Raw genomic sequence first — 107,303 nt, forward strand, 5'->3', positions numbered from 1 at the left:
CTCACGGAAATGCTCTATATTAGCAATTGGCAGACAATTCAAAGTCTTCGTAATGAACTCAATCTCATCGCGCTCAACATCCTTGACAACCAAAATCTTCGCTTTGGCAAGATAATGCAATGAAAGATCCGTCACAGCATCCCTCAAAATACTCTTCTGAATCAGCAATACATTACACCCAGTAGCCTTAATTTTCTTAATCATACCAAGAATATAATTACGCTCCTCTTTCAAAATCCGATCCATCTGGGTGTAATCCGAAACAACGATACTCTGCTCGATGTCAGTCTTTGGGGGCGAAATCTGGAACTGGATAACAGCAATCTTCGCATTTTCCATACGCGTAGGACCACCAGCAGAATGACTAACTTTCTTGTCGAACACCAGACCCTTAACAAGCTCAGTGTCATCGACAGTGCCGCCGAGCTTCTTAACGATCTTGACATCACGAAGATCAACAAGATCAGGTTTGGCGGGGTCCACGACAGATAGAACAGCATCAACGGCAAGAGGAGCGAGAAGAGTGGAGTACTGACAGACTACTTTGCTGTTAAGAGAAGTGCTGGCAGACTTGATAAGCGATTCCCGATCAGAGAGTTCGACAGGCACGGCCATGGCCGTGAGTACATCAACAGCTTTTAGAGAGACTTTGTGAAGAGCATCGGAGATAACAGTGGGGTGGATGCCCTTATTAAGGAGAGAGAGGCATTGCTTTAAGAGGGCTCCAGCGATGACAACAACAGTGGTGGTTCCGTCACCAGCGACGACGTCCTGAGATTTGGAGAGTTCTACAAGCATCTTGGCAGCAGGCTGGAGTACTTCCATCTTATTAAGGATAGTAGCGCCGTCGTTGGTGATGATAACTTCACCGGAGGTAGTGGAGATCATCTTGTCCATACCTTTGGGACCGAGGCTGGTACGGACAGCGTCGGCGACAGCTCGGGCAGCGACAATGTTGGCCTGACGTATGTCCTCTTTGCGCTTGTTGTCGACATAGCTCTCAGTCTTGGAAGAAGCAGAGCGAGGCTGTTGAACTGCAGGGGCCGCCATTTAGACTGGAGTTCGAAACCCTAACCCTAAAAAAGACGGTATGTCTGTGATCGGGGTAAGAAGATGAGACGAAATGTGGAAAGTCGTATTAAGTTTAAAACCCTAAACCCCAAGTCCCTCTGCTAGGAGAGAATTCGAACTGTGAGTCTGTGAAGCACGATATGCGCAACCCAAAGTACGTCTGCTCTTGGAGCGGGAAAAAGTTGCGAGCGAGCGAGAGACGAAAGAGAGGAAGATATGACATCGGCTAACGAAAAACCAAACCGGATTTCCTGAATTTGGATCTGCTGATCACAACAAATTGCTGGCGACGATCATCTAGCCGTGCGATTGGATGCAATGTGCTGTTGTCAACATATCCGGATTCGGATTTCTTGCCCACTTCTCTCTACCCACAATTTACCCGCCATCTTCCATTTTGATATGTGCTACTGCCGTAATGCCACGTGGATAATTGTTGGGCGCCCTGCCGCACTCCAAAGGGGCGAGTAATCCTAAATACACACAAAAATGTAATAAGATGGAATGCGAATTAGTAAAAGGTTATTTATATTGTAATAATAAGTGGCAAGCACAAACATACAATAGAGTGTTGAGGGGATTTCCTGCTTAATTTTTACATGCTTATGAACTCACTCTACCTATCTCCCCTCAAAAAATACGTTAAACTTTTGGGGGAGTGACAATAAGAAACATCAAAAAGGTGGAAAAGAATACTACAATATTACAATAGTGACATTGGCAATCCCCCATACAAAAGTGCATGCATAGTCCACCCATGGCACACACTTGGATGCTGGAGTGGCGGTTGTAGGCATAGTGGTTGGCACTTGAAGGCGTGGCGAAAAGAACACGTGTTACAGTCTCCCCCATTCAATTCAGTCTTCGTCCTCGAAAACTATCTTTTGTTTGAGGCTTGAACTTGTTGTTGGTGAAAGAATGTTCTTCGACTGCTCCACGAACCGGGTTTCTTCCAAGGCCCAAATAGTAGGTTGGGTAGGTTGCTAGTGGATGTTCTTGATGGTGGGAAAACCTATGGCTAATCCCTAAGTTAAGTCCCTGCTTGGCTGCTTCAAGGTAGGATTTTGACTTGTTCCTGATGGTGGTAGGAAAGTTGGTGGCCAAGGCTGGATCAAAATGGTATTTTGGATTGTTAGGGTATTGGTTCCCATGCATTTTTCCCCAAGGGTGCCTCACAAGGCTACTACAAAATTTATCTTGAGGGATGATGTGAATGTGGTCCCTAGATGGCTCGGGTGGCACTCACTCTCCCCGATGGTTGTGGTTGTAGGCGTGGGCAAAGTTTGATATAGCCTTGGGTCTTCTGTTGGGCCCACCAGTTGAGGGTGTGTACGGCTTCTGCTGCAACGGTGGCTTCCACTGCTGTTGTTGTGGCGGCACTGGCACTGACGCTGACTTCTTCCCAGAGTTGCTGCGATCACTTCCTGTTGCAATGGTGGTATGGTAGATCTCTCTGCCAACAATGGTGGAGGGTGGTGTTGTAGTTGTAAGGCAGAGACGTGCTTCTTCTTGGTGCTGGCGGTGCCAATCATGTTAACCATGCAAGGTGACTGCTTGTCCAATATCATCAGGGTGTTGAGGTGAGGCGCCGGTGCAGCTTTGGCCTGTATCATGAAGTCCATTCCAAGGACAATATTGAAATCATCTATGTGGACAACAGAGAGGTCAATCTCTCCATCCCAGGTACCAAGTTGTAGTCTTACTCGGTGGGCCATGCCTTCAATAGGTTTGGCACCTGTGTTAACTGCTTTGAGCCAGTCAGGCTCTTTGGAAATGGCCAAGTTTAGTCTCTTGGCCTCTGCAATGGATATAAAGTTGTAAGTGGCCCCTGTGTTAACTAGGGCCTTGGTTGGCCTCCCACCAATGGTTACATCAACATACCTCAATCCTCTTTTGACTGAGGAGGGCTGTTTAGAGGTAGCCCATTTCTTCTTCATGGCATTGAAAAGTTGGAAGGCGCCCACTCTTGGCGCCTAGGTACTTTGTTCCCCATCACTTTGCTCATCATCACTTAGCTTGGCAATGAGGGCATTCAGATTTGCTCGCTTTGGGCAATTCCTGGTGAAGTGCTCCTCCCCACAAATGTAGCAAATGGGAGGACGGCTTGGTCTCCCTTGATATCTGTTGTTGTAGTAGCTTTGACTTCCTTGTGGCTGCTTCCCCTTGTGGTGCTTGACTGGTTTGTGGTTGAAGGGTGGCTTCTCTTTCGGGGGACTGGGTTGTCTATCTCCCCCACTCAAATGTGTGGTACGTGGGCTGGCTGGTCTGCTTCTTTCGTCATCCGACAATCTCTGTTCACTAAGTTGTTCGGCCATGGCCATGGCGGAGGCAAGGTCCTGAACATTGCGTCATTGGAGCTTGAGCTTGGCCCAAGGCTTTAGACCATCCATGAAGTTGAACAATAAGTCCTTGTCTGACATATCAGTGACTTGTAATGTGAGGGCTGAAAACTCTTTGACATAGTCATGGAGGGAGTCGTCGTGCTTGAGAGTCTTCATCTTGCGACGAGCAAGGTATTCCACATTCTCTGGGTACAACTGTCTCTTCAGCCCTCTTTTAAAGTCAGCCCAGGTACGGATAACACACGTACCACGTTCTATATCAGCACACCTTCTGCGCCACCACAACATAGTGACATCAGTCAAATACATAGTAGCAGTACGTACCTGAGTCATTTCATCAGTCACATTGGCGGCGGCAAGGTACTGTTCCATTTGCCACAGGAAGTTGTCAAGCTCTCTTGCATTGCGGGTTCCCGAATAGGTGGTTGGCTCCCTAATCTTGATGTGGGAGGGAGTATGTGTAAAGGAAGTGCTGGTTGGATTAGCGACGATCCTCTTCAGGATTGCACATTCTGCTTTGAGCTCCTCTAATTGAGCTTGGGTGTCGGAGGAGGAACATGCGGCGGACTTCATTGAGGCCCATTCCGCTTTCATTTCATCTAGCTGGGCCTGGATGGCCATTGATGTGGAAGTGCTTCTTCTCCACGTTGCCCACTCGTTCTTCATCTCATCGAGCTGGGCTTGAAAACTATCAAGCCTGTCTTGGACCTGCGAGTTGGAGGAGCTTGCTTCTTGTTGGCACGCAGTGCTGCAAATTTGCTTGAGCGTGCCATTGATTATGTCTCGGACCTCGTCCACGACTCCACTCAAGCGACCTTCAATCTCGACCAGTGTGTTGTCCATGGCTTCCATGTTTTGATGCAGCTCGTCTATCGAGTCTCGCATCTCACCTACGGTGGCTTCACAACGTAGCATGCACAACTCAACGGCTGCATGCTTGTTGGAAAATTTCTCACGTTTGCTGGGCTTCGGTTCCTTGTCCTTGCCGATGTCATCAACGGGCACATCATCGGCCTCATGGGCTATGGAGAGTCCATGCTCGATCTCCACCACGATGTCCTTGTTGTGCTTCATGTTGTCACTCACGTCGCAGGTCGAATGGCTTAAGAGGAGCTCCTGCTCTGACACCAACTGTCACGAGGATAAAACAAACACACAAAAAGGCAACAAAATGGAATGCGAATTAGCAAAAGGCTATTTGTATTGCAATAATCAGTGGCAAGCACAAGCACACAATACAGTGTCGAGGGGATCTCGTGCTTAACCTTTACACACTTACGAACTCACTCGACTACCTACCTCCCCTCAACGAGTACGTTAAACTTTTGGGGGAGTGACAATAAGAAACATCAAAAAGGTGGAAAAGAATACTACAATATTACAATAGTACCATTGGCAATCCCCCATACAAAAGTACATGCATAGTCCACCCATAGCACACACTTGGACGCTGGAGTGGCGGTTGTAGGCATGGTGGTTGGCACTTGAAGGCGCGACGAAGAGAACACTTGTTACAGTAGGGCGCGGATAGAGAAACTGGCCAATTTTTATTCGCTGCCATGAGCTCATTCTTTTAGGCTCTGTTTCGTTTATGGAACGGGGATGTCTTATTTGGTTTGAGGGAAATATAGGGATGGGATGAGAAAAATGTGGGATCTTAGATTTCAAAATTGTGGATTTGGGGTTGAATCAAAACCGTGTGACCCTGGTGGAAAAAGTTAAAAAAGCACTATTACAGAAGCAAAGCAGACCAGCAATGGTGGCTTTTAAACCCAGATCTAATACATTCGATCGAACCTAGAAGAGAAGCAACGGCGGTGGCTTTCAAACCCAGATCTGCTACCTCCATTCAAGTAGTGGTGGTGGCTTCTCCTGAACCCAATTTTGCTACCTCCCCTTTTTGAGCCCATATCTTTCTTCTTTTACCTCCCCTTTTGGAACCCATACCTTTCTTCTTCTACCTCCCCTTTCGAACCCAAATCTACTACCTTCGTTCGAATGCAGTAACAAAGCAGCAGCGGCGGCTTCTCATTCTTCTTCTTCTTCTACCTCCCTTTTCAAACCCAGATATGCTACTTTCCCCATTCGAGCCCAGAAGCAGAGCAACAGCAGTGGCTTCTTCTTCTACTACTACCTCCCCTTTTGAACCCAAATCTACTACCTTCCCCGTTTGAACCCAAATATGCCTCCTCTCTCTCTCCTCTCTTCTTCGTCGCAGTGTTTTCCCATTTATTTTCTCATATCTAAAACCAAACCATGGAAGTGTAAACTTTTACACTTTCCCATCCCATCCCATCTAAATCTTCCCACAAACCAAACAGAGCCTTAAGAAAGCATTATTATAGGAGTAGAGCAGAGCAGCAACGACGGCTTTCGAACCCAAATCTGCTACCTCCATTCGAGCAGCGGCAACAGCTTCTCCTAGACCCAAATCTGTTACCTCCGTTCGAATGTAGAAACAAAACAGCGACGACGGCGTCTCCTTCTTCTTCTTCTTCTACCTCCCCTTTCAAACCTAGATCTGTTACCTTCCCCGTTTGAGCCCAGAAGTAAAGAAACGACGGTGGCTTCTTCTTCTACTGCTACCTCCCCTTTCGAACCCAGATCTACCTTCCCCATTCGAACCCAAATCTGCTTCCTCCCTCTTTCATCTCTTCTTCGTCACAGTGTTTTCCCATTTATTTTCTCATATCTAAAACCAAACAATGGAAGTGTAAACTTTTACACTTTCCCATCCCACCTAAATCTTCCCACAAACCAAACGAAGCCTAAGTCCCATCCCATATTTTCCCATCCCGCCTAAATCTTTGTGGGAAGATTTAGGTGGGATGGGAAAATATGGGATGGGATAAGAAAGTGTAAAATTTTCACTTTCTATCGTTTGGTTATATAGGAAAAAACGTGGGAAATTATTTTTCCTACATTTGTTCTATGGGAAAATCAAATTACATCGAAACAATCCCGTTCCATTAACTATCTCAAAGACTACAAAAGAAAGAAAATCTGGACATGCGACGTTGAAACATTAATTTAAGAATAAAAGCAGTACTCTCTGAACAAGTTTAGTTTTTCTTTTTCATTTCATGCGGTTTTACATCTTATGGTGCGGAGTCTACCCATTCCAAACGGAAGACAGAAAATGGGGAAGAAGAAATACGATCCAAAAAACTGAAAGCAATATTGAAGTTATTTTCTGTTACATTCAGAGCTAACAAGTCACCTAGGAATAGGAGATAACCCATTTACTCAAGATGTGGAGAACAAAATCAGCTGAGCCTACTAACAAAAAAAAACAGTGAAAAAGAACAGGAAAATTTTGTCCTTTCAGTTTTTTTTTTTTCTTGTCCTACCATTTCACTCACTTCCACATATAGCCCAAGAAACTATTCAAGTTGCTGAAGAAGTAAACCACATATAAGATAACATCGGAGAAGGATAGACAGAAAAAAAAATATATATCAAAAAACAGAAACGAGTTTTGTGTCTTCTCACTACTAACCTTGAAGAGTAGCCATGTTTCCGATTTCCGAAGGAATGTTCCTAGAGGAATTGCTGACATCGAGATAGAGATCAGAGAGCTCAGTGAGATTGGAGATTTCTCTGGGTACCTCTCTGGATAAAGAGTTGAAATGCAAATAAAACCCGATAAGCTTTTAAGGCCAGCAACTGCCGGAGAAAGCCTGCCGGTGAGACCCTTCTCCATCAACGAAATTGATGTAACAATTTCTGGTCACGTATCAATTTTTTGTGATGTATCAATTTTTTTTGTTTTTTTTGGCTAAGTGATTCATCATTTGACCTGTTCTCAGGAGAGGATGGTGGAGCTCCCTAGTGAAGAGCTACCTGGTGACGAGTTCCCTGGTGGTGAGCTACCTGGTGACGACCTCCCTGGTGGTGAGCTACCTGGTGACGAGCACCCTGGCGGTGAGCTACCTAGTGATGAGCTCCCTAGCGGTGAGCTACCTGGTGATGAGCTCCCTGGTGGTGAGCTACTTGGTGACGAGCTCCCTAGCTGTGAGCTACTTGGGTGGACTTGTCATTTGACCTGCCCCTAGGCGCCTGTAACTCAGGGGATGGTGGAGCTCCCTGGTGTAGCGCAACCCGACTACCCTCTGCATGAGGTGATCTCCTCTCCTTTGTAGGCGACGGGAGCTGAGGAACCTGCGAGAACTGAATCAGAAGACCCGGGGGTATTTTCCCGGCGGGGACTCTCCAATGCCTAAGTTAGCATTCTGATTGTAGGGAGCTTGAAGAGAAATGAGAGAGCTAGAGAGCAAGGATTACCTCCATTTTTTCATTCTCTCCCCTTGTCTTTGGGGGTCAGAGTCCTTATATAGTGGTGTCCTGTCAAATCAGGCGTAACAACCTCTATCAAGTCAGGTGTAACCGTCTCTGTCTCTCTGCCACAGTCGTTACTGCCAAAGCTGAGGTGGCGGGTGAAGGCGGCTGCTGCAAAGTACAACTTTGCCAGTCAAGGGACAACTCTCAGGACTGGTAGGCACGGCACCGCCTAGCGAGAGACATGGGCGCAGGTCTCTGGATCTGTCAGGTATGGTTGTCAGGCAGGAGATCTTCCTGCGATACGCCAAGCTGCCCCTAAGTGCTGAGCTACCTATGCTGAGCTACCTGTAGGTGCCGAGCTGCCCCTAAGTGGTGAGCTCTTCGTAAGACGCCAGGCTGCCTACGAAATGGCCAGCTACCTGTGGCGAGCTGCCTATGTCGAGCTGCCCCTAACTATACCAAGCTCCCCGAGCTATGCCGAACTGCTTGTGGCGAGCTCTGTAGAGCTGCCCGAGCTTTCCGAGTTGCTCAGTTGTCAAGAGGCTACACTTGGTTTGCATGAGGTACCAGATGTCACAATTTCATTAGAGGGCCAAATCCACCCTCATCAGAAATGTTGGCCACTTTTCCAAGCTCATTACACGCCAACCTTCGAAAGAGCCACTGCACGGCTCACTATCACTAGTCCAAGAGGAAAGGAACCTATTTTCTAGATCGAGAGCAGCCTTCATCTCCATGAGCGTGTTGAGCTTTGGGTTCCACAAGCTAGTCTCAAACTAGAGAATGCAAAGAAAGCGAGAACACAAAGGAGAGAAGCCAACAAACCCATCTCTAGTTCACACCAAAGACACCAAGAAAGGTAACCAGGGCAAAACAGCCATATCCTTGCCATGCTTTGCCCTAGTTGAAGCAAGAAACAGAGAGAGGGCAAATCAGGGCAAAACGGAGCTTGAAGCAAAGGAAAGGTAACTATCAAAAACCATTCAAGGCAGCTGTCGTTCAAAGATATGACCGTTTAAATGCATTACCATCGTTCAACATGTCGGAAAAGTGGCTAAAGATATGACCGTTGGAATGCCTGGAGGTAGATGTGAGAAGACGAAGGAGCTTCCGCTCTGACAAGGCCCGATATTTTTTCCCATATGTGTCTTCCATTTTCCTTTTCTCAATGGGGTCGCATTGATTTGGTGCAGCTCTGAATTCTTATTTTTGGTATCCGGCATCCTACTCTTTTTTCATCCCATCCCTCTATTTCCCCCAAAACAAATAAAGGAAAAAATGAATATTCTAATGAAACTTGAGCAAAAATATTCCTTTTTTCCCATCTTCATCCCGCAAACCAAACAGAAAAAATGGGCAAGAATGAATGAGATGTAGGTGTTTGGCTATTCATTTCTTGTCGTAGGACTCATTCTTTCCATAATGAAATTTGGGTCTCAACAAAAATTTAACATATTTTATGGCATGAAATTTTTTCGTGCCCCATCCTACCAATTCTTTTTTTTTTTTCGTTCGAGTTTGAAACTTGAGTCCTCTCGACTGAAGTCACTGAACCCTCGTCCCTCTCTCTCTCTCTATACAAGGTAAAACTAATCATCTCCTCTCTCTGTACAAGAAAATAATTATTTTACTTATTAATTTTTTGTTTGTTTGATAATTGCATGGGGTAGAATGCGTTGATGGAGTTTGCAAGGATTGTGAAGGCGAAGGAGCAGGCGGTTGCTGGTACTCTACACCATCTGACTCTGGAAGTGATTGAGGCTAAGAAAATTTATGAAGCCAATGTGTGGGTGAAGCCACGGTTAAACTTCAAGGAGCTGCAGGAATTCATGCCAGTTGGAGATGCCTCCATGTTCATTGACTCTAGGCGAGGTAAATGATCTTGGAATCTCTCTTTGCCCTTGAACTTTGAAGCAATATTGAGTCCTGATTTTAAGGAGATCATTGACTCTAGAATCGTATATACATATTTTACATTTAGCTTGTTAGGGATTATCGGAATTAATTATGGGTTTGGATGTGATTGAGAATGCATGTCTTCTGTAATCATGGTTTCTGGGATTTTTAATCCATCAAATATACAGGGCAGGGAATAGATTGTGTTGATTGGGAAGAAATGATATCTCTGTTATTGTGCTTGAGTGGGTCTTCTTCGGAGATTTTGTAGGCTTCAAGTATCTGGTGGATCCCTGTATTAGAGGTGCTAGAATTGTTGGAGTCAATATTATTGAAACCAAATTGGATCATGAAATCACGAACAGGAGAAGTTTGAGCCAAAGTGAAAAGATTTGACTTTTTAATTTGATGCAAGATCATGAAATATACATATAGGAGTGTTATTAAACCTTCTATCTCTGTTGTTGATGACATAATATGATTATTACTAATAATCTAACAAAATTGCTGCATAAATTTAGTTTGGTTTTAAATGCAAACAAATACTTGATGTAGGCAACTCCTTGACCAATTAGACAGATCATGTTATAAGTTTACAAGTATAAAATCCATATCACCAACTAAAAGTTTGAATTTGTTGAGAGGTAAAAGAAAATAAATAAAACTTGATAAATGGATATTGTTGAGTCAATTCTCAATACATTAGCAACCATATTATCTTCCATCTATATCTTTATTCTCTTTCTTGGTTGTTCTATTTTTGTTTTGTTTTTTTCCTGCTTTGATCTTTAATGATAATGTCTTAACATCTCCTTTGAATTTCCTTTATTTGCCGATATAGCATTTTAATACAAAAAAAAAAAAAAAAGATTCTATTAGTCTCCAGAACCATAACTGTTCCTTGCAGGTTTCTTATGCTATTTAATTTGGGTAGATGTTTATCGGTCCAAGTCTCCGATACTCAAAAATGCCTTTCTAAAAAAATTAATTATTATTAAGAGAGTGTTATATAATCAATCTAAAAGGGAAGCACAGACTTGGGCACAATTTAGAATTATGCAAAAAAGTAATGGCAATTCAATGAGCACTCATTAAGTCATTTTTGCCCTACCATGTTTTTCACTCATTGGCTTGATTTTTAAGACAACAAGATAAACCGTTAAGTTTTTCTATTTTCAAGAAGGTGAGTGACAAAGTAGTCACCTAGTTTGTATTAAATCTTTGGGCTTTGAACATGATTCATCTTTCACATGCAAAATACAATACTTTTCTTTTTCTGATATGAAGGAAAGAAATTGATCGACTTATTAATGCATGTTTCAACCCCATTTGCATTGTTTTGGGGATTTTTTACTTTTTACATGATTTCTCCCCCCCCTTATTGAAGGGTAATTGGTATTTTGCTATTTGTACATAAAAGCTCCACCCATGGGAACTTCTATCATGTGGGATTTGGAAATACAAGATATCCAGATTGTGTTATGTGCCTGAACCTGAAAACATAATTAAGTTTCTTTCTTCTTTTACCTGTGTTGTAATTGCATGTTCAAATTTTTCAGGAGGACAAGAATACGAAATATTCACATTCTTTTAGAATCATGCTTAACCTAGACTAACCTCTTCCCATTAAACTATTTACCCTTCAACATCCAAAGCATTCCCAAGCCACTAGAGCCGATAATGTACATGTAACAGGCCATGTTAGGGGGTCGTGTTTAAGTAAATTTGGGCCAAATATTTCCTAGTAGTAATTATTGGCCAGTCATGTAAATCTAGATGGCCATGGACCAGGATGGAGGGAAGTGCCAGCACATGATCCTATTATCCAAGATGCAACAAATCATGCTGTGAAAACTATCCAGTAGAGGTCAAACTCGTTGGCCCCTTACGAACTGCTGGAGGTCCTTCATGCAAAGGCAAAGGTCGACATCTTCTATTATTAGCTATTTAACTCTTGGCATGGGAATTGCATGCATATTTGCAACTTCCATAGTTTGGGAAGATAGATAAATGACCTTATTGTTTGTGATTCATGCAGGTAATTGAAGAAGTGGCAAAGCTCAATTTGCTTCTCAAGGTCAAGAGGGGAAATGAGGAAGAAAAATTTAAGGTTGAAGTACATAAGAATGTTGAAGCTATCTTTCATTTGAATCTGATAGAGAAAAATCACACATGAGTCATGACTCTACAGATGAAAGAACTGTGTATTGCTTGAATAATGTTTACATGTTACATAGATAAGAAATATAGCCTATTATAGATGTTGTCTTGGATGCTTCTTTTCTCTTATTTTCAAATTTGAATATGTTGGGCATACATTTGGGCCTTATCTATTTGTATCACCTTGATGAGAGAGAATTGGAACTGCAGCTGACCTATATGATTATGACAACAATTTTGTCATTCGACAGTTGTGGTTCCTCTATGGTGCTTTGGTGCATACAACATGGGGGAACAACTTGGGCATGGGGTTTTAGGTCTGTGGGCTGGCATGACCATATATATATATTATAATTATATAATAATAAAGTATATAAAATATTAATAAAAAATATAAAATAAACAATTGTTTTTAATTTTATTATACTAATTTATTTAATTATTGCATATATAAGCAATTGTATACATCAAAATTCATATAAAATTAAAATTTTAAGTTTTTTTTAATTTTTTTAAATAAATAGCTTTGGCCCGCGGCATGGCATGTGCCCACATGAGCTTGGGCCATGGGACATGCCAAGCCGACCCTCCAAGTTATCCCAGGGGAGGGCGGCATGGCACAACCCGCACTTTACGTGGACCCGATATGGCACGTTTTACACCTCTAACCCTTATATTATTATTTTGATTAATAAAAAAAATGAATGAGAATGAAATTTGTAACTAAATAGGTTACAAATTTTACTCTCATTCTTGACGTAAAAATAATAATTTTGGAAAAAAAGCATTTGGTTCGTAGCAATATTTTCTTGTTCTTCCCATTTTTACTCATTTTTCCATCTTGGAATTTCATCTTGGGTAAGAATGAGAAACAATGAGAATCGAACCAAACATGACCTGAGTATGAAATTAAATGTTCATGAAAACAAAAGGGTTGGGATGGTTACAGATACAAACGGATCGAATGATATTCGATTCAAGGTATATTCGAATCCAATCTAATAATATAGATCCAATTCGATCCATAGTTGTGTAGGGGTGATTTGAATTTGATCCGATCCCATTACTCGATTCAGTCCAATCTGAAAATCCTTTTACAAAATAGGATCAGATTTAGAATCAGATTGGATCATGATCTAATCCAGTTACACCCTGTCAAAGATAGATTGACCATATAATTATAACCCCCCCCCCCCGATAATTCCACAATTATGAATTACCCTACACCTTTCATTTGTGATAAACACTTTCTTCTTCGAGTTTCATCAGTTAACTTCAAAAAATATTTTCATTTAGATGCTTACATTTTTTAAATCTCTAAATTATTTTTCCTTATTTATCTAGATGATTTATATTTAATTAGTTTTCTAAATATAATATTGAAGTCATCTCAGTTGTTCTAATAAATCCTTGTAGATTTTTGTATGAATTTAACATTTAGGTGAAATATTAGATGTTTCATTCTAATAGATTTAAATTTTAAGGTTTCATCTGTTTTTTCTTAATTTAGCGATGACAATTGGGTAGTTGGTTTGGTTTGGGTTGGGTTGAGCTCAACCCATTTAACCTGCCAACCCATTAATGACTCAGTTATATAAAATTAAATGGGTTGGGTTCAACCCTAACCCGCCTTCACCCATTCCAACCCATCGAAATCCATTAATCTTATATTTATGCACTTAAAAGTAAAAACTAACTCTCTTTTGATAAATAAGTTGGTCATAGCTTGGTGGTCATGGAAGCTATTGTTTATATAAGTGATGGAGGTTCAAATCACATTGCATGCATGATGTAACAGTTTCTGGTCACGTATCATTTTTTTTTCTAACTACCTCGTCATCTCGTCTGCTCCCAGGTGCCAATGACTCAGAGGCTGAAGTGGAGCTCCCTGGTGTCGCGCAACCCGGCTGCTCCCTACAGGAGATGATCTGCTCATCTTTGTAGACGGTGGGAACTAGTTGCCTGCAAGAACTAAATCAGAGAACCCGGGGCGGCTTACCCGGCGGGTCACTCCGATGGTTAAGTTAGCACACAGTAGTGAGCTGAAAATGATATTAGAGAAATGAGAGAGCTAGAGAGCAGGGGTTACCCAAACACACCTCTTTTTTGCCTCCCCTCGCCCCTAGGGGTGAGGTCTTTATATACTGGAGTCCTCGTGGGTTTGGTGGAGCAGTTCCTGGGTTCCTGTTGTGATGGGACCTGCTTTCGTGTTAGGTGGGGTTAAAGCCACCAACCGGTAAGGTTGCCCATCTCCGTCTGAATCGGGGAGTGGGTGAGCTCCTTGGGGTTGTCATGCGGTGGTTAGTCTGACTAATAAGCGAGCTATGTGTAAGGTGCCAGGCTGTATGATGATGAGCTGCCTAGTGGCAAGCTGCCTGTAAGTGCTGCATGGTGGCAAGTTGCCTAGTGGCGAGCTACCTGTAAGTGCTGCATGGTGGTGAGCTGCCTGTAAGTGCTGCATGGTGGTGAGCTGCCTAGTGGCGAGCTGCCTGTAAGTGTTGCATGGTGGCGAGCTGCCTAGAAGTTAGCACTTAGTTGTCATGAGGCTGCACCTAGTTATCACGAGGTGTCAGGTGTCACATTGTCATTGGAGGACTAAATCTGCCCTCATCATTTTTCCCTCACTCCCGAGCTGAAGATAACTTGGTGAAGGGAGTAGATTTCTCCTTTTGGCTCATAATTCGATGAGCTCGTAAGCGTTGATTCAGTTTCTTAGGCTCTGTGAGCAACTCACAGTCCTCTCCTGGATTTTGCCCATGCCGAAGAGGCGATTATGTCTTAAGTGGTGCCGAGGTCTCTGCCAGTTCGGTACTTTAGCCCTTAGGTTCTGGGAGCAACTTATAGTTCACTCTCTTTGACTTTGCCCATGCCAAAGAGGCGATTGGGTCTTAAGTAGTATTGTAGCCCTTAGGCTTTGGGAGCGACTCGTAGTCCACTCCTAAACTTTGCCCATGCCGAAGAGGCAACTGGGTCTTGAGCAGTATTGTGGCCCTTAGGCTTTGGGAGCAACTCATAGTCCACTCCTGAACTTTGCCCATGCTGAAGAGGCGACTGGGTCTTGAGTAGTATTGTGGCCCTTAGGCTTTGGGAGCAACTCATAGTCCACTCCTGAACTTTGCCCATGCCGAAGAGGCGACTAAGTCTTGAGCAGTATTGTGCCCCTTAGACTTTGAGAGTGACTCATAGTCCACTCCTGAACTTTGCCCATGCCGAAGAGGCGACTGGACCTTATGAAGTGCCGAGTTGCCTGTGAGGTGTCGGGCTGACCAGGTGTCGGGCTGCCTGTGAGGTGCCAGGATGACCAGGTGTCGAGCTGCCTGTGAGTGTCAGGATGACCAGGTGTCGAGCTGCCTATGAAGTGCCGGGCTGACCAGGTGTTAAGCTGCCTGTGAGGTGCTGGGCTGACCAAGTGTCAAGTTGCCTGTGAGGTGTCGGGCTTACCAGGTACCAAGCTGCTTGTGAGGTGCCGGGCTGACCAAGTGCCGAGCTACTTGTGAGGTGTCAGGCTGACCAGGTGCTGACTTGGATTTATGAGCTTCGTTGCTCTTTAGAGACCTGCAAGGAACTAAATGTCAGAGGACTCGGGGTGGCTAACCTGGTGAGGTCGCTCCGATGCTTATGTCAGTACTCTCATAGTAGACTGCGAGCTAAAAATCACAATCTGAGAGCTAGAACTTCTTTACTTGCTTCTGGGGTTGGTGCCTTTATACAAGCATTGTTTGGCATGGGCTTCATACACCATATCCGAGATCTCTACGAGGTCTTCTAATGGTTCGAGATTCCTGGAGGTAACCGCCATGCATGTTGACCACCTTCCAGATCACTTGGCACGTGGACCAACTTTCAAGGATCGTGGGAGTGTTTGGATATGCATGTCGAAGTCGTCAACGAACACGTCTTGCAAGTCGCTAGGTCGGCGCATGTGTCAGGTAGCCAGGTCGCACCTGGGCCAGGTTGCTGGGTCGGTACCTGTGCCAGGCCACCAGGTTTGGGTAAGGCTGAGGTGGCACGTGTGGGGCTGTCATCGCAGGGTATGTGCCTGTCAGGTGTAGGACACCTTCTAAAGGTGGCAGGCGCGACAATGTCTGACGAGGGACATGGCTATTGTCCCCAGATTTGTCGGGTACGGCAGTCGGACAGAAGATTTTTCAGCGGTACGCCGAACTACCCTTTCGCGAGTCACCCCGTGCCGGGCTATCCCATAGGTGGCGAGCTATGCCGAGCTGTTTGGCCCGAGGTGTTTTCACCCTGGGGTGTCTAGAGGTGGGTCAGTAATCTCCCATCGAGGAGTGGCTCGAAGTCCATCGGGAGGAGCTCGAGCATCGAGAAAGGTCAGGATACCCCGACCTCAGGGCACCCCGAAGTGCCTTAACCCCGAGGAGGAGATGCATGCTAGACGACTTCTGGCGAGTAGTTTATCCGCCCAGTTGTCGAGCTCAACTCGGTGAGATCCTCCCCCGAGTTGTGGTTATGTTAGTTGCGTTGTCACGCTGAGTCACTGTTTGGGCAAGGTAACGCCGACGTGTACCCGTGCTGCGAGGTTGGGCCAAATCACCCTCCATCACTAAGGTTTGAGAATGAGAGTGAGATTTGAGAAGTTGTCGACTGAGAGAGTTTAGAAGAAGAAGAAGGAGGAGGAGGAGGAGGTCACATGAAATAGCGACGACGATGGCGATGAAAGTAGATATGATCTCTTTCTCTCTCGTAGATATCTCTTCTTGACTGCTCTCCCAAATCTTTCTCACACATCTATCAACTAATCTCTCTGTAGTGAATCTCAGATCTAAGGGACCTTCTCTTTTCACTCTTGTTGTCATAAGTTATAAACCGCGAACCATTCCTCGGGTCGAACAGTTTAACAGTCAAACCATTTGGGTCAACTATTTTTTTACTAGGGACCGGGTTTGGAGTAAAACGGAACCATTCACCTAGACGTTTTCGGTCTGAACAGTTTAATTGTCTAGGTCAACGATGGTTCGATAACATTGGTTACAAGATTAACAAGATGTCTACTATGTTTCATTCGCCAACTGTATTTGAACCTTTAATATATATTCCAGTGGTGCCTTGGGATTGAGAGAAGTTGGTGACTCTAAAAGTCTAAAATATAGAGGACAAGAGTGGAAATAGACTCTCTCCTCTCTTCTCTCTCCACTAGAAGAGATGTGAATGTAGTAGAATAGCAATATATAAATTTAAAAATTTTAAATGAGTTCACATGTGAAGTTTCACTGTTGGAGGTCATGTTTAAGTCTAGTGGGGTCAACCCACAAGGTATAAGCCTATCTGAAAAACTCAAAACACATTTAAGTTAATTTATGAAAACTCATGGTATGTTTTAAGTCTTTTACCCAAAATTTTATTATTGGGAGGGGGGAAGATTGGGTCCAAATTCATAAATGAATTAAGAGAAAAAGACTAAGGGCTTGTTCGTTTTCTTTGATGTCTATCATCTAAAAGTGCAATAATTGCATTAAGTGGTAGCTTGGTGTTGGTGAACTTTTCTTTCCTTTGAATTCTGAATGCAAAGAATTAATGTTATTTTGAATTTTGAATTCTAAATTATGAAAATTGTCAAATGTCCATTTTAACCTCATATATGAGAATTTTTATTTGTCTATATAATTCAATAAAAAAAATAATATTATAAATTATTATAAATAAAAAATATTATTTAATAATTTATAACAATTATTAATTAATATAATAATTAATAATTAATTAACAACTAATAATTATTAATTAATATTTGATATTTAATTTACAACCAATACTAATTATTATAATATTTCATTAAAAAATAAAAAACAATGATTGTGAATTAATATTTATTATTAGTTAAATATTATAAATTACTAATTAATAACATTTACTTATAATAATAATAATAATAATAATAATAATAATAATAAACTAATAAGTAATTTATTACTAATACTAATTATTATAATAATTAAATAAATCTAATAAGTAATAAATTATATTAATTCATTATTAATTCTTAATAATTAACTATAATAATTCTTATTAATTAATAATTAAATGAAAATAATTAATATTAATTATTAATTTTTGTAATTTAATAAACCAATAATAATAAAAAATTTATATTAATTAATTAATATTTAATAATGATTATAATAATTCTGATTAATTAATAACTAATTATAATAAATTAATAATAAGTACTAATTAATTAATAATAATAATAATAATAATATTATATTATTATTATTATTATTTTTATTTTTATTATTATTATTTAATATTATTGCATATTGTGCCCTTGAGTTATAAGGAAGGATAAGTATTATGTGTTTTCGGGGTATGGAAAACAAAAAAAAATGTAAGATTCCTCTTTAAGAGAAATAAGATAAGAGGAAACGAAGAGGCCCTAAGTATTGTCCATAGCCACTAGTCTATAGGTAGAACATGTGATGAAAATACCTTTAAGATTTAGCCTCCAAATAGTTTTATCTTCCTTGTTACCCATAGGGATCACAATTGTTCTAATTCTATCCAAATTTGATTGAGGACTAAACCTTGAATTTTGTTATCATCCATGATTTGGAGTTTTAATTGATGACATCTAACATCAAAAAAAAAAATCTCAGCATTTTGAATATCAAGGCTAATAACTTACTACACTTAATCATTGAGCTTTATAAGGCCTTAGTGAAAACTCCTATCTACAAAAAAAAATAAAATAAATTAAATTAAATTAAAATTCAACTAATAAAATCCTCCAAAAGTTCTAATGCAAAGAAATGGTGCTCTCTCTCAAGCAATTCTATATAATATATATTCTTCTTTAACATCTAAAAAGGAAGAGAAATAAGAAGAATGAGTATGACCCTTAGTAAGTAACATTTCATCTCCCCAATTGGACTAAGCATGCAGAAAAAAGATGATACTAATAACAATAAATAATTCATAAAATCTACATAACATTCAAAGGTTTCAAACAATTTAATCAATCATAGAGAAAAGCATTCATATACTCGAAAAGCATTAAACTTCCCCACAGTTTACAAAATTATAAGGATAAGCTGGATGGAACACATGTCGTGAATTGATGCCAATATATTTAAATTCAAATTCAGAGTCACATGGCAATTTCACAAGGATAGACTACGACCACTTTCACCTCAGTGATAAGGGACCACATATATGCCCTTTGGTGAAGGCCTAAATTCAAAATTGACTAGTTTAAGATGCCATCGTATTCATCCCCAATGACGGGGTCCAAAACGTAGTAATATAATATTCACTATCAATACATTAATCCACACAAGTCTCACAAAATAAAGTTAACATAAGAAGATCATTGCTAAATAAAGGATAACAAGTTAAAAAGAAATCATTGATTCTTTTAAGGAAAAACAAGGTATCAAATATCAATGTATCAAAATAGTCAACAAAAAAATAATTGATCTAGATTATGAATTCATAATACTCACATGCTTGGATCCCAATTCGAGTAAACAAAAACAAATACACAATATGAATATATATATATATATATATATATATATATATATATATATATATATATATTTGTTAATTTAATCAAGTTGACAAAAAGAAAGAAAAAAAAACCACATATAACTAGAAGATGCAAAGTCACTTACACAACATGCCGAGTTCAAAGTACCAATATAAGTGAGTCACGATATATCTAAAAGCCTATAAATCAATGAATAATTGTTACAACCAAATTCAAAACTTATATTGATAATTATAGTGTGAAAACTATATTGTATCAATCTACTTAAAACCTCCTGTAATTTACTAGCTTAGGTTTTGAGACTCTAAGATTTCCAGATTTGTTGTGTTCATGGATCCAAATTTTAAGACTCATAACTTCTAGCTCAAATGTCCATTTTGCAAGTGTGATATATCGTCATGAATGTCTCATATCCCACTACAATTTAAACATTACTCTCGACCAAAGTGATCATTAGATGACCCCATTTTAGCAGCATAAAATCTGTTAGTCATTAACAATTTCTTGGATTCCCATATTTAGTAGATTTAGGATACCAAATTTAAAAATTCATAACTTCTAGTAAAAAATCCAAATGAGGAGTTGTAGGTACCATTTCAAACATCCCATCAATAACTACAATTTAGAACCAAAACCTAGTAAAAAAACATCACCAGAATGCCAATTTCTAACGGCCTAAAATCGATCGATGTCCCTTGTGTTTCAATCCAAAGTTTAACATGGTTTTCCTTCTACAAATCCAAAAGACACAAGGTTGGATTTGTTGGGTTCCTAATGTCAAGAGGTCTTTATTAAAACCACTTTTTATTGCAAAAGATTGACTAGAAAATGATCATCTAGCAAATATTGTAATTTTAAGTTCAATGCACAAGAAAACGAAAAACAAAATTTCAAGGGAGAAAAAGACTTACCTAAAGAGCAATTTGGTGCCAAAAACCACAGAGATAAATTCCCACATTGATTCTCCAATGATGGGTTGTCTTCACTTTCTTTTAGGTCTAGAAAGAGAAAAAAGGAAAGAATTCTTGCATTAGTTAAAGAAATTAAGTCTTTTTTTCTAAAATCATTTTCTTCTTTTGCTGAGTGGTCCACCCTCAAAAAGAATTTTCAAAAGCCCCTCCTATAACTCACGACCCACTCTCCCACTTTTATCATTAGTGGGCTTTTTCTTTTCTTTTTTGTTATTACATTGCCTATGGTAAAAGGAGGAAGAAGAAGAAGCGGTGTGATAGCCAAACACTATGTACTACCTATGGTGAAATAGTAATCTAGAAATTCCATACTTCAGTCTTCTATGAAGAATATAGTTTTATAGATTTGTTGCCAAATAGGGTCGTATAGGCTCAAATTTTTCGATTAAGATTTGTTCTAACTAATTAAAACAAAACATAACAATTAGGATTTCATAGTATCCAATTTGATCATAAACATGAATTCATTAGAAAAAAGAGAAGAAGCCACAAGAGAAAGTAGTTGAAACAAAATAAATACATTGCAAAACAAATCCAAAATATATAAAAACAAAGGGAACAAAAAAGAAACATAGAGATGATTGAGGTTACTTGCAATAGCTTATCATAACTAGAGAAGAGGGCCAATCTCTATGTGATGCTGCAATTTAAAGGCTTTGAGGGAACTTTGTGGAAAAGCAATGGGAATCTAAGGTGGCATTTGATAAATCTGAAAAGTTAAAAAAGATATTAAATGTGTCTGAAATCTAAAAAGAGGTATAGTTGCTTTTCTACTTTTTAAAAGATCTGAATCCATGAGTTTGTTTGTGTTGGATCAACCTCTTACCATCTGAAATTTATTGATTTTACTATTTTACCCCTAAAATATACAATTTGAAAATGTTGAATTCAATTTACATTATCTCATAAAAAATAATTTTCAACCTCAAAATAATATTGAAACAATATAAATAAAAAATAATAAATTAATAAATGAAACAATTAAAATTAAAAAATAAATAATGATTATAAAAATATTAAAATAATTAATAGTTTACACAAATAAAAGTTAAAATAATTTTTAAAAATTAATGAAATAATTAAAATTTATTAGTTAATAAAAATAATCAATAATTAATAAATAACACAAGTAAAGTTAATAAAAATCATTAATGTTTAATAAAAAATATTAAAATATTTTATAACTAATAATTAAAAAAAATTATTAATCGAAGTACCAAACCACCTAATGTTGCTTGTTGCAACGGCAGTGGCGGTGGTGGGAAGACAGCATGGGAGGAAGGAGAGAGAGAGAGAGAGAGAGAGAGAGAGAGAGAGAGAGAGGAGAGAGGGAGATAGAGAAAGAAGACAAGGGGAGAGAGTGAGAGCGAGAAGATAGGGGACGAGAGAGAAGACAGCGGCGGTGGCAATGGTGGGAATATAGGGGAGAGAAAAAGAGAGCAAGTGAGCGAGAGAAGACAAGGGGGAGAGAGAGAGAGGGAGAGCGAGAGAATATGGGAGGGGAGAGAGCCACTGCTACAAGAGAGAGAGAGTGAAAGAAGACAACGGCGATGGTAGGAATATAGGGGGCGAAGAGAGAGGGAAAGAGAGAGGTTGAATGTTTGGGTTTTCTGGGTTTGGGGTATCATGGGTAATTCAGGTCATTTATGAAAAATTGTAAGGATATTTTGGACATTGGTGTGGTTCTGAAATACGTCTAAACACATTAAGAGCCAACCCAAGGTCTATGATTTTCAGGTCTGAAAATTAGTTTCAGACCTAATTTAAGAGGTACAACCAAACAAGGGTTGAGGTTTGAAAAGTAGCATTTTCAGATTCAGACCTCTAAAAGGTGCAATCAAATGGCACCTAAGTGTTTCAACTTACAATCCCAAAGTACAAGGGGAACTATAACTTTGGTATTTAAAAAAAAATACCTAGAACTAGAATTGACCACTAATTATTAAATCAATGGTTTGACCATATTATCACAATTGAAGCTTTCAATCATGCCACGAGCATGCCAACTAAGTGTCTTTGTGTATGTCTTGGGTGGGATATATGTATTTTGTATGTGGGGGATTGCCAGTGGCAGTATTGTAATTATTAATATGATTTTTCAATACACTTGATGTTTACTTTTGTCACTCCCCCAAAACTTAAGATATTCTTTGATGGGAAGTAGGTAATTGAGTGGAACTAAGAACATATAAATGTTAGGCACGAGGTCCCCTCAACATGAACTTGTGTGTTTGTGTTTGCCACTTCAATTGCAATTCAAAGTGCTTTTTGAATAAATTATGTGTTATCGTTGTTGCATTTGTTGCTTGTCGCTTTGTTTTGTAGGATTTCTCAACACAATCGAGAACAACGTGTGCAGAGCCCAAATGGCTTGCCCCTTCATAGTTGGTATTAGAGCAAGAGCTCATCAACACCATTGGGCCTTCAACGTAAGCAACACTATAAAGCACAACAGGGACATCATGGAGGAGATCGAACATGGACTCTCCTAGTCCCACAGAGTTAGCAATGCACCAGATGATGACACTCTTAAGGGCAAAGCCCAGCATCCTTCGGTGTGAGACTACAATGGGTGAAACTCATGATCGAGTGGAAGAAATCCACCTTAATGTCAAAGCCATCGAAAATGCAATGGTGGAAATAGAAAGCCGCTTAAATGGAATCATTAATAAAATTTGAGACATCTTCAATGACACCCTCAAGGAAGCCCTTAGGTCTACATCTCATCAAGAGGGGAGCTCCTCTCAACCAGCCCTTTAAGACTAAGCCGATAAATTAAAAGCCAAGTGGGCAGGGTGGAAGAGAGACATTCCCTCATCTACTACCATTCAAAGCACAACTAGAAGAAATCAAAAGGGCATGCTTGACGCTGAAGGCCTCCATGTCCACTCCCTCCAACATCCAAGCCCAACTAGATGACACGAGAGGGAATTGATGCTCAAAAAGAGGTTAATGGCTAATCCTACCAACACCTCCACCACTCTGTCACTTCCTCGCATCCGAATTCGTGAGTCTAATCCATTTGCAGGTGCTCATGATGCTCGATAGCTTGATAATTTCTTGTATTCGATGTACTAATTTTTCTTTTTAGCGAACCTTGATGATGAATGACCAAAATATGCACTGCAATCATGTATTTAACAAATGTTGCTATGTTGTGGTGGTGTAGGCAATACTTAGACATTTAACAGGGTACGTGTGTTATCAACACTTGGGCCAAGTTTAAATGTGAGATAAATAGGCAATTCTACCCAAAGAATGTAGAGTAACTAGCCCATGGAAAGCTGAAAGAGCTCCAACACAAGGACTTGCTTGATGGATATATCAAGGAGTTCTTGGTCTTAATGCTTGAAATCCCCACCATGTTAGAGAAATACTTACTTTTCAACTTCATGGACGAGTTGCAGTCATGGGCAAAATTGGAGCTCCAATGACGACGTGTTCAACATCTCATTATAGCAAAGGCCATGGCCAAGCTGCTTACAAAGACGAGATGGTGCAAAAACCATTGAAGGCTGACCCCATGGGGTAGATTTCCAAATTGGGCCTTGGAAAGGAAAAGATAATCTATATGTTATACCCCTAGATGACTTCCAAGTTGTCTCGGGGATGGATTTTCTAATGTAGGCAGAAGTAGCCCTTATGCTTAGGGATGGCAATTTTTCCAGTCCCCAATGGGTACCCGGGCTCCCCGACCCAATTGGGTCGGGTATTGGGAGTGCTTTGGCGGGGTCAGGGTTGGGAATGGGGCTAAAACTGAAACACCGATCGGGTTTAAGGATGGGGATGGGGAATGCAATCCTCACCCTGCTCTGGCCCCGATTAATATATACGTATATATATTATTTATATAATATTTATATTATAGTATTATATATTATTTGATTAACAAATAACAATTAACTAAACACAATTACACAAATAGCAAAAATTCAAAAAGAGTAGAAGACAAAAACTCTTGAGAGTCTCTTGACTCTTTTCTACTGACTGACCTAAACTAATTAACTCGATAGACAAAGAACAAAGAAAAGAACTTGTGGTGGCAACTGAAACTCAAAACCCTATTCTTCTTCTTCTTCTTCTTCTCTTCTTCTTCTTCTTCTTCTTCTTCTATTCTTCATCTTCAGTAGTCGATAGTCGGTACTCTCTCTCTCTCTCTCTCTCTCAACTTAGTGTTCACAAGTCCAATTTCCGATTTTTGAAATCTCAAACATATGTTACAGATTTGAAACTTTGCAACTTGCAAGTCGCAATTTGGTAAGTACAAACTGATTTATGATTTATTGATTAGTGACTTATGTCATTCTAGTTTTTAGTTTTATCATATTCTGAAAATTCACGTTGATTAACCTCATTGTACTTTAATTAATGGTTTGATTGAATCCACTTAAACCATTAGGTTTGTGTTTTTGCATTTGATATAAGTTGGTAGTTGATATTCATCAATCAAAGGTCATCATATACAAATATACTTATTATTTAATTCATGCTTAGTGTTTATTTTATTTTATTTTTAGATTAATAATTGATGGGATCTTTTGATTTCTAACTTTCATCTCAAGTTTTAAAATATAGAAACTCAAACTGAAAGTTCTAAATCGATGACACCTATTATCAGTAATCAATCTCCAATTGGGCTTGAATATGAGTACTCTCAAACTTTAACCTTATCAACTCCAATTGGTTCTCCAAGTGAGTCATTCGTTGAATCTCCTGCTCAAAATTTTAATGAAATTTTAATTGATGATTCAAACTCACATAATCAAGCCATCGATGCTAATGTTGGTATAAAAAGGAAATTAACATCAGTTGTTTGGAATCACTTAAAAAATATAAAAGTAAATGGGGAGGATAATGTGGAGTGCAATTATTGTCATAAAAAGCTTGGAGGCAATAGTAAAAATGGGACAACTCATTTGCATGATCATTATAAGATTTGTCCAAGAAGGTGTTATAAAGATACAAGGTAACATGTTCTAGTAAAAGAATAGAGAAAGGCTTATGAGAAAGTGTGTGTTAGTAATTAACGTTTTGATCAAGATGCTTCAGGGAAATACCTAACCACCATGTTAATTTTACATGAATACCTATTTTCAATGGTTGGGCGTTGTAGATTTAGGAAATACACAACTAGCCTTCGATCTCTATTTAAGGTTCTTTCTCAGAATACTATTAAATGTGGCATCTTGAACATATATGACTATGAGAAATAAAAAACATTACACTTGTTGGAGAAGAATCCTGGTAGGATTGCAATAACTACTGATATGTGGATAGTTAGCAACAAAAAAAAATCTTTATGGCTATTACGGTGAATTTCATTGATGATAGTTGGGAGATGCAAAGTTGAATTATGAGGTATTTAGTTTTCAACATATTACTTTAAAATTTAATTTTCTTAGTACATTCTCAAAGTTCTTTTTGTATTACTAGTTTATTATAAACAAGTTAATTTGATTTTAAAACAAATATTTGAGACTTGTTCTTACTAGTAAATTAATGTTGCATTTTTAGGTTTGTTTATTTGCCTTGTCCACAAACTTCAGAAGCACTAGCTTTTTAATGTTTTAGTGGATTACATGATGGATTGGAATTTTGATAGGAAGTTGTCAACAATAGTAGTTGATAATTGCTCTGCTAATAATTCTCTCGTTGGGATTATCTTGAGTAAGCTTAACATTAGTGCACTTATATTAGATGGAAAATTGTTTTACATGTGTTGTTGTGCTCATATTTTCAACTTGATTGTCCAAGATGGTTTGGGGATCATTGGAGAAGGCATAGAAAGGGTTAGAAATAGTGTGGCTTTTTTGGGTAGCATCACTCAAAAGAGAGCAAGCTTTTAGAGAAGTAGCATGTCAATTACAAATATCACGTTAAAAAAAATTGGTTTTTGATTGTAAGATCCGATGGAACTCGACATACCTGATGCTTAGTGTTGCTTTAATTTATAAAGATGTGTTTCATCCGTTGAAACAATGAGAGCATTGTATAAATGTTTGCTAATTGAAAATGATTGGGATTTAGCTGAAGAGACTTGTAAGATGTTGCGAGTATTTTATAATGTGATTGAAATATTTTATGGGACTAAATATTCAACGACAAATAAATTCTTTCCATTTATTCGTGAGATTAAACTTTCATTATCTCAATGGTTCCCATGTTCTAATGAGATTATTAGAACAATGGCATAAAGTATATTGGCTGAATTTGACAAGTATTAGTGCATCATTCATGGAGTAATAGTTGTAGCATGTGTTTTGGATCCAAGGTTCAGTTGAAGTTATTAGAGTACCTCTTTCATAAATTTTATGAATTTTTGCTTCATATGAAATTATGAGGATTCACAAAATTTGTTGTGATTTACTCCATAAGTATCAATCAAGATTTAACTCTAACAAGAATATTCATTAATAGAAGGGAATTTCTTCATTTTCATTCTGTTGTTCAACAATGAATGATTTTATAGATTCCAATTTTCTCTATGGGTATGGTTCATTCATTGATGATTCTGATAATATGATGATGAAATTTGAATTTGATCATTATTTAGAAAAGAAAATCTTGCCAAGAGATACATATTTTGATATATTGGATTGGTGGAAGTCCAATGGAATCAAATCTTGCCAAGTTGCAGATGCATATTACCACACAATTGAATATGATTATGAGGTTGACGAGGTAATAAATATGCTTCTTAATTTGATTATTGATGTTCATGAATTTTGTGATTATTATTTATATTTGTAATCGATAATTACATTAATTTTTGCAGAAAATTGTCTTGACAACAAGTCAATAAAGTTAGACTACTTGAATATTCAATGATGCCATTATAAACCAAGAATGGTTTGTTTTGAAGTTAAACTTTTTTTCTTTTAATTTAGTACATTTTACTTGATGGTGTTAAATGTTGGATAAATTTTAACTTCAATGTTATCTTGGTGACTTACTCCCTTTTTAATCAGTTGTTTTAACTGATTTAGGTATGTTAATGGATTGCATATGTGCAATCTTTTTACTGGTTCGGGTATGTGTTGTAACCATATAGTCTTATTTAGAAATTAGAATTTCAAATTTTTTAAACTTCATTTGTTATTTGACTTAGTCAAATTGGGAAATAAGCCAAACAAGTTGAATAATGGATTGCATATATCTAGTGATGTTTTCAAGTTGAATACTATATTGTTTGTTTTAGATCCAAAATATTAATGATAGATTGACAAGATTTAATGGGAAAGAGTAATAGGACTTAGTGGAAATATAATGAAGATGTCAAAGTCCTTCAATAAAATGAAGGATGCTGAAGCAATCAGCTTGGCAGTTTGGTCTTTAAGAAATGAGGCAAGGGCTTGGTTTTATGAAAAAATTGAGTGAGGTACCGTAGTTGAAAATGTGGATATATTGCTAATAAGTTTTCCTAAAACCATTTATATATGTAGATGAGTTTGCTTGAAGAAAACAATTTAATTTAGCTAGCAACTATTACCAATTGATATTGGTACTTTGTCCTGAGTTGATAAGTTAATAATATATATATATATATATATGTGTATATTTTATAGCTTGCAGATTCCAAAAGAACATTTATGGGAAGATACAAACTATATCATACAGTAATACACCTAATGGAGCATTTACTGATTCATAATATGTTAGAAATTTATGATTGGAATTATGCAATGAATTCAATAATTGGAAAAAGATAAAAATTCGATGGTTCTAATGTTATATGGTTATGTAGTTGAGTCAGGTACCAAAGTTGAAGATGCGGAATTTATGATTGGAATTTAGTTGACAAGGGTTATGATTGGAATTCAACAGTTCACCTGTCCACTATCCATGATAGTTAATTGTATGAAGAGTTTAGCAATCCAATTAGTTGACCTATAAAATGATTTTGATAGTAATTGGTAACAAAGTAAAAGAAAACCTATAAAATAGAGTTTAAAAAAATGACTCATGTAATATTGTCAAAAGCAACCGGGGATCTGGGTCTTCGACGAGAATCTCATCCCCAATGAGGTCGGGGATGGAGGAGCATTTCTTTCCCTGATGGGGATGGGGGATGATTTGGAAATCGGGGTTGAGGATGGGGAATGTAATCCCCACCTCGAACTCACCCCATTGCCATTCCTACTTATGTCTAGCATTAACTCATTATGCATTATGGATGAATTCCCTTGCATGGTGCTTGTTATGACGTCCACATAGGAAACAAGTGTCAACACTGCAACTTTACCAAAGTAAAGCAAAGTTTAGAACCATCATGGAGTGTGCACCATATAAGACCCCCCACCCACCCCCCTCACATTGCCTTGGCCACAAAGCACTAGTCAATTTGAAATGCCAATATGAAGCATCCACCTAGCAAGTTGCCCTCAACATTCCAACTATTGTAGTCACTTAGCTTTCCATTAACAATCAAGCCCAACAGAAGACCCAAGGGCGAGGTCGACTCTAGCAACCACCATGCCTACTATCATGCCAATTGGGGAGAGTGAGTGTAGCCCAAACCAAGTAGGGACCACTTCATTCATTGCCTTGAACCAACCATCTTAGCAACATTGTGAGGAGCCACACTTAAGAAAAACCTTTCGGGAACCAACACCCCAACAATTCGTAATCTAGGATCCTCTTTTGTTCCAAACCAAGACTCAAATTGCCTTCAATTAAAAACATTCCAATGTCTTACCTTCAAGCTGTGCATAAAACAATTAATCCAAACTTTAGCTATAGGACACCCCAAACCATCAACAATCCTCAAGCCTACCACCTAAGCCTTGGGAAATTTGATGTTCGTGGAGCGGTAGCAGAATCCTCTCACCGGCAAAGCAATTGATCAACTTGAAGTCAATCTCTGAGGACATTGATTGAATTGAGTGTGGGGGGGGGGATTGTCACAATTGAAGCCATCAATCACACCATTGACATGCCAACCAAGTGTCTTTGTGTGTGTCTTGGGTGGGCTATATATTTATATTGTATGTAGGGGATTGCCCACGGTGGCATTGTAATTATCACTACGAATTTTTGACACTCTTGATGTTTCACTCTATCACTCCCTCAAAAGTTTAAGTTATTCTTTGAGGGGAGGTAGATAGTTGGGTGGAACTAATAACGTGTAAAATTTAAGCATGAGGTCCCTTCAACATGAATTTGTATGCTTGTGCTTGTCATTTCAATTGCAATATAAAGTATTTTTTGACTAATTTATATCACATTGTTGTTGCTTTTGTTGCTTATCATTTTGTTTCATAGGCTTTTTTGACATAATCAAGCATTGCATAAGGCTTAAACTTTTAGCCCCATGACAATATGGTCATTATTTCGTGACATTTAAAAAAACTAACGATAAAAAAACAATTAAAATAAAACTGGCCTAAAAATATGTTCGAGTCAAGTGGGTTGATTATTTGACGACCTAGACATTGATCAATTTAATGGTTTTTGAAAAAATAATGGTTTAGAGTTAAGACAGATCTAATACGTTGATTATTTTTTGGGCCAAACAGTCTAACCATCCAAGCAAACAACAATGTTAAATTGCCATCACACCCTTTGAAAGAGGCATTTATTGGGTAATACGTGAGAGTTCACTTTTGTTATGAGTAAAACAAAAAATCATGGCCTAGGGTCTGCTCATCAACGAGAGCGCCTCACAAAGACCCAAAACAACCACATCCCACCTTATATTGGAATTTGGAATATCTCCCAATGAATAATAGTCACTTCATCTAATTTAAGGTGCGACCGTTGAGGCTCTGACTCCTTGAATCTACTATAGAAGTCCCACCAAGAAGTAACCTCATCTAATTTAGGCTATGTTTGGTTTGAAGGAAAAGGTATGAAAAGAAAGGGAAAGACAGAAAAACCAAGAGTTGTAAAGGTTTTCCTACATTTTCCTTCAGACCAAACATAACCTTAAGGTGGGGGCATGGTAATAAATGAAAGACTTTGATTTCCTTGTTTTAGGCTTTCAGCTGAGGGGTACGTGGGTTGAATGGATGTGGCCATGTGGACGAGTAATGGGTAGCTCTCTCGTTTAACCATGCTAAAGCTCAAATCCTCATTCCAGATTTTTTTAGGCAAAAAGAAATGACATGGCATTTGAGTACACGTGGTAGCAAGGTGGAAATTTTTCTTGAAAATCGGTAAAGCCACATGGCAATTGTTTTGTCCACGTTGGACATTGAGTGACTCACCCGCGGTGGATGCTTTTCTTTTGGGAAGCATTATTATTTTCTTCAAGGAATCAATCAAAGGTCCGAATTTCTTCCCACTACAGAGTAAGGAGCTCTCTGTGCTTCTTCTCCACATCCTCCTTCCTCGTCACCACCTCTCCGGTCATCACCAGCACCACATAAACAAGTGACAACCTCCATGCATTCTCCATCGCTCGCTTAATCCAATTCAAACCCTAACAAAGAAAGGATAAAAGCGAGAAATGCTAGTTGAAGAACCCGGCGTCGTATCAGACATCTGAAACCACAGTCATACCATACCATGCCCTACTCCGCTTTTCTGCGGGGCTGCCTCAGAAACGGTCTTCGCCTGACCATGTCTCTGAGACCAACGGCTCTGCATTTCACAATCCGTTCTTATCCAAGAAAGCCTACGACTTTCAGAACCACACTCTTTGCCGCCATGAAACACCGAGCCCTAGCCTACGGTACTGTATGCGTTCCTCAACGCCTGAGCTCTGTCATAACATGCTCCATTTCTCCCGTAGTCTTCACTGGCTCTCTCGACTTCGATTGGCGGGAGGATCAAGGTATCGTCTTGAACCCCAGGAGCACTCCTTTCCCTTACTTTCAGACGCAGCAGCTGCAACAGAACATGCAGTATGGTAGGTATGCTTATGATGATTACTCGGAGGATGACTCTGACCAGGACGTGCAGTCGACTTCGTCGCAAAAGGTAAGGCTTTTCAATTGCTTTACTTGAGGGATTTTAGGATGCAAATTTGATTGAAATTCTCTCAGCTTAGTAAAGTAGAGATGCACTTTCTTTTGCAAGCGATGTTGTGGAATCCGCGTCGAGAACAAAGAACTGAAGAATTGATAATTCACCTTTGTTATAAAGTGAAACAGAAACCATACCAAATAGCAGTTCTGCCACGGTCATTCAAAATGTTCAATTCATTTCAGATGCCTCCCCCATTGGGTTTAATGGTTTAATGCCTTCCTACCTTCATCCGGCATTCTTCTGTAGATTGGGGAAGAATAGGCCTAAGATGTCAATATCTCTCAATGATGAGAAGGAAAGAGTCGTGGTTGAAAGTTGAAATGACTAAGATTCCCCGATCGTCTTGATTAGGGTTGTTTATGTGTGCTAATAGTAGGAGGACCAGAGGACTTCCTTGTGGGAAGGGCCAAATGAAGAGAAGGAATTTCACTTGGTGGCATGGGATAAAATCTGTGAGCCTAGGGAGAAAGGTGGTGTAGGTTTGAGGAGCTAAAAATAATGAATAAAGTGTTACTCAGCATGTGGCTATGGTGTCTTGGGACAAAATAATCAGTTATGGAGGCAGGCGGTAGCCAGCAAATATGGCACTGCCCCTATGGTTTGGGAAACTACCATGCCTGTTCAATCTTATGGTTCTTCTGTATGGAAGGGATTAATGAATTTAAAGGAGGTTTTTTTGACAGGAACATACGGCTGAAACATGGGTACAGTGAGTATATTTTCTTTTGGAAGGAAAGTAGAATTTAGATGAAGAGGCTAATGATATGTGGCTTGAAATGGCTAATTGTATAAATAATGTAGCAAATAACACTTTAGGAGGATTTAAAAGAAAATGGCAAAGTGCTAGAGAAACTTGGTGGTGGAATAAAGAGGTTCAAAATATAATCAAAGTGAAACGAGCATTCTGTAAGGATTAGAAAAAGTCTAAAAATGTAGAGAATTTAGAAAAAAAAAATATAAAACCATAAGAAAGGAAATGAAAAAGAAAGTGATTGAAGCTAAATTTAAGTCATTTGATGAACTCTCATAAATTAGGCAGTAAAGAGGGAGAAAATGGAATATGTAAACTAGCAAAGACAAGAGAAAGGAAAAGCAGAAATTTAGAGCTTGTTAGATGCATTAAAGAGGACGGTCAAAGAGTCCTGATAAAAAGTTGAGTAAATCAAGGAAGATTGTTTTGAAAAATTATTAAGTGAAGAACATATGAAGGGTGCTAATCAGCGAAGGATTAATAACTCTAATAGTACTAAAAATAATGTGCTTTTATAAAATTAGAATTTTTTGAGTGAAGGAGGCATTGGTGGTATCCCAATAGAAGTGTAGAAAGTATGTGGGTGGTGGGCCCATTATAGCCAATTGAACTATTTAATAGGATAACAGAAGCAAAGAAGATGCTGAATGAACAAAGTAAGAGCACCATGTTGCCTATATTTAAAAACAACGGCAATATACAAAATTATAATAATTATTATAGGGTCAAACTTATGAATCACAATATGAAACTTTGGGAGAGAGCAATTGAGCAAAGGTTACAACATGAAACAAGTATATCAGAAAGTCAATTTGAGTTTATGCCAGGAAGACCAATCATGGAAGGCATCTTTCTATTTAAACAACTTATAGAAAAGTTCAGAGAGAAGAATAGAAAGATCATCACATGGTATTCGTTGACCCAAAGAAAGCATATGATAAAGTCTCTATAGAGATAACTAATCTTAAAACACTTGTAAAAGAGAAATGACATTAAATTTTATAGTTACAGTGGGTCTTCACCAAGGCTCAACACTTGGTCTTTATTTATTTGCACTAGTCATGGATGAATTAACTAAACATATTTAAGAGGTCACATGGTGCTTGTTGTTTGTTGGTGACATAGCATAGTTTTCAATGCGTCTAGGCGATTCTGGGCAACACTGGGGTGCCTAGTCGCCTAGTTGCCTAGGCAGATAGGCGATACAAATTTATAATGTAAAAAACTAACTTTTGGTTAGTCCCCTAGTTTCATATACCATTCAGCTTGTATATTAAGTGAAAAATAGCCATTCTCTTTTATTTAGAACATTAAATTTCCTCTAAAAATGTGGAAAATCATCACGTCTAAATGATAAAAGTCTTTTACATGTATTAACATTTTCTTAATATATTTTCTTTTTATTTATCTTCAAAAAAATTCATTATTTTCAAAAACAATACTACTATAATAAGTATTTAATAGAGCAATTTCATATAAATTAGCAGGTAAAGAAGGTTATTAACTTTATATGATAAATACTCGAGATGGAAAGTAAAATAGAAAAAACAAGGATGGGGTTTCTATTTAATTTAATTAGAGAGAGAGAATAGAAAAAAACCTCTTTATAATTCTATTCTTTCTTTCCTCTTTGTTTCATTCATTCATTCATTTATTCTCTCTCCTCAAAATCCTTCAATCTTTTATGTTTCAATGGTAAACATTAAAAAAAAGTGTACATATAATAAAATGTATTAATACATAAATTAATATGATACAACAATATGAATGATATTATAAAAGGCGCCTCCCTTGTCATTTTTGTCGCCTAGACAGGCGCTTAGTCGCCTAGAAGGGTGCCTAGTTGCTAAAAGTCAAGACACCCTTGGGCGCCTAGTCGACTAGGTGACACCTTGACAACTATGTGACATAGTATTATTAATTGATGAAGTTTTGGGGACCATTGTAAATTTTGTAACTTTATTGGGATTAGAATGAATCCTTATGAGTGGATACACCTTGTCATTGTAATATCTAGGTTCTCATTATAATATAATTTTCAAATTTCTTGCTGAAAAAAAAATAATAATATTAATTGATGAAACTAATGAAGGATTAAATAAAAAGTCGGGTTTATGGACAAATACCTTTGAAAGAAGTGGTTTTAAAATAAGTAGAATTAAAATATAAAATATACAATGCTACTTTAATACTAACAGGTAACAGGAGTGCAAATCAAGGTACACATGACTAGGCGACTTGTGATTTAAGAGATGCACCTAGGTGCATAGGTGAGGCGCATTTTAGAGTCTGCACCTCGTCTAGGCCTAGGCGTAGTTGGGCCTAGGCCAAGTGATTGGGCCAGTGTGCTTTTTGCCTCAGCCTGGGTGCATGCCATTGTTATATCTTGTGCATTTTTTTTTGTGATTTTTGAAGCTTGGTGATTGGGCTGACCCTTGACTGATCTCCTTGAGGCAAGCCCAAAAAAGACCATGTTACGGCCTTAAATTCTTAATCCCTACAAAAAATGTTTTATTGTTTTAATTATCTTTTATTAGGAAGAATGAAAGAACAACATTAGCAAATAGTGGGGTTCTTGGATATGCAATTAAGAAAGAAATAAAGAAATTGAAAGTTTGACATACTTGAATATGTTTTATATGCTATTTTTGATTTTATTGTTTGCATTTTCATTTTGAATATGCTTTATATGTTATGGTTATGCATTTTAATTTGAGCTAATGAGCTTTTTTAAAATATTTAGTTTAGAATTAAATTTTATATTTTTAATTAATGTTAATATTAATATTTTCTAAATTTATTTTGTCTTTTACATTTTCAAAATTTGCACTTTTTTGTTATTTTTATTTTAAATTTGATGCCTTGCTCCTCGGGCGCAAATGCTATTTGTTCTTTTTTTGTGCCTTGGGCTTTTAAAACACTATGTGAGACTAGGAGATAACTCAATGCAACCTCTTCCATTTATCTTGATTCAATAATCCAACACAAGGGAGAGATTGATGAGGATGTTTGCTATCAAATTAAAACATGATGAGAAAAATGGTGGGGTACATCTAGAGTCTATGTGATAGACAATTACCATTTAAGCTAAATGGGTAATTTTATAATGAGGGGTTGAGTTTAATCTAACGAGGGGTTGTAAAATAAAAATGGGATTGATTTCTAATCAAGATGGGTTGTAAAATAAAAATGAAGCCTTTGGAGGATAGGTAGCTGAGCTTGCCTACACAAAGGAGGGGTTGAAGGCACGGTTGTATTATATGTACCCATTCTTTAACCACAAAGTTATAAAAAAAGATTGTTACAGATAGAAAAACCTTCTTTACCTTGGCCTTGTGGGAAGCATGTATAAGATCATCTCTAAGGTTTTGGCTGAGAGGATAAAAAAGTCCTTCCCTCTTTGATCTCTCCAAACCAAAAGAAGAGGAGAAAGGAAAAAAGGGTTGGTGTGCAAATTGGATTTGGAAAAGGCCTATGATTGGGTGGATTGGGACTTTTAGCTAGACGGTTTAAGGTTGAGAGGTTTTGGAGTAAAATGGTGTAAATGGATAAAGGGTTGTATTTCCTTCTCTCATTATTCCATTGTAGTCAATGGAGTAGCTAGAGATTTCTTTACAGCTAGAAGGGGCCTTCGACAAGGTGATTCCTCTCTCCCCTTTCCTCTTTACTATAGTCATAGATGTGTTGAGTGATTTGATCCCAAGGGCTGATGTTACAAATCTGATAAAAGGTTGGAAAGTTGGAAGGGAAGAGGTGGTGGTTACACATTTACAATTTGCAGATGATATTGTTATATTCTGTGAAGGGGAAAGGGAGTTGCGTAGTGGGATTAAATAAAGAGCGAGAGTCGAGAAGAGGTAGAAAACCTTGCTAGGTTGTTGGGGTGTGAGGTAGGGGACTGGTCGATATTGTACTTGGGACTACCTTTGGGGGGGACCCAAATTCCGATAGCTTTTGGTATCCAGTAGTGGAAAGATTCACAAAAAGGTTGGTAGTGTGGAAAGGAATTACATCTCTTTAGGGGGAAGAATAACACTAATAAAGTCAACTTTGACTAATCTGCTAGTGTACTATTTATCTACCTTTAAGATCCCTACTAAAGTAGCCAGCCAACTAGAGAAATTAACGAGGGACTTCTTCTGGGAGCCAGGGGACACAAAGAAGGATCGCCTAGTGAAGTGGGAGATAGTGTCCAAATGTAGGGATAGTGGGGGTCTGGGGATAGGGAATATTAAACTAAGGAACGTAGCACTGCTGGGAAAATGGTTGTGGTGATTCCCCCTGGAATAAGATAATCTGTGGCATAAGGTGATTGTGAGTATTCATGACATGGAAGATAATGGGTGGGATGCTGGTCTTGACCTTAGGGCATCTTGGTCTTCTCCTTGGAAAGCGATCCATGGTTTATTGCCTTCCTTTCTTCCGTATATCAGGTATGGTGCTTGTGTAGGCAATGAAGTGTGGTTTTGGGAAGATGTTTGGTTTGGGGATTCCTCTCTTAAAGATAGATTTCTGTATATACCTGGGTCATTCCTGTTTGGACAACAAAATTTGGTTGGTGTCATCCTTTGGCTACTTTACATTTGCTTCTTTGTTCACTGCCCTCCTTCAGTCTTCTAACATTGCATGTTCTTTTCCCTTAAAAGAAGTTTGGTGTAACCCAGTACCCTAAAAATAAGGGCTTTTTGTTGGGGGGTAGTACTCCAGAAAATCAACACTCTGGATAAACTACAAAAAAGAAGACCAAATTGCTGCCTTTCCCCTCATGTTTGTTGTCTTTGTTTGGGCTGTGGGGAGACAATTACACATCTTTTATTGTCTTGTCCTTTTGCTTCTTTTGTGTGGAATTGGTTTTCCTCTTTGTTTGGCTGTAGGTGGACCCCTCCTTCTGACGTGGCAAGCCTTTTCAAACCAAGCTTCTTTAGACTACCTAAGAAAAGAGGTAGGATGATGAGAGCAATGAGAGCTGCTATCCTTTGGTCATTATGGGAGGAGAGAAATAACAGAAATTTCCAAGAGAAAGAAAGATCCAAGGAACAAGTCATTGATAACATACTTATTAAAGTCATACATTGGCTGAAATTATGGCCCTACTTCAAGGTCTGAGGCTGGCCAAGCAATGGGGTTTCCAAAATTATGAAGTGGAGGGAGATTCTAAGCTGTTAATAGGATAGCTGCAGGCCAAAAGTCTGGGGGAATGGACTTTTAGACAGCAGATGAGGGAGATTTATTGTTTAGCAAGGGAAGCTGGAGTTATCTTTATTTGGATAAGGAGGTCAGCCAATAGTGTGGCCGATACTTTGGTAAAGCAGGGGACTCAAAGGGAAAATCCTTTTTGGGCTGTACTGTAAATCTTGGGATAAAATATGGGGTCAACACTCATGCTGAGAGTGTTTGGCATTGTATGTTTCTCAATGAAAGTTACCGTTTCCAATAAATAAAAACCTTCTTTACCTCTCCTTAATCTCCTTTTTTTTATGCATCTTTGATGATTTAGATCTGATTTCTTAGCTTTTTTAGCATTGTTATATCTCCATAAATTTCTTTTCTCCCCATTTCTACTTGCTTGCTATGCCTTGTAGCAATATCTCCTTATTCTTATAGTTTGTTGAACTTAATGTTTTTACTTGTCAATTCTCTAAGGATTTCTTTAGTCACTTTCTTAATACAATTTGTTATCTGAAACCACATATCATTAATTTCTTCCTTTGCTTCCTATTTTCCATCAGGTTTTAAGTTATCCTTAAATCATGTTATTGTTCTCCCTAAAAACAATAAAACTTCTCCTTTAAAACAATAAAGCACAATATAAATATTTCTCAACCTAATGGAATAATACTTAAGTAACCAAAACTAGTGATTGGAGTAATATATACAATTCAAGACCTAACTAGATTAAAGAAAAAAATGAAAGAATAGAAAAAAAAAAAAGAAAACTCGAACCTAATTCAAATAACTAAAGTAAAAATCTATCTTTCCAATAATTTTAGGATTAAGCCTGTAGACATGTTTTTATAAAGAAACTGAGTTCTAAGTAAGTTGACAAATCTTAGCTGTCCTGAATTTTGAATCCATAAAAACTTAGTTAATTCACTGTTGTGATTGGATATGGGCTGTTTTTGTCTAAAATTATAGCTGGTTTTTAGGTAAAAAGGTCTTAATGGTGGTGCTTTGTTAGTTACTGCTATTGTTTCAACTGTTGTTCTGTTTGTTGGTGGGCAGAAAGGGTTGCTAAGTTAGCTTTTGGTCCATTTCTTGACCTGCTGTTTAGACTAGGTTGCTGTTAGACTTTGGTGGCTGTTTCCTTTTTGTATAGATATGATATTTGCCTTAGGCTTCTGCATCATGGGTATCAACTGACTGGGTAATGATTCATTTAGTGTGACCCTCAACCAACTGGTTGTAACTAGTTGATACTTTTAATAACACTGCAATTATCATTAGGATTTACTTCTTTTACGTGTGGTTTTCTTTCGCCTGTCATTACTTTTGGGCTTATATTGTTTTATATGAAGGATGTATTTGTTAAACCTCTAATGTTTCTCCTTATTTTGGTTTTCAGGGTTCTACTCTTGATAACATTGATGAATGGAAGTGGAAGCTAACCATGCTTCTGCGCAATAAAGATGAGCAAGAATTGGTATCAAGAGAGAAAAAGGACCGACGGGATTTTGAGCACCTTTCAGCATTGGCTACTAGAATGGGTTTACATTGGTATGCCAAACTTTCTAGTCCCAACTACTTGTCTTGCATTTTTGTCTATCCAATGTCTTGGATCTTGAAATTAATTTAATTTTGGCAGTCGTCAATATGAAAAAGTGGTCGTCTTTAGTAAGGTTCCACTGCCGAACTACAGATCTGATTTGGATAACAAGCGTCCACAGAGGGAGGTATTATTCTAATTACTTGGTACTTTTGTTGACAGTAATACAAGAAATTTCATTATAAAAAGAATGGTGCAAGGGTAGGCAAAGAGCTTTCATCACAACTGCAGCAGAAAATAGAACATTGCAACTTAATTCATAAAAGCAACTTAAGATACAATGGTTTATTTCTTTCCAAATACCTCAACGTATTGCAAACATAATTAAGGCTCCATAAGATTTTTACTCTTCTGCCTCCTGGAAATACAGGCCACTTTTGAAAAATTTTGTTTGGAGCCTTTGGTTCTTGAAAGGAGAAAAGAAGCAGCCTTGCAATGAATAAATACTTCACAAAATATTCTTCAAATCTTATGCATACTTGCATGGTAGCATAAACTGGTCATCTGAAAGCCACAACAACCATAGGTGGAACTGGAGTGCTCCATACCACTTTCAAAAAAAAAAAAAAAAGCTCCATTTAGTTCCTGATAACTGTACCATAAAAAGACTTTAAAGAAAACTTTCCATCTGTACATATTTTCCACCGACTAGCATCTCATGTGCCTGGGTCAATTTCAGATGTTTCCAGCATGCTCAGAAAAGAGATGTACTCCTTTAACTCCCTATCTTTTTTGATGGTAAAAAGAAAGAAATTTTATTAAAGATAAAATAAAAAAGGTACAATGTTAAAAGGGATACTATACAATCTAATAACCTCTTCTTCTTTTGAAGCACTGATTAACAGTAATGCCCTCAAAACTTAAATGATAGTCAAGGCAAAGATCACAAAGCTTCTGTTCCCTACTCTACTCATTTTCCTAGTTCTTAACTCTAGACCTTTTCCCACTAGAAATTTATATTGTATACCCTGCAAACTCTTGAAATTTCATTGTTCTCTTCCACACACAAACCCCATGAAATGACAAATCTCCCTAGTATCCCAATCAAATCTTGCTACACCATATTTGCATATGGCAACCCTTCTCCATATAGCTTTTCTTTCTAACCTACAGCCTTGTTACCACCTTTAGTCATTTTCCTTATCCCTTAAGAAGTCTCTTTGAAACACCATACTTGATAAGGGTCTTTTAATTAGAGATTAGAGTAATGTGATGTCTAATCAAATAGCTAAATATCTATATTCCATCTTTCCAACATAGCTAGTTGTGATATAGAAGCAAAGCCTTTGTTCAAGCAAATCGTGCAGATTTCTCCAGCTCAAATCAAAGACTCTTCTGTTGATCGGTAACAATAGATTTTGTTAATGCGTGAAAAAATGATACATGCACTCACACACACTCACACATCAAGCACCCCTTGGTAGCTAACCACATACCAATCAAACAATTTTTCCTTGATTAACATTAAGACCAGAAAATCCTCCAAAATTTTTTAAAATTGTCCAAGCCTTTTCTGTTGATGTCTTAAGAAAAACTGTAATATCATAAGCATATTTTAAATGAGAAATAATTGGATAATTGGACCAGCTTTAAATATTTCAGTAGGTCTCAGATCCTCTCCAAATCTTATCATTTTACCAAGAACCTCAATAACTAAAGCAAATAATAAAGGGGAAACAGTATCACCTTGACAAGTGCCTCTAGATGCTTGAAAAATCTTATCCAAACCCATGTACCAATAGGGGTGCAACTTGGGTACCTGAAACCAAGTTGAAGGCTTTAAACTGCGGTGGACCCAGACCTTTGGTCCATACCCATTCAAGATTAAACAAAAGCCCAACCCAAGTCTGCCCAAGTTGCACCTCTATTTACCAACAGGGAAAATGAAGCCAATGAGACACAATGCCCAATCACTTGTTTTTTTCAAATTCCATGGAATGTAAGGCTTGCTAAAGAAATCTCCATTCAACATGATCATATACCCTCTCAAGATCAATATTACATACATATCAGCCCTTGCTTCCGTCTTCTCAACCTCAAATCAACACGGTTCTGCTATCAAATCCCTCTCTAGAGAGTTTGTCTTCCTTCCACAAATGCTATTTGTTTTGAACTCACAATATTATGAAGCAGTCCTTTCTACTTATGATACAACACTTTTGGAATGATTTTATAGACACTTAAAGGGTGACTGATTGGATGAAATTCTTTCAACTCCAAAGCACCTTACTACTTTGGCAATAATGTAATGAATGACAATTACATCCCTTTCCAGCTCCCATTGTAATTTTTCTCTTTCTCTCTCTCTCATTTACCAAGCAATGACATCATTATTTAATATTTTTGCAGTAACATTGTACTCTCTCTTTCTCTATTATTCTTCTTTGAAATATCTTTTTTCTTAATTTCAAGTTAGGTCATGGTTGCTTTTATGGTTTTCAAAGTAAAACTTTCTTGTTTTTTAAATCTAGAAACTGTTATTATGTCTTTGACATTCTCATAAATTGACAGGTGGTGATACCATTTGGTTTGCAAAGAAGAGTGGATGTTCATCTTAGAGAGCACCTTTACCGGAAACATAAGAATAAGGGTGCTTTTTCAGATGTTGCCTTTTCAAGATCAAGCAGCAGTGGCAGTATTGCTACAGATGAAGGGCTTTTTGAGCAACATGAGCCCCTTGCACCAACTAGTGTTGTCATGGAGAAAATCCTTAGGCGGAGAAGTTTGCAACTGCGTAATCAGCAACAAGCTTGGCAGGTTTGTTTTACCCTGAGTCCTGACAAATTTCAAAGAGTGCCATCTTGTTTGTAATTAAATGAACCTGTCATGTATTTCTTTATTTTTTTGGACTTAGTTTACTGTAAGGTAGTCTCTTTTATTTGGTGGGCTGCACTTAATCAATGCAGAGTGTATTATGGAGTCAAGTTTTTCAGTTCAACTGTACTGAAGAAGAACCTTTTTTTTTTCATATTTTCCTACTGAAAATTGTTTATATTTTACTTCGAAAATATCATTGACATACTTTATGTACACATTTTGTTTTTTCTTTTTTGGACAGAAATAATTATCAGACATCTTCCCTGGGTTGCTTATGATTTATTATTATTCTATCCAATATTTGTTCCTCTTCCTTATAGTAATTTTCTTTTCTTCCGGAAATGTCAATCTCTTTTGATTCCTTTTCCCTAGAGCTGGATGTAATTTCCTGTAATTACTTCGATATGTCTTCCTCTTAAAATCTTCTTTGTAGAATTGATCCTTCTGACATTTTTACCTTCTTGTGATGCTTGCTCCTAGTAAATGGTATATATAATATATTATATATATTATGTCTCCTTTATTTGTCATCTTGGTTAATTTAGAGCTTGTGTTACCTTTCACCGCTTAAGTGACAATAGCGTAGGAGGAAATTAATGAGTGGTTGGGTTCCTTACTTTATATTTTCAATTATCAATCTTTCCTTTCCCCCCTCTGTGTATTGGTTGTCAACCTTTCTTCTTGTTTATAACCATGGTTCCACTATTTTAGTAAATTGCTATTTTCTTTTTCTTTTCCTTTAATCAACACTGTATCTGCTCATTACATTGTTGTTTGCTTGTGTGTGTGTGTGTGTTTAATTTAATGGCTGCAGTTGTTATTTGAGTTCTATATAATATTCATGACTTTGTCCTATTAGTTTTCTAATTTTCTTTTTCTTGATTGGTTATGCTAAACTTTATTGATACATGGAAAATAATGGATTAGAGTACAAAGTGTGCCAAAAACCTCTCTTAGCTTAGGTCAACACCAGCTACCTAATCCACGATCAAGAAGTAATCAATCACATACATCCTCCAAAATAACATTCTTCTATTAACCCCTTGCCTTGCTAGTGCAACATCAAAGCTATTGACTGATCTATGGACCCATGTGAATATTGCTGTCATTCCATGGCTAACTGTCTTGTTTGTCTCACTGTGTGTTAATGCCACTAGCCATTGTTGTTATTTTTAAACCAACTAGCTACTTCCTTTGAGTCCCCTTCCACAGAGAATTTTTTTCCAATCTCAAACCTTGTAAGACGATCAATAGTTCTTCTATTGTGGAATTTCCATGGACAATAGGACCTGAGGATATAGTCATTATGTTTCCTGGCTGTTTCTAAAAGTCAACCTTACCTAAACAGCACCCATCAAAGTTTACCTAGACAGCCAATATTTTCTAATTTTCTTTATATACTATAGTTGTAGCTTATAAAATAAAAACCTTTTTTTTTGACACCTAATTTTGTGCAGGAATCTCCGGAAGGTCAAAAGATGCAAGAATTTCGTAGAAGTCTTCCTGCTTACAAAGAAAGAGATGCATTATTGAATGCCATTTCACAAAATCAGGTTAGTCATTATGTTAATGGTATGATTCAGACATGAAAACATGGAAAGAATCCATGGAGAAGATCAGTTTTCTAAAAAGGGCAGCCCAGTGCACGAGGCTCCCGCCAATGCGGGGTCTGGGAGGGATCAATGTGGGCAGCCTTACCCCTGCATATGCAAAGAGGCTGTTTCCAAGATTTAAACCCTGGTCACCCAGGTTGCAGTGCAACCCAACTGTTACGCCAAGGCCCACCCTCATCAGTTTTCTATGTTAAAGAAAATGCAAATTGGTTGTTTGTATGTACAAATTATATGTGCAAATGCTATTTGTATATTGAAATGCAAATAACTTTAATGTATACACACTAAGAACATTTTTCTTTTCAATTTCAATATGCTGCTCTCAGTGGTCACCATTAATAATGATTATGACACTTGCCATGCCACCTGCAGTATGTGCTATATTGAAGTTTCCTTGCCAGTTGCCAGAGCCATTTTATGACACTGTGGCACTGCAACAGGGCAATGGCTCAATTTGGTGCAATGGGCAACACTAACAAATAACAATACTGGGTAGATGTGGATTCAAAATAGGGTAAAGTAACTTTCTTATATATATGTAAGTTTTTGGCATTATGTATTTTTAATTTCATGACATTTTCTTAACAGCAGAAGCAATATTACAACTTTCAATACTATTTTTTTTTTGATAATTCGACTTTCAGTACTATTAATGATTTAATTTGGTTCAACCTTCTCTACTATTTATGTTGTGACTACATTTTATCAAAAAATGGTACGATTACAACTTTCAGAACATTCTGTATATAACAGATTCTATTTTTTTAGGTTTTGAGTGTGTGATTGTACGTATTTTAACATTTATTTAAGTTTTATAAGTTTCATATTCTTTCTAATATTTTTTTAATATTTAACAAATTTCCTAATATTTTCCGGATATCTGATTGAAATTTAGGAAAAGTTTCTGTAATACCCCCATATGTGAGATGACAAAGCTGAAACCTCAACCGTGCTCCCTACTTAATGGCATATTCACTAAAAGTAAAAATAATAAACAATTCAGTTCAGGCATTCAGCCATTATTTAATGGTCCCTTAGTCGGAAAATTTCAAGTTGACCTTACTTTTATTAGAAGAAAAAGGGAGTATACAATCCTTAGAGGCACTTTGATAACAGCTGAAGTGGATGAAACTGAATGACTTATTGGTTTGCCTTTTGGCAGATACAATAATAAATATATTCAGGGGTATAGTAATCAACCCAATTTCTGCCAAATAACTTTTTCTTGAAGGGATTCACAACCTTAGGTGTCGTATGTTTGGCATGTAATTTCATTTAAACTGATGCATAAGTATGGGAGTGCAAATGGTTTCATGCAAATTTTGATTATGGGAATGCAAAGGGTTCACACCTGCAGGGCCAGAAAAGAGTAAGTTTACCTTCTCCATCTCTCAAAACCCCTCCTATTCCAGAAGGGCCTGGATTACCTTGGTTACTCCCATCAAAGTTCGGTTTAACAAAACCTTCAATTGGTGGTACCCAAACAACCTCCAAATATCATCAAAAGACTCTAAGGTCTTGGTCCAATGGATCACCCTAACCATCAACAATTCCTGATTTCTTCCTTACTTCTCTCGTTCTCTGTGAAGATTCTTGCATTCCTTTTTTCCCAGATGGTCCAAATCAAGGCTGCTCTGACACATCTCCACATTATCCTTCCCCTCTTTTTTGGCCAAGTAAGCAAAGAAGGATCAAATAGCATAGCTGCATATTAACCTCCATTGGTAAAGTCCACCTGCACCCAAGCAAAGAGAAAAACCAAAGCCAAATAGCTGCAAATGAAATTGCATTGCAAACAAAAAGAGTCTTAATAATTTATTGACTAAGTCATTCAGTTCAGCCATTTCAGATGTTGTCAAATGGCCCCTTAAGCCCAAAAAAGGAGTAAAAAGAATAAAAGAGAAAAACAGGAGGAAATTATGTTCCTTCTGTCTGTCATGGGAACAAACATGATAAAAAAAGCAAATATATGAGAATTTTCTTTCCCCTGGTGTAGACCCGTTCATGGGCCGGGCTCGGGCTTGGCTTTTGCCAAAATTTGAATGGGCCCGGCCCGAAGCCCAAGCCCGATACAGTGTAAATTCAGGCCCGAAGCCCAACCCATGGACGGGTCTAACCTGGTGACACTTGAAGATTTATAATTGATATATCATTAAACTTAGTGATAGGAATAATAGAGGCAAGAATAGAAATAAGATCAAGACTCAAATAAGTATGACTCGGATTCTGTACAAAACAAGTACACCAAGACTCTTAAGGGTAAAATATGGAAAATGAAATTCAGCTGGGTTAAAAGGACTGCTAATGCTTTTGCTGATGCTCTAGTGAAACAAGGGGTGGGAAGAAATCAGATGTTTTGGGCAGAATTGTAACCTGTACTATAAAATTAATTCCGGTGAGGAGAGGTAAGAAAGGTTACCTCTCTTCTGCTGTGTAATTCTTCTTTAATTTTAATGAAATCATTTTTTTTTTCTGAGGAAAGGTAAAGTATAATTGAATTAAAGCAAAAGGTCCTTTGTACAATGAGAAGTTGTATTAAAAGCTGTCAAAATAAAAAAGATTCTTAAGGGTAGACCAAGAGAGGGTCACGAGGACAAGAAGGTGATGTGGGGATTGATATTGAAGCACCTTGGATGCCAATCAATTTATCAAATAAACTGCAGTTTGAACTGCATCTCCCCCAAAACTATCAGACATTCATATGAAATAGTAGGCCTCTGGAAACTTCCACCATGCATTGGTTCTTCCTTTCTACCACTTTCCATTTTTTTGAGAAAAAGGTGAGGTATTGTTTTCATTAATTTAAATCATGTACAAGTATAGCCATGTACACTGAGTCACTATTCGGAAGTGTTTGCATTGCCATAGTGGCCTGCACTACATTACAAAATCAATGATGCGAGCTCAAAAAAACTATGATGGGGTGTATTACAAAATAGTTCTGTTGCAGCCAGTCAAGAGTGAACAGTTCCCAACACTTTCTTGATCACTTCTACTGTGAAATTTCGATTCAAAACTCCTTTGGTTTCTTTCTTTCCAGATACCCCATGAAATAGCTACTGGGATGATACTCCACAGCAATTTCTCTTTTCTGCTGAGGGATAATACTTTCAGATTGCAAGGGTACACCTCTCCTAAGTAAGTAGGTTGTCCCTGTTTAGGCATTTGTCTAGTAACCAGACTGATGACTGAGGGAAACTTGAGTTCTCAACATTGCAATTCTGCTTGTAGAAGGATTTAATGGAGAAGTTGCTCAGCTTCTTCCATCTCCAACACCTTGAGTCCGTCTGGTCTGGTTCCGGGCAGCTGCTACTGGATTAGAGTACTTGGTGTTTTAGAATTAGGTTCTGAGCTGAGATGCTTTTAGTTGGCATTTATGTGTAGCAACAATTATTTACAACATAGTTTGGTCAAAAGTCCATGTGAAATCCACCAATTACCATAGATCAGTTTCAGACTTTCAGCTTTCCAATGTGGTAACTTGTGTCTCAATTTAGGCATGTTGCCGTGCTCTATGAGGCACATGATATTTCTTCTTTTAAAATTTACTCAACTTGATTCAAGAAAGCATCCTAACCACATGGGGTGAACTGCATGAATATTTTCTGCCTTCCCAGCCTATCTAGCGTTTACTGTTGATTTCATATCACTTGTGGTTGATTCGTACACACACACACACACACTGCCTACTTGTGTTCTTTTTTCCTTTCCACTAGATGATTTTGTACATGTAATGATAGGTGGAATCTTTATGATGATTTACAGGTTGTGATCATCTCAGGTGAAACTGGTTGTGGTAAGACCACACAACTTCCTCAATACATTTTAGAATCTGAGATAGACGCTGCCCGTGGAGCTGTATGTAGTATTATATGTACTCAACCTAGACGAATATCTGCCATGTCTGTTTCTGAAAGAGTTGCAGCAGAGAGAGGAGAGAAATTGGGTGAATCTGTGGGTTTCTGCTCTCATTGATTATTAGAGTGTTTGATAAATATTTCTATTTTTCGGACACCTTCAGCATTCACATATTGAAGAAAGAACTTATTTCTTCATTTTTCTCTTATGGAAGGTTGGTTATAAAGTTCGGCTAGAGGGTATGAAGGGGAGGGACACACGCCTTCTTTTCTGTACTACAGGCATCCTGCTGAGGAGGTTACTCGTTGATAGAAATTTGAAAGGTGTAACTCATGTTATTGTGGATGAGATTCATGAGCGTGGGATGAATGAAGGTATTCATGGCTTTAATTCATGTTATGTTCTTGGATATTTGGATGTGAGTTCTGACAGTGGTTTGCATTAATGCCAGATTTCCTGCTTATTGTCCTAAAAGACCTCCTTCCTCGTCGGCCAGATTTGAGATTGATTTTGATGAGTGCAACTCTAAATGCAGACCTTTTCTCTTCCTACTTTGGAGGAGCTCCAGTGCTACATATTCCAGTAAGTCTGAGATGCTAAAGATAAGCATCATTTATATGTACAAAAGCAATCAATTGCACATTTTCATAATTAACCTTACTAATAAATTAGTTATATAGGTTTTTACCTTTTTGGTTGTCTGAATAATTATTGGCAGTTGTGTTTGATACTTTGATAGGTACAGTTTTAGTGCATATGATGTGTGCATTTTATTCTGTCAAATTATTAGCTTATGGATGTGTTTGCTTTTCTATGTTGTCATTCTTTTTATCTTTTAAGGTTTATTTCAGTTAGCCTGTACCTTTTATCAGGTTTTTACTGATGAAGCAAATCCCATTTAATTAGTTATTGATGCTTGTTTGTGCTTTTTTATTTCACATGTTCAATTTTAGTGCCTCAGTTTTGTTCTATAATACTTGCATGCAAATCCCATATATGCATATTTGTTGATGACTTGGTTCTCACATTAATGACTGGAGGCAATTCCTTTTTGCTTTCTTTGAATTAATTTTTATAGCTTTCCTCCCTGTGTCTACCATCCTTTTTCTTGCCTATTATTGTGTTTATTTTGCATTTTCCCCATTCTAATTTTATGGAAAGCATTTGGTGTATCAAATCCTGCAAAATTTTTGTTTTATTTTAAGATATAACAAGCTGAGAAGTGTTGATATGCTGGTACATGGCACAAGTGCCGGATATTCAGATGTCCATAGCTTTCCAACACGTAAAAAGGCCATTACCCAATGTTGGTCTTAGCTGTCTGGGGTATTCAAATATCCATATCCTGACATCTTTTTTTGTTTTTGTTTTTTTGTTTTGCTTAAATCGACTGCTCTCATACTTAAACCTGCATTCTCATGCTTGTCAGCATAATCTTACCATTGCTCCAAGTAATGGCCCCTTGCTGTCTGACCCATCAACCTCAAAATTTGGTTACTAGGACATGGTAATAAATAATGTTTAATTACATAATCTAAAATATTGTAAAAATAATAGAATTAAAGTCTGGACTCTTTGTTCTTGTGATACCTTTTTTTGTGTGTTCTAAGTGCCAAGATTTTTATGTTGATTTGAGAATTAGAGCATCTCTAAGATGCTACAAGAAGTGTATACCAAGTGCCAAGTGTTGTCACAGTGTCACGGGCCTAACAAATGTGGAGATTGAAGGGGACTCAAAATTGGTGATAGGATGGTTGAACGATCCAGAGTCTATGATATGGTGTTTTAGGGATGGAATGAAAAAGTCTAAATGGATAACCAGGAACATAAACTTGACAATTTCTTGGGTTAGGAGAACAGCTAATGCTATGGCTGATGGGTTAGCTAAACAAGGGGTAATAGGGATAATTTGTATTGGGCTCATTTGTACTTGTTTACTCATCTAACATATATATACATGTGTGTGTGTTTGGGGGGGGGGATCAGACTGGATTTTGTTCAGGTTGCATAGGGTTTCAGCCTATGCAAAACTCAGGTTTGGGCCGTATGGCTCGTCCAAGGTGATCTCTAAAAGTGGTTTATTTAGAGATGCTTCATGAGAAGTTTCTTTATTACTTGCTCAACATTTTGGCTGAACAAAGGGTTTCAGTCTTTAATTAAGGATCCAATCTTAAGTTAAGGCTTATGGTTAAAAGAAGAAGAAAGCAAGTGTTCGAAGAAAGTATCAATATATCAAAGTGTAAGGAAAGGTTCAAAGGATTTGGTGGGAGTGTCAGTGGTGTATCATGATCTTCCATTTTGACCGAAGGATTTTATTGTTTGGATTATGCCTATTTGTTTCAATTTGGAAAGACATTAAAATTTAGAAATTAAGGATGAAACTTCTTGGAGTTCATTTCAATGGAAAGAGAATGAATGTTTTTCTGTTTTTGGTTTTTTTGTTTTTCCGTTTTTGATAAGTACCATAGACTTTTATCAATAAGAAGCAAAAGTGTACAAGATGTACATCCATACATTACAAAAGGTAGTCACTGCTACCTTTGCCCTTATCACATAATTACATCTTATCCCAAAACAAATAATTTTTGCTCCACCCCTTGTTTTGCTAATGCATCATCCATGGAGTTAGATGATTTCTGTAGTCTGTATCCATTGAATTCTGACTTGGATGCTTCTACTCAACCATCTAAACTTTTTAATTTTATTCCGGTAACTCCACATTGCTCCCTCCTCATTCAACAGTCACCCTATCACCACCTTTGGATGACCCTCATTCAACAGCCACCCTATCACATATTTGATGAACTCTGATCACTTATGCCATTTTAAAAAGCTTCCAGTGTGAAGATAGAGGGGAATAAATTGTTTTGATTTTCTTTGTTTGATCTTCATGGTTTTTCTGTAGCCTGTATTTGTTAGCAATTATTTAGCTTACGCTTTTGTGAAGTTTTTTTTTTTTTTTTTAAACTAACCATTAGTTTTTTTTGGTATTCTTAAGCATTTATTTTAATTTGTTGTTTTATTATACCTTGAATTTATATCTGTAACATTTATGGTTTTATTTTTTTTCAGGGATTTACCTATCCAGTACGAACTCATTTTCTAGAGAATGTTCTAGAAATGACTGGGTACAGGTTAACACAGTACAACCAAATTGATGATTATGGTCATGATAAGGCATGGAAAATGCAAAAACAAGCTCTCAGAAAGAGGAAGAGCCAAATTGCTTCTGTTGTTGAGGTATATTGATTGAAGTGACCTGCAATTTCTTTGTTGGTGTTGCTTCATTCTTTCGTTCCGTCTTCTTCTTTTTGATTAATTTAAACTTGTAACAGGATGCCCTTGAAGCTGCTGATTTTAGGGAGTACAGCCTACAGACAAGGGAGTCTTTGCACTGTTGGAATCCTGATTCTTTAGGTTTTAACCTTATAGAACATGTTCTTTGCCATATATGTAGAAAAGAAAGGCCTGGTGCCATCTTGGTATTTATGACTGGTTGGGATGACATAAATGCTCTGAAGGAGCAACTTCAGGCTCATCCTCTTTTGGGAGACCCAAGTAGAGTTCAGTTGCTTGCATGCCATGGTTCAATGGCAAGCACAGAGCAGGTGATCTCATATTGTTCCCTCATATCACTGTATTTATTCTATTGCATAAGTTGGATTTTTTTTTTCAAAAGATATTTTAACTTTTTTAAACATCAAACCATCTTTATTTATGGGATGTTTCAAATTGCATATGCTAATGATCCTTCTTTGGAGGGTCACATGCCATTTACTTAGCTCAAACCATAGGTGCCTTGTCCATATTGGTTGGCTATTTCTCTCTCTCTCTCTCTCTCTCTTTCTCTCTCTTTTTTCAATTTGTTTCAGTGTCTATAGATGCAATGTAATATCTCTATGGTGTATGCACTATCAGGTTGGCTTTATACAGTAACTGTACAGGACCTTTCCCCTATACACATTGACTAGTATGTGAAAATATGTCCCAACAGAACATATCCAGATGGCTGATATTCTGCAGTTCCCTTTCTCAATTGTTAAATAGCTTTGTCTCTCCTGCTCCTACTTTCATCTGTTTTCCTTTCATAAAGCTGCTATGAAAATTTTCCAGACCCCTCCAAATCAAGCAGCTTAGGGCCCATCACCTATCCCCGTGTCCCAGTTGAAGTTCCTTTTTCCAAATTCCTCTGCAATAATCTGCCTCCAGAGTCTTTGGGGTTAAGTGCTGAATCTCCAAAATCACTTCCCAATCAAGGCTGAATTCATTAGCCTCAAAATTTTAATTCCAAGGGCCCCGACAGCCATAGGTTTACAAACGTGTGCCCAATCCACTTTTTTTGAAGAGTAAAGAAGAAATTTATTAAAATAAAAAGAAAAGTACAATCTGCATGGGTGTCAAGATGACACACCACACCAATCCACTAAATGAATTTTCTTCTCCTTCAAACCTCTCTACAAGAATTTCTTTTGAATCCTTTCCAATCCTTGTAACACCAGCTGAGAAAAGGGAATAAAAGCAAGAAATATATGGGTAATTGAGATAAAGTTTTTTTCAGCAAGGTAGTCTTTGGCTCTTTGCCTCCATGGAAAGATATTTGGCTTCTAACTTTCTACACATATGCTCCAATACTGAATCCCATATGGCTTTAGCTGTGCATTTTGTTCCAAGTGGTAATCCCATGTATGTGGTTGGATGTTCCCGACCTTGCAATTAAGTGGTAATCCCATATAATTTTAGCTTTAATCCCATGTATGTGGTCGGATGTTCCCGACCTTGCAATTAAGTGGTAATCCCATATAATTTTAGCTTTAATCCCATGTATGTGGTCGGATGTTCCCGACCTTGCAATTAAGTGGTAATCTCATATAATTTTAGCTTTAGCTGGAGTAATCTCACTCTTACATAAATTCACCTTCAACCCTGAGAACGCCTCAAACCATTGCAGCATGAGTCTGAGATGTAGCAGCTGACTTGGCTCAGCTGAAATGAAGAATAGAGGGTCATCTGCATATTGTAATGATTCCCCTATTCTCCCTGAGCTGCTGAGTTTTAAATCTTCCAAGGAACTGGAACCCCTATCAACTGCTCTATTTGTCAACTGGGACAGGGCCTCCATCGCCTTGGTGACTTGTCAGCAAATCTTCTGTTTTTTCTTCAACATTTACATTAAAAGTTTACCTGTTTTCTTTCTTTGTATCTTCTTTATCAGCAACTGTTAAACTTTATTGGACGATGAAAGAATGGTTTATGTACAAACATGTTAAGCATCCCTTTATAGTTTGACATATGCCACCTAACATGTACTTTAACTTTTTACATCTCATTCTCCACCAGTCCCCAAAATAACTGTTCCCTATTTACCCCTTGTTTGGGTGGTACATCTGCCAAGGTGTTTACTGACCTGTTCATCCTCAAGAAGTTTGGTTCTATTTCCCTCACCAAAGTCCTTTATCTCCTTGATGGTGTTCTGATAGTACCGTTCTGCTTGTACCCTGATACTAGGTTTTTCTTTTCCCTTTATCCAGTCCACAACGACTCTTGCTCCTTCCACTAATAGTTATCTCAAGTTTAGAGATCTTGGTAGCTGTAGTACTTGTACTACACCAGCAACTCAGCTCTTGTAGAGTTCCCAAAACCTATAGGCCCTGAGTTAATGGCTAATATGGAACCAAAACTGTCTCCAAGAAACCACCAGTTGCAAATTTCTAACAATTTTGTCCTTATAGGATGGTTCAAAAGCCTTCAAACTTTTGTTCCAATGCATTATCTTTTGGCTGTTCTTCCAGTTGGAGATGGAGCATATTTGTATCAACATAATTCACTTAATCAAGTGATTGAGTTTTTATTATTTTGGGTAAGGCCCATTCAGGGAATCATACGGATTGTTCCCCTTAATTACATCTCCACAAGAAAGTAGAGAACACCTTTTGATTCTGACTTGGAGAAATGAATGCATAGAACAAAAGAAAAGAACAATAGGGTACTTAAAAAGAACTTTTCATTTGCGTTTCTTTTACATCAAGTGTACAAGAATGAGAAAGAAAAAAGAAAATAGAATGAGAAACTATACATCACTACATTTCTCTCTTTTCTTTTTGATACAAAGAAAATTTCCTTCTCACTTCTTTCTTCACAATAAGCTGTAGTCAATCAGATAAAATTCTGACTGTAGTGTGGTTATCTGTTGTGTTTTGTTTGCATTATGCTTTTCTTTTGTGTCAATTGTGCATATGCTTGATTAGTTTTCGCTAACCATGTAATGCTTGATATTCCTTTACATTGTGGTTGACTTGTTTGATTTGCATCCAGAGGTTAATATTTGAAAATCCTGAAGATGGTGTTAGGAAAATAGTACTTGCAACCAATATGGCTGAAACAAGTATCACCATTAATGATGTGGTATTTGTTGTCGACTGTGGAAAGGCAAAAGAGACATCATATGATGCATTGAATAATACTCCATGTTTGCTTCCTTCTTGGATTTCAAAGGCTGCTGCTCGACAAGTAAGACTCTCTCTCTCTCTCTCTCTGTTCTTGTTGATCATTTGCATCCCTTTCTTTTTCTATTCTTGTTGATCATTTGTGTTATGATTAACTGTACCTGGCTCTTCTGAAGTTACATATACAATTTATGAGCATATGAAACTGCATCTAACCTTTGCTCCTTGGTTCTGTCATTTCATCAATGAGTTGCATATTTTGTATAGTTTCTCTTTGTGTATATATTTTTTGATAAATAACTCAATTTATTAATGAAACAAGCCAATACTAGAAGAGGTTGTGTCTATATGGCTAATAAAAATTTTGAGAGATAGCCTCTACTATCTCCTCACTACAAATTTTTACATTTGAGCCCCAAATAACTATTGCCTATTAAATCCTTATTTAGTCAAAACATCAGTCAAACATCATCTAATAAAAAATTGAGATGTTTGGTCCATTTTCTACTGATGGTATTCTCAGGAACTGGTAACAAAGAATACAAATGTTTTCTTCATTTTCTACTGATGATGTCCTTGGGAACTGGTAACATATGGCTCACTCTTCTAAATCTAGATCATCCCCTTCATTGCATTGGCATCCTCAAGTTCATAATCAGATTAAGTATGACTTTATTGTGTGCAGCATGTCGTACCTGGAAGTATCAGTTATTCGTGGACTTTCCAGAAATGGTTTTGTGGAGATATTATCCATTTACTTAGGCCCTATAGGCTCTGGGGGCCCCACTATAGCTGAAATGTCCAGAGTCTTGTAGGAACCGAGGTTGAGAAGTTAATGGTGGAACTGGCCTCCAAAGTGCTATTGGGATGGCTGAGAAACACCACTGAGAGTTCATGGTAATATAGGAATTCTATGAGGTTAATGAGTTGACTGGAGAAGGACTTTCTAACTACCTATGCATGGCTCGCAAGGTCAATAAATTCTGTTTTTTCTTTTCTTTTAATAGTTAAGACCAGAAAATTCTTTGGTTGACACATTGGCTAAATGAGGGCTGAATAGGGTCCAAATGTTTTGGCGATGTTAATAAAGTGATAAAGTGTGTGCAATAGATCTGTAGAGAACATTGATGTGGGCCCCACAGCTGTGGTCCCACTCTGTCCGTAGGGTAGAATGTATCTAGTCACAGCTGTGGTTATTTTGCTATTCTGTTATTTCTAGTTTCAGTTTTATATTGTTTGTTATTTGTTAGCAGTTATGATGTAAACACCAAGGGCAGATATGTCCTTTCATGTAACTAGCATAACCTATATATATATTAACTTAAAGTGGCGGCGGCAGAATATTTGACATTCTGTTCTCCTCAAAATCTGTGTTCTACTACTCTTTCACCACTCTTTCTTCTACTTCTTCACTTTCTCTTCTCATCGAACCTGAAATCTCTTAGTGGTCAAGACTTAATAGCAGTCTTGAAAACCTACATGGTATCAGAGCAAGTTAGGGTTTTTCATGTGAGTCTAATACCAGCCGACCACATGAGAATTCCCTAGGACTGAAAGCTGAAAAGGAGGAGTTCGCAGACTGATTCTTGGAGATCGCCAGAGGTGCTAGCAGCTGTTGGAAACTTGCTAGGGTTGCAGAGTGTTGGTGGTCGGGAAGGATCAGAGAAGACTAGGGTTCAGGTAACCCTAGAAGGCAGCGAACTATTTTTTCCTTGTAAGTTGTTTATTTTTTAAGAGAAGTTCTATCAGAGAAGATAGGTCATGGAGGGGAAGGCTGAACCATTCTAGTTCTTTCTCTCTTCGATTCACTAGGATTTTACAACAAACCCTGGCCAAACTGTGTTTCTCTCTACTCTAGGGTTTGAAAGTGATCTACAGCAAGCCCTAGTGTTTGACTGAACCTTGTGATCTACCTAGAGCTACTCTTAAGTTTATTGGTAGGTCCGATCAGATTCTAGGGTTTCTTATTAACCCTATTGCAAGCTCATCTATACAGTTTGGACTATGCGACTGAATTGCTTCCTTTCAGGACTGATTAAAACCCTACTGCAAGCTCATCTATATAGTTTGGACTGTGCGACTGAATTGCTTTTTTTCAGGACTGATTAAAACCCTAACATTCCCTAGCATATCAGATTTTTTTTAAAGCTGTTCTCAGAGTTCTAAGGGAGTTAGAGATCTATAGACAGCTACTGCTGTGTTGGCTAGTTGGTTTCAGATCAGAATTATTTCGGTTTTGTGCACATACACTGAGAATACAGATCAGGTTTATATTGTTTTGATTGTGATTGGTGATTCAAGTGCTGTTTTGAGACTTGACAGAAATGGAGTCTAAAATTCAGGCAGAAGGCAGTCTTGGGAACATCGGTTATGGTGGTATTTCTGAGATGGGTAGTCAGATTACGACCGTAAAGTTTGATGGATCAAACTATTTGGAATGGGCCCAATCAGCCATGATGGCTATTGGTGGAAGAGGTAAATTAGGGTACCTCCTGGGAGATATGAAAGAACCTTCCAAGGGAGACCCGACATATACCAAGTGGATGCAAGAAAACTACTTGGTTATGACATGGTTGTGTAATTCTATGCAGCCTCATATTAGCCGGAATTATTTGTGGGTAAAGACAACTAAGGAGATATGGGATGTTATGAAAGAAACTTACTCCCAACCCCTTAATGTTGCCAGAGCATATGAATTGAAATGTGAGGTGAACACCCTTAAACAAGGAGAGAAACTGGTGTCGGTCTACTTCTCTACCTTGAAGTCCCTGTGGCACGAGATTGATCACTTAGAGACTCTTGAGTGGAAGACTCCCAAAGATGCTCAGACCCATAGAAGGCACATCGAGACAAACATAGTGTTTGAGTTCCTGGCGGGACTGAACTCAGAATATGATATTGTGAGGCAGCAGATTTTGACTAGAGACAGCGTGACTCTCTCTCAGGCTTACTCATTTGTACACAGTGAAGAAACCAGAAGGAAGGTTATGATGCAACCCACATCAGCCTTTGTAGCGGCTACACCAAGATCAGGGGGTGATTTAGAGAAGGACAGGAGGAAGGAAGACAAGAAGGATGTAGTATGTGAACATTGTAAGAAACCCAAACATACAAAAGAAACATGTTGGAAACTGCATCCCCACTTGGTTCCTGCGAAGTTAAGAAACAAGAAGGGCACTGCTCATGTAGCCATGAACACTGATTCAACATCCTCATCTGGCACAAAAGGAACATCTTTGGAGACCTTAGCTGCAATTCGGGCTGCCCTAATACAGCTAGAAAAGGAGGTTGGAAATCCAGCTCAGCCACCGCAGCCTTCATCAGCCCCTGTCACATTTGCTTTCGCCCATTCAGGTACTCGAGCTTCAGCCTATCATGCCTCAGCTCCAGGTACTACTGAACCTTGTTGGGTAAAGACTCAGGTGCATCTGATCACATGACTAGCTTGCCTTCATTGTTTACTACTTACCATTTGTCTTCTGGTAGGGATAAGGTATCTATTGTTGATGGCTCCCTGGTTCCTATTTCTGGGAAGGGTGACATCAAGCTTTCAGATACTATCTCCCTATCATCTGTTTTGCATGTTCCTAAGGTTGATACTAACCTTCTTTCAGGCAGTAGTATTGCCAAGCATATGAACTGCTCAGTAACCTTCTTCCCTAATCGATGTGTTTTTTAGGACTTGGAGACGCAAAAGGTGATTGGGACTGGCCGTGAGGCGAATGGAATCTATCTGCTCGGGGAGCGGTTCTGTCAGGGAGAGTCAGTAGAGAAGTTGTCTTTTGTTTCTCAGAGTGTGAGTCCGGTTATGCCAAAGCATAACCGATTAGGTCATTTGTCTTTTCGATCTTTACAGAGTTTGTTTCCTACCTTATTTGAGTCTATTGAGTTGTCTCAGCTACAGTGTGAAAGTTGTGAGTTTGCTAAGCATTGTAGAAAGCCTTATTTATTGAGTAATAAAAGGAGTGATAATTCTTTTGATATTGTGCATACTGACGTTTGGGGGCCTTATCATATCCCTTCCATGGGTGGGTATAGATACTTTTTGTTATTTGTTGATGACCATACCCGTTTTTCTTGGGTTTATCTCATGCGTTCACGAGATGAGGTACCTTCCCTGACCCAAAATTTTCACCAAATGATCCTAACCCAGTTTGATGCCAAGATCAAAGTTCTCAGATCTGATAACGCAAAGGAATACTTTGCTAAATCATTGACATCTTATCTTCTTCATCATGGGGTTATCCACCAAAGCTCTTGCCCTCATACACCTCAGCATAATGGAGTTGCCGAGAGGAAGAATAGGCATATTTTGGAAGTGGCTAGAAGCCTCATGTTTACTTCCAATGTCCCTATTTGCTTCTGGGGGGATGCTATCCTCACGGCAGTATACCTTATTAATCGGGTCCCTTCCTGGGTCCTTGATATGCAATCTTGTTTTTCGCTTCTACACCCACGTGAGGACTTGTTTTCTATTCCCCTTAAGACATTTGGTTGCACTTGCTTTGTTCAGCTTCTCGGACCCCATCCCTCCAAGTTCGAACCCAAAGCCTCCAAATGCATCTTCCTTGGTTATGCACAAACTCAAAAGGGTTATTGCTGTTATGATCCTGTCTCCGGGAGGAAGTTTGTCTCCATGGATGTCACTTTCTTTGAGGGGACACCCTATTATCCTCGGGTTGTCCCTCAGGGGGAGAGTGGTGAGAGTGGGGGTTTGAGTTCTTGTCTTCAGGGGGAGAGCAGTGAGAGTGGGGCAGTTCCTTTACCTATTCCATTGGGTGATGAGAGCTGCAATGGTGAGGGTGGTCAGAGGGATCAGGAGTTGAGGGTTTATCACAGCCGATGCAGGCAGGTTGATCCTGATCATTAGCAGTCCATACCAGCTCCAATCTCATTTGCAGCTCCAGGTCCAGATACTTCAGTCCCAGGGCCCACAGAGACTTCCCCTACATATGATCTTGACCTTCCACTTGCAGTCCGTAAAGGGAAACGACATTGTACCACATCCACAACCCACTGTATTTCCCATTTTTTATCCTATGATCGCCTATCTCCTACCTACAGGTCCCACCTTAGCTCCATTTCCAATGTCCCTATTCCAAGAACAGTGCAAGAAGCCCTATCCGTCCCTGAATGGAAAGATGCAATGCAAGTTGAGATGGATGCCCTGTTGAAAAACAATGCCTGGGACTTATGGCATAGATTACTTGGAGACATTTGCACCGGTAGCCAAGATGACTACTATTCGAGTTCTATTGTCCCTTGCAGCAAGTCACACTTGGCCTTTATACCAAATGGACGTGAAAAATGCCTTTCTGAATGGAGATCTGCAAGAAGAAGTTTACATGCGATTGCCTCCTGGATTCTATGATGTAGAAATAGGTAAGAAGGTGCCGGCTCAACAAGGCTTTGTATGGTTTGAAACAATCACCTAGGGCTTGGTTCGATAGATTCAGACTAGCACTTGTGAAGTTTGGATATGTACAGGCCCAGTCAGATCATACCCTATTCATCAAGAGGGTGGAGTCCTCTTTGACACTACTGGCCGTATATGTTGATGATATTGTGGTCATAGGGAATGATAGCCATGAGATTGAGTCTCTTAAGCAGCTTCTTCACCAAGAATTTGAGGTGAAGGACCTTGGTGTATTCCGGTATTTTTTGGGTATTGAGGTTGCTAGATCCAAACAAGGGATCTTTATATCTCAGAGGAAATATGTCCTAGACCTGTTGGCAGAAGCTGGAAAGTTAGGTGTCAAGCCTACAGATACACCAATTGAACAGAATCACAAGATTAGTGCCGAGAGTGGGGAGCTTCTTGAAGACAAAGTTATGTTCTAGCAATTGGTAGGAAAGCTCCTATATCTTTGCCTCACTCGGCCAGATATTACTTATGCTGTTAGTGTTGTTAGCCAGTACATGCATTCTCCTAGAACCACACATCTTCTTGCGGCAGAAAGAATCTTAGCCTACTTGAAGAGATGCCCAGGTAGGGGTATACTTTTCAAGAACAACAATCACATGAAGGTGGAGGTTTATACTGATGCAGATTGGGTTGGGAGTGTTGATGACAGAAGGTCTACCTCAGGATATTGTGCCCTTGTGGGAGGAAACCTTGTCTCCTGGAGAAGTAAGAAACAAAGTGTTGTCTCCCGGTCAAGTGCTGAAGCAGAATATAGGTCCATGGCCAATGGAGTGGCTGAAATCCTATGGCTAAGATCTCTACTTGAGGAGTTGGGTATTGAGTATGAGAAGCCTCTGATGCTGTACTGTGATAATCAAGCCGCCATTAAAATAGCACATAATCCATTACAGCATGACAAAACCAAACACATTGAAGTTGACCGCCATTTTGTGAGAGAGAGGGTCTCATCTCAAGAAGTATGCCTCCCTTGCATCACATCCAGTATGCAACTAGCAGACATCCACTAAAGCCGTATCAAGAAGGAAGCTAGAGGCGGATCTATCCAAGTTGGGAATGATGAACATATGCTCCCAACTTGAGGGGGAGTGTAGAGAACATTGATGTGGGCCCCATAGCTGTGGTCCTACTCTGTCCGTAGGGTAGAATGCATCTAGTCACAGCTGTGGTTATTTTGCTATTTTGTTATTTCTAGTTTCAGTTTTATATTGTTTGTTATTTGTTAGCAGTTATGATGTAAACACCAAGGGCAGATATGTCCTTTCATGTAACTAGCATAACCTATATATATTAACTTAAAGTGGCGGCGGCAGAATATTTGACATTCTGTTCTTCTCCTCAAAATCTGTGTTCTACTGCTCTTTCACCACTTTCTTCTACTTCTTCACTTTCTCTTCTCATCGAACCTGAAATCTCTTAGTGATCAAGATTGAATAGCAGTCTTGAAAACCTACAAGATCTTTAGCTAAACAAGGGGCTTCAAGGGATTCTTTGTTTTTGGATAATTTGTAACTGCAATCTGAAAAGAGTTGGGTTTGGAACCACCTTTAAGGGGAGGTAACACCTCGTGCTTGCTCTTAGGGTGCTTCATGCTTGTACTATTTCTATCTCCTATTTAATAAAATACCATTTATTCATAAAAAAATGTATGCAATAGATTATACGAGTTACACAACATGTGCTAGCATATGAGCCTATCCTGCAACTGCAAGGGTGTTGGGTGCCACGACCTATTCATGGGCTGGGTCGGACTTTGCCTATTTATCAATAGAAAATGTGCAGGCCCTAGCCTAAGCCCGGCTTGACCATCGGGCCTAGATCTTTTGCCCGAGACCGACCCTTATATAAAGCCCGAAGCCCGACCTGTACACAAAATGTCTTGTTTTCAGTGTACTTTTATAAACTAATATTATATTAATTCAGTAATAATTTAATAAACTAATAAACTAATTTGTATTTCTAATAGTAAATTAATATTTATTAATAATTTAAGAAACAAATATATATTATATATATTTATTATATATAGCATAAATGCTTTTTTATCATATGTAATCGGGTCGGGCTTATTTGAGAAAGCCCGAGCCCGTAGGCCTGAAATTTTGTACAAGCCCGAAAAATAACGAGTCAAGTTGTCGGGTTACCCGACCCATGATCATGTCTAGTACCATCATGTACACAATCATTCTTACTCTCTAATTAATAATTTTTAACCATTACCAATAAAAATTGTCATTTTTGACATTTTCTTTTTGGTTATCCTTTAGAATCTACTATGTGCCCATTTTGGATCAATGTGATATGGGTGCATTAAAAAATTGCAATGTTTTATAATGCAGAGGCGTGGCGCGAGGTGTTCCACTACCTAAAGGCATGAGGCATAGTTCAGAATGTAAGAGGCATAAGCCTCCCGAACACAAGGAGGCGTAAACCTCCTTAAGAGGAGGGGGGTGAGGAGGAAGGGGGATCTCATTTTTCTTTATTTTTAATAAAAATATTTAGATGCATAGCACTAGTTGAAAGGGGGGGTCTCATGAAAAAAGCGTATGGGGCGTATGCCTCTTGCACCTAAGGGTATGCCTCAGAGGTGTCAGTGCCTCTGGCATACACCTCAGGGTGTTTTGGGAGCGCCTCACCTAGAGGTGTGCCTCTAGGCGTACTCCTCTCATGCCTTTTAAATAATGAAAGATTGTAATCATATCATAAATGGGGGGGGGGGGATGGGGGGTAGAGGTGCAAATGGACCGGATCATGATCCGTTCCAATCTGAGATCCGATCCCATTTGGTCAAATTTGGATCACTCATCACTCCTGCTCAAATCTTTGGATCGGATTCAAATCACCCCTATCCAATTCGATATATTATGTATTTATAAATATAAATATATATAATACATATATATGTTATTTATTTATTTATAGATATATTTTTTATATTATAATTTTATAAATTTGCTATATTATTTATTTTTATAAAAAGCATGTATATATATGATGAAAGTAATTAAAAAATACTTGTATTTTTTGTTGCTTTATTTAAATTAGTATATTTTATTTTTCTTTTAATAATTTATTAGTTAGAAAAAAAAAGTTGGATTGGGTCAGATCCGAAGATCCGACTTACCAATAGGATTCGAATTCAAATAGTTCTATCAGATCCGATCTGATCAGATCTGACATGAACAGTCGGATTGGGTTCGGATATACCCTGATTCAAATATGATCCGATCCGTTTGCATTCCTAATGGGGGGTGAATTGAATCATATCCTGAATTGTATCGCTAATCATAAGATTTTTTTTTCTGATTTTCAGAAGTTAAAAATGTTAGGAAAAATACTATAAATCTCAAAAATAAGAAAAATGACTTTGCACTGTACCAACTTTCATCCTATAGTATAGACATCATATATGTGGGTTTTGATGGAGATTATACTAGTATTATATTAAGGAATATTCATTAAATAGTATGATCACGTTCAACTTAAGTTATTTTGTTGTAACCAATAAGAACTATAATTGCTAAATTGTTGAATGCTATACAGATTATAGTTATAGACAACCAAGATAATGTGTATACAAGAACTGAGTAATTCAAAATACACATTAGTACAGTACAAGCCACAATTATGCACAACTAAAAAAATTAAATTCTTAGATCTTGCATACTTCTGAACTGTTTAAATTTAAATATTGAAATTCATTATGCATATTTTGCATACATTTCATGACAAAGGTGAAGAAATGGATAGAGCCCATGTTTTCATGAAGGGGTGGGGTGAACTGGTTAACTACAATATTTATGAAGAGAAGAAATGGTTAGAGCCCTTGGTTGCCACTCCTTCGGTGGCTAGGAAATTCATTGATTCCCCAGTTGCTCAAAGGCAGATAGGCCTCCGCTTGGAGAGGTAGGTCCTGTTCCTGGGTAAGTAGAGGCAATAAATGAAGCCTGACCCAGTGATGTCCAGTCCGTCAAGCACTGGGTGGAACTTAGGATCAACCTTGGGAAGCTCCTTGGTGTTACTTTCCTAGATGGCAAAGACAGTGGGTAAGAGATGTTCTTGACTAGGCTCCTACTCTCCTAGAGCAAAATACTCTAGCTCAGGCAAGGAAGAATCATTTGATGCAAGAGGAAGATTGAAACTTCATTAAGTAGTGAAATGTCTGATTGGTCGCTTGGCAGTCTTGATTGTATTCCAGACTGCAGGAAAGTAAAGTTGTTTCTGGAACTCTATGATGATGTGGTGGTGAAATCCCCAAGTAGAGGTTCTTGCAGCACCTGGGAGAGTAGTGGTGGAAGAAGGAGAAAAGCAGGTGCGTCCGTTGTTTTGTGGCCCAGATTAATCATTCGTGTTAACCCGGGCTTTATGGGAGGTTTTCTGTGGTTATTGGTTGTCTATATTTGTATGGTTTCAATGCTGCAAGGCAAGGTTAGGCAACAACAGGGAGGATGCCTTGTTGTTGTTGTTGCCTAGTCGCATAGGCAGGCACCTAGGTGTCGCCTAGGTGATGAACTTTTTTAAATAAAATTATATATCCTAGGGTAGTTCCCTAGGTTCCTTAGCAACTAGCAATCATATTTCCTTAACAATGATCCATAATTTTCATAAGAAAAGTTTAAACTTCGTGTTGAAGTAAAGAAAATCAACATATTCATGAGAAGAAAAAGAAGAAAGAAAAGAAAATTCAGAAAAATATAGGGGCTGAACGCCTATTTTTTGTTATAGGAAAAGAAGAAAAGAAAAGAAAAGGTGTTTACACAAAATTTTAAGTTCTTCCTTACTTATTGGTTCAGATTTTGAAGTCTTTGAGGGTTCAAGATAGCATTTAGCAATGTGTTTGTTTTGATTAAAACCTAACAAATAAGAAAATAATAAAAATAAAACTAGGAAAAGAAGAAATGTTGATTAGACAACATTTTAAGTTCTTCCTTATTGATTCAAGTTTTGAAGTCTTTGAGGGTTCAAGACAGCATTTAGCAACGTGTGTGTTGACTGAACGCTGACAAATAAGACAATAATAAAAGAAACTAGTATATAAACACACTCTAGCCTTGGAACAGATCACCCCTTGATACCCCTTATTTACCTCCCCATGGAACTGAGCATTGAGCAAATAAGAACACTCTAGCCTGAATTACAATTATAAGGTAGGCAAAAACAGATCAACCCTTGATACCCCTTATTTAGTCAAAGAATCAGCCATGGCATTTGCTGATCTGCTGACCCATTGAAAGCTAACTGACATATTCGTTGTCAACCAAATAACTTTCTGCAGAAGATCCCTATAACCCCAAAAAACTGTTTCTGAATTTGACAGCCAGCCTACTACCACCTTGGATTCCTCTTCAACTATCAAGTTCTCCACTACAAGTTGATGAGCAACCTGCATACCTTGTACCACTGCTAGTATCTCAGCCCTTGTAGAGTCACCAACTAAAACTGGTCCTGAGAATAAATATAGGATCTTGCTATCCTTCTCTCAGAATCCCTTTTATACCTGAAGGCATTGGATTACCTTGACTTCTTCCGTCAAAATTCAGTTTTACCACTCCTTCTGGAGGGGGTTTCCATTCCACTTGTAGTTTGTTCTTTGTGGAGGTTGTGGATGCCACTGCGCCCAATTTCTCCTTAAATCATCATAAGAATAATTCATGAACAGATCTGTAGTTTTCAACCAAAAAGTTGTGCTTGTCATTATACACTCCTTTACTTCAGCAAGGCTTATTTCCTTTTCTTGAAATATTCTTGCATTCCTCTCTTCCCAAATTGTCCACAAGCTAGCTGCTCTGATACCATTCCACATTAAATTCCTTCTCTTTGTCAATCACCCAAAGGCAGACGGTTCAAAGAGTGAATTTGCTTTGGAGGGCAAGCTCCACCTGCACCCAAATAACATTAAAACCCAATTCCAAATACTGGCAGCAAAAGAGCAAGATATCAGCACATGGTGACAGTTCTCACTCTTCACTTTACACCAAATGCACCAGTTTGGGGACAAACACATATAAGGTCTCTTCTTTTGCATGTTTTCCAAAGTATTAATCTTACCATAATAGGCTTTCCAACAGAAAACAACTATTTTAGAAGGAATTGGCCTTGACCAGATTTCTTTAACAGGGAAAACATGAGAGGAGAGGGTGGAAAAGAGGGATTTAAAGAAAGAGACACAAGTGGAGGAGCCACTTAAGTTTAGAGTCCAAATCCTTTTATCAGGTTTAGGGGGTCCAAACACAGAGTCGAGAAGAAACAAAAGCTCAGAAACACAAGCAGATTCATCATCCCTTAAACATCTATGAAACCCAAAGTCCCAGTTTAAAGGCAATGGGGGAACCAGGGGGTGGGTTGGGTAGGGGGAGAGGAACCTTGAGATAGGTTTCTTTTTAACGAAGGAGATAGAATAGAGCGAAGGGAACTTTTAGGGGTTGAGTGCCCACCCAAACATCTTCTCAAAAGAGGACTGAATTACCAGAGCAAACATCATACCTTACAAACACAAGGAATTTAGGGAGAGTGCGAGAAATTGCCTTCCAAGGTGTTAAAAACTATATTGATTGTTAAAAACTCTAGATACACAATTTTTTGTGTATTTAGATTTCAGAGAATTGATACTTTGAGCCATGATACAAGGCCATTACCCATTGTTGGTCCTAACTGTCTGGGGTCTTGGGAGGGGTGGATTGATTATGGTCCTAACCTTTGGCATTCTTTTTGCACGTAGGGCCAACATCAGACTTGAACATGCATTCTCATGATTGCCACTCTGAGATTTTACCATTACACCAAGTAATGGCCCCTAAACAAAGAAGTAATATACATGATATATTATAGGATGTATTAACACAAATAATAATAAGGTTTATCCATAGAAATAATACTATAATAAGGCACTCACCATGTATTTTTGTCACCTGAGCTGGCATATAAGCTATGGTGTTCAGGCAGGATGCCCAGCTAAGGGTGCCTAGTTGCCTTAGTGACACCTTGACAATTATGTTTGCCTTCCTGAATCCTTTTTACCATATGGTGATGTTGGTGCATATCATTAGGTACATGTATCCCTAGAATGAAATGGAGGATTATTCATTTGATATCATTTTGCTAACTATTTCATTTGATAAAGGCACATGGTGATGATGATCATTCATCTTTTTGATGTAGATATCATTAAATCCTGTTCTAATGTATTTAATTGTTAAAAACTATTGTGGCAACATTTATTTCTTTTTGTTTTGTTTTTTAGATGGTTTCTTGGGTTCATAACATATATCGATTTTATGGGTTTTTTATCCTTATTTAGAGAAGAGGAAGAGCTGGCCGTGTTCAACCTGGCGAATGTTACCATCTCTACCCAAGATGTCTATATGATGCTTTTGCAGATTATCAGCTGCCAGAAATTTTAAGGACACCCTTACAATCTCTCAGTTTGCAAATTAAAAGTCTAAAGCTGGGAAGCATTTCAGAGTTCTTATCTAGGGCATTACAGTCACCTGAACCATTATCAGTAAAGCGCTCTCTCTCTCTCTCTCTCCCCCCCCCCCCCGTGTGTGTGTGTGAACATATTGACCAGAATTGGATGACATAACTTAATGATCTTTCTTTTCCTTATTATTTTTCCTCAACCATTGGCATAATATATCCATCTAATTTTCAATTTATATATTTCTGGTTGCTTGTTCCTTGTAGGTTCAAAATGCTATCGAATATCTTAAAACTATTGGGGCTTTGGATGAAGATGAGAATCTGACTGTTCTAGGTATGAAAAATTCATCCTTGTTTGTATATGTTGATGTGCCTTATTGCTTTAACAATACGAGATATATATTGTCCCTTAGTTGTAGTCCAAGATTGTACCTAATGCTATGTAACTCATTTAACAGGACGTCACTTGTCAATGCTTCCTGTGGAGCCCAAACTTGGGAAGATGCTCATATTAGGGGCTATATTTAACTGCTTGAATCCAATATTGACTGTTGTTGCTGGTTTAAGTGTCAGAGATCCATTTTTGATGCCATTTGACAAGAAGGAGGTATTATGTTAACATTTTACCCACATGTTATGAAGGTTCAATCCCAGATTCCTTGACAATATTGTGATTAATCATTAAACTATTTGTAATTCGACTTCTTATAACATATAGCCCCAAGGTAAACCTTTACTTGGAGTAATGTTCTAAAAATCATGAGATTGTTTCTCTTTTTAGAAAATTGACAAAAACTTTTAATATATTTATGTATGTATTGTTATAGGTAGCTTTAAAATAAAACCCTTCCTAAAAAAATGGAAAAGAAATTATAAGGTAGAGAACTAAATCATAATCAATTGATTTGAATGGCATGAGCTGGACAATTTTTAAGATCCAAACAATAACCATAAGTATGTTTCAAGAAATGGATTCTAAGATTCAAACAATGACCATAAGAGTTTTTGAGAGAAGGGTTCACTCTTTATATATGAATTGGAACCCTTTAGATTTGTGATTCGAGTCCTGATTTGTATCATAAATCATAAGATTTTGACAACACTTCTTACAGTGCATGAAAAAAATCCTTGTAGCTATGAAATGCATCTGAGATCTCTAAATTCATTTTGTAGGTTGCCGAGTCTGCAAAAGCCCAATTTTCTGCCCAGGATTACAGTGACCATGTTGCACTTGTCCGGGCCTATGATGGCTGGAAAGATGCTGAAAGAAAGGAGGGTGGATATGAATACTGCTGGCGGAATTTTCTTTCACTACAAACCATGAAAGCTATTGATTCCCTTCGGAAGCAGTTCATTTCTTTGCTCAAGGATACTGGTCTGGTTGATGACACCACAGCCACATACAATACATGGAGCTATGATGAGCACCTCATCCGAGCGATCATCTGTGCTGGGCTTTTTCCTGGAGTTTGTTCTGTTGTGGTGAGTAACCAATTATTTTCTTTTCTCTTTATGCATTCACCTTATCATTCTTCTTTAATTGTTACTGCTATCAATTATGCATGTGGTGAAAAACATGCCATCACTTTCTTGCCACTTCTTCTTAATCATTTGTACTTGTGTTGGTAAAATGATATTTTACTTCCCCATATTTAAGTGGTAAAACTAAAAATTTCAAGTTAGCATTTAGAAATGATGGTAGAAGTCATACGATTAATATCAGGTAAAGCTTTAATGGCTAATAGTGAGTGTGGACAGACCTTGAGAGGCCAATCTTTCACTCATGGCCTCATTGATCATTATCCCTTGTTGAAATGGAAGCTTAGACTTTTCTTTCATTTTCTGTTATGTAAATGTAGCATTTTCTGTTCTTTCTTCATCCTTCCTTATTCCCCTTTCCTAGTAGACGATCTGGTAGAATTTGTTTTTCAGTCTTAAATGAGAAATTGCATGAATGGTTTTACAGAACAAGGAAAAGTCAGTAGCACTGAAGACAATGGAAGATGGACAAGTCCTTTTATATTCTGTAAGTTCCTTGGACAGTATGGTTTTTTTCTAGCTGCTTTGGGGTAATATATATAGAATTGCTAAGCTAAATACCTGTTGAATTCATCACTGGATTTTTCATGGTCTTCCATCTTATTTGATTCTTTCTATGTAATTTCTTTTACTTGCCCAGAATTCAGTCAATGCTCGGGAACTGAAAATTCCTTACCCATGGCTAGTTTTCAATGAGAAAGTGAAAGTGAACTCAGTCTTCCTACGGGATTCCACAGGCATATCTGATTCTGTGCTTCTCCTGTTTGGAGGAAACATTTCCAGAGGGGGCCTTGTAAGTTTTTCATGCACCTATCCTTGCTAACTATTTAGATTATATTTGTTCTGGTCCACTTGGGTGTTTCCTTGCACATTTTCTTTTATCCAATCTTCACCGATTTTTGCCTTGATCATTTCCTTTCTTTTGACAGGATGGACACCTGAAAATGATGGGAGGATATCTGGAGTTCTTCATGAAACCTGCCTTGGCAGAAACATATGTTAACCTAAAGAGGGAGCTTGAGGAACTAATTCAAAGCAAAGTATGTGAAACCTTGCCTGACAGCTGCGTAGTAAACATGAATAGAATTTCAATAACCATTCATATTTGATTTCCTATTTGTTGAAGTGAAACCCTAATTTTTTTTTGTTTTCCTTTGAGCTTTTTCTGTTTATGCCCTTTTCCCAAGATCGGCTTACCCCGCTTGCTTTCTTTGTGGAACTTGTTAAACTATCTTTGTATTTATCTTAATATTTGTTTGGTTCTTGATGGGCAGCTTTTGAATCCCAATATGGAAATGGATGCCTACAGTGAGCTCCTTTCAGCAGTAAGCTTGCTTGTATCAGAGGATCAATGCGAGGGTAAGTTTGTCTTCGGCCGCCAGATTCTAAAGCCATCAAAAACGTTGGCAGCAACACTGCTACCGGGCATGTTTGCACGAAATGGCAGTGCGCCCGGGAGTGATAATTCAAAGAATCAATTGCAAACATTGCTTATCAGAGCAGGACATGATGCACCCACATACAAGACAAAACAACTGAAGAACAACCAATTCCGAGCCCTTGTGGAATTCAATGGCATGCAGTTCATGGGGCAGCCTTGCAACAACAAAAAGCAAGCCGAAAAAGATGCTGCAGCCGAGGCTTTACAATGGTTGACTGGTGGGGCACAGTCAGCTTCTGAAGAGATCGATCATATGTCTATGCTTCTAAAGAAAAGCAAGAAGAAACATCAAAGAAGAACTTGATTATGTGGTAGGAAGTATAGTTGAGAAGCAAAGGAGGGATCGAGCCATCAGAATTTAATTCTCATTATTTTTGATCATAGAAGTCCAAAATTTCTGGTTGAATTCTAGATGATGATGATGATTGGACCATGGGTCAAAGCCATGTCTGACACGAAGATACAGTCAACCCGTGAAATTTTCATTGGAGACAGGGTGTTATCCAGTGGTAGAAGATCCTGGAGTCACTATACAAACAAACAACAGCAAGCTTACATGCCGAGATTATAGAAAAAAAAGGTGAAATTTTAGCAATATCGACCTGGAGATCACATTGATCCGAACATTGTGCTGCATCAAGTAGTTAGTAATTGATTATTACTTGTGTATATTACTAATGTAGTTAGAATCTGAGCATTCAAAGACAATATATATATATATATATATATATATATACATGTAACGTTCTCCCCTTCCATGTGTTCCTCTTAAATTTTAGTGGAAGAATCTCTTTTGTTAGACACCCAGATCCAGTCCAGTCAAATGGATTGAATCTGGACCTGACCAACAGCACGTGTGCCATGTGTGTGGACCTGGTGTGAAGGACCTTCCATTCCAGCCCTAATTCAATCCATGTACCAGTTAATAAAACAATCTCTGTTGGACATCTCATAGTGGAAACTTGAGCAAGACGTGGATCTACTTTGATGGCAATGTCTTGCATCTCGGGTTCAGCTTATAAATTAGTACGTTGAGAAAGACACGGAGTCATGATGATATATTATCTCTTTGCCTGTTTACCTGCAAAATTTTTCAGTACAGGGGGCTAGATGTTTCTCTCTTATGAAGGTATTTGTTCGTGTACCAATAATAGAATGTACTTCTGCAGAGTACAGACCAGGAGATATCCATCTAAAGGATGTTGGTAAACAAACAAATACGAGTCCACAAGTCGCACATCGATTGTCTCTTTTCAATGGGCTCTGCATCAAACTCCTAGACAGGACCAGGAGGCCTTGACGTGATGGGCTGGTGAAAACCCAGATCAATGGCAATGTGCTTTCCAATGAACGTTGGATTCGTCTTACACAGGTTGCTTTTGGCATCTGACGATACAAGAGAAGGGATGAAGGGATTCTCCATTTCTCCATCCCCTCTTCTGTCCACTCTCCAGCATCTCTGCCATTGATTCAAGAATTAAAAAAAAAAAGAACAAGAAAAAACAGAACCCCCATGTGGGTGTTGTCAACAGCCCTACAGAAGCTTCTAATTTAATGCTAAAATGCCAAATAATCACTGCTGGATGCACGCCCATGGAGGCATGGAGCCATGGACTCGATGGGATCATCCAAAAAGGTCACTGAAACCCTAATAAAAAATTCAGAAGATCTCATGGGAAATTGCTGATACGTTGTGCAATAGAATAAATTTATATATATATATATATATATTTCATTCATTGAATGTGGATCAGAAAGAGATGCTGAGTTTGCCAGATTTTGACTCTTTTTTCGTAAAAGTCTGTTGCTTTTTTGAATTGCTTTTCCCATGGTTGGTTGAGCGGGGAACGTTTCTTGTCGCCATTAACGTTACGTACAATTATTTAATTTACTTTTCAGAAAAAAAAACATCATTAATTAATTAAGCTCCAATGAACCAGATAACATCTGCTAATTCTAGTATGAGATAACTGGATCTTCTGTCAGTCTCTGTCTCTTTCTTAAATCCTACTGATTCTTTTTATTTTCTTTATTCATTCTAGGCTCTCATTGCCACGTCATCAGAACCAAGAATAGACTGGTTGGACCGGACCGGACCTTCTCTTCACCTCCCTCATTTATTTTCCTTCCGTTTCGAGACCGCATTACGCGTCCAAGGCACGTGGTTTATGCCGTTTCCTTCCTTTTTCAACGCTCTTTCCCCGTTGGACTCAGACTGACCAGAAACCCCCTCCTGCATTTCCCTAATTACCACCTATGCCCCTTGCCCCACTTTAATTCCCCTTCACGACCTCTTTTCCTCTTTCGGCGCGAACGCGAATGATTACTACGTAGCCACACTCGCTGTAATAAATGAGATCCCGATGGGCTGAATCGGTATTTTGTTCTGCTCTTATTCGTTCATATCCTTTGTGTTTTCTCCATGCTCTGACACCTGACACTGTGCCAAACAGACAGTGATGCAATGTGGTTCGTATGGGCTTTGCTAAGCTGCAACAACGCCGCACTCCAGCAGCGCTGCTCCCTCGTCACCCACCGCCCGTCGATGTACGCTTTCTACAGTCCCAGCTGCGGACAAGGCCCCACACGTCGAAAATGAACGATCCAACGGCTCTGGCTTCCCAGCAAACGTCAACCACATGACTGAAGTTAGTACCCCACGTCCCCACCCCCGCAATCTCAGAGGCAGAGAGAGAGAGAGCGCACGTAAGGCGAACAGAATCCGATTATCTGAAGAAGAGCGCGGCCGGTACAAACAAATAATCCCACGCAAGAAACAAATGCCGAAACTGCCGTCGGATGGGAATCCCTGTACTGGGCATCTGACGCTTACCGCACACCTGATGGTGTGAAAATGGTACTGTCGCTTTCCTAGATTCGTATATGGCAATGTACTATAACATATTCTTTTGAGTTTTGCTTGCTCCAAAACAACCGGAGACGACAAAAGACGGAAGGAAAGGGTCCAAAGGGAAGTGTCGTGGAGTCCTTGTCAGGGGTACTTAAGTAAATTGACTGAGGAATAAGGGTGCACGTTTTTGGAATATACATATACAAATTATAAATGTATATCCGATTTTAATTGACTGAAGAATGGTAGTACTTGCCTACCTGGGGGAGAAGAGCTTTCAAAGTTTCAACTTTGAAAATGAATCAATGAAGATTAAGATCAGAAGACTTGATGATGGATGATTTGGCTCTGGCTGGGGTCTCTCCTCTCAACTCTCTAAGTCTTCCCCCCGACCACCCCCCACCCCCCACCCCCCCAATAATAAATAGGAAATTCCTCATTCATCATATCATAAAGCTAAAAAGCCCAGCAACCCAACACTACAGCCATGTCGACTGTCGTCTGTGAAAGAAAAACTTTTGATTGCCCCACCGCTTTTAATTCTCATTTCCTTCCTACATATAACTTTTCCTCCCCTCTCTCTCTCTCTCTCTTGTCTCCTTTCATTTACTAGCTGGATCATTCCATGTGGCCTACTTTTTGTTTGTAGTTTTATTAAAATGCCCTCCATTTTCACTTTTAATTTTACCTTTTTTTTTATTTTTTATTTGATAAAACATATTGTACACTTGGAAGTATTAGTTTTCCTCTTTTATTTTCCACTGTGGAACAGAAAAAAGATGTTGGTGTTTTTTGTTATGTATGTGGAAAGTGAGTAGATATTAATAGTAAGTTTTTTCGGAAAAGGGTCATATAATTGGGTTAAGTAGAGAGCTTTTTTTCTGCACTGACTCCTATTTTTACCACATGAAAGGTTGATGTGATGGGTTTGAACTGTGCACTAGGTAAAAGATCCTTTTGGATGAGTTGGGATTTACTGTGTAACGTAATACTTGTCATACTAGATGAAAAATGGAAAATGAAAAAAAAATTGATGGAAAATGGAAGAGATCATAAAAAAATTGGAATGCACAATAAGTGCAGCACATCTAAACTCCGCCAAGATTGGCCGCCTGTTCAATCTACAAGTTCGTCATTCACTTGTCATCATCATCATCATCACTATTATTCAAGACTTATTGTCTTTGGCCATTCCATTCTGTTTAATGCTATATCTAATTATTCAAAAAAGTACGGACAGGCAAGTGCATATTTCTGAATTCCACCGTAGATCTATAAATATTCAAAATATCAAAACCCCTTATTTTATACACCAATGTCGGCCCGTAAATTGACATTAATTTAGAACCAGTATCTACCCCAACTGTATTTTGAACCTAGTAAACCATCATTCTATTATTTGACATTATTTCTACTTTGTATCCCTTTTGGTCTACCCCTAACCCTTATAGGCCATTTTTACTCGCAACTAATAATTTTTTATTATAGCTACTATTGATGGTCTTTTATGCACTTGATCAAATCAGTAAACCTGTTCACACAACTTTGCCATGCCAATGGCTTGGTAAATAAACTAAAGAATGAATATTGAATAGCCATTAGAATTTGTTTTTACCTAGCATTATTCAGCCATATTTATCATGAACTAGCTGGTTCATGCATGGGTTGACCTTTGATGGTCCTGCATCCTTTTGCTTTTAATTTTCTAGCAGCAATAAAGAATGATTTAATTAATAACCACAAAAGGCAAGATATTACAATAGTAAACAGCTCCATAGATTCGTAGACATTAAATATTTTTATTTCTCTACTTTCATTGATTCAAACAAAAATAGCATAGCATGTCCTTACTTTCTTTAAAATACCAAAAAGTGAGACCTTTGGAAAGGACTAAAGGACTAGGGATTAGTGGAATTTAAGTCCCCCAGCACACGCTTGCATTTCTTTTTTCTCTTTCTTTTGTCCTTCCTTTTTGTACCTGAACATGCTAATAGTAGTTGGTAGGTTAGTAGCTAATGATGGATTTGAAGAAAGCAATAATGTAGTATCAACTTTGTGACATGATTCATAATAGCATATTTTGAGCCCACTTCTCTTCTTCTTCTTCTTTTTTTTTATCTATTTCTTTAAGCTATCAAAGAGTAGGTTAATCATTTAATTTCAGAGACTCACTGTTATTAACATGTTCTTCTCAATCTCTTAGATGTGCATTGGAATGGAATTTCATTATTATTATGGTAAATGATAATTTTTATTATTTAATTGTCTAAACTCTTGAGCTGACAACCTGATGTACTTGTATCCTTCAAAACAGAATTAGTTAGTAATATCTTATTATAACTTTGTATTACTTAATTAAGTGAAGCCACCTTCCTGCATTTATAGGGCTGGTTTGTCTATGAGGCTGAACAGGTTTTCCTAATTCCATATATTGCCCTTGTCTACAATAAACATTTGAGGACAAGATAAAGATGAAGTCAACATTTTATTCCTATAAAAGTATTTATAGGATATAATAAATTAGACCTACCCATGTCTCTTCTCCATTGTAGTTCCCATCCCCTAACCCAGCTATAACTTCATGTACCCCCTTCTGCTATCTATAATCTATTAACCAGCAAAAAAGACAAGACAAGAGATTTCCAATATGACAGAGTAGGTCTAACCACTAAAGGGAGGTCAGGGAGAGGGATGAAAATTTCAGCAAGAAAAAGATGGTTTTGGGGCTAAGGAGAAAAACTTTGATGGAATTTAGGGACTAGAAGCAGATTAGGAGAGAGATTGACTCAAATGACTCATTAGAGAAAAATAAATAAATATATCTTCATGAACTTTTATGGATTTTGCAAAAAAAAAAAAAAAACCTTGGTCTATGTTGCTTAAAACATAGAACCCAGTTGATTCATCATCTATCAAAACAAAAACAAAAACAAAAGTTGATTCCTAAAACATGAATATTACTTGATGCTTTGAGTTGTTGTCATAAAAGATTACTTAGGAGGGGACTATTGTAAATATTCTTAAGTGAAGAAGAGACATAAAAGAAAGGTGTATGAAGCAACTGGTCCCATGCTCAAGTGCCCTAGTTTGGGCTATGGCAATTGGCAAATGCACTTGTTTTTGTTCATGAAATCACTGTCCTTTGCTGTTTGTACATGCAAATGTGAGTTGTCATGTTTCCAAAAGATTTATTGTGTGGTCGGTTTATTGCCCCTTTCCACCTAGACCCAACGTACAAGCAACCCCTTCTATGGCCCATATGACAACCGAATGTTCTTCCTAACTACCCATTTTTGAATTGCCCAGCCTGTATCTATTGGAATATGTGATTGTTTCAGCTTGGACAACCTGCATCTTTGATGCATACACCATTGTATCCCATTGGACAAGAAGAAGAAGAGCCTTACATAACTTTAAATCAAGATTTAAGAGTGAAAAGGGCCGGCTGGAAATGCATATTCTGGCCACAAATTCATGGTTAAACACCACCTTAATCAGCAACAAGTTAGGGAAATCACATCTCTGCCCCACAATACATCTCCGTCGTGTATTGAGAGCATCTCTCGATGATGATATCATCGGTTTTGGACTACCATCATCGGAAGATGCTCTTAATACACGACGGGGATGTATTGTGGGGTGGAGATGTGGTCTCCAAGTTAGGTGAAGAACCCACGTCAGTTTTTGTCAATTTAATTTGAAGTAATTAAACCCTAATGATTCACAATTATTTGAAGATGCCGGCTATTCTTTTTAATTATAACTTTAGAAAGGAGGAAGAAAAGAAAGAAGAAAGGAAGGAAACAAAAAAAAATTATAGTTTTACTCATTTGCTGCCATACATAATTAGTAGTTAAGACAGCTTTGAGGAAGAATGAATGATTACATAGTGCTTGCTCAATCAAGACAGCTTTGAGGAATGAATACTCTGTACCTCTTCACCTCTATTTTTCTAATTAAAAAATCTCCAATGATGATCTCTTGATCAATGTTAGGTATGATTAGAAAATTCAATCCACTTATTTAACCAGCTCAATCAGTCATCATATGTGATTTTTTCTTCTCTTACTCATATGCGGGTAACCGAATGAATCGGTGACCCATGTACAACCGTTATAATGACAGTTACAGTGGCAGTTACTTTTACGATAAGGACATTCGCATTGATGACTCTCTTTTCCAACGTCAGATTAGAATCCAAGTGACATTACCTGTGAGGGGCACTCTAGTCAATGGAATTACCACACTAGTGAGCAGTGTGACTGGTCCAAGCCAAACTTCATGAAAGGGCAATCTGGTCATTTGAAAAGGATAGAAAACCTTATCGAAAGTGAAACTGACCTGCTGGTGAAATTAGACATGATTCAGGAGGGTAATTTGGGCATATAAGAGGAGAAAGAAAATTTTTCAGGCGTATCTAAACATCTTCAAACCTCTCTTTGACCGTCGTACGCTCTCTCACTCTCTAAAACTTTTCTCTTGCCTTTTAGCCGCTGTTGCAGAGACCTTCTTCTTCTCTCTCTCTCACACTCTCTCTCTCTATCTGGCGCGCGCTGGGAGAGAGAGAGAAAATCAGCTCTACTCAACCCAACCCTCTCAGATTTCGATAAGTCATTCTTATCATTTACTAATCTCACTCCGCAGAAAATCCTTATTGTCAACGGTCGTGATCTTCTCGTCTTCTCATCATACGGCTAGGGCTACCTTGTCGGCGTCTCCTACGTAAGTCTCACCACCGCAAGCAAGAAAAAATGAAGAAAACGAAGAAAAAACCTACCTTTTTCAAGCTATCCATCTTTTTTTGCTTCTTATCGTTTCTCTGTTTAAATAATTATCTCTCTCTCTCGCTGGTTCTTGCCATTTCTTCTTCTTCTTGTTTGCTTTTTTTTTTAGTATCCTCTGCTGTTCACTGTACGTAATTTTTATTATCTTTTAAGTTTATTTGCATCATCTGTTATTTATTTTGTATATGTTTTCGTAGTAGTAGTTGCTGTTAACTTGTTTTCAAATTCATGGAGGCGCGAGTACTCCTTTTTTGATCCTTGTCCACTTACTGGATAATTTAGGAACGTCTTGGGGTCGGGTTCTATAACAATTTGATTTCTGGGTATGTTCTGGATGACATGCATTGAATTTTATTGAGCTTGAAACGGATTTGTTTTGATTGGCTAGGGAGCTTTGGTTTTTGTTTTTTATATTTTTAGTTTATTATGAATTGAATTCATGTTTGAATAACCACATGTTAGTTAATTTGGTTTTCTTTAAGATTGTAAACCGTGTTCTCATTACTTAATTTCCGTGTAATTTGAGTGTGGATGCTTTTCTGTTATGCTTTGCACAAGTTTCAGTGTTATGGGATTATCTTATTATTTGCAATTCATGCAATAATTAGTTTTGTGGGTTTTGAATTTGCCCAGAAGTAATATACAGGTTCTCTTTGTTTCCTTCTTTTGATCAACCAAGAAGCCACCCGGCCATCTTCAAGCTTTGGATGGAGGGGACTAGGTGAAAGACTCCGAGAATACCATTAAGGCAGTCAAGAAGCACAAACAAATAAAATACTAGTCCAGGCCGCTTGCTCCCCAATACAGCTGAGCCCTTCCCGCTCCTTCTCTTATTAGGCCATCTGCTGAGTAGCTTTGAGTACTTGTGAATCCATCTGAAGGAGCTTTCAACCCATAGTCCAGTGATCTTGCTTTCCTTATTAGGTGCCTAAATGGCCATGGCCCTCAAATATTGAGAGTAACCACACCAATAGGTGCGAGTCTCCTCCATGATACTCTGATCAAACCCAAGTCAAAAAAATTAGGCAAAGGCCCTTCAACAATGAGAGAGCATATATGCTCTTAAAGAACCTCAATCTTCAATTGACCTAGAGTAAACTAAAAGAATTTTACTTGCCTTTTCTGTAACAGCATATTATTAGTATTGTTTCTTTTTCATTTTTGCATACATGTGACAACATTAGCGGTTCCATATAGGAATTGAATACAATTCATGAATATTCTCATGCATAGCTACCTATGCACTGTGAGCAAGATGCTGTTTTTGCAAGTTTCTATGCTTAGTTACACAATTTTTTGAATTGTAAATAAGCTTGCGTTCTATAAAGATGGTATTTGTCATTTAGTTGTGTAGGGGATGTTAATGAGATGATAAAGCCAGATCAGTTTTGCTCCTGGTTTGGTACAAGTACATATTAACAACTCAAAAAAAGATGTTGTTTCAAGGCAATGTAACTTAATAGGTGTCTGAGATTGGTGGTTGAATATAATAATCCTCTTATGACAATTGTCATTGTTGGTCAGTTCAAATTCTTTTGTATTAATTCAATTGTGATTTTATAATTGAAAGGGGAGTGATAGCTGTTGCATATTTTACAACTATGAACAATTAAGTTTGTTAGTTTAGTTGCTTATTCATCTTTCTTTTGGATTCCTAATGCCTTGGCTTGGACAAAAGATGGTTATGCCAGGGTGGTAGTTGGCATAAAACTTTTGTCATGTCCATTTTGTGAGCCATGATTATGGTGCTCATGTTCAAAGGATGAGCTCTTCCTTGTCTAGATTGGTGTTGCAATTTGTATTATACATTACCAGGTGGGATTTCTTTGAGTTGCACATGGATAATTGTCTTCATTTTAAATATCTGACTCTTGACATAAGGATAGCCTAGAGTTGGAGAATACTGCCCTTTTCCCATTTTAAATATCTGGGATTTACCATCTTTGTCAAACAACTATTGTCATTATCATCGTCATCCTTGTTCCCCTTATTTGATCCACTTAGGATTGGCCTTCTCCATCTTGTTTCGGGGGGGGGGGTTGAGTGAATTTAAATTTCATACTTACATCTGGTGTGGCACTGAGCATTATATGGTGGATTTGCATGGATTTACATGACTTTCTTGCTTTTCAAAGAGCTCTTGTGCAGCACTTCTTGTTGTTCATAAAAGAAGAGCTCTTGAATCTTGAAGAGAGATTTGGTATTGTTGTTAGAGTCTATTGGTTTATCTGATTTACACGGGATTGGTTATTTAGGATGATTCCCAATGTAGTCAGTTGGTCTGGGACTTGACAAAATGTTTACCTCCTATTCTTGATGTATTTGGGCATTTCTTTGCAAATAGTGGTTGAATGATAGAAACTTTTGTATTCTGGATGTGATTCCTTTTTCTTTTCTTTCTTCTTTTTTCTTGATAGGTAACTATAATTCATTATCTATCAGAGAGAAGATAAGGATATATGAACCATTATAAAAAAGATAAAGATACAAGAAAAGAAAAGAGATGGAACAGAAATGCAAAAGCAGGAGAAAGCCACCACAAAGAACCAAAATCCTTCCTGTGTTATATATGATAATAGATTAAAAATATATATTCACTATTTCCTGTGCATGCCCATATTCCATTTTATCCTTTTGTTTGGATCTGTTGTTCTAACATGATTACACTCAATCCTCTGTAAATTTTGCTTGAAACCAATGCAATGGTTCTTCAAATTTTGGAAATAATGATCTGTTATCGTCTGGATGTTCCATTAAATGTGATAGGTTGGGCAAATGTGAAGGGTCTTATAAACCTATTGGTTTATATATTCTATTAACTTTATGTATTATTTGGATATCAGCCATATCTTTTTCTATTTTGGCACCATTCAAGATTCATGTTTATGTATGAAAATGTCAAATATGGATCTATTTCTGTTCACAAGTCATTGCTGACAACTATCTATCTCACATATCAAATTATGTCCCATTGTTTTGCAGGGAGCAAATTGTACCTTTTTGATACTTCTTATGGAGCCTAATGGTCATAGGAAAACAGGAAGAAAGGAACCTACCATTCAAGGAAATAATGACATGACTTTGACAAATGATGCCAATGATCTTGACCCTTGGACTGCATGGGCATACAAGCCTCGTACTATTTCTTTGTTACTTGTTGGTGCATGCCTTCTTATGTGAGTTTTATACTCAAGAAGAAATTCTCATCTTGAACTTGTTTTGCCAAATTATTGTTTTTCCCTTTAGTAGTATAAACAGTTATGTCCTTATCTTACCTCTTTTCCTACATATGGAAGTTGATTATAGCTCAAAAAGAATTCTCAGATGCTCTTGGGCATGCCTTTTAATCTTCATTACTGTAAATTGTTTCGTTAACTTAGAAAATGTCTGCTCTTAATCTTTTTTGCAAATTAGCATTCTGGCCGGACATGTATCTATCCTTCTTTTGGTTAGTATTATTCTATTTGTTAAAGTATACAAAACCTGTTGGAATCATTGATTTTCAATAAGTATCTCATAGGACTTTAACAATGATGCTTCAAAATACAATGCCTAGGCATCAACCATAATATGATATGAATTTTCATGTTTTAACTTTCACATGACCTCTACCACAGATAATCATATCTCTGTGGTTGCTAAACATGCTATTGCCATGCTTCAGTGACTGCATTAATATGCTTGACATTTTGATTTTTCATTACAAGTTTCTTGGAAATTGATGCTGAGATTTAGGAGCCATCAAATTTGCTTTAGGAAAATTCAGGTCAAGTTGGAACTGTTCATTAACAGGATTTGAATCTGAACTAGATGTGGAACAACCCTTAATATACCTTCTTTTCTGACTGAAACATGGCAACTTTTCTATTTTTTATTGGTTGTTTCTAGTCTATTTTTTTTTTCACATATTTTGTTTGTTTCTTTAGGATGCTTGCATTCTGCTGACTTTGTAGTGTTTTTAGATATTTCTTCTTTAAAGTCAAGTCAGATTTTTTTCCCCCAATTATTTCTTATCCAGTAATGAAGGATTACTAAATAGAACATTTTACAACTATGGCTCCTAATGATTCCTGACTGGTTAAAAGGACTTTATGAATGGCTTTTTCACTGATATGCGAACCTAAATGCCAATTGCAAGCATGATATTCGTAGTGTTGTAGCTTGTCTTGAAGTACTATTTGAGTTAATGGACGCTTACCTCTCTACATATGCTTATCAGTTGGGCAAGTGGAGCTCTTGATCCAGAAAATAGTTCATCTGGTGATCTTGTTACATCTGTGAAGAGGTATATTGTTATTTGCTCCATTCTTTGATTTAGTACTATGGTTCCATTGCAGGATTTCTTCTTGGTTTCTTTATAAAATTGAAAGACTAAAATGCTCACCCTTACCCATTACTTTTTCACAGGGGCGTATGGGCAATGATTGCAGTCTTTCTTGCTTATTGCTTACTTCAAGCACCTTCAACGTAAGTTCTGAAATGCAATTACATGGAACTGCTTAACTATATGATATATAAGACAACCAATATCCAGAAATATATCTTGGGAATTTTCCCTAGTTGGTTTCAAATTTTTGTTTTGTTAGGTGTGTTAAAAAAAGAAAAATTCAATATGGCTAGTACACTGAAAAATTGGAAACATGGGTGTTTTTTTTTTGGTGGGGGAGGGGGGGGTGAGGGATGACAATGATACAGCTAGGACCCAATTTCCAAAACTTGTTGGTTGTTGAACATTTTCACTTAAAATATGTATCAGTTTGCAATGAAAGATATATGTTGTTTTTCCCCAGACCGGGAAAGTAGGCTACTAAAAATGTTTTACTCAAAAAGGAAATTATTGTGGCATCTACATATATGGACATGCTTAGGGGCTTGGGCTTTATGTGGATGATACCTTGTTGATGTTTCTTGCAACTTTGTGGCTTGGATAAGTACTGATAGTTAAATGTTCTCTGCTTTTTTTATTGTTTTCCCCCACAGGGTACTCATTAGGCCACATCCAGCAATTTGGCGCCTTGTTCATGGAATGGCAGTTGTGTACCTTGTTTCTCTTACTTTTTTGCTCTTTCAGGTTAGTTTTCTTTCACTTTGTTGTGTAAAATTTGTATTAAGCATGCTTATGCACAATTAGATAGTCACATTCACAAGGTAACCTGATATTGTCCAGTAGGATTGGTAAAATACCACCTGGATTTTAGCCATTGTTAATCAGAACGGTGTTGTCAGATTGGGTTCAACTGAGCTTATGGTTGAATTGATAGACGTCCTGTGCTGCAACTGAAAGATTTGACTAAAACTATTGGGATGATATTCTATTTATGAGTGGACATAAGGCTAACCCATGGTTTGGAATTGGATAAAACTACTACTGAAACTGCAGGACATTTTCTTGATCATCTACTAACAGTGGAATTTTATTAGGATGTGAAAAAAGTCTTCATTCCAAGGTTGGGTGAAGGAACAAGTACAACAGTCCTATTGCTGACTCACAAGGAAAAACATAAATCATCTCCTTTTTACAAAATTTCTTCTGGGCCTTGTTTCCCCATGACCAAAATTTTCCTTGTTACCCAAGCCCTTCCAAGAGCATCAGCAATGTTATTTTGCTGATCAAGGTCTCCATCTTATTGAGAAGCTGATCAAGGCTTCCATCTCGTGTGGAAGCCTGCCTGTGACTACTTGGCAGTCTCCTTATGAGCAGGCAACTTTTTATCCCTTGCAAAAGGGAAAGAAGTGGTCAACTGTTGAGAAAATTTCTGTCTCTTGGTTTTGAGTAGCTGAAAATGATATCTCCAAATGGGGTCTAGGTTACCCGGATAACATCCCTCAAAATTTAACTTCATGCAGCCTGATTCAGGTGACACCCAAGAGACCCTCATCCGTAGATTCTGTACTCTTCTAGGAGCAAAACCAGCAATTTTATCCCATCCTCTCAAGATGGAATCCATTAGGACACTCTTAATTCCTCCCTTGTAATTATCCAATGTGCAACTCTTACAGTGGTGATATCTGTAAGAGTGCTTACTTCTTAGTCCTTGCATTTAGGATCCTTGCATTCATTCATTATTGTCCTTTTAACATTTTACTTCCACTGATGCCATTATATTCAGGAGCAATATTTTTTTTTGTTGTTGTGGTTATTTTTTCTTGTGGTCTTTGTATTCGTCTTGGTTTTATTGATTGGGTGGACAACTTCTTTCAGAAGCGTGATGATGCTCGGCAATTCATGAAATTTCTACATCCTGACCTTGGTGTTGGTATAGCATTTTGAGTTCTGTGTACTTTTATTCTCTTAATTCTGCATAAATTTCTTGAAACAACTCATTGGTCACAGTATCAACACTAATGCAATTTTTTTTTTTATTTATCTTTACCACTCTGTAGAACTTCCTGAAAGATCATATGGAGCAGATTGTCGTATTTACATCCCAGAGAACCCCAAGAGCAGGTTTAAGAATGTTTATGTATGATGGCTTCATTCACAGTCCGTCCACTTTAATTTCCTTCAATTTTGATTTTTGTGACATGCATCACTAGTGCATTGGGATGCCATAGTCTACTGATTTGGCTTTTAGTTCTTTCTAGGAGACATTGTTTGATGAATTTGTTCTAGCTCATATCTTTGGATGGTGGGGCAAAGCTATAATGATTCGTAATCAGCCTCTTTTGTGGGTTTTGTCCATTGGGTTTGAGTTGATGGAGGTTTGTTCTTTGAACAGATTATTTAGTCTTCATTATTCATAAGGTCATCTTTTTTTCCCAGTGCTAAAGTGTTTTTCTTTGCCTGCACATGTATGCATTTGTGTGTATGCATGCATGCATGTAAGCAAGCATGCATGTAAGCAAGCATGCATGTTCCTGTGCTTATTGTATTTTTGCTTGCATGCACATAGTAGATTGGAAGGAAGTGCAAATATGTTTGTGATCTTATGCATGTTTATGCATTGGAAAGCTGAGTAACAAGGTTTTTGTTCTTGTATTTAATATTTTCAGCTTACATTCCGCCACATGTTACCAAACTTCAATGAGTGCTGGTGGGACAGCATTATTTTGGATATTTTAATCTGCAATTGGTTTGGTGAGGCTCTTGAAACTGTTCTCCTGGTTTCTGCCATTTTCAATCATACCATGTCATTATTAGTGTCATGCAGTGTTAATCTGACTGCTTTCTTTGAGAGGGGTTTGGATGGTCAAAACCCATAATTAGGTCAACAGTGAAAAACTGCATACCGTTTTCGTTACTTCTATAAAATAGTCAGTTATGTGGTTCTTTTTCAGTATGTGGGAAAAAGACTGCCTTTAGCCAATAAAAAAGGAACTCACTTAACTTGCTAGGTCTTCAAATAAAGGTGGTTCTGTTCATGCATCAGATAATCTGGTAGGTTGTCTTTTTTTAATAGGTATAGAATAAACGTTGTTGAGATGAATAGAAAGATTTAGTAGGAAAATTCATTGTATTTCTGAGAAGTTAGAACTTATGGCAATCCCAATAGGTCACAGCATGAGAGATCAACTGAGATGGTCTTATCATGTGCATTTATGACCAATTACAGTGAGAAGTGATGATTTGAGAGGTTGAAAGATATCAAAGAATTGAAAGCAGCTCCACACCTCCACCCATGAAAACAAAAAAGAAAAGATGGGGCAAATGGTCTAAGTGGGAGAGGTCAAAAGAAAAGTGAGATTAGCTTGGAGAAGGGGCATAAGGGGAGTCAAAGATTAATGAGTAAGAAGGTAAGGGGCACTGACTCTTTTTTAAGCTGTTGCTTTTCGCACTATGGGGGTGGTTTTGGTGTTTGGGTTTATAGTGAAAGGTAGGCCGCTGGGTATGTTTTGGTGAGTTGGAGCCTTGAGTCTTGTCATTTGGGTGCTTTTTCTGGGACCTTTTATATGTACTATTTGTCTATGTTTTGGGAAAGCAGGGTCCTCGTTTTGTGCTATTGCTTATTTCTGCACTTTGGATCTTTGGATTTGTGTACATCTTGTATACATTACTTTCTGTTAATAATTTTTCATTTTAGTATAAAAAAAGAAACTATAGAGAACTCCATGTCATAATCTCTCCTATTTTGTCAACTTATCTTTTCTTTTTTTTTATTTTTTTGAGTGGGGGGAGGGCAGGGCGGAGGGAGGGGGTTCAAGTGATAGCCAAGGTTCAAAATATCAAAACAAATCAGAGCGTATTGACTAATATGTAACGGTTTTCAGGGTGACAGATATGCTAGATTAGCATATTTACATGATTTCAACAATTTGAAACTGTAATCAGTGATGCGACAGACCCCCTGTCAAATAACCAAACAAGAAAATAAAAAAAAAGGAGGTTTGCACAAGATAAACTCTTGATAATTGATACTTTGAACCTTGGTGATAGCAACAGAGAATTTACAGTTGAAAGGCTGATTATTCATCAAAAAATAAAAACAGTTGAAAGGCTGACTAATATTTTTTCTCTGAACTTTTTCCTACATCTATGTGTATGTGCACACTCAAGCACACCTTGTATGTGCATATCAAGCAATTCCACAAGTTTAGTCTTAGCCCTGGTTATCCAGGGTCTTGGAAGGGATGGACCGGATAAAGACCAAACCTCTGACATTTGATTAGTGCAGAGATATATTATAATAAAAAATAAAGTACAAAGAGTAACTGTCCTGAAAAGGATAGAAAGTCCTTTTAGTTACTGATAAACAATAGGATGATATGACCCAGAAATTTGACACGCAGTTTACATTCTCACAGCAGAATCCAAACCACTAGTACATCAACAGGGAACTGATGTTCATTCAGAAGAAAAGAAGATCACTTACAGTAGGTCGGTTCTTCGAGAGACCGCCGGCTTTCCCAAGCACTCTCAGAATTCTGTACTCATCAAAAGTCTACCTCCTCCATCCCCCAAAGCCCATTCTTATAAACATTTTACAGCATAACTGCCTTCCATCATAAATGCCCAGCTGGCCAACTTATAAATGCCCCACACTCTTCTTATTCCCAACTGACAAGCTATAAATGCTACTCTTCTTATTCCCAACTGACAAGCTATAAATGCTACAAAACTCTCCTTATTCCCTCCAGCCATAAGTTCCCCCATGTTCAATTATTTCCCCCCTTGGTCGAAAGCTGACCTTTCCCCTTCCTGGCATACGCAAAATTAATTGGGGGCCTATCATTACCCGCCGCCCAAAGTCTAACCTTGTCCTCAAGGTTGAAATGAGGAAATTGGTCGCGAAGTAAGTCAAAAGGCTCCCATGAATCTTCAAAATCAGGCGGGTCCTGCCAATGGATAAGCACTTCCGAACCAGTAACTCCAGGCATAGTGGATGGACGCACCCCTCGAATGGCCGCAGGTTCCACCAGCATTTCCATATCAGCTGACAGAGTGGAAGGAATCATAGGAGAAGAGACATGATATCCGATTGCCTTCTTGAGTTGCGAGACATGAAAAATAGGATGAATCCTTGCCTCTGGAGGAAGTTGAAGTTTATAAGCGACAACACCAATTCTTTCCACAATAGAAAATGGTCCATAAAATCGAGGGGCAAGCTTTTCATTGGCTCGGCGAGCTAGAGACTGCTGGAGATAAGGTCGCACTCGCACATATACTGAATCTCCAACCTCAAAATTAACATCACGGCGGCTCACATCAGCCGAGTCTTTCATCTTTTGTTGTGCACGGTGTAGATGAGCACGCAACTCCCTAAGTATAGCATCTCGCTGAAGGAGAACAGCTTCAACATCAGCATTAGCTGTAGAGCCAAGCTCATAGCGGATTAGTGGAGGAGGATCGTGCCCATAAACCACCTTGAAAGGTGTCATGCTAACAGCAGTGTGAAAAGAGGTATTATTAGTTGTATTCTGCCCACGATATCCAAGAAGACCAGTGGGAGGGGGAATCAGCCGCAAAGCACCTCAAATAAGTCTCCAAACAACGATTAACCACCTCCAACTGTCCATCTATCTGAGGATGGTAAGCTGAACTACGGCGCAATTTTGAGCCCTGCAGGGTAAAAAGCTTGCGCTAGAAAAAGCTCATAAAGACTTTATCATGATCAGATACAATCGAGCAGGGAATGCCATGTAAACAGACTATGTTGTGCAGGAAGGCCTGAGCAACCGTGAGAGCTGAGAAGGGATGACTGAGAGGGATAAAATGGGCATACTTGGAGAGACGATCGACCACCACCATAATTGTGTCAAACCCCTTTGACTTAGGAAGAGCCTCAATAAAGTCCATAGCAATATCCTCCCAGATCTGTTCAGGTACAGGTAAAGGTTGTAAAAGGCCAACGGGGGACATGGCTTCATATTTATTGCGTTGACACACATCGCAGGCCTGCACAAACTCCTGGACTAAATGCTTGATCCCTCGCCAGTAAAATTCAGTTGCTATTCACCTATATGTCTGGCGGATACCCGCGTGACCTCCCACAACTCTCAAATGAAACTCCTTCAGTAAGAGGGGAATAAATGGGGAAGAAGCCGACAGAACCAATTTACCATGATAACGTAGGTGTTCTCCAACTAAAGAATAGGTGGAATAGAACGCCGGGTCATGCTGTATGGCATGCTTGATGGGGGCCAGGAAAGGATCAACATCAACTTGCTCCTTAAGGTCATCAAAATCAAGGAAAATAGGGACTGTAAGAGAGTTTAAGTGCATTTCAGCGGGAACTCTAGATAGGGCATTAGCCACGGTATTATCGGCACCCGGTTTGTACTGAATCTCAAAGTCATAATTCATAAGCTTAAGAAGCCACTTATGATGCTCACCTTCGACAGTCTGCTGCTCCAATAGATACATGAGACTATGCTGGTCGGTCTGAACAATAAAGCGTCTTCTAAGAAGATAGGGGCACCATTTTTTAATGGCAAAGACAATGGCCATCAATTCCCGCTCGTAGACAGATTTTGACTGTGCAGACGGGCTAAGTTTGTGGCTATAAAAAGCTATAGGCCGATTATGCATTAATACCACCCCAAGACCTACACCAGATGCATTCGTCTCGATCAAGAAGGGCTGGGAAAAATCTGGAAGGGCCAACACAGGTACGGTCGTCATAGCCCGTTTCAACTCCTGAAATGCATTCTCAGCTTCTGCATTCCATGAGAAAGCATCCTTTTTAAGCTACTGTGTCAATGGCCATGCTATTTTATTGTAGTTAGGCACAAAACGACGATAATAGCCTGTAAGTCCCAGAAAACCGCGAAGAGCTTTAAGTGAAGATGGTTGAGGCTAGTCAACCATGGCCTGGATTTTAGAAGGATCGACAGAAACACCAGCCGCGCTAATAATATGACCCAGGTACTCAATGCTAGGCTGAGCAAAGATACATTTCTTTGAGTTGGCAAAGAGACAGTGGGCGCGCAATACAGAGAAGACCTGTCGAAGATGATCCAAATGGGCAGCTTCGGAAGCACTGTAAACCAGAGTATCATCAAAAAATACCAGCATAAAGCGACGGAGGAAATCATGGAATACCGTATTCATTAATGACTGGAAGTTCGAGGGCGCATTGGTGAGACCGAAGGGCATGACAAGGAATTTGTAATGGCCCTCGTGGGTGCGAAATGCAGTCTTGGGAATGTCCTCACTACGGACCCGAATCTGGTGGTAGCCCGATTTAAGATCAATTTTGCTGAAAATAGAAGCATCGTGGAGCTCATCGAGAAGTTCTTCGATAACCGGAATGGGGAATTTATTCGGAACCATAGCATGGTTAAGGGCTCTGTAATCCACACAAAAACGCCAACTTCCGTCTTTCTTCTTGATTAAAAGGACCGGGCTCGAGTAGGGGCTTGTACTCGGCTGAATAATACCCACAACCAACATCTCAGAGACAAGGCGTTCAATTTCATCTTTCTGGAATTGAGGATATCTGTAAGGACGAACAGAGATAAGAGAAGTGCCCTCCTATAAGACAATAGCATGTTCTGTAGCCCGTGTAGGGGGTAAGCCTGTAGGCATGTCAAAAACATCTTTGAACTCATCATAGCATGCAAAGATACCTAAGAGGAACAGAGAGAAGGGTCGCCCTGCAACTTTACCCGGACACCTCCCAAATTGAGCTTCATAGACATGTTGCCCCAATTCATCACTGAGTCCCCGAGGGATGCTAACCAAGGAAAACCAAGAATGACATCCGTAGAACCCAACTTTAAGGGAAAGAAATCAGCAATGACATCCAATTTGGGTAAGTTGAGGCAAACTTGACGGCATACTCCGGAAGTTCTCACCTCATCACCATTTCCCATATGAACTCCAAATTCGTGTGTAGGGGTGCGGGGTAATTTCAATTCTTCCACTAAAGTTTCGGAGATAAAGTTGTGGGATGCACTCGAGTCTACCAATATGACCACCTCACGTGACAAAACGCGTCCACACACCTTAAGGGAATTTGCCACACACAACCCAACAAGAGACGAAGCACAAAGTGCGGCTGATTCTGGAGCTGGAGCAATTTCAGTGTCCCTGGAAGTGCAGTCCCAATTAGATGCATCAGAAGCAATTTCCTCCACATCATCTTGAACCCATAAAACCTGAAGTGATTTCTGAGCACAACGATGTTCCGGGCTGTATTTCTCGTCCCGGGCTCTGATACCACTGATATGACCCAGAAATTTGACACGCAGTTCACAGGCTCACAGCAGAATCCAAACCACTAGTACATCAACAAGGAACTGATGTTCATTCAGAAGAAAAGAAGATCACTTACAGTAGGTCGGTTCTTCGAGAGACCACCGGCTCTCCCAAGCACTCTCAGAATTCTGTACTCATCAAAAGTCTGCATTCTCCATCCCCCAAAGCCCCTTCTTATACACATCTTACAGCATAACTGCCTTCCATAATAAATGCCCAGCTGGCCAACTTATAAATGCCCCACACTCTTCTTATTCCCAACTGACAAGCTATAAATGCTACTCTTCTTATTCCCAACTGACAAGCTATAAATGCTACAAAACTCTCCTTATTCCCTCCAGCCATAAGTTCCCCCATGTTCAATTATTTCCCCCCTTGGCCGAAAGCTGACCTTTCCCCTTCCTGGCATATGTAAAATTAATTGGGGGCCTATCATAGGACTCTATGTATGGTATAAGCTGTTCCATCAATTTCTCCTCCCACAACATTAGCTTGTTCTTATCACTAAAATGACTTTAGCAATGATGCTAAAGTGTTTATTGTAATCATTCTGTTCATTGGTCTTTTGTTATCCTTCCATAGGTGCATTCATATGCACTAGGCAGCTTCAGGATGTGCACGTCTATCAAAGTACTTAGTTCATTGTTTCTATAACTGTATGTGATATGGGCACCTAATTATGATTATTTGATAGTCTGGGGTTAATATATTATAACGAAGACATTTGTTTAGGTAATGTTATATGTGCGTTTCATTTGTTGTATTGCATAATTGGATAACTCATTGAAGGAGGTCATAACATTCATAGACTTCTATTGTTTGCACTATTTTCATCAAACATTTAACTGATTGCAACATATCCTCTGGTGGTTAGTTTGGTTTAGACCGAGGTTAGGAGGGTTGAGTTGTATTGTCTCATGGTTAATACTTTCTCTGCTTATGTTTTAGGACTCTTTTTTTGACATGTAATGATCCAATGAGCATTCTCAATGAGTAAATCAGTAAACAATGAACATCTTGCTGTGCTTTTCATTCATTGGCTCAAAAATTAAGACAACAGAAAATGCAAACTAACAAGTCAATGGTTTTCAATTTCCTTATTTATAAAAAAGTTGGTTTTCAATTTCCTTGGAACATAGAACTTTCCTTGAATATTTCCCATTTCCCCAAGCAGCAAAACAAGAATCTCTTGGAATGAACATTTTAAATATATCATGATACTTCAAAAGAATCTGATATATTAGCAAAGTTTTCAATTTATTATATGTAAATATTCCAAATTTTGGTGTAATATTGGAGAAATTTCAATAGTTATGCCAAAATCAAATGAAAACAATTGTGTGCACCAAAAATGCTCAAACCACGCTTTTTTTTTCATAAAATTAAAAAGAAATTAGTTTTCTTGATTATAGAACCATTGGCTGTATCACAAGAATTGAGGTTGGGGAGCTCGCTGGCTGTAGTGGGGCCATGGGGGGGGCATTACTTTGGGGAATCATGGTTAACTAATTGCAGTATTGTAAAATTAAATCATGGAGTTAGAGCTTGGGCTTACCTAAAGCTTCAGGGGTGCTTGGCACATTCATTTTGTACATTATTCCTATTCTTTAGCACATATTGATAAAGTTTCAAAGTTACCAATCAAAATTTTGAAACAGTAAATTATTGAGTTTACTGTTTCAAAAAATCAACAGTACTTTACCATTTCGAAAAAGAAAAATAAACAAATTTAATTGAGTTTTCAGAATATAAAACTCCTTTACAAGTTTTTTGTTGAATAATTAATTGGAGAATAATGCACTCGTTATAAGAATCATATGGTGACATACTGACGTCATAATCATAGCAACAATTAACAGCCAAAATATCATAGTAGTAATAAATATGATGTCACAACAATTCAAAGTAGATATTATTTTAAAGAACCTGATATTGAGGGAGTTTTGCTGTTTGGGCATATTATATGGTTGTAAATCCTTTCCTCTCAGATCTCCTGCAAGCAAAATCTCTGCTCACGTAGCGTCCAGCCACACGTTGGGAATATCTCCTGTACATGTATGTTAAATTCATGGGGAGCTGTTCCCAATATGTTGCTGGATTCCTATGCTTCTGTATGTGTACAGAATTTTTGCTTGCAGAGAATCACGTTGTGTGATACAGAACCTCTTTGTATTGGCATTGTCTTTTGTACATTTATTTTTTATTATTTTTTTTGAAATGAAGCACTTTACATATGCAGTTTTCAGAAGAAAAAGAATGAAATTGAAGGAGTTTTGATATTCGAGTTATATTGGGCTTTTGCCATACTCATCTTTCATGAATTGTTCCCACTGATACCTGTTTGGGATTTTTAATCTTCTATGTATTGTTAAAAAAATCTTTGAATCTTATGATGTATATGATTCATGTGATTTGAATCAATTTGATTTGGTCCTAGTTGCCTACTTTGTCATTCCTTTATTTTTTAAAGTTTATATTTATTTTTAATTTCTTGACAAATTTTAAAAAACAGAAATATATCTTACAATTTAGAATAAGGTTTGTGATTCAATTTGATCCAACCTTTTCTAGCATTTATTGTATGATTTGATTTTCAGAACATTTTGTTTACATAATGTTTTTTTAATTGTGTAATTTTACCTCTTGCAGGGTTTCTTGAAGTTTCATAAATAAATTCCATTTTCCTTCTAATCTTTATAATATTTTCCCAATTTTCTTAGCTTTTCCTTTTATAATATTTTCCCAATTTGCGCTCGAGGCACAAGGCGCAAGGTGAGGCATGCATGCCTTTTTGAAGCAAGAGGCAAAAATGCAAAGAAAAATTAATTAAAAATATAAACTTAAAATTTTAAAACAAATGTTTTTTTTTGATGGCTGAATTTTAAAACAAATGTTTAGAAAAATCTATTATCTAAAATTAAAATACATAAACGATTAAACATAACATGTAAAACATATTCAAATGAATATTTTAAAATAAAACCAAACATATAAAACATATTAAAGCATGTAGAATCCTTAAATCTCTTTTCTTTTTCCCAATTGCATTACTTCAAATAGCTAATGTGATGTAAAATATTTTGCATTCCTGATTCTACGAGCTACCTATGTACCAAGTCCCTTGAGGCAAGCCCAAACAAGTCCATGCTAGGGTCTTAAATTCTTAATCCCTACAATAAAAAAAGGGGTTTTATAATTTTAATTGCCTTCTAAGAAGACATTTTATTAGGATTAATGAATGAAAAACATTAGTAAATAGGGGGTTCTTGGAATTTTGGAGCCACTAGGTTCAATAAAGAACTAAAGGCGCAATAAAAAAAGGGTACATGCCTGGGTGAAGTGCAAGGAACACCAGGCATGTGCCTTGCCTGTGCACCTACACACCCCTTTTAAATCACTGATTGGTCTTAATTGTAACTGGTTTTATGTGAGTGGATAATTTATAAATCCTTTTCACAGGGTGCTTGTATTGCATGTCTATATTCTCTTTCATAATTAATAAAATATTTAAGTTATTTATAAGAAAAATGTCAAAAGTGAGTTTAGTTTTAGCCATGAAATGAGGAGTCAATGTGTAAACTTCAGTAGATTCCATTTATGGACTCAGCAATATCTTTTTTGGGAAGTGGATCCTGTAGAAGGTAGTCTGTAACTAACTCTGAAGTTTCTTGGCAGTTTCTAATTTATGTTAGTATCTTATGAAGTTGAATGTATGAGATATGCACTATTATGTTAAGATTTTACTTGTATACTCCTGGAACCTATAATGCAAATTTGTACCTATCTTGATGCTGTGCAAGTGTTGTAAATTTTTGTCAATTTCTTTTATGATGAGTTTTCTGGTTGTTTTCCATGTAGGGATCTGGGCTGGAATGCGTACTGTCCGGTACTTTGATGGAAGAACATATGAGTGGGTTGGTATAAGTCGCCAACCAGATATCATTGGTAAAGTATGTTCTGAAAATATTCCAAAACTTTAGTGAATTTTGTGACATCATTTTGAAATTCCAACATTGATTTTATTATGGTTACACTGGTAAATCCATCTGAAGGAAGTCAATATTTCTGATGTGGAAGTTATGTTGAGCTAGAATTCCATGAGGGGCTTCCAATGCTCCAAATGGGACACACATCCATCTATGTTCTGAATCTCAAGTTACCGTTGGATCATACCATATACAGTGTCTTTTAGAATCATTTCTCCTTGTGTCATTGCTGGTTAAAACATATCTACCAATCTCTGTATAGCATGCAAATTAGAAAGTTAGAAAAACATTGAACTACCTTTTCTTCCATCTTCCCTTTAGTTCACATAAAGGATTGTTCTCTGCATAATGGTTCACTGGGGAAGGGAACAAGGAAAACAAAGATAAAAACACCACCAACTCAAATGCAACCTTGCCACACCCCTTCTAAAATAGAACCCCCATCACAAAACCTACAAGTAACCCTGCAATGTGTCCACATGAAAAAGGAAATAAAATCCTCTTAAGACTCTTCTAGCCAAGCTAGTCTAACCAAAATGTCTTTCCTCCTCCCCCAAGTGGCCTAAATCACAAACTTTGTCATATATTTCAACCCACGCCATCACTATCCACTGTCAATACTTTATTTCAAATGGCTTCGATCCATCTCCCCATTCTCTCAATCAAAACTTTGACCGTATCCATGTTGACCCATCAAGAAAATTAAGAGCTTTTTCTTCTTCCTTTCATCTCTAATTCCCAAAAAGAACAGCCATTTTTTTCCAACCTTAATTTCTTTTTCTACTACCCTGTTTATGTCTGTTTTCTTGTCAATATTAAGCTTTATCCAGTGCTATTATATCCTCATAATTTTCATTTTCTTCAAATCTCTGCTCATCTTCTGATCCTTTACCATTCACATTTATTGGTGCCTCCACATCTCTTCCCCTTCATTCTCCATCGAAACACCTTTGTTTCTATCAAAACTAATCTTGAAACACCACTATTATCTTGCACAATAGAATTAACACTTTACCTGATTGAGTTTTCTCAATTTCTTTATTCCCATAAGAAGCATCTTTTAGCCCTCTTTGTATTGTAGACCCTTCGATGTTTTTGCATGGCTGTACTCCAAATAAACCACCTCTTAGCCTAGAGATAATTTTTCAAACATATATCTAGTTCTGTTGTTTCTGACCTTACAGATGTGTTGAGAAATATATTATATTATATATATTTATATCTATATTGTAAGGTGTTGATGATTATTGGTCCAGTTACTCAATTACACAGTCAGGATAGAAACTTGAGTGGTAAATATCTTTAATCTGCTTTGGACTTATCAGATTTGTTTTCTACATTGAGATGCATGCTGTTGCCAGTGTTGTAAAAATGAGGCTTTCCATCTCAACTAGTATTTTTCCGTGCATTTTCTGCATAGTAAAATTGACTTGGAGCTTCAGAATTCTTACAGCTTTTACATAGATTTATGCTGCTATATCCACATCATCATCATCATCATCATCATCATAATCATCAATTAATCATCATCTTCATCTAAGCCTTGTCCCAGCTATGGAGTTGGCTCTATGTTATATCCACATATATCTGGTAGTTTTTGTTTTTATTTCTCTGTTTTCTTATTATGTCCTGTACCCTCCAGGTAAAACGAACATTAGGCCAATTCACTCCAGCACGATGGGACAAGGATGAATGGCATCCTTTGCTTGGTCCATGGCGTTTCATCCAAGTTCTTAGCCTTTGCATTGTTTTCTTGACAGTGGAGCTCAATACATTCTTCCTAAAATTCTGTCTATGGATTCCTCCTAGAAATCCTCTCATTGTGTATAGGTTGATCTTATGGTGGCTAATTGCAATACCAACTATCCGCGAGTACAATTCATACCTACAAGACAGGTTCTCTCTCTCTCTCTCCCTCTGAGCAGATGCCCATATGCACAGAAAAAGAAAATTTGTATATTTAGTCATCTTTTTCTCAATTTCTTATTTACTGTGTCGATTGATTGCAGAAAACCAGTGAAAAAAGTAGGAGCATTTTGCTGGCTTTCCCTAGCTATATGCATAGTTGAACTCCTTATATGTATCAAGTTTGGCCATGGTGAGCTCTTGAACTCTTGTATCATCATCATCACCACCTTTTTAAAGCTTTTCTGTTACATCTCATTTGGTGGCTGATATGCTCGCTGTCAGAGATGTATTGACAGAGTTGCCATTAGTACACTGCTTGCTGACTGACATTCACAACTTGGTATCCTGATTTTCCCAGGCTTATTTCCCAACTCAATGCCTCTATGGTTGGTCATCTTCTGGGTATCTGTTGGTGTAGCCCTTGTAATATTCTTGATCGTGTGGTCATGGCAATTGCATCGAACCATGGGTAGAAAGAGGCAGTAATTTTTGTCTGTGGTACACCATTTTTTCAATTTATTCCTGATTTCAGGGGTAGCAATCCAATTTGTACATATTGATAACCTTAATGATGTGTAAATGTTCATGCCTAATCACAGAAGAATGATCTGGCAAGTTGAGAATATTCTGTTTGGGTAGCAAGCAAATGACTTTTCTTCATTGGTTGATAAAACCGATATGAGTATTCTTCAAATTTATCTGTGTATTTCATTGTTTTTTTTTTCCTGCAATTATAAAAATGCCATTAGCCAATGTTGGTCCCATATATCTGGGGTCTTGGGAGGGGTGGATTGGTTATGGATCTAAACTTTGTTTTTTTTCTCTGTTACTTTTTTCTTGCGCAAAGTGGCCTTTCAGACTAGAACCCACATTCTTTGATGTATCCATGATAAATTAATACTGGAATACCAACCTTTTGGCTGTTTTATGCTTTCATTCTGTCATCTTTCATTTTATTTTCAGCCATTATTTTCTTGATGAGTTTGCTTCATGATTTTTCTGTTTGTTTTTATCACGTAAACATTGTGAAACAGACTTTTTGTCTGTCTCATACTTTTCCAGATGATCTCTCTCTCTCTCTCTCTCTCTCTCTCTCGTCCACCATAGACAAGTCAGATCATTCTACTTGCTTTTTTTTTCATCACCATCTCTTGGAGCTAATTCTGGATAGTCTAGTCCACTAATTTTTTATCTTTCCTAGTTTTGGCACTCGTCAATCTGAATTCCTCACTCCATTATCCTTATTCCATGTACACATGCATTACTTTGGCATGTTGTCCATTTTTCTTATTTATATGTGAATATATTGTTGTACAAAATAATCTTATTTCACATAACACTAATTATGTTTTACATGAGTATCCAAGACCATTGATTTTTCTTTTTCTTTGTTTTTTTGGACCTAGAGCACAATGAAGAGTCCTTGAGTGTTCTCATACACAGCGCCAAGTTCAGTTATTGCAGATATTTCTTCCACATTCTTATGTAGTGATCTTGTCAAATTTCTCCAGTGGTTATTGCAATCTTTGATGCAATAGCACAAATAGGATTTCTTGGTAAAAGATCTCTTGCTCATGATCTTTTGCATGAAGAAATACAAGAGAGACCTTCTGAAGGCCTATCTTGCCCATAGAACAGAGCTTACAGATGGAATGGGCAAGGGGAAAAACATCATGTCCAGAAATGAATACATATGCTACTGATGTTTTATGTCATGACTCAGGAGTACTAGTGTTGTACTTATTGAATGTATCGTGAATGATGCGTGTGGGTGCATTTACCTGTTCACAGGCCAGGCTTCGGGCCCAATTTTACACTGTCTTGGGCCTCGGCTTTGGACTGGATCCATTAGAATTTGTCAAAAGTCAAGCCCGAGCCCGGCCCATGAATATGTGAGTGTGCATTGTCCTCTAGGATGGATGGATCTCTTACCTGACTTATTTCGTTCATTTGATTGTAGGACACATGGTTTTTGTTCTGCTGGCTGATACCTTTCCACAAAATTTATGCTTACACCTTGCATCCCACCACTATTTTTCTACTTGTTTTATGTACTTTAAATTTTAAGAGTCCAAATCATTGAGAAATGTGGACTTGTATTCTTCTCATGGATAATTCTAGGGCCATCTTCATTGCAGAAATTGGATCCACCCTCTCAAACTTTATTACTTCATCTCATCTTAACAGAGAAACAGAAGGTTGGGACTGAATTGATGTGAAATCGGGAAAATTTAGCTACTGAATTGATGTGAACTTGGACCCATCCTCTCAAATTGTAAATATTTGCATGAAGAATTTAGCTACTAAAGTCCAGTGTAGAAAATGGCACTGTAGAAAGCTTTCTTTCCCATGTTCTTCCTCTAACAATCTCTTCATTTTCGGATTCTCACTGAATTTGAAGTAGTTTGTGTACCTTATTGGCAATCTGAAGAGTCCACTGCCCTCAGAAATCTCTGATGCCAAAGAATATCCACTGAAAATGTTGAAACCATTAATTTGTTGAACTTGATCTTTCAAAATTTCATCATCCGGATCAGAGATTGGACTGCATTTGGCATTCTATTTACATTCTCTAATATATTCCGAGATGATGCAAGATGGTGACTCCCCAAAATTGTATTAGGGATGGACTGAGCAAGAAAAATTCAAAGTATTTAGATTCAATCGTTCAATGTGGATATTTTTCTTAAAAAATTCCCCTTGTTAGGTGCAGTGGAACGGTGGACGTTCAATCCTGAAACCCAAAGGGAAACGAAACTAGGTATGCTCCATATCAATGCACTGAAGACTTGAGCCAGGAATGGTTGTGGGAGTGTTTCAATTCTTTATCTCAAGCATCCAGTTTACATACTTGACGTTGACAATAGGGGTGTCAATGGACCGGTTTTGTGTTAGATTCCATCCAAGTTAAGATCAATTTGGGCGAATTGGATGGACCAATAAGACAATTGGACCAGTTGAGATTTAATGGTCCAAAGTATTCAATTGGACCTGGTCCATGTGTCTTGGATTTATATTGTATTGGGTTGGATTGAACAAATATCTTGTCTATTGACAGAAGATAAGAATATAGGAATCAGGCTTGGGTTGGAACTAATCTAAGCTAAAACCAATTTAAACAGATTGGACGGTTTCATCATTGAATTGGACTGTTTCAAAATGGTCCAAAGTATTCATCAGATTGGACCAGGTCGATATATAATGGACTTATATTGGACTGAATTCAATTGGAGGTTTAATTGATTGGACTGAGAGAGACATGAGTGATTTCGAAAACTTGTGTGTAAAATGCTTGACACGCTCCTTAAATAATTTTTGAAGAGTTATGGAGCAGAGAAAGGTGTTGGTTTAGAAAAGGCTTATTGAACAGTTACAATGTTTAAAAAGGTAATTAATAGTAAATGACTGTTAACTTTGAATTGTGTCTCTTAATCACACCTAATCGAATCGTGGTCGTTGAAAACATCAACGGTCAACCTCGCACTAAAAGTCAAAACTGCTCTTCGCGTTGCACCTCATTGTGCCGCACACACGTGTGCACACATTACATGGTAGCAAACCTCCATACTCTCCTATTTAAATACTTAAAACAAGTGTAGTAATTTTCCAATGTGGGATAAGTTAAAATTGGTTTTTGTAAGAGAAAAAAATTATTTTTCATGACATGTATGCAGATGTGTTTTTCATGTAATTGATCAGTCAAACTTTATTGGATTTTAATCTCATTCCAACAATTAGTAAAAAAGAAAAGCAAATTCTGTTAAAATTCATTTTAAGTGTATGGTTTATCAAAGGTTTACAAATCAGGAAAGAGTCATCGTCGTAAGTTTCTGGATGGGGATTCTTATGGATAGATCAAGGCGAGGTTTCAGCTCTCATTTCTGGCATTTTGGAGAGTCGCCTAGTTCCTTGATTCATCATCACCGAAGTACTGCTCCATGTTCAACTTCTTAAACTACTATCACATCCATGGAAGCAACAAGAAATGGCACAAAATGTTTACTCGATCCATGCCTAGTTGCACCTAACACATCTTTGGTCGTGTGACTCTGAGTTGTCCAGTCTCGTCTCATTTCGTTCTTTCCAGACTCGCCAACCTATTACTTATGTGTCAATCTCCATTCTCTCCCCTGTGAAACTTGTTCACCCATGTAGATTGCTAGTTATGATTCGAAGAGTTTAGTTAGTAAGATGGCTGGCTATAAACAAGTTATGATTTCTTTGTCCACAGTTTGTGCACACAGTGCCATCTCTGCATGGCATACATGATGCTTGCAGTTGAAGGTGAAGGTGTCCCATGAAGGAAATTGGCACGAAAATGGACAAGAACAAGATGGGGAGGTCTGATCTCGACTTCTTTGAGCTATTTTTAGTGTATTTTTTTTTCCAGATCTCAGACTGCAGTTTTCTGGTATCCTGATATCTGTGATGAGGATTGTTGTATCATGGTTTCAATCTCAGTGGAAGGCAAAGAATCTGAAGACGGGTATGTAAATATCACCAACAGATCATAGAATGAGTTCATTTTTTTTGCAACAGTTTCAGGGGGACTCTTAGTATCATGGTATGGTTGATCTTGGACTCTCAGTGGCGTTGCTTGGTCAGTTGGATTGCTATATTTGTTGCCAAAAATGATGAATGATTTTGGATTGAGGTGCTTCTGTCTGACAACCCAGATGGGATTTTTCCTCATCATGCCATGGGTGGCTCCAAACCCATCGCCAAGAATCCCTGACATCCATACATGGTTAGAGGCAGTCTCCTGATTTCTCATAGATCAGGGTTACAGGGAAAAATGAAAAATTAATTACCAGCTCGTTGCTGGTGTTGTTAGTAAATAGTAGCGCCTGAAGAAGGTTACGGAGGCTACAGCAAGTTCATATGACCGAATGAGAACGGTCTGTCCGTATCTAACCCCACCTCTTCGATGATCAGTCTCGGGCACAGATGTAGCGGATGCACCTTTGACGATTTGGGTGCATGTGTCAGTCTTGGCTGTGGACATGGTAGGGAGGATCCGATTTCTTTTGGAGTTAAAAAGGCATTGTTCATTAAGGCCCCGTTTGTTTTTGGGAAGTTAATTATCGGGGTATATGCATTTTCCTTGGTAAATGGTTTTTCATGTGTAAGTGTATTTATTCCATGTTTTTATTTTTTATTTTTTAGGTAAATAATATAACGACCATTTTAGTCATAAAATATTATTATTGAAAGAGACAATTTTGTCCCGTCTATGTATTGTCAACTTTTCCTCAGGTGGAAAAGCTATTTATCCACTTGGGACTTGGGAGATGATATCAATTATTGGTAAAATGAATTTTTCATAGGCCTCACATAAATTTGATAAAAAAAGAACATGGGTATCTCGATTAATAGGAACCAAAATTCCATTGACTGACTTCCCCTCTCAAAGTCAAAAAAAAAAAAAAAAAACGATTTGAGTTCTAAATGGTAAAATCATTTATTTGAATAAATGTGACATGGTAAATGTTTCACAAATAACTTATAAACACTTGCTGCAGGCTATTTAGATATTAAATTACTTCCATTCCTGGATTCTACGCTCTAGGGTTTTTTTTTTGTTAGAGGCACTCTCAAAGGGATTTCTTTGGGGGCGGTTAATCCTGAAGGGAGCCGTCCATCTGGGTTTTCCTTCCCCTTCCTCCTTCTGGTTTCTCTCCCTCCTCCATCTCTCTCTGTTTTAAGAGAGCTTTCCTCTCGAGTTTTCTAGAGGATCTCTCTTGAGTTGCTCAAGGTTTTATTTTTCTGTTCGTGGTTTGAATTTATTCGTGGTTCTCATTCAAGTTCATTGTTCGCTGGCAAATGCAGTCATTTGGTTTCCTCCTCTATCAGTTCACGGTTCTCCGACAGTTACTGTTCATTGCGAGTTTCGCTCATGGTTCTCCGGTTGACGTTGATCATGGTGAGATCTGTTCGCTATTTTTTGGTGATGACAGTCTTTTGGAATCATCCTCTGTCAATTTCGCTCTCGTTTGTGGTGGATTGGAGATGTGCTTGTTTTCCTCTTTTCTGTTGACGATTTGACTTCACTGTTTCTCGGTTGTAGAAGATCTTTTGATTCTCCTTCATCCATTGTTATTTTATCCTCTTGAGAAATTATTTTTGGGTTTTTTGATTGGCCTTGTCCGTTTTTTTTGTTTTTTTTTGTATTAATTTCTTGATTGAATGAAATATGATGCCTTATGGTGAGTCAAAAAAAAATTATAATCACTTGTCACTTGTCAAATTTTTTTTTTAAGTAACATTATACAATAACTGTTTTCTCTATAAAAGTGCATATTAGCAATTTTTTGCAAGGGATGAAAAAGTTATTTATCCAAGTCTTCTATTCTTTTCCACAGGACTCATTAATGCCTAAACATGAATGCTGATTTCTTTCTTTTCTGTGAGATCCAAAAATTTAGCTGCCCCTATTCACCGGAAACGAACGAGGCCTAAATGTGTGCTTATACGGATCATTATTGAAGAATGTCTAAGATATATATATATATATATATATATATATATATATATATATATATATATATATTTGGTTCACATGTTAAACATCAAAATGTACCTTATTAAATATAAAAATATATTTTATAAAATGTGAATCAATGAAATATAGAATAATCTTTAATATGATTGATTGATATTTGAATTTAACATTCAACCCATATCAATTTTTTCAAAATTTCAAAATGCCGCATAACATTGATGATTCAAGAACTCCCCTCTCATGAATGAAACCCAAGGCTACCAGACAGACCCCTGGATATCTTGACAACAAAAGTTGGGATGGTCCATGGGCTCTACGTATTGGACATTTTTTTTTTCTTGGCAGACTACGCATTGGGCATTCATGTCTTATCTGTTTACATGTTTTCATGTGATAATTTCCCTCTCATTCTCTATTTATCTATCTATATAAATTCGAGTAATTTATAAAAGAACTATTAAGAGGACAAAAGAATTTTTCTGTGAGTTTTCCTTCGAGCTAGTTAGGGCCTCGGTCCAAGGACAAGTTAGCTTTTTTGTTATTTCAGCGTCTTAATCCGAAATATTCGGAGATCAGATATCATGTGAAGAATAGTATGATGGACGGGGTGGAAAGACAAATGTGATGGTGGATTTGATAATAAACAGACTAGAAATAGAGAAAATAATAGAAAATCATAATATGAATATGATTTGGAAAATTAATTCACTAATATCAAGGGAGTTGCAAAAAACATACAAATTTTTATCCATGATTTGAAATTATACTTGATACAATTTTTTTTTTGTCTCATTTACACTCGTTAATAATACAAATTTTGCATCCCAAAAATTCATGCAAATTTGCACCACCTTCCTCCTACATCAATTGTCTTTCATATATATGAAATTAGGAATCACATTATTTTATTTCTCAAAAATAAATACGAGAAAAATCAAATATGAAGTAAAAAGTACAAATATATATATATATATATATATATGAGATCAGGTAGGAGTGGATCCATATTTGATTAGACTATTCTAGACTTGGGTCGGCCCAGATGGTTAGACCATTTGACCCGCCAGCCAGTCCCAAAATTGGGTTTTGTTTTTTGAGACAAACAGTTGTCTAGACTCTTTGATTTGGAGAAGACCTTCATAAATAACGTTTAAAGTTGGTGGATATTATAGTAGACAATATTCATTCATTATTTAATGGATGCTAGTTTGTACTTTTTGTTTTTTTAAGCTATTTCTTTTTGAGTCGGACCATTTAAATTTTGACAAAAACAAAGTACTAACTGAAACTGAAGAGGTCTAACCACGATGGATGTATACGATTTGTAATTAAGGATTCTTGACTTCTCCCTTTCGTTCAATGGTCTATACATATGTAGTATTTTATCCTATGTTTCTACGTAATTAAATTTTAAAAAATGTATATGAAGTTAATTGAAAATGAAGAAAAATAGGGCGATGCATGGCTCAACTAATATCGTAATTAAATGGTGAATTAATAAGATACCCAGCCTATGCCTATTGCCTATACTTGGAGAGTTGGAGGTAGTTTATATCTGGAATTAGGGATCTGTCATTAATGGTCCAGGCCAACTCATCGACACGACAGTAGTTAGACTTATATACCCGACCCTATTACATAGCTTCTCTTTGCATTCCATTTATTTGTGAAGTATTTATAGGGTCAATTACAAACGTGTCCAATGGGCAGGGCTACCTAATTAATACTGGTTTTTTACATGATGGATGAAGACCGGAACTAATCATAAGTTAATATGTTAGTTGCTGCTAAATATGAGGACGAGAGCAATAAGGAGATTTCTCTCCGATAGGTCCAATTTATAAATAAGAGAAGAGTATTTGTCATAGGCCCTAGATGTTATCTCAGCGGCAGAGACTTAGTCGAATGTTTAAGAGGGGTCGGACCAGGCAAGGGACAAGGGCTCAGAGCTTAGCCCTTAATAGCGAAGAGTGATTCTGTTGAGATTTTGAATATATGTACTTACCTTGAGATGAGTACCCCCTTTTATAGCTGACCTTGCGTTAGGAGTGATTGGAAGCAGTTGGTGATGTGCAACCAGGATTTGATCTGGCCGATGCCATGTGGCGCGGTCTGAGGCCCGCCAAGTATCCCTACATCACTTGCCCCCCATTCTCGAGGTTGTAGTGGTTGAGGTCAGATGGCGTGTTGAGCGGAGACCTTGGCTTTAGCCAAAGAGAGTACCATGAAGTTAAGTAGAGGCGCTGACCTCAGTTGTAAAGGACTCTTCTTGGCGACTATGTGGTGACTGCTTCCTTGTTTGCTCCCCACCTCAGTGGAGAATCATTATGGGCCGAGAACGTGTGATCATGGCTGGCATGGGTGTGGGACGTCTGTATTCATCGGTCATGCTCCGTACAGGTGTCAACATCATCCAATGCAAGTCCGTACATGGGACGGGTGTCAATGTTGACCAGTCGAGGGCGTGCATGAAACAATGTAGAGGGGTGTCCAGTTTTGGTTGCTCTTGATTTGGAGCTAACAGGCAAATTGACTCATTCCTTTGGCATCGTTTCGTCTTCCCAAGGCTATACGTTTTCCTTTAGATAAGGACGCTGGTTGAGCAAGTCTTCACCATTTGCTTGAACTTTGAGTCTTCACCTATAATCGCAGAGACCTCGGCTACCAACCAACCGATTCCCTAAGTCTTCTTTGCTCAAACAAACAATAGGTAAAGGACTCCCATCTTCAACATGTTGGCCTTAGACTCTAGACCTAAGTGCTATGAACTCCTCGATCAGAGTGACTCTAGCAGCTCTTCTTCCACCTCGACTAGTAGTGGGAGTGATAGTAGTGATTTCAAGAGCTCCCCTCAGGTGTCTAGCGTCCAAGTATTGAGGCGTAAATTCTCCCGATGAAAGTACTGGCTCCACGAGGTCGAGGGTTGATGCCATAGGGAATGCCCCTGTGCTTCCTTTAGTGGTGGAGCCGGAAGAGGCTGAAGAACCTACACTCGAGGAATAGGTCGAGGCCAAACGCCAAGGCGTGACGTTAATGCGTCATCCCACTCCAACTTCGATAGTGAGTTCAACAAAACAACAAGTAAGGGCTCTGTCTATTATATCCCAGGGGGCTATAGGGTTAGAGTCCCCTGCATAGGTGACTGGCCGTGGTAGCATTTCAACCTTCATTTTCCCTTACCTCTTGTGCCTGAAATCCTCAACTATTACAACATTTCCCTTAGCCAGTTTACTCCAAACGCCATTAGGACCATAGTGGTCATGTTGGTGATGGCTTGCCTTCGAGATGTACCTGTGACCTTGAAAGTCTTCTGGGGTCTGTTTGCATTGAGTATGCATCTTGAAGGGGAAGCTTCTATCCATAGTTGGAAGAAGAAGTTTTTCTTCATTAGCTGCCCACAAGGGTGGTCCTTCCAGTCTGACGAGGGAACTCTAGACTCGACGATCGAGAGGATCAGGCCATACATTAGTGAGGAGTCAATCGTAATGAATCGTATTCGGCTGACTGGGACGACTCATGTTGGGCCCTTAGTGGCGAAGGAGGCCTTGGTGTTAGCTGTTGGCTTTAGTCCTACCCCCTTGGTATGGACACTCTTGTTGTTGGCTAGTTGTGTCACTTGCTTAATGTTCATTGTGTTTCTTCTAGCATTGGTCATCTTTCTTGGTTGTAGAGATGAACATCGACTTAAAGGAGAAACTTATGCAAGTAGCGGTGGCCAAGTCTACGAAGGACCCATCCGAGGGGCTTTCATGGAGGCCAAGTGAGAGGGAACCGCCTCGGGAAAAGGGGATTGTCGAGGCCGAGAAGAGGAAGGTGGCTACACCAGCGCTGGCGTTCTTCCCCGACTTTGACATCAGTCAGCTGGGTCCTTGCCTTTCGAGCCAGTAGGAAGCTGAGGTGGCGGGCACGACCGAGGGCCAAGACGGCGCTGAACAGCTCACGTAGTAGGAGGCGGTGGCCGACAAGCATACTGACATTGAGGCTGAGTGAGGATACTTGAGTACGGTCGAGGCTCCCTTAGGACAATTTTTATACTTCTTTTGCTTTTGCTTTGACATACATTTGTAAGGGTCTCGGCTTCCCCCATAAGTGGCCTCTTTTTGTAAAGAAAATTGAGTGAACATATTGAATATACAAACCATTTGGCTATATTACGTTTTTTTGTCAAAATTGTATTGTTGTCTTTCTTTTTCTTTTCTCTCATGCAAGGGACTGATGCCTCCCTCGAAGGGGCATATTTTGCAAAGAAACTCGAAACTCCTGACTTAGCTATTCGCGAAGGCGTTTCTCCTTAAGGTTGTTAAGCTGAGACCAACCCTTGTTGTCAAGGTCTTGGGACCCTCTTCCTTAGAGAAAAGGTAGGGAGGCGATTGCCTTAGCTTGCTTGGCATATTCTTCCTTAGGGACTTAGAGACCGGACTCGTGTGTGGCCGAGGCCCAACGAATGGTGCGCGGCTGAGGTTGTGGAGTGCCTTTGCCTTGATGTAGTAGCATCATTTATTTAGTGTGTTGTTTATCATGTTTTGTGTTAAGTAATTGACTGACATCAACTCTTTGGCCTACACAAAGACTCGCTTCTTTTGAGGGTCTTTGAGGCCGAGGTTGGTGTCATAGGCTGCTCATTAACAATGGCCAAGGTCCCGAAAGTTCTTGGCTTAGCTAAAAAAGGCAACTAGCTGTATGACTCTCCAAGAGTCATGTGCCCTGGGTTGATGTCCAATCCGAGTGTATAGCCTTAATGAAGATTGTGTGCTATGGCTGGTGGTTTGGCTGAGGGGTCCTGGTGATTGAATAAAACGAGAATGCTTATACTAAGGTGCATCAAGCTGAGGTGAGAGGAACTTGTACACTTTATTCACAAAATTTCCACTAGCCATATTTACATTATTGATAATACATCCGAATGTCCTCAGAGATCCAAGTGTGTGGTATTGGTCTTCCACTCATGAACAGAGTCTAGGTAGGATGATACTGCATCCTCTCTGGGGGCCTATCCAAAGGTCCGACTGAAAGTGCATTCGATCAGGGAGTCCGCCGACATTGGTGCTTTTTTTGCGGGCTTAGCCCAACTTATACCATCTTCTTAGGCTTGACCTCGACTCACTGGTTCGTCCTTGAGGTTGAGCCCTTTTAGTGGTAAGGCTTCTTAGTTCTTGCCTTTTAGTACTGCAACGTAGCACTATCTGGCAACTTGTTGGTTTCCCCAGATTACTCCCACACCATGCTCAATGGGGAATTTCATGGCGAGGTGATAGGACGAGATGGCTGCCTTGAGTGCATGAAGGGTCAGCCTCCCTATGATGGCATTATATGGAGAGCCTATCTTCACGACCAAGATCTCGGTCATCTGGGTGACTTGTCGAGGCTCGGTCC

The 107,303-nt window shown here is 38.2% G+C and overlaps 2 protein-coding genes and 2 pseudogenes across 7 annotated transcripts in view; 3 read left to right on the forward strand and 1 right to left on the reverse strand.

Annotated features, from left to right (window-relative positions):
• The window catches only part of LOC148854963 (T-complex protein 1 subunit delta pseudogene), a 2,241-nt pseudogene extending 797 nt beyond the window's left edge, over window positions 1-1,444 (reverse strand). Inside the window, exon 1 of the transcript XR_016113213.1 lies at window positions 1-1,444. This exon is cut by the window's left edge and continues 797 nt beyond it. The product of XR_016113213.1 is annotated as a T-complex protein 1 subunit delta pseudogene (transcript).
• Window positions 1,445-9,188: 7,744 nt separating this feature from the next.
• Window positions 9,189-11,906, forward strand: LOC148854964 (cysteine proteinase inhibitor 12-like; annotated as a pseudogene). Its single transcript, XR_016112229.1, has 4 exons — window positions 9,189-9,277; window positions 9,365-9,566; window positions 11,367-11,512; window positions 11,629-11,906. The product of XR_016112229.1 is annotated as a cysteine proteinase inhibitor 12-like (transcript).
• Window positions 11,907-30,304: 18,398 nt separating this feature from the next.
• LOC148854965 (DEA(D/H)-box RNA helicase family protein) lies at window positions 30,305-70,018 on the forward strand. Its single transcript, XM_088941509.1, has 19 exons — window positions 30,305-31,148; window positions 38,510-38,661; window positions 38,750-38,837; window positions 41,222-41,467; window positions 42,985-43,080; window positions 46,906-47,094; window positions 47,213-47,372; window positions 47,450-47,580; window positions 50,071-50,238; window positions 50,334-50,606; window positions 53,311-53,505; window positions 66,161-66,364; window positions 66,547-66,616; window positions 66,741-66,889; window positions 67,456-67,764; window positions 68,249-68,308; window positions 68,462-68,614; window positions 68,751-68,861; window positions 69,096-70,018. Exons 1-19 carry the CDS (start codon window positions 30,735-30,737, stop codon window positions 69,564-69,566), a joined length of 3,639 nt encoding a protein of 1,212 aa, XP_088797635.1. The 5' UTR covers window positions 30,305-30,734; the 3' UTR covers window positions 69,567-70,018.
• A 6,510-nt stretch (window positions 70,019-76,528) lies between these two features.
• PSS1 (phosphatidyl serine synthase family protein) lies at window positions 76,529-96,101 on the forward strand. Of its 4 annotated transcripts, none has more exons than XM_088985449.1 (13): window positions 76,529-76,835; window positions 79,880-80,073; window positions 81,117-81,182; window positions 81,305-81,364; window positions 81,878-81,968; window positions 83,100-83,154; window positions 83,282-83,361; window positions 83,483-83,599; window positions 83,891-83,975; window positions 93,393-93,484; window positions 95,163-95,416; window positions 95,530-95,618; window positions 95,787-96,101. In XM_088985449.1, exons 2-13 carry the CDS (start codon window positions 79,910-79,912, stop codon window positions 95,912-95,914), a joined length of 1,281 nt encoding a protein of 426 aa, XP_088841575.1. In that variant the 5' UTR covers window positions 76,529-76,835; window positions 79,880-79,909; the 3' UTR covers window positions 95,915-96,101. The 4 variants fall into 4 exon arrangements, with proteins under 4 accessions (XP_088841575.1, XP_088841577.1, XP_088841576.1 ...); XM_088985450.1 differs by lacking the exon at window positions 76,529-76,835 and adding an exon at window positions 76,867-77,024; XM_088985451.1 differs by lacking the exon at window positions 83,483-83,599.
• The last annotated feature ends 11,202 nt before the right edge of the window (window positions 96,102-107,303 follow it).

The sequence above is a fragment of the Nelumbo lutea genome, chromosome 4, assembly GCF_056320005.1.
Source record: "Nelumbo lutea isolate HS-2025 chromosome 4, American lotus-T2T, whole genome shotgun sequence".
In the NCBI taxonomy this organism is placed as follows: Eukaryota; Viridiplantae; Streptophyta; class Magnoliopsida; order Proteales; family Nelumbonaceae; genus Nelumbo; species Nelumbo lutea.

Excerpts from the sequence above, each read along its gene's own strand:
- PSS1 (XM_088985449.1), top strand. The coding sequence starts at position 79,910 with ATGGAGCCTAATGGTCATAGGAAAACAGGAAGAAAGGAACCTACCATT. Across the intron at positions 81,969-83,099 it reads TTACTTTTTTGCTCTTTCAG|AAGCGTGATGATGCTCGGCA; the intron begins GTTAGTTTTCTT and ends AACTTCTTTCAG. Across the intron at positions 95,619-95,786 it reads ATGTATCAAGTTTGGCCATG|GCTTATTTCCCAACTCAATG; the intron begins GTGAGCTCTTGA and ends TGATTTTCCCAG.
- LOC148854965 (XM_088941509.1), top strand. The coding sequence starts at position 30,735 with ATGCCCTACTCCGCTTTTCTGCGGGGCTGCCTCAGAAACGGTCTTCGC. Across the intron at positions 38,662-38,749 it reads ACTAGAATGGGTTTACATTG|TCGTCAATATGAAAAAGTGG; the intron begins GTATGCCAAACT and ends TAATTTTGGCAG. Across the intron at positions 38,838-41,221 it reads ACAAGCGTCCACAGAGGGAG|GTGGTGATACCATTTGGTTT; the intron begins GTATTATTCTAA and ends ATAAATTGACAG.